Here is a 121279-nt window from a genome sequence, read left to right on the forward strand (position 1 = left end):
GTTTGGTCTCATATAACTCAGGAACCTGTGGACCGATTTTCTTTAAAATGGTAGACAACAGGTTCTACCTTCGAGAAGGGGAATGTGTTAAATGCTTGTAAAAAAACTTGAAAAAATGATCAGAGTGTTTTGGCCAAAATAAAATGTCAAATTTTTACTGAGGCACTTTAACAAAAAATGTTCTTACAAAAGTTGAAACTTTTTTTAATCGATATGAGAAATAACAAAAAATTGTTATTTAATATTCACCCCCCAAAGAATAAATTTATTTTACTTTACTTTACTTAGGGGGTATGACCGTATCCCTTTGCTGGACTAGGAATAAAATTACAACTTATGTAGAGAAATGTTTTTCCCGCTTCATGAATTTTTAGTTATCCGTTTCAGAAATATATTGCAGAAATTCTATAAAAATTAAGCTAAATATTCCCACCACTAAGTATGATCGACTAACAGTGTTGGGTAAAGTTAACAAAAAACACAGCTCGTATTTGCCAAAAGAAATTGGACTTTAATGAGAAAGAAAACAACTGAACTTATGTTAAATCATAACCTTAAAAACTAAAAAGAAATTATGAAATTAACGTAACTTAATGATACATAAGAATATCGACTGAAATCAGCATATCAGTAATAATAATATTAAAATGAGGTTTACAAATATATATCTAGAAAACAAAACATCAATAAACATAGTATGACTGGAAAAATATTACATTACTGACATATGCTATAATACTGAAAAATTAGCAATGAACAGATGTCATTAACTTAGAAAATTAAATTATAGTATATCTTAATTGGCACTGGCCTTTCCTGATTTATGAATAACAAACTTAGCATTAAATAATTTAAACATGTAATTCTAGTTTAATGTAAAAAAAGGCCACAATAAAATTATAGTACAAAAAGAGTTAATTACAACATAATCACATTAAAATAAGTAATAATATATAAATAGAGTTCATTTTGGTAAATAAGCTTTCTTGAAAATATAATATTACCAAGTCCTAGAACATAACTGCAGATCAGGAGTAATATTGTTTAGATTAATTTAAGAGAAGTAATATGAGTTCGGTTCATGAGTAGATTATAATTAATCACTGCGATTAACAAATTACATTAAACTGAATGATAGAGTCAAGTACAATAAAAACAAATTGTAATATGTTATGTTATGTTAATTGTAATAAAAAGTTGCACATGAAATAATAACATAACCTTATCTAAGTCACCTGTCGTGACTGAACTTAAGTGAATAAATGGTTTTTTAAACCAAACTTGAGATTGAAATGCGTAATGTAAGATGAACTGAATGTTCCACAAATATTAATGATAAAATAATTGTTTAACGTAATAAATAATGAAAATTGAACTTGCCTGTAGCACACAAATATTAGTAAGAGACGAACTCGTGAATGAAGGTAAAACGAATAATCCTGGGCGTAGTCCGCAGTAGCGTATCAGGAATACAGGGGTGAGACGTGGTTGAGAGGTAAACTAATACGTAGCATCTCAGATATGTAGCAACGAGTTTGGAGATTCTGCATCGATGAAAATATAATCAGCAGCTCGAGAAGATTCTGCGTCGATAGAAATGGCAGTTTGTAGTAATTGCAGCACTTTCAGCATAGAAGTAATATACAGAATTTGAAGATTAGACTTGACAAAGAAACGAGGCAAAAACAAAACATAGAGATGGGTGAAATAAACGAAGCACTGACGGATAGAACTAGAGAATGTTTTGACAGAGAAATACCGCAACGGGTATGCGAGAATGAATGCGATGAAAATATTAGCACAAAGGTTGAGAGCGAAAGTCATAGGCGTCTTTACATTGTGAAGGTCTGGTCAACTCTAGATGAGAGAGCGAGAGAGAGAGAAAGAACGATCCACAAATGGTGAGAGACAGATTTGAACTGCAGCGGTACGAAGTAAAGAAGTGACTGAGTCCTGGGTCCGCACACTACGAAAGTCTATTCTGGACTGAAGAAATAATGGCGTAATGAGAAGAGGGGGAAAACAAAGAAGGCAATAGACCGAAGAGTGTGTATGTTGACAACAAGAGCTAGTTTGCTGGTATTGGTAAGACAAAGAAATTATCATAGGCGGGAAGTTTGGGTAAGAAAGAACATATCGAAAATTAATATTATAAGCAAACAGACTAGTAAAAGAGTTACGTAAAACTAATAAAAATGCTGAAATACAAACAAGTAGAAGAAATGACGTGGTCGCAGACAAAGAAATGTATATTTCTAAGAACTACAACAATATTAAAAAATAGAGATAACAAAAAAACAGCTAAAGCTAATGTGGTTAAATAGAAATTGCTTTTATGAAACACTGCGACCACAGCAGATAAAAATAATGACAAAAACATTATTGAAAATAAAACAACTTTACGCATTAGCGTAAACAAACAGATTTCAGTATTGTAAACAACTCATATAGCATTTTACCAAATTTGTAGATCCTATGATGTTTCTACAAAAATTAAAAAATTTTCAATGGCTGTTCATACACCACTCCTTTAAATAAGTTTAAAATCTTATGTTATCAATGTCTTATTATTTATATGTAGGCATATCACAGTATTTGAGCTAAATTTCAAGTTTTAACTGGTCATATTAAGTAGGCATTAAGCAGGTAATGAAAAAGATTAGAACAAATAAAATTATAAATAAATAATATTTATTTTTATTATTTTAAATGTAAATAAATATATCATAGATAAAATTCCACGGAAAACTAAATGAACTGTTCCGGCATTTGCCCTATTGTGTCAAGGGAAACCGTGGCAAAACCTTGATAAGAACAGCCTAACAATATTTATGTCTAAGATATATTCTCAGATTACAAGCATATAACACAAATAAAAAAATCTTATACATTTTGATAATATTACAGTTTTAATTATAATAAATCTTTAAGATTTATAAATTTCTTCCACATCTGATATCCTTTTTTCCTGAAAAAAAAAAAAATTAATTATTATTATTAATAATAATAATAATAATGATCTACAATCTTTTATCAATAAAATATATCGAAAGGTTTTCACATGTTACACCCATCTTCAGGAGAATATAGAAAGAATCAAGTGAAAACCACATTATGTGACACGATGATTCATTATAAGTACAAGTATATTACTTCATTTCTAACAATTGATTATGAATATATTTTTGATAAAATATTACATAAGGCCTTTATAATACAAGAAGAAAATTATAATGAATGTAATTAATATATGGATTAACAGAATAAAAGCTCTGAAAGTAGTTAGAGAAATGAATTCAAATATACATATTTATAATTACGAAATCTATTCTGATCGGATCAAGATAAAAATCTAAACAGTATTTTGGTCCTGTGTACTGATATTTGCCATATATATATATATATATATATACATATATTATTTTTATCTTCAGACATTTGACTGGTTTGATGCAGCTCTCCAAGATTCCCTATCTAATACTAGTCGTTTCATTTCAGTATACCCCCTTCATCATACATGCCTAACAATTTGTTTTACATATTCCAAACGTTGCCTGCCTGCACAATTTTTTCCTTCTACCTGTCCCTCCAATATTAATGCAACTATTCCAGGATGCCTTAATATGTAAGCCTATAAGTCTGTCTCTTCTTTTAGCTATATTTTTCCAAATACTTCTTTCTTCATCTATTTGCCGCAACACTTCCTCATTTTCACTTTATCCACCCGTCTGATTTTTAACATTCTCCTATAGCACCACATTTCAAAAGCTTCTAATCTTTATATATATATTTCTGGATTTTGCCACAAAAAAAAAACAGATCTGTTATGTTTCGATTATAAATAAATCAAAAAAATTATTTTGCTTTAATGAGCAACGATCGTTTGCTGTGCTTAATTTCCAAAATGTATCACAGAATTTTGCCTTTCACACGAGTGACGTAAACTAACAAATCGATTTCAACTTTATATGAGGGAGGTAAAATTTTATGAATCTGTTTCCTTTTTTTAACCAAAATTTCTTTTACTACCTGTTTAGACTACCTAATAACATATAGACCGGCAGTCTGGTATTTGGAACTCTTGCTAATTGTAATCTTAGTTAGCAATTGTTTTACTATTAAAGCTAAATATTTAAAACTAATATTCGAGTATAAAATAAATAATACGGTACGTACAACCTATTAGACCCTAGTCAAATATACATCGACTGCTCTCGCATGATTTGTATCGATGATGTATTTTGATTTGTATTTACTGATGCAAATGTCTGCCGAGGCATTTACATCGGTGACATACCATTCGAGGCCTAGCTGATGATTGCAAGATGTAATCGGCTAGAGAACCTAAACACGACCTCCTGTAAAGCGAACGTCACAAGGTGGGTGTCTTCTCCCTACACGGTTGGGATGCTCTCCGATGTATAACAAATTGTTAGGGAAGTAGGATGTAGGGGGTATTTCGAAAGAAATGACTGGCACTAAATAGGAAAACTTGGAGAGTTGCATCAAACCAGTCAAATGACTGAAGATAAAAAAAAATAGAATTGTGTTCAGACTGATGATGGATCCCATGAAATTTGGTATTAGTTTTTTTAGATTTTTCTGTTACTGTGTATTGGTGGTTAAGTTATTATGAATATGTAAATATGTAAATATATATATATATATATATATATATATATATAAAACTTTTTATGACTGCATAAGAACATTTTAGTCAGTCCATTATCCAAGTCGTTTTGATTGACTGTTTGGGCCTTGTGATCCTCCCAGTACTTTTTATTATGTTCCCTTCTTGTGCCCTTTCTAGTGTTAAAAATGTGTGTTTTTCTGAAGCGAGTGTTTTTTTCTTCATTTTCTTATTTAATTTATCTTACCTGTTGTGTCTTCTGGTGCAAGGCCGATTTCCTTCAGATCCTCTCTTATTTCTCTGATCCATTTGCATCCTGTCTTGATGTTTTATAAGTTGAGATTGTACTGTACTAGAACTTTCTTGAAGTCTTACATCTTCTGATTCAAGAAGATTACTGCGTTTAAATTTTGGAGTAATAAATTGTAAATTAATGATCAAAAAATTAGCAAATTTCAAATATTAATTATGATTCTGATCATCTAAAAATATTCTGTTGTTGCCTGCTGTAAGGTATTTCTATGTACCATTATCTACGCTTCCAGCTTGGTAGCAGCCGTGCTGTAATGAACATTTGTCACTGGGTTCTTGGTATTGGTGATAGACATCTAAATAATTCACTTATTCGTACAACTGATGGTCATTTATTTGGTATTGATTTTGGTCATGCGTTTGGTTCTGCTACACAGTACCTTGAAGTATCTGAGTTGATACCATTCAGACTTACACCAAAAATACTTAATCTATTTTCACCATTTAAAGAAACTGGTAAGAAAGTGTATCTTTAATTTCTCATTGAAATTCTTCATTAATCGCCATTTATTACTTAATTTCTACATTAATCAATTACTAAAATTAAAACTATATTTTATTATTAAATTTCATTAGTTTTCATCATGTCATTGGTTTATTTTTATTTTTGTACAATGCTGTGTTAGCTTGTATTTTAAAACTGTTTACAGTTAATGAAATTAATAATGTGATTTATTCACATTATTAATTTATATTGCTTCAAACTGTAACTTTCTTTTACCTGCAATAAAAATATATAAATGACTTGTGTATTTATTCATTTTTTCATAATTAATTTTAGTGTACTGTTGTAATTGCATTTTATAATATTATGCATGTTCAAAAATTTATGTCTACGTCCAGATTTGTTTTCAAATTTTAATGTTTAACTATATATAATTTTTTTTTGTTTTTAATTAAACGTGAATGTCGTTTTTTTCTTTTTCCTATTTTTGAAACCTTTATGTATTATTTTTAAATTTATCTATTAGGTTGAATTGAATACATTTATTACCAAATTACAGTTGAATTTATAACAAAAGGGCTTCTATAAAAATAAAAACTATAATGCTATAATAAAAAATAATAAAATGCTCTATAATGTTAATTTCAGAATTTAAAAATCATAATATTTGTTTACAAACATAAAAAATATGTAATTATTATTCTGAAGTGATCCGCTAGTGAAAAAACAACTGTAGAAATTTTAGGTTTCTTAGTTCTAGTTTATAAAACTGGAAATGAAACTCTAATGTTGCAAAGAAAGAAAATGAGAGGCAATATAAAATCTGGAACAAAAGAACTAAAATTTGAAAAGATTCAGAAAAAATTCTACTTGTTTTTTAAGTGATTATTATGCTGAGCAATTAATATAATAAGCGCAATTCAGTTAACTTGTTTCTTACAACTAATAATGACTTCTAATTAAAAACATAAATACTATATTTCTTTGATTTTTTGTCAGAATTATGAAAAATCATTCTAATATATAGTATTTAATATTAAAGTAGTACTGCAAAAGAAACTTCATTAAGGCTCGCATTACCAAGCAGAGTATTCTGACTACGCCAGGTTGATTTTTTCCCTATAATAATTTTATCTGAAGAGATACATACTTGTGGTTTCACGATTGCCCTAAAATGATTGAAATTGTATTCACACTTGTGACTCACCCATTTTTTTGTTGTTATAGTTATTGATGGGATATATCGGTAGGGTTGTGAGACTACCCCGTTTAATATGAAATGTCTTTTCTTATTTTTCAAAAATGACAACAGATGATTTTTTCACCGGTTTTCCCTTGGCTGCTGAACTAATAAAATGAAACACAACACTGGTTGGTACCCTGGATTCCAATAAGAAAGAGATTCCAAAGGAATTTTTGCCAGACAGAAAGAAAGAAGTTCATTCTTCAATGTTTGATTTCACAAATGACTTGACTGTGGTTTCCTATGTTCCAAAAACGGGCAAGTCTGTAATGTTACTCTTCACTCAGCATAATGAGAGGCAAGTGAGTGGTGAAGAAGGTGAATACAAACCTGAAATAAAACTCCGTTACAACAAAATTAAAGGTGCTGCAGATAATGCAGACAAAATGACAAGAGAATACAATTGTATTAGAGGAACCAAGCTGTGACCGCTAAGAGCTTTCATGGAGATGGTAGATATTACAGCACTGAATGTATATATTCTTTACACACAAAGATTTCCTGAGTGGCCGAAGAATAATCACGGCCCATGGAAACCCTTCATGACTGAGTTGACATTTGGACTCAGCAAAGGCAACATGGAGGAAGTGCTAGAAATATCAACGGTCTTCATAACGATGTACAAGATGAACTGAAAGCATGCAGTATTGAAATTCTGACAGCAATGGTCCATCCACAGAATTCCAGCTTACCAACACCAGAGGAAAGTCAAGATTGCAAGAGAAACGAAGATCATAAAACAAGATTCCGTTGTGTAGCATGCAAGAAACCTGTTTGTATTACACACAGAGAAGAAACTGTTATTGTGAAGCGCATGTTGTGCAAAAATGTACCCGAATGAACAGATCAAAAATGTTATTTGTTATTTTGACGTCAAGTACTAGTTTACTGCAATGACAGCTAAGTGTATACATTTTTAATTTTACAGGTGTCCAATATTAAATTTCTCTTGTGAACTGAAAATCTATGTTCAGTTTAAATAATTTTATTTATTTGAAAAACTGTATTTCAATACTAAATAAAGCTATTCATTAAAAATAACAGTCTTAAAACAAATATTACACTAAATCACAAAATTGTATTGGGGTAATCAAAATACCTTGCTTGGCAAAATAAAGGTGTCGAAAAGCTTGACAACAGGAGGGTTAATCTAGATCGGATCTAAGCCACACCATCAGACAGATGAAAATAAATTATTAATGTCATTACAGCAAAAAATCTTCTATTTGAAAAATTATATTTTACAAACCAGGAATAAATACTAGTTAATTTGTGATATAATACATTATACTTGTTCTTTTGTGCGCATTTATTGTTGAGATTCAATTTCTTTGAAGTTTGAAGAGAATCTTTAAATTTCAGGAATTCTGAAAATTCAAATTCATAATTATTATACAAACATTTAGAGTCATACATAGCTTAGCGATTTGAATTATAATGAAAAAGGACTGTAAGTCTAACAAGTATTTCCACTAAAACTGCTAGCAGTCTTAGTAATCACTTCATAATGCTGGGCAGAAAAAAAGATTTGTACTATTAAGCATTATGTTTCTAGTGTATAACTATTCTACACAAACATGGAGAGACTAATTTTTTTAACCGATGATTAAGATCGAGAAGAGTTTCAAAGAGAAGCTTTCTGTTTTGCAATACTATTTAAAAATTTTACTGAAAAATAAAACATTTTTTCTGGTAAATTTAAGAAATATTACCTGATTGTAGAATGATTCTTACCAGATTGTAGAATCTTACTTATGATTGTAGAATGGTGCACTTGTCTTGTACAAGAAGTCGTACAGTATTAAATAATTTAACTGTAATCTGGTGAAAATTTCTTTCTCATTGTTTCAGATTCCTCTCTCTAAAGTTAATGAATAAGAAAAGCTAAAATCACTGCAAACATGGCTGTAAATAAAAAAAAATATATTAAATCCCTTAGCATAAGGGCAACAAAAGTTAATAATTTTTTATCAGCTATTATAAAATTTAATAATAGATATTAATCACCTTAATTCATTCTTCCTGACAGTCAAATAGTCATTACAAAAAAAAATTGCACATTTGGTTTAAATAAACAGGGAATTATATTTTCCCTTTCTCAAAAAAAAAAAAAACTCAAATTGCTCTCTACAACATTATGTAGTGTTAAAAAATATTACCATGAATTACACTGCAAAAAATGGTTTTAATACTGTGTGTTTTTTTTTTTGCAATTCAAATAATTTCTACCTGGAATTCAATAAAAGTGTTACAGACTTGATTTTACATCAAATTTACTTCTATAAATCATTTAAATACATACACCCCTCTTCTACAAGAAGGGTGTATGTATGTATGTTTTATACAACATCTACATGTTGTATAAAATATACAATCAAAAAATATAAATAAAATGTTTAAAAAACACAATATTGTTCAATTTAAAGAAAAATTTTAACTTTTTGATGTCAGCACAAATTACAACCAAATAACTATCAACAACTAGTTGATTCCCACAGTTCTAAAAAAAATATCATTCCAATTACATACATTTAAAAGGTGAATAGTACTTTTTATGCGATTTCAAATTTGCAAACCAAAACTAAATTAGAGGCAGAGTATTTAGTACCGCAAATTTAAAGAAAACCTGATTAATGAATTATATAGCCTAAAGTATGATATTACATCACCTAATATCTGTTTTCCTTTAGTTTTATTCTGAATCATCCAAAGGGACATTCCTATTCATTCTCCAGCAGTAATCGGCAAGCATCTTTAGGCACTATTTTCCCTGGAAGCATGTTTCCATCTCTAACATATCCCAAGGAAAGTGTTCATCGTGTTTATCAGTTACATTGCTAAAGTTAAGTGGAAAAAATTTCAAACGTGAATGTAAAATATGTAATTCTCTTCAGAAATATTTATTTGAAGTCACTTTCTTGTTTAAAATTAAATCGCTTAAAGTCCTCTGTTAATTTTATCCATACATTTTTTGCAAAATCTTGTTTCTTGTAGTAATTATGATCTTATGTTTGACCCAATTTTTATTTCATGTCAATAATTTTTTTGTCTATATTATCCTATTTTTTCTTTGTTTCCTGTACCCCACCTTAATTTAGACACAAATATATTGTGGTAAGAATAAATGTCTACTCATATAAAACAATAGTCTTGTTTTATATAGATTTCACAAATATATATAAAATTTTTATGAATTTTAAAAAGAAATCCTCTTGATTACCAGTTTATACTTTTTTTCGAAGGAGGAAAAATCTGTGACCATACCTTTGGGAAACTTCACACACCATTGGGTGTGTGAAGTTTCCCATCAGAGATGAGGACTCGTTAAACAACCTCCACCTAGGACAACATGCCCTGATACCTGGCTGTTGGCATTACTCAGGGCATGATGTTTCTCCCGTGACACACATAGGGCGGTGCTGGGAGTCCTACTCGTATCATCAGTGGCAGCACCAAAAGACGCCTACCCACCTCATACACTACCCTATCCCACCGATTCCGCATGCTCCGGCCAAACACATGATCGATGGAGTCTCCATTCACGGTGGAACTTCTTCCTCTTTATGTCTATTCACTCGTAGAGAAACAGGTTCAGTAAGACTTTGAGGTTCAATTTAAAGAACCACAATGACGGGGTGGTCACCATCTACATCTAATGTCAGCGATGCTACAGATCTGCTAGAAACAATCAGAGGTCATCATCGGCCACAAGTCGATGGGTTGGAGAGTCCTGCACACCTTGACAGTAGTGACGACCCCAGGGGGTTGTCACTAACCATACTGGTTATCGCTTAAACCTACCCCAACATCCAACTCAGTTGTCAATCTATCCACGAGAAGGCGCTCAAATAGCTTGTTTAGTGTACACAGTAACCATAAAGGGCGGTAGCCAGTGACATTACCTTCCTGGTCCCTTCCCTTTTCCAACAGAACCAACCGAGCAACCTTCCTAGCATCCTGTACAAATTCATGTCTTAAGCAGTAGTTGACAGCATCTTGTAGCTTCTGCAGGACCATGACGGCCATGACCTGCACTGCATCACCGGTGATGCCATCCAGTACAGGGCTCTTTCTCAGGCTAATGCGTAGCTGCAAGTGTTACTTCATCACGATTAAACAGAGGTACTGTACCTTCCACAGAAATTCCCCCCCCCCCCCAGGCACCCGATCAGACTTTTTAGAATAGTTTAACCAAATAATCCACCAGGCGCTCTCTTGGAAGAACGAGGAGGGATAGGAGCCACAAAATCCTTTCCCAGGTGCTGACTCCCGAATTCAAAGTGACCACTTCCTCAGTGGGTGCCTCTTCAGCCTGCCCACAAACGCAGACAAGACAAGCTCGTACATAGCCCAGAGCCGTCGTTCTGTGACATTTCACTGTGAAATACCCACTGGTCACACGCAAACCGACCACGATCACTATGAGTAACCAGACAATATATCACACCCGACCTCAACTAAGAATCTATTTAGGTCATAGATCTATTTAGACATATTTTTAACTAAAGATGTTTGTCTCTATATACTGGTATTGTACGATTGAACGATTTATAATACACTATATTTCTTACTCTTGAATTATAATATTTATACCAAGTGTGATGTTAACAACAAAAAATATTAGTGTTTGGCTGCTTCTTCCTAAGTTTTGTTTGTTCACACTATTCTTTTTTTTTCTTATTTGATCATTGTTCTTCATTGCATACATTGTATTTTACCATCAGTAGTATATTTTATCAATTTACAAAAGAATTCTTTGATAAGTTTAAGTAAACTTCATACAGAAATACTGAATTGTTTGTTTAAAATATTATAATCCAGTTAACTAAAATCCTGCAAAAAAAAAGAATTTCTTAGTATATTATTAATTTTTAAAAAAATAAATTACAGTAATAAATAATCTATGTAGAATTCAAAGTTTGTTAATTATTATTATTCTGTATCAGAGGATTTGAACTAATTTAGTAAAAAAATTGCTTCATGTATTTTGGGAGAGAGAAAAATACAAAACTAATTTTCGAAGTTGCCAGGGGAATCTAACAACGTGGTAGATTTTCCAAATCAATGTGGGGTAAGAGAGTTAAGGTAAATTTCTTTAATGGATACTGAATGTACAGTTGATACTGAAGTAACTCTATTTTCATCAGGAGAATATCCTTAAGACTATTTTGAGTCAATAAACAAACATAATGTGTTGGTCATACATTATTTCTAGTTGACCAACCGATCAAGACAAGGATCTGCTGAACGATTCAAATTTTTCCTGTTATCTTTGTATCAGTAAAATTTCTCCCAGAAACTAGAATATTTTTTTTTTTAATAATCCTAAAAGTTTATTAATTTATTTAGTAAGACCCAAATTGTGTACAAAATCCTTCATCTTTGGGTGGCTATAGATTCTAATCTTCAAAGGCCGTTGCAGAAATTTTATCAACTATTTCTTTATGCTAGAGGGATGAAATTTTATTGTCTGGTAACACAGATTGAATTCTTAAACACTTGTAACCTGTCCATGAAACAAAGGTCTTAATGTCAATGTCAGATTAATGAACTGAGTAATGTCTTTTTTTTAACTACAGATATTTTTCAAACAAAAAATTGAAATGATTTTGTTTTTTACACTATGCCATTTGAATACCAAACAGCATAGATGAATGAATCCCTTTGTATTAGTGTATTAAATTTTCTGCACAAGATATACAGAAGACACGCAAAGCCAATGATTTTTCTTTAGTTCCTAAGTTCATTTTAAAATATGCCGATCAAAAATGTTTCATCAAAAGAGGGAAAATGTTTTTTTTTCTTTTTGCTTTACCTCGTTAGCAACCACCTATACTGTTTGGTATAAGTTTGTTACAATGTCCAAAATATTTGCTCAGCCTTCTGTTCAGATTAGCGATTTTTAATGTCATACAAACAAAACTCATGTAACAGAATGCAAACCAAAAACGATTACTTATAAGAGGGGGCCCATTGAGTTTGCTAAATAACTGTTAATTTACCAGGTTAGCACTGCTGTTGGAGGAAAACAGCCCACCGAGCTGGTCTAGTGGTTTACTCGTCATCACAAATCAGCTGATTTCAAAGTCAAGAGCTCTAAGGTTCAAAGCCAAGTAAACAAAGTTACTTTTATACGGATTTGAATACTAGATTGTGGATACCGGTTTTCTTTAGCGGTTGAGTCTCAATTAACCGTACATCTCAGAAATGGTCGACCTGAGACTGTACTAGACTACACTTCATTTACATTCATACATATTATCCTCATTCATCCTCTGAAGTAATGCCTTATGGTGGATCTAAAAGCTAAACGGGAAAAGAGAGAGCGCATCTTTAATGTGATATAAAATAAAACTTGTACTAGACTATGGCAAATGCAAATTTAAAATGGTTACGTGATTAATATAACATGTCTTTGGTGAATGCATCGACTCTTTTACTACTAAAATTAGGGATATCAGCAACTGCATCTAAAATATAGTATTGTGCAAAATCTTTACAAATGATTACTGAAAAAATTCAATTCAAAACTAGTACCATTGATTCATCTTCAGACACATAAAATGTTCCATGTAGTAAAAATGTTCACAAATCTGTGTTATTAATAAATAAGGCTAATTAATTATACTTATTTATTTTTACTTAAAACTATTTAAACTCAAATGCAGTGTTCCACGAGGTTATTTATCATTTATGATGTCAAAAATTAAAACGGTCTTACAAAAAAAAAACCCTTTACATATTTTGTGAAAGAAGTCTGATCATGAGGTTTTACATTGTTTTCCTGTAATCTAATTAAATTTAGAATTATACTCACTTATGTCATCTAGATGTTGATTGTGTTAATCTTTATATGATCATCATTTTGACTCTTTTGAAATTAGCCTATTCATCTTATTTTTTGTTAAACATCATGACCACATGTACAATTTTCTAAGCATCACTTTAGCGAGTTGTTCCAGCATTAATTAGTTAAAAAATCCCAATTTTCTGTACCTGAAACAAACTTGAAACACTCTCGAGAAAAATAAATATTAATATAAAATAAATTAATACAAATTAAACTTAAAATACAAATACTTAATACAATACAATACAAATACAATACTTAATACAATACACTACTTAATAGTAACTTAATACTACTTAATACAATATTTAATACAAATTAACTTAAATATTAAGTTATCAATATTTTAATTCTTTTGGAATCTATTTTTCATTTTTTACTCTTCATCACAGATTAGTGTAAATATTACCATCATCTATACCTGAAACATACTTAAATTTCTGAAACAAAATTAGTAATAATATCAAGGCGATTGATAAAAATAGTTTGATGTACTTGAATTATATATATCACACATAATAAATATAACAGTACTTAGCTAATTCCCTTCAGGTTAAATGGCTTAACAGCATGCACTTAATCTAATCTTAAATTAATATAACAAAAAATTATCAACAAAAATATTATCTCACTTCATAATTGGGCCTACTGTGGATGGGGTTATGGATCGCGAACGCAACTTATCATAATTAATTCTACCTTAAAGTACAATGAACCTGTAAAAAACACAACATATATAATATAATTATAAAACAATTACAACCTACTGAGGGGCCTACTGGGGAAACACCATTTTTCCTTAATTCTAACATGCACATGTTTACAAAACAAAACAAGAATATATAATTACCTGAAAAAGAAACTTAATCCTACTGGAAAAGGAGCACCAGTTACAAAGTAAATAGTCCTCCCTTTAATTGTTATCATCCACATGCGATAATATTTTTTGAAGGATATTTTTTATGTATTTCTAAATAATATATTTCTACATATTTTTAAGGAGAATTCTATGTATTTTTTTAGGGATAACTTATGTACATAAAAGAATATTTTAAATGATTTCTAACTGAGGTGGATACAAATATAACATTATGAAAGTAACAGCTGCATTTGCATGATGATTCATGTACAGAAGTTCTAACATGTCAGTACAGAGCAGGCTTCAGAGTGATTCAATTATCATACCAATATTGTTTGAACATTCACTGTGTATGTACATGCAGTGGTTTCATTCTGTTTTGTGATTTACAGTTACTGTGTCAAGTGTGTTGCGTTAACAGAATAAATATTCCAAGAAGGGCGTAAATGACCAAAACTTCTGTTACAAATGTGGGGATTCGATGTTTGAAGAACAACTATTAAGTTTGACTACACTAATTAAAAAATGTTACGAAATAAATTCTGGCGTTAAAGTTTGAGATTTACATCCCATGTAATGGGATGTAAATCCCATTACATCTACTGTTCAACTTATGTGGAACATTTCACAGTCTGTGCTAGGGATAATTGGCACATGAGATTTGCCATATCAATATGTGGCATGAACTAAAAGATCATTGGACTCTTATTATTATTATTACAAAAATAAAAGAACAGCTAGTAAACTCAAACATACAATGTCTGCTATTAGGAGTGCGTCTCATGGTGAGGATATGCCAGTACAGCATCCTCCAACACGTTTAACTTTAGAAGATGAATCGGAATATGAAGTAGCCACTGAAGTCTGACAAGAGGAGCAACAAGATCCTACTTTTGAATCAGAATCTTCTTCCCCTGAATCTCATTAGATAACTCAAAGTGAATTATATGACCTTATACAGGATTTAAATTTGTCAAAGAAATAAGCCAAGTTTTTGGGATCTAGGCTAAAAGACTTGAATCTTCTCCAAACCGACATGAAATGTGTTTCTTTCATTATTGTCAGGAAGAGTTTCAAGACTCACATTCTGAAAAAAATAGTTTAGTGTTCTGTAACAATATTTGTACCACGATAGATGCACTATATAATGAACATAAATTTACAGAAAGAAGATTGTTCATCGATTCATTGAAAATTAATTGAAAATCTGTCCTTTTGCACAACGGCCAAAGGTTTCCTTCTGTGCCTTTAGCAAATGCAACTAACATGAAAGAAATATATGAAAATTCCATTAGAAAAAACTCAGTACAAGTACTAGTGAATTGCCATTTACACAAGAGGTAGCATATTCCAAGTACCGCTGAACTAATGTTGCACTTTAATTTATTGTGTTATTAATGGTTTGCTATTCAGCTACATTAAATTTTGTTGCTTTCTGTTCAAGTGGGGCAGCAGGGACAACACAAATCATTATAAATAAGAAATTAATAACCAAAGCGTGAAGAATTTATGATTCGTAATTTAAACATTTTTTCCCTTTAAAAAAATACTGATGAAGCAATATGTAATGTAGCTGCTTCTTGCTGTAGGTTTTTTAGATTTGCATTAAGTCAATGAGTCTAGAAGATTACCACAATTATTTCTATAGAGTTTAAAATATGTAGTACAGTAACAATGATGTTCATTTTTTATTTAACTGTCAATATTGCATTTTAATTTGAATAATAGCAGTGCGGGTGTAACAGCAATATTTTGCCATTTGGTCTTAAGTTTTGTTTGAGATTATACAAATTTGTTCCAAGTACAAGAAGAGAGATCACACCCAGAAATCAAATTCATCATTTCATGAGGACATTACAGATAGAACAAATTGTAGTTAGGAAACAAGAAAATAATAATCAAGAAGGAATCCGGTTGTATAAAACTTGCTAAATAAAAAGAGTGATTATCTTCAGCAATACATGTACAGAACAGAATAGAAACAAAAAGAAGTTTTGTTGACACAAGTGAAAAGAAGTATGGAAGTGACAACTGGAACTTCAAGTTCACAGTATTTTGTCCTTCACAATATCTTAATGGCTCTAATTTCTGTCATACAGCTGTGAAACAAGACCATCTAAGCTCATTCAGAGTACTGATGATACAAAGTGGTAATAGGTAACAGGTACTAGACAAGATAACAAATTTTTATGAGAACAAAAAACTATGATTTTTTGAAAATGGATGCCAATGAAAATACTATTACAAAACATGAAGGTGGCCAGCATAAAAACTGGTTAAATCGCAACTGTTGAAGACTTTCCATTCACTCAGATTGATATTAAACTAAGAAAGCAAGATTGACTAAAGAAATTTGGAAAAATAATGCATGAATCGAGTGTAATAAACTATTTAAAGAAAGAAATATTTTAGCATAAGTTACTACACATTCAATATTGTCTATACAAAAATCGTTAGAAAATGAAAATAAACTATTTAAATTTACTGTTATTAAGATTGTACAAAATAATATCTACTAATAAAAATAAATTACATTATAGCCTATTTATTATCAGTTTCCATGTTAGACTAACAATAAACTTATAAGCTAGATAAATCATCCATTGTGGTAATCAACTTCTTTCACAGGAGCTGAGGTAAGGTAATTATCACACGCATGTTTAATAAATTATTGTTTGATGGGTTCTTCCCAGTCTGCTGGAAAAAAGGAGTAGTAAAATTATTGTTTAAGGGGGGTGACAAGGCTCCAGCTATTAATAATACTAATGTTAGTAGTTCATTGTATTGATCCCTGACATTGCTACCAATTATTGACAAGGTCTTTGAGATGGTCTTCCTATAAATGAGAGGTTGGCCTCGTGTGGATTGCTGATGAAAAACCAGTATGGGTTTTGCCCCGGAAAAGGCACAGAGAATGCCGTACTTTGTGTGATGAGTGTCGTGTTGGCCAGTGAGGCAGAATAGGTCTTGGGAATCTTCCTGGACATTCCCAGAGCATTTAAAAATCTGTGGTGACCCTCTGCCATTTTCCAGTTAGTAGCAAGGATGTACTGAAAATGGACTGCAGATGTTGAAAACTTATTTCAGTCATTGGGATGTGTTGCTCCGTGAGGGCGCCATGAAGTAGGCAAGATGCTGTGTAAGGGTTGTCCCCAAAGCAGTGTGTTGGGTCCTCTCTTGTGGGTGGTGGAGTTGGATGGATTCTCTTGTGTGGCTGAGGTTGTGCCCATTGGGAGTTTTGTTGTGGCCTATGTGTGTGACGGACTCCTGCTGGTCGAAGGATGCTCACGGTGGGAGGTCAAGCTCAGAGCCACTCGTGCATGTAGGGTTCTTGAGCTTTGGTCTCATCATTGCAAGATGACTCAGCATGGAGAAGACCACGATGATGCTTTTCAAAGGCCATTTGGCAGAAAGTCAGTAAATTTGAGTATCGATGTCAGGCCACCAAATAAAGTACACTCAGGTTCAGAAGTACCTCGGAGTGTATCTTGATGAGAAATTTCAGTTCAAGAGGTATCTTCAATTTGTTGCAGAAAAGGCTTGTAGTGCCTTTTTTGGGATCTGATGTGTGGTCAAAATGGATTGGGGTCTCAAGTTTAGGACCCTAAGCATCCTGTACAGTGGCATGTACGAAGCAATTATGTTGTATGCTGTGCCAGTTTGGAGGGATAGGATGAAATTCCGTAATTATAGAAATATATTATTGAGGGCCCAACGACTATAACTGTTGATGGTAATGGGTAGTTACCAGATGATTTCACAGGGATCTTGGTGATTGCGAGAGTGAAACCGATTGATATTCTAGCTCTTGAGAGACAGGAGTGGTATATTGTTAGGAAGTTGGGTGAGTTGACTTCCGAAAAGATTCGGGAAATCGAGCAACATGGTTGTCATATATGACAGGCTAGATGGGATGAGACTATTGATGAGTGATATATGCACGATCTCTTCCTAGACATTAGAAGCTTGTGAGGCGCCTCCTAGGTTTTCCCTAACAAGAAGGTAACTTAGTTTTTTACCGGTCACGGGGCCTGCAGGGGTAGACTGGCTGGGTTCAGCCTGGTGGATTCAGGTCTGTGCCTGCAGTGTGGGGTGCTGGATGATGACTTCCATGTGTTGTATGAATGCACTAAATACAATCTGTAGCACACCGCTGCTTGGTCTTGTTCCTGTGCTCTTTGTTTTATTACAATTTCTTGTTAGTGTTTTTTTTTGTTTTTTTAGTGTTATATCGGTTTTGGTTGTTTTGTTATTAGTTTTATTTTTGTGTTTTTCCGCGTTTATGTCGCATTTGAACTCACTTTACCTTTCAGGTAAGTAGGTAATTCAGTTCCTTTGACGACTGTAATTTTCAGCCTTACTTGAGAGTATAGATGTGTTCTGTTATTTTTAGTAATTGTTACACTGATGGGAATGTCGCTTGTGGAATTCGCATCGGTGGCATCCTGGGTCAAGGTGACTGAGAGATGTCATATGCCAATGTTTATAAGATGACCTCCAGTAAAGCCCATCAGGGCTAGGTACAGAAGGGATGGTTAGAGGGTTTCTTCCCTTAGGGGATCAGGAGCTGAGGGTACTAGATTGTGGATAACAGTGTTCTTTGGTGGTTGGGTTTCAATTAACCACACATCTCAAAAATGATCGACCTGAGACTGTACAAGACTACACTTCATTTACATTCATACATATCATCCTCTGAAGTAATGCCTTATGATGGTTCCAGAGACTAAACAGAAAAAACAGAGTAGCTGAGGGTTCCTTCTGCATCAGAATTTTTCTGTTTAAAATCTACAAGTAATATATTTCTTCTCAGTCTTAGCCTGCTAAGCCAACATGTACAACCTCCTCCTTCCTGACATAGACTCTCATTTACACAGATTGGAACTGCTGCCTGTATCATCACTATCATTATCATTATTTATGTTAAAGTTATGTTTCTTTTCTCACTTGTACAAAATGCTTTGTTTATCTTTGCATTTCACTAGCTTCACAATGATCCCAGCTGTATAACTGGAACTGAACCTCATTCCCAGTGAGTGACAAACTCTGAATTTCTCATGATTTCCATGCCCAAAGCAGTAGTGACATCTGTTATCACTTTGTACACATTTTCTTTGGCAGCTTCAGTCATCCCATGAACCTCAATGGCGTTGGATCTTGAGTATTGATTATTTTCATTGACTTTAACCTCCAATACTTTGATTTTATTTTTAAGATTGACATTCTCCTGCTTAAGATTTTCAACCAAAGTTGTAAAATATTTTATCTGCTGAGCTTGTTCGTCCAAAAGTTTATTTTGATCATTTGTCACAGTTTGCAAGTATTCAAAGGATGTGATCATTTCTTTCTCCATTCATCATCTGTCTTCTTTAGCTTTTTCCAGCATGAAAACAACCCAAGATAGATTTGCTTTCTCTTCCTCTGCATCACTTGTAGCCAGCATAACACTCTTATAGCCAGCATAATCTTTCATCTCAATGTAGTACAAAGCAGACAGCACCAGATTTAATTTTGAATAGAAATATAATCCATCTCCTCCTTAGTCATGTTGACACAAGTGGGGTGGCAATACTGTTTACAGTCCTGCATGAAACTGTTATGTGTCAGAAGATTTATTACATACTCTGCAATTACTCGACATCTTAGTAAATTGACAGAAACAAATTGCACACAAAACAGTGGCAAATAAACTTGGATTATTAACAAAATGATTCCACAAAAACGTCCCACAAGGTAGCACACTAATATATCATTTATTTTAAAGCACAAGATAAGATTGTTTATGGATATTAGAGCACCAGGCTGCAACCGCAGTGAAACTTCTGTAAAGAATATAAATATATTCAGAGTGGAAGGTAGGCTGGTGTGGCAAGAACCCAGTCATTAGAAAATTCATCGGTTTCCTTGATTCTGGGTCTCTAATCTTCCATCTACATTGCAAGTAATGGTTTAGTTGATTTGGATATGCACTGAATGGGAAGGTGCAAGGACAGCATAATGAGAAATGGGAATTTGCAGAGAGAATCTTAACTACAACTACAACTTTTACCATTTAAAACAATGAAACATCCAAACATGGAACATATGTGTAGGAAAGCTCTATCATAAAGCTTGACAATAGTAGTATCTGTTTTAAATAAAAAGTATTATAACTTATTCGAAACTGATTAATCTTCTAATAACTGGGTCGTTCCATTTCCAAGTATATTTGTATTCTTTACAGATGGTTCAATATGGTTGCAGCAACTGGCTTTCTGGATTATTTACTTCTTGTTGAGATGAATGTCTTCATTTGGAACCTCATGAAAAGAAATTTCTAAAAACCATTTACATGTAGACCATTTAAAATAATGTAATGATTTCCTCTTGCATTAGTAGTTATTTTGTTGTCATTAGATAGCAAGTCTGTAGACATTGGTTTTAGGATACCTGTAATAAGGTGCATTGTGAAGTTGAATTGCATATTCATCTTCAAAGTCTTTGCGATAATCATCCTGTAGCAACAGTATATTCTAATATGGAATGAAAAACTGCTAAATATGTTGTGAGTTTCCATGCTGATGAGTTCCAGTTGTGGGAGACAGCTCTTAATTGATACTCTTCCTTGATTTTACTTTACTTATGGCGTCTTCAAAATGCTTCTTCTAATTTCAGTACAACTTTAAAAAAAATATTGTGCAGATAAGTATTAAATGATGTTAACAACCCATATAAAAAGAAAGTACTTTGAGAGGCTTAATTAAGCATTCAATAATGATTTTTATCCATTCGTTAGTGATGCTAAAATGAAGCCTTTGTGCTGAATATCCTGCAGAGTTAGTAGTGTAGATCTTCAGTGAGAGTTAAAAAATAATAATAGGGAATTAGAGGCCCCCAATCCTAATTAGTTAATTTGGAATTTCTGTAAGTTCTATGAATCGATAGCAAAATTCGTAATTTGCCTCTCTGCCGAAAACATGCAAGTATTTCTTTGGTACCTTCTTATAGCTGTCTTGGGTACAACCAAGTTTAAATATCCTATCGCTTTACTTGAACAGTAGACTAAAGTTTTATACTTTTCTTACCTATTAAAGTTCTGTATTACTTACGCAGTTCAAAATGTACCTGTATTAACGATTCCATTCATGAAAAATATCTTAACATTTAAAATTAATATAAATTTAACCAAATGTGTATAGGTTGAAAAAGTATTTGATTATGCAATTAAATTGATTCTAGTTTAACAGTACAATAATAGCTATGACTCATATTAAATGATCTTAGAAAGGAACTTGATAAGTCCGAATGCTTCCCTTTAGATGAACGTTGGCTTATAATTCAAAATACTCAGCTTATCGCCAGAATGTAATTCCTTTTCACGAGAATCTTTAACACAAGCGTGTTAATTTTAAGTTAATTAAGTTGTGGCCTCCATTACTTTATTTTGCTTAATGGGAAAAGTGTGGTATTAAAATCCAAAATGTTATGTCGCTTTGAGGCACTTGTCAAGCGTACCTAGCTATAAGACCGACTCAATATGGTAAATGAAGAGGCAATGATTGAAGATGCTAGATGATAATTTCAGTTGGTCAATTAGAACGAGTATCTAAGATTTATTTATAAGTAGAGTATAGGAATGTGTTAAGGGTTGAAACGGAAGGTACGTAACAGTTGGACTGTACCGTAGATTTGATTTGTTTGGGGTGGTTAGAAAATAAATGGAAGGTGAGTTCTGTACAAATAACATCATAAAGCATTTATAAATATTCAAATTTTGAGTTGGTTCTTTGCTAAGATGTATTATATTTTAAATGAATGGCTCTGTTACAGTTTGCACACGTACATCATCGTAGTTGGCTGTATTTTAAATGGCATGTTCTTTTTATAGTTATAAGTATTTTTAATTAAACTTAACTATGGTGAATGTTTTACAGCATTAATGAAATTTTAATTACTTGAGGTTGAATGTTTGACGAAAAGTACTTATACAAATTGAGTACGACACAGAGATTACAGTTAAATTCTTATATTCTGTTTAGTGTAGTCGCTTTGGGTAACATTTTAACTAGAGCAATGCCATTTGTTAACATCAATTACTTTCTTTTATTTCTTCTGTAGTTAAATCCTACATATTAGATGTACATAGTTGAAAAATAGTAATCTAGGTTGGCTTGAGAATTACATTTTCTATTTGTGTCATTTCTTGCAGGCATGTAATGTTGACTACAGCAATTAAAAAAAAAAGCTTATGGAGCTGTTTGTGTATGTGCGCGCGTGTTTTATATATATATGTATAAACTTTTTCATGGCATTGGAATCTTCAGTGTTGCTTATCAAGTGATACACACTATATGCATTAATGTATAAATTTATGTATACATGTGAAAATACTATTTTGTTTTGGTTTGGAAATATGTGTAACAATTGCACCAAACCCAGATCTTTTCTTTTATTCAGTTTTGTGAAGAAAAATTTCCAATCTTGAGTTTGGTTTATACATTTCATCAAATGATAATTTTGTCTATTACACTTACAAAATTTTCAGGTTTTTATACAAAATTTGATATTCTTGTATAACATTTATTTCACTTGTTATATATACTTTTTACAAAAAAACAATTCAATAGAGACTTTTTAGATTACAGCTGACAGTGAGATCGATCATATAGCTATCTCTAATTAAGTAGTATTATTTTTATTAAAAATTTCCTGCTTTCTAAGTCTTCCTCTTTTGTGATGTAAGAATTAATAGTTAATCATTATAAGTTAATGATTACTTTACAAGTAATTATTAAAATTATTTTTTTTATTTCTTAAAAAAATTATTTCAACATATGAGCTTTCCTGTTTGTATTGATAAGATGTTTATGGTTTTTTTTAATACACCATTGTAAAATTTTATAAATTAATTCATTAATCAAAACTTAACTACATAAATTTAGAAAAAGTCCTTTAAAACTGAGTTCTAGAGGTTACAAAAAAAAATATAGTGTGTTGATAAAGTAGAAATGATGGGGTTTCAAACAATCATAGTTCTGGAAAACAGCTTGACATGAAGTATATATTACAATGAAAAGAAACTGCCCAAGTTTTTAATTTGTAAAAAAGTTCTATTATCAGCAAATAGCTCGTGAAATAGTATGAAACTCATTGGTCATTATGATTACTGTGCAGAAGGTTCACTATGTTTTGTGGTTGTTAAATTTTAGTCGTTTCTTAGACATGATTATAGTAGTGTATCCATTGAAGATATTAATGTTCATTGGTGGGATAAACAACACAGATAGCCTTTTGTAGCAGTCACATCCAGGGTAATTATCAGTGTCTGATAAGACTTGTAACTGTGTGAACAAGTTATTTGTGTAGCCCACAATTAGTATGGAAATGTTCTGTAGAGTTAGGCATTCCTAAACAACTGTTCACAATGTTTTAAAAAAATCAGCTATGTTTTATTGATTACAAACTTTGATTTTAGATAAAATTTACCGACAAGTCAACATTAAGCAATTTGAATTCACTCTTAACATTCTATGTAGGTTAGATCATGATGAGGAATTTTTTTAATGTGTTTATTGTCAGTAGTGAAGCTACATCTCACAGGTGAATAAATTGCCGGATGAGTAAACTGGAATAATGTTTTAATATGGGGTACTGAACTACCTACATATCACAAATATGTATATCATAAACACTCTACATGTCAGTACAAAACATCACTGTGACGGCATAAAAGTTAATGTGGTGCGTTCGTATGGATGAGCCTTATTGATCCCTTCTTTTTTGCTCTAAAACTGTAATGGTTAAACAACTTTCTGTTATATGCATTGCCCCAAATACATAAGATTCCCATTTTCTAGCTAGAGCTTTCATTTTTTGTTAAATTCGCATGGGATTACCTTCAAGGAGTCCAGATCTTATACGTAGATTTTTTTATTTGTGGTTATGTAGAAAGGCACAAGTGTTCTGTGTTCAAATAAGAACTATGGACCATTTAAAAGAAAAGATCACTGAAGCTGTATTTTGTATGGTTAGAGGTTAGAATTTTATCTTGATGTCTGCAGCATAACTAAAAGAGTAGATATTGAAATCTACTGAGTAGCTAAGGTTATTGGAGAGTCTCTCTTCATTTTGTCGTATAATTCATATAACTTGTGACGTTTTATAACTGTTTTGAAACCTCACCATCATTTTATGGTCATTGTATTTTTTGTAGGGATCTATTTTTATAACAAGATTAGATTCTATTTTGAAATATCTCATAGTGTTACTTTACACTTAACAGGATCCTAAGATGGAAGTATTTAACTTAAAAATAATATACTTAATATGAAAAAAAGATTATAATTAGATAATTACTATGGTACTGTTCTCATTTTAGTTAACCAGCCACTATTAAAAATTGAGGTATTCTCTAGTATTTAAAAAAAAGTCCTTAAATTATTTGTACGTTAACTTCTATATAGAGGAAAAAGTTCTGCGTCCATCAAAAAATAACATTCATATCAAGTTCTTATGTAATGGTGTGCCAGCTAATCATTTTCTTGAAAGAGTTATTTGTCATTCTTGCTGAAAGAAAATATTTTAGCTCATTTTTTGTTTATAAGTATTGGATTAACCATGGTATGATTAGTGCTTTTCATTAATATACACATTTTCTTACCCATTTTACCAAAACACAATCTCTTGCACAATCTCTTTTTAATAATGATTCCTGGCTGAAAACAGCTATTACATTTAAATCAGTTGAAGATTTAAAAACTGTTGATCAAAAATCTGCCAAAAAAAGAGAAGTAGGGTCAATTCATTTGGAGTGTCCCAAAAAAAACATAAGCTGATTGCTTGACTTATTCAGAAAAATTGAAACTTACCGACTTGTTTCCTACATGTGTTTCAGGAGTGTAAAACTATTTTTTTTTAAATTCTTTATTTAAGCAGTTTACCTGTGGTGGCCATTATTGTTACAGTGCACACACCAATTTTTGTGATTGTAAGGATTTACGAAAAAAATCATAACTAAGAAACTATTGGTCCTGAAAGGATGAAACAAAAAGAAATTTATTCATATTTTCTCAAGGTAAAAGATTGGTCTAGTGGTTTATTTACCTATCTCTTATTTCTATGAGAAAATTATCAATAAAGTTGAACATGAAAACATGAAAAACTGTGAAATTTCACTTTTGGTAATTTTTTTCAAGAGGCAGGAATGGCCTACACAGTTTGAATTATTTTTTTATAAGTAGGTGTAAGCAGTTTTATTATAAATAATATTAATGGTGATATACTTCCCCCTAAATTTTTATGAACTTTTGAAAACTAATTTAAAAAAAAAAATCCAAATTTTGGCTTCAAATAACTAATGGGGTTGTTATTTCCACAATGGGCCAAAAATCTCAAATTTGCACACTTGCAGTGTTTTTCTAGATGTTTTATGGAAAAGTTCCTTGTGTATTGTACTAATAAAAAAATCATAACCTCTCAAAAATCATGAAAAACCTGTTACAAGCGATACCATTTTGACTCTAAATAAGTGCTCCAAAGGGGGTTTCTTGTCATTTTTGCACTTTTCATTTTTTATATATTTTTTTATATTTAGTTCCTATGTTGTTGAAGTTGATGTTTTCAATATTTTTAAAATAGTTTTTTTTTAAAATTATTAATTATAACTTAACCAATAACAGTAACCTAATACAATTTGATTCAAAAATGCTTCTAAAACTTACACCCATACTGGGATTTCAATGAGTAGCTTATATATTTTTTCAAGAATTCATTTTTATTTTTATATTGGTTTATTTCAGTAAACATTATTGAAGAAAAAATAAATTGTAGCAAAATTTTAATTATTCTTCAATGAAATAGCCTGTTTTTTTAGAAGTGAAAGTTTATTATTTAGTGTGGCTAACCAACAGCTGTGATATCTCTTCTGATAATTCTCTTGAAATTGTGCGAGAACAAATCGTCACTGTAGTTAGTTCAACTGGTGTCAACTTTTTCAGGACTTTGTAGATTGGTACCTACACTTTGTCTTGCTGAGACTTCTGAAATGATGTACATGGTCCAGCTGAGTGGAAAAGGTGAACTTGCACATCATCATTTTCGAGGATAATATCTACCACTTCTCCTATCCACCACTGATTATTATACAAACAAGAAATAGAGTCTTTTTCCTTAAGTAAAAGTGGTACAATACTTGACAGGATAGTCTTCATAGTCCCCTTGGAGTCTGAATTAAAGTAGCATCTTACAATGCCTCCTGACATAGAAATATACTTGTGGTAGCTTCTAGTACCAACAATTCTTTCACAGCAGTCAAAACAGTTTTTTAGAGTTTCTGAAATCTTAGCTATATCATCTGATTTAATAAAAAAATACTTGATGTTTTTCAGTTTGTGATTGCAAAATGCTACATCTTATCCATGTTTAGTAGTATCTGACTTTTAATGGCCTTTGCAGGCTTACCCTTGCCATTTCTCATTTTGTTGTTCCTCCCACATCATCACAGCTGTTTTCCCATGGGATGATCCGAAGAAGTGTAATTCAACTTCAAGGTCAAAATTTTTTTGCTTTTATACTGACTTGAAGCACCATCAGTAAAATAGATTAGTTTTTAATGTTTTGTTGTACTTCCTTGATATGGTCTGTTAAAAGTTTTTGAAAGCAATAAAATGTTGCTGTATCATGCTTCAAGTAATCACTTAAAATACAGACACATTTTTGTTGTAATACATCATTTTCCTTGAAATAGAACACAAAAGCGTGAACTATGGCTTTGTTGTTGACTCAGTGGAAGCTTTGTATTTCATCTTGAACAAAAAAAAATGTTTTCTGCAAAGTCTGCCAACACCAAACATTCTTCTTCACCCAATTCTGATTTTTTCTTCTTGAAAAACTGAGCTTGAGATTTTGAGACGGAATTATGAGTTTTCAGCTTTTCCAATTTTTCCACTAATGATTCGAAAACTCATCTTTGGTCTGAAGAACAATGATAATGATCCCTGCCCTATAAGCTGTTACCCATTGTTTGTACATTATTGTATCTGGCAACACATCATACTCTTCGGAAAAGTGGAGCATGTCAAACACTGCCTGCCTGTCTGGACATTTGGTGTGCACATTCATCATACAGCAGTAGTTATCCTTGTCACAAACAAAGTAGTCTACTACTAAATTCTTATAATCAACATTAAGTTTGGGACCATTAATCAAGAGTTTGATGTTCTGGTGGTGGGGGTTGACATAAACTGTATAAGTCCCAGTTGCACCAGCCAACCGGGACCATTTTGGATGGAGCTCATAGAACTTTGATCTTCCAAATTTGTCCTCAGGGTTTTCACTTTTAAAGGAGACATACACTTCATTAAAGTTTATCAGAACAATGCACTTTGCTTATGCACTTGACACCATCAACACGCATGCTAACAATCCTTTTTACCAAGACACAGCCTGTTATCATTGTCATCTTCATAAAAAAACACAACTTTTTTAATTGTGTCATTAGTAATTCCTGTTTTATATCTTTTACCTAACTCCTGTAGAATGCCTTACTTATTAACTAATTTTCTAGTAAGTCTAACCAAACGCTCAGACACATTGAACTCATATTATTTTAGATCTGGTCCAAGATTGGGGAAGTAAACGGATCATTTTAACCTTATTTAGAAGTAAGAACACATTTTTCTTTTAGTTTTAAAATAATATTGTCATATTCATATGAAGAAGATTGAACTGGATTTTCATTTTCAGAAATTTTTTTAATTTTTCAGATAACTTAATTATTTTAAATTTTAATGCTGATGGCCTTTGATCCGTGCTTAATTTTTTCAATTTTGATGGAGGATATACACCCTAAATGCTAAAAGCAGCATCCAGTTCAGTATTGTGATGTGGGGTAATGTATTGATCTTGGTCTTCGCATTCATGTAGTTCTTTGTTTTGCTGGGAAAAATATACTTTTGAAACAGCTGGACACAAAGTGACTTTTCAGGAACTAAATTTAAATTTGGAAAAATGTGTTCTTTAAGAGTTTGCTCTAATGTTATTTATCTTAAGTTTTTCTTAACTGTTTTTTATGAGTTCTCAAAGGGTCACAATAGAACTGTCGTCCATACAGGTAACTGAATTTTTTTACTAGATCGTGGATATCGGTGTTCTTTAGTGGTTGGGTTTCAATTAATCACACATCTCAGGAATGGTCAAACTGAGACTGTACAAGACACTACACTTCATTTACACTCATACATATCATCCTCATTCATCCTCTGAAGTAATACCTGAACAGTAATTCCCAGAGGCTAAACAGAGAAAGAAAAAAAGGTGACTGAATTTTGACTTTTTTTTCCATGATATTTACAGATACTAGTTACATCTGAATTAACACATAAAAAAGTGTTTATTTTCATCACTAAATTCATAAATTTTAATGAGTTCTTTTGGCACTGCACATATACTGTTTTATGACACTCTTCATGCACATAAATTCCTATGGAACATTGTTCTTTGATTGTTTTATGTGAAATTACTTGAAAGTAATGTAAAAATTTAACTGATTTTAAAATTTTCAAATATAGTATTACTAGGTAAAACTTATTTATTTAAATAAACACTTCCAAACACAGGATGAAATTCGAGACACTTGGTAAAGATGTGGTAACAGGTCACTTATTAATGTCAGACTGTGACTGTAAAGCTAAATGATGCAACAAGCATCATGAATTTTCATATTGCAACATGAAATTTCCTGACTGGAAATGACTTCAAGTGCCTGTTATAACATGAACACTGTAGTTGAATGGTTCAATCAAGTCTTATTCAACTATAGTCATAAATGTAAAAGTATTAAAGTGCCAAGAAGACAAGAAACCTGCTTGGAGTACTTAATTAGTGAGTCAAAATGGTATCGCTTTTAACAGGTTTTTCATGATTTTTGAGAGGTTATAACTTTTTTATTAGTACAATACACAAGAAACTTTTTTATTTGCCATAAACATTTACAAAACCACCGTGAGTTATGCAAATTTGAATTTTTATCACCAGCCCCATCAGAGTTATTAGAAGCCAAAATTTGAAATTAAAAAAAATTATTTTCAAAAATTCATAAAAATTTAGGGGTAAGTATATCACCATTAATATTATTTATGGTAAAAATACTAACATGTACCTACATATAAAAGAATAATTGAAACTGTGTATACTGTTCTTGCCTCTTTAAAACAATTACCAAAAGTGAAATTTCACTGTTTTTCATGTTCAACTTTATTGATAATTTTCTCATAGAAAGAAGAGAGATAGGTAAACAAACCACTGGACCAATCTTTTATCTTAAGAAAATATGAATAAATTGCTTTGTTTCATCCTTTTGGGACCAATAGTTTTTTGTTATGATTTTTTCCATAAACCTTTACAATCACAAAAATAGGTATACGCTCCATAACAAAACTGGTCACTATAGGTGCTTAAATAAAAAATAAAAATAATTTTAAGGTCTTGAGATATCTAGGAAACAAGTGGGTAAGTTTCAAATTTTTTTGAATTTGTCAAGCAACCACCCATGGGTCACTTCAAATGGATTGATCCAGTATTAGTTATTAGCTGCTCGGCCTTTCACCCAGAGGTCCTGGGTTCAAATCCCGGTCAGGCATGGCATTTTTCACACACGCTACAAAACATTCATCTCATCCTCTGCAGAATGAATTGCTTGACTGGGAACCCGGAGGTAAAAAAAAATAAATAAATAAATAAAGTATTATTAGGGCATATTATTATAAGTATTATACTTATACTTATTATAAGTATTAGGCATATTTTTTATATGATTTTCATTTGACAGTAAAGTTTACTGGTAAAGTTAAAAAGTAAATGAAATGCAGATATTTTTCTTAATTCTTACTTCCGTGTACAAAGTAAAGGAAGTATTCTGATCATGAAAAATTTCAGATTTCAACAGAAATATCCATTTGAATAGTTTCAGCATGACGTCTACACGTATATATGTATCTCGGATAACTCAAAAACGATCAGCCATAGGATGTTTAAATTTTGGATGTAGGACTGTTGTAACATGTAGTTGTGCACCTCCCCTTTTGATTGTAATCGACTGAACCAAATTGTTCAAAAAAGCCCAAAATTCCCAAAAATTTGGATTTTGAATTGCAGTAATAAGCCCTCATTGAGAGCTTTTAAATGACCTATCATAAGTGGTACTTATTCTCATTGGTTCCAGAGTTGTAGCCAAATAAAATTTTAATTAATGAAATATTTGGAAATTACAAGGGAAGGCACATCGGTTCGAATCAGATTTTATTTCCTTTTTTTTATTTATTGTTTTTTATTAGTATTTTTTCATTTAAATCTATTGATTTATTAATAATTACACTGACAGACAAAAAAAAAACGTTTTTAATGTTTCTAAGTGTTGTACCACATCTTGAATTGTTTTTTTGCGTACATTACAGATCTGTAAATATAATTTTTTTGTCACCGTTTGTTTTAAATAAACTATGTGTAAAAAAAAAATTAAGGGAAAATGTAGTTAAAATCTAAAATTTATAATTTTGCATGGCCATACCTGTGTTAGAATGGTTTTGCTGATGCGTTTCTTCTATAAATATCCTCAGGCACATCCCAAATTAATGTCCAACAGTAATTGGCTAACATGTTAGTATTCCATTTCTCCTTTATAGCAGCTTTTCATCACTGAAATGTCTTGGTGGGAATGTTGACCGTGTTCGTCACTTACGTCTCTGAGGTTGTCTGGGAATAATTCCAGATGTGAATGGACAAAATGTATTTTCAAAGACATATTACATTCCATAGCTCTGTATGAAGTAAAAAGTTGATTAACAATATCGTGGTAATTGTCGGATTTTTGTTTGTCGTGAAAATTTTTGCAAACTTCTTTAAATGAAGCCCAAGCTGCACTTGCTACATTATTTATCATTGAGTTAAATAAATCATCTTTGACCAACTCTCTTATTTGAGGACCAACAAGTATTCCTTCTTTAATTTTTCCTTCACTTGCATTTGGAAATTTCTGCTTGATGTACAAAAATCCAGGACTACCCTTATTCATTGCTTTTACAGAATTTTTCACTAGTCCTAACTTGATATGAAGAGAGGGTAAAAATATGTTTTTGGGTTCAACTAAGGGCTCATGAATAATATTTCTCCCAGTTGGAGCTAAGTTGTTTCGTTTCTTCCCTTCTGTGTAACATAATGTTTATCCCTATCTTGGCTGCCCCATTTTCAAAGAAAACACATATACTTAGTACTAACTGAATGCCTAAAAAAAATAGCTATAATTTTCAAGTCACCACATATGTTCCAGCTGTGTTTTTTATAACTTATTTTTTCAAGAACATCTTTCATCACATCGTATGCCTCTTTCAAATTAATACTGTAAGCGATTGGTATCGAAGGATATTTGTTACCGATGTGTTGTAGAACCACTTTTAAATTACATTTGGACAGTCTGTGAAAAGGCATCAGTCAGGTTTATGAACTTGTCCTAAGTACAACGCAAACTCATCAATATTTGTGCAATAAACCAAATTATTTTCATCAATAAAAAGTAATGAGAAAGTTCTTTTTGTCGGCTTCGAAAGCCCGAAATGTTTTTTTAAAAGTAAATTACAACCTTGCAGTCTTGCCTAACAGATCAGCTTGATTTTTTGATAAATTTAAATCCCTAACCAAGTCATTTAATTCATCTTGTGATATAAGATGTAGCTTATTGGAAGATAATTCAAAATCAAAATCACTGTTGTCTTCTTCAGTACTGCCTGATTCTTCATCACTGCTTTTGAAACATTCATTCACGGGTGGCTCAGGAACTGGAATAATTTCTCTGTGAGATACAGGTCTGATTAGGTTTGCAATGATGGATATCATTGCAAACTGGATATCATTTTACAGAATGTTCGATTTTTTAGAAATTCCAGACACATTTGTTAAACAAAAGTAACAATCAGTTACATGATCGTTTGGTTCACGCCAAACCATAGGTACACCAAATGGCAAAGCCTTCCGTGTACCTTTCAGCCATCCTCTTAAATATACAGAGTAATTGGTGCATACTACATGTGGAGCCCACGTCTTATCGGATCACCAATTTTACACTGAAAGTACAAATGATATGCTTTTTTAATTAAAGGTGTAATGTTTTTCATATTTGATTTTATGGTAAACTCACCACATACATAACAAAAGGCATCCACATCATTTACACAATTTCAAGGCATTGTAACACTGCGCTGTTAACAAGACAGTAATAAGACTGAACAAAATTAATTCATTCCTAAATCCAGTGCTTAATACAAACAACACAGCTGATTTTGTACCATTATTATTAAATGAATTATTAATATCAAACTTATCAGAAGAGTTATAGCATGACCACAAGCATAGTGTCACTTTTGATACTGGTTGGCTAGGAATGGTAGAGCAATAGTAGTAGTAGTCATCCTACCAGTAGTTAGTAGCAGTGTCATTGGATGATGGGTTTATGCATGCACACGAACTTAAAAAAATATTTTTTATGTTGAAATGGTAGATTTTTAAGAAATTAATGTTGTGCTTACAGCATGTAATATGCGTTCGCTGTAATACAATTAAGTACTGACATGAGTAAAATTTAAATTACTTTACCTACTATGAATATGGCTCTGATTCTTTCACTTTTAAAGAACATTTAACCACAAAAAAATTATTTTTCCTTATAATTCATTCTGATGATGGAAGAATATTATAGTTGGTACTACCTAAATACATTGTTTTGGGGGGTATTTAACTTACAGTCATGAAAAATTTGAACTGAAAAAAAAAAATTTTAGGAATTATCATAAAAATTGTGTTATGTTTTGATGGAGTTTTACTTATTACTTTACTTGAAAAAATATGCTTTCAGAAAATCTTTTTAGGACTGTAATCCAGCTATTTTTTCAGTGTTGTAAATGATAAACATCATCCCTAGAACCATTGTAAAAACCTAAATTTTATCACTTGCTAGAATTTTAACATCATTTTGTCATGATTCTCAGTTATTTTCTCTATATTAAATATGAAAAGATTATCCAGAAGAGAATTCTATGATTCTAGAAAGTGTCATTTTATAATTTTGTTTCTGAAAAATATTTAAACACATTTCATTGTACTCTCAATGAATCCATCAACTACCATATATAGAATTTACAATATAAAAGTATATTTACTTTATTATATACTTTGTAAAAAGAAATTAGCAGGTTATGTCAATCAAGAGTGACTGATGTTATAGGTATTTTAAAAAATGTGAAGTTACTGTGGAAAATTTTATCATTATTAAAGATATACTCTTGTTTGGACTTTCATCACTAGTTTACATTAATAAACTTATAATTCGTAAAATGTTATTTTCAGCTGAAAAAATACAGGCAAAATTTTACTAAAAAAAAGCATGTTATACTGTTGGTTCTTGCATCAAGCCAAAGAATTGCATGAAAATGTATATATGTAGTTAATTTTTATGCATGTAATTTAATTTTTAATTTGGTTTATAATAATTCCTCTGTGTATTATATTTTTATTATCCAATGTTTTTCGCACAAAGAAGTTTGCAGATGTTTGAATGTTGTATGTTTGATGTTTGAGATCCATTTGAATGTATAATATTTTAATGATAGTGATGATATATAGATTGTTACTTTTTTATAAATAAAATATGACTTTTATAGGATGGTTTTACTTGGTTAATGTTTAAAACATTTATAATTATAAAATTTATTTACTATTCCTTAAATAACTGTGGTGTTACACAATATAGAAGGTAACAAATTATGACTTTTACTGATTACTGCAGAGGGTTAAAGGGATTAGTTTTTAAAATTTATTTTTCAGTATATGTTAATGGCAGTCCAGATTAACAAGGATTGTAAGCCTTTGTAATCTAGATACAATGTTAATTCGTAGAATGGATTCATCAATTTCATTTTCAGTAGAATTCTGATAATAAATTAATTAATATTCTGTAAAGGATATAAATAAAAAAATAGGAAATAGAAATAAACAGTTCGTAATAAGTCATCCAAAGCAAACAAAAAGTAATTATAGATAACTTATCTTAATGAGATATTTATGGCAACGTTTTCATTTCATGTAAAGTTTTAATGTAACGGCTGAAAGTGGAAAAGTCATATAAATGTCATACATTTTAATTTATAAAAATGCAGTGTTTTTTGAATAAAATGATTAGTTGAAAATACTTAAATGTAATAAAAAATAAATTGGTTTCTTAGCTTTGATAATTAGAATACAATAGTTCTTTTAGATTCAAGCAATATGTTTTAGAACAAATATAATTATTATTTTAACTAATAGATATTTGGTACACCACCTTAGGCACATTAATTTTTTTTTAATTTTAATAATTTTTATAAAATTATATTAATATGAAGCTCTTAGATAATATTATGTTTACATTTTTTCTATTCAGTGGTTTTCTTGTAACAGCTGATGTATCACATGGGTGAGTACTTTTATGTTGGATGAATTATTGACAATGAATATCAAAATAATTGTTTATTTTTTTTATTTAAAAATAGTTGTAAATTATGGGTATACACTTATGTATGTGTAAATTATTCTTATCTGTCTCTGTCTTATAATTGTGTAATCTACAATTTATTTATTTAGTTATAATTAAAAATTAGAATTTGTTGTGACATTTCTGTGATAAATTTTATCAGTGTATTCTAAAGTGCTCCAGTTTATAAAATAAACTTCATTTTTTAAACTAATGCAGAGTAAGGTATTGAATAGCAATATATTTGTACAGTATATTAACACCAAACCAACTGTTCATAATGAAAGGTGAATTATGTATTGATATTAATGTTTTATTGTTTTTAATTAATTAGTTAAAAAATGAAATTGTTTAATTTAGTAATTAAATTTGTCTTATAGCATTAAGTTTGTTGATTTCAAATAATTTTTCTAGCTACTGTCTTTATGTAACAGAAATATATGTATATTATTACACACCATTAAATGAAATCATTGTTTGTCTAACATAATCTGAAGTTTTTTACTAAATTTAAATAAAAAACCCCTGCACTGTTTTAAATCTATTTCTTTTCAAGAATCTAGATATTTATCAATTACATATATCAAATAATAATTTGATATATGATTGATAATTAATGATTAATTTGATATGTTTATTGATTATTACATTATCAATAAACTTTTGGATCCTTTCTGGGACTAAAAGCATGACATTTCTAAGGCTGAAAAAGTTTTAGAACATCCATTGACCCCCTATTCTACATCTGTGATATAGTTCCATAAAAATTTCCAAAAGTATTTATTATAAATACTCCAAATATTTAAATATTCCAAAATATTTCTAAAAATATAAAAATATTTCCAAAAACTATGATATTAAAATGTTTATTTTCCAGATATTTTTATGTTAAAAAAAATCACAAATACTAATAGAAGGAGGGATTGAGGCCAATTTACCACATCATGGGTCTCAATCCACCTAAATTATCAGAAATTGAAGTTTGCAGTATTTTAAACTTTTACAAAATATGTTCAATATAAAAAAAATAAAAAATCATCTAAGACATAAAAAGTGTTGTGTACTTTTAATCTTCACAAAGGGTTCAGCACCATAGGCTCTAAAAAAAAAACAAAAAAAACGAAAGATAAAACTAAAAAATAAAGACATTCCAACTATTCCTCAAAAATTGTTATAACATTAAAAAAAAAAAAAAAATAAGACCCGGCAAAGAAAAATAAATTTATATCATCTTGACCCCCAGATTGTTCATGACTCCTTGGGCCACTCTGTTAACAACTTGAGAGATACAAATTGTAGTTTATTTTAAAATGTGTTTCTACCATAAAAATACTGGTGTCCAAGTGTTTCAGACTCATTTGTCCCTCATGATACTATCCTTCTCAATCCTCCAAATTAAAAAAAATAATTAAGATACTCAATCTTTTCTTTCTTAGTGTGCTACAAAAAAAAGTATATAATCATACAGAAGAAGAAGAGTTTTATATCTTCTTAAAAGTGTACTTGATTCTTATCCTTTTTATTAACAAACCTTGAAATAAAATTAAATCTTTCTCTTCTTTTGGAAGATATCTTTTTCAAAATTTGTTCTGCCATAAGAAAATTATTTAAATACATGATGGTGTCCAAGACTTTCTGGGTTATTTGCTCCCCAAGATTCTCTCAGTCTCAGCACTAACAAAAAATGAAATATTGGCGTATTCAAAACTTTTACATTTAAAAAAATTGTCTACATTTAAAATTAAGAATAATAGAGGTAAAGAATTTATGTTATATAAAATATAACAAACATAACATAACATAAATATATTATGTTATCTAATTATATTTTAGACTTTGTTGCTCAAAGTTGTGATGCCCTCTACCACCTCGGTTATCACACATTTAACTATTGCTGTGTTAGAAGTATATTCTTTTTCAAAATTTGTCTTACTTTAAGAAAAAATTAAAAACTAATGGTTGTTAGTTCAAGCAATTCTGACGACACCTTGCATATAAGGGTGTCTAGCCTCATAGCCCCCTTGGATAATAAAAATTGAAATTGTGATATTCAAATTGTTCTTTTTAAAAAAATATAATCTTACTTTAAGAAAGAATTATGAAAAAGAAGTGGAAGAAGTTCTTTCTTCCCCTCCTAAGTGCTTATGGCTTCTTTAACCTCCTCAATAAAAATTAAAATATTACTTTAACAATATTTCAAATTTGTTTTATCTAAAGAAGAAATAAAAGTGGTGTCTTAGGCCTGAATGGTCTTGATTATTGTAGGTCTCTAGGTCCAGCTCCCTCAAATTAAAGAAACAAATGTTACAATATTAAAAATGAAGTCATTTCAGTGTTATCTTTTAAAAATTTTGAAAAATTAAAAACTGTATAGATGTTCAACAGGATCAGGCCTTCTTGCTTCCAATTTACTATGAGCCCCTAGCCCACTTGATGTATCAAAATTTGACCCATTGTGATATTTAAACTTTTTTTTCTTTTTATGTGTTATTAAAACAACAAATTAAAAATAATGTAGCAGAATAAAATTTAAATTTTTGAGAGCTAGGTTAGAGCTTTATAAATAATAGCTTTATTGATTCTGCTCACTACTCTAATTAAATATTGAGATATTTTATATAGAATATATTTGTTTAATATATTTCTTATACCTCCATTTAGCAGTGAAATTGTAACTTTTGATTGCATTAGAGTAATATTTTACTAGCTTTTCATTTCATGCTTTTTATGATGAGTAAATTTAATAATGTTGATGATTGCTAACGCATTTTAGATGGGGAAGTCTGTACTCCCTTGTCATCTTAAGTCTTACTTATCATGACTTGTTGCTTTTTCCGACTTACTTATCTTCTTAAGTTCCAAACAGGATGATAAAATTAGTTCACTTTTTACATCTGCTGGTTGTTTTCTGATGTGTAGGAGGTCTTATAGGTTTTTAATACCTTATAGTTCAGCTGTTGTTTTATTTCATATTGTAAATTTTTCTGGGAAAAAGTTCTAGACAGAGAGGTGCAGCATCAATATATGGTTTCAAAGAAACATGAATGCATGTTTTGTCCTTCAGCTGAAGATATAATTATATGAATTATTTTTCTTTGAGAGTTTCGGTTTTCTGTTATCTTATTGTTAGGTATCATGCTGATCCTTTACCACTATCTGAGTATCATTTTTAGATATGTAAGTATTCCCAGGTGTTTTTATCATTTTAGTATACCAAGTCAGATATTTAGTTCTTTATCATTACATCTGTTCTGAAAACAAAAATTTTAGAATTTTAGACACTACAAAGATTTTGAGCTTCTTTAATTCTCTCCCTTTGTTTACTTAATATTCTGAGTAACAGCCATATGCAGAAGATTACTACATAAAGCTATTTCTAGGTTATGCTAATGAAGTATGAAAGATTTTTATTTTTAAAAATTCTTGCTTGCAATAGTTATTAATTGAGAATTGGTGGAACAATACATGTGGGAGATGGTTCATTGTTTTATTATAAATAGATTAACTTTTTTTAAATTTTTTATTATGTAAAATTCTAGTAGTTTAAGAATGACTGATGCCATGGAACTATCTAATAACACAGTTGAATTAAGAATTTTTATTGTCAAAAAATGAGAAAAGTGTTTAACAAATAATTGATTTCATCTTTGCCGTAAAATAGTAGTCTAATTTTAGCTATGCATCAGTGTTATTTAAAGATAATAGTTTTAATTTATTGTAAGTTTATAGTTATGTATTGATACATTTATTAAATTAATTACACAATTAAAGTTCATTTGACTTTATTTATAAAACATCATTTTTGCATTAGTGCAAAATTAATTGTAGCATAATTTTTTCTAATAATTTTTATTTACTTTCAGTGCAATGACTGTAAAGAAGACTGGTCAATTGTTAAAAAAGTTGAGATGTTTGTTTAAAAATTCAAAATATATTATTGATCCTTTACAGGCTTACATTGTTCCTCATGGAGATGCACATCAGGTATTTATATATTAAATCGTATTGTGAAATAATTTATTTATAAATTTCTGCAATTAATTACTTCTCTAACAACTTCAATGATGAAATTTTTAACTTAAGTTTTCATTCATAGGCAAAATATTTCCAAGCCAAAAAAAATATGAACTACATTTATGTGCACTTTCTTATGTTATATAGTAAAATGTGTAAAAATAATTACAAGTATTTCATCCACTAAAAAATGTTTTGTTGTAATCTGAATCAACTAAATAATTAAAAGATATTTATTTAGTACTTATAAACTTCTTTTACCTTTCTACATTACCATAATTTAAATCTAAACACTTATCTTTTCATACATCTAATATTCTTGCTTAATTATTTTAGAAATTTCTCATTCAGTAACAGCAATTTTGGAATGATTTTTACTTTTGAAAAATTGAAAATGATTTCTACTGTAGATCATAAATAGGTAAGGTAAGTTGTATGGAAGGTTCTTTAATATTCCCATCAAAATACTGGAATAAGTGTCAGAATTGAAGCAGCGAAGTTGGGGAGAGCATTATCTTGAAACAAATCTGTGTTACTTGTCAAGAGGTTGTGTCATTTATTTCGAATTGCACAGTTGAGGTGGCTGAAGTTTTACACAGTAAGCCTGTAAATTTTTTGTTATTCCAGTCAGTATGAAATCAACAAATAAGAGGCTTCTCCAATCCCAGAAAAATACTTGGCATCATTTTCTGTATGCTGCTCTGAATTTTCTTGGTGTTTCTCAGTTTTGAAGAGTTGCTGATTGATACTACGCCATTCATTAGAATTTACTTAGCATAGTTTTATGAATCAGTTTTCATCATTAAGAACAGTATGATTAAGAAATTTATTATCTCATTTATCAGGCCATTTTCCTATTGGGCAGCAGTTAGGAACTCATACGGTGAAGCTTTTTGAATCTAAGTTATTCACTGTCAGTTTCATATGGGAGAGATCTTAAAGATCAACAAAATGAGCTATGCAGTCTTGTTGTTGCAGCGTCTATCTTTAGGAATTTTATTGTTGACTTTTTGCTTTGCTTCTTTACTCACAAGAGAAGCGGATGAGTATTCATCCATCATGAATATTTATTAGACATGATGGACCGTTTTCTCCCACTTGACTATGACTATATATTTGAACACTAAATAGCAGTCAATGTAGGTATGCATTTATATGTGTAATTGCATCACTGCGTGTATTTGTCAGCAAATTTTGACTAGGTGAACAACATATTTTAAAACATCTGCTCACATTTGATGAGATTTTTTCATAGCACAGCTTAAAAACTTAACAGAAATAAATTGTAAGTAGAAATAATATACAGTTCAGAAATTACCTTAAGCAACTAATTCAGAAAAAAATTATATTGGTGGGAAATTATCTGCATACACTTTATAAATAAAAGTTTTTATATTTAGCTCCCAGTGTAGTTTTTTACCATAGTTTTTTTTTAACTAATTCATTTATCATTGTTAAGGTATTTGTTTATGAAGTTATATTTTACAAGATTGTAAGTTGTTAGATTTTCAATGGGTTAATTATTTTATCATATGTCAGAAGTTGATAAATTAAAAAAAATATAAAAAAAACATTAGAAAAACACACACACACATATATATATATATATATAATTAAATATGTATTAATTAATTTTGATCACAGTTTTGAAAGTGATCACAATTTCAAGGTACTGGTTTTTTAATTATTTAATTTCTTAGGTACCTATGATTTTCTTTTTTTATTATGATTACTTATAAAGTAAAATTTTATTTACAGTTAAGAGTTGAACCTTTTGAAATGAATTAAATCTGGTAATAATTTTTTCTGAAACCCTTGTTTTTTGTCTTGTTAGTATTAACTTCCAGAAACCTTTTCTTCCTGTTGGTAAGGGGAGAAGATTTTTAGTAAAGAAGAGAAACGTGATTCAATTTTATTTGATAGTATTTTACTGCAGACAGGTATAATGAGTAAAAATGTCCTTGAGATCATACTTTCAATACATTACAAGCGTTATACGCTTTCTCTTTGATTATATTAATATATTTAAAAAAAAATTGTTTTAAATCTCATCATCAGATTATTTATTTAGTTGTTCATATGCTGGAAAATTATATTTTATTTAAAATAATATTTTTCAAGCCTTGCCTCTTGAAGAATTTGGGAACCATTATAAAATATTAAAAATTTTAATGCGTAAAAATAAAAACAAGGAAGAAAGAAACTTAAAAAGGGCACTAGGAAGATTTTGCAATACAATTATTTTTTAATAATTTTTCAAGATAATTTCCACCACATTTTATACACTTATTTTGTCAGAGATCTGGCACACTTATCGTGCCAACCTCTTAAGAGGTCATCATTACTATAAAATGTCTTCCTTTCAGTCCATGCAAAGTCACATGCAGCAAGGTCATGGCTGTAGGGAGATTGTTCTAACAGTTTTATTTCAGTGCTGGCCAAATACTTGGGGCAAACTTTAGAATGGTTTGCTGGAGCATTCATCCTTGATTTTGGGTACAGCTTCTTGAGAGTTTCAACAGCTTTAGGCAGACATTCCTTGGTATACCACTTCCCTGTAACTGTTTTCTGAGTTTCTAACAACTAACATTAAAACTCCTCTTACACAAAAAAAAAATAGGGCCAGCATTCTCTTCTTCACTGTTCTGGATTTTTGAACAGACAGAGGTGTCCTCACCTTCAAATTATATTACTATTTAATATTATGGTCAGGACATCATAATAATACAACCAAGTTTCATCACCTGTCAATAATGGTTACATAGGGAGGTTTCCCCATTTTTAAACTTTTTCAGTATTCCATGGCACCATAAAACACAACACACCACCTGATAATTGATAAGTTATGCAGCACCCAAAGGGTACAAAGCTTTCTAACTTGAAGGTAATCTTGCAGTATAGCATGAACTGTGGTGTTATTATTGTCCTAGGACACCTCTGTTTGGTGGTAGGTCGCATGCTTGTCTGTCTCAAGCATTTTTCGTATTGTAAGAATGTTTCCTTCAGTCACAGATGAAGGTGGTCAACCTGACCTTGTAGCTTATTAAAGGCCAAAATTTCTTCTTTTAAACCCTTGGTACCACCTAAATATTGGTGTATGATGAGGTTAATCCTCTCTAAGCTCAGGAGTCTTTTTTGTAAACTCTGATCCACACTTAACCCATGTGTAAAATCGCTCTGTATTCAGTTTTTGATCACGACAACATCACTTTCTCTTTTTACTAACACAGCTAAAAAGCAGATGACACTGAAACAGTGACTAGAGCAGTGGCAGTGCAGGTTGGAATCTGTCTAAGCATACAGTAACTTGCAACCACCTGTGATGATCCATTCCGCCATCATCCAAAACTTTCCTAGTGCCCTTTGTATTAAAGATATGAACAAGTTCTGATCAAAAGATTCTGTTCACAATTTTTTTGTGCTTTATTGATTAAATTTCATTTATAAATTGTGAATTTGTATTGTTTATGTGGATTTGTTGTATAGAGTGAGTATACTGCTCCCAGTGATGAAAGGCTTGCATTTATATCAGGATTTACTGGTTCTGCAGGTACAGCTGTCATATCTGAATATGATGCTTTATTATGGACTGATGGTCGTTATTTCTTACAAGCATCCAGTGAAATGGATGAAAATTGGACTTTAATGAAGGAGGGTATGTAAAAATTGAGTTATTATGTGAAGAAAACAGGAGTTCCCAATCAATTTTTATTTTTAAAGATATTAACAGACTATTGCTAAGAAGAGATCTATTGAAGGCTCTACTTATTAATAAATATGAAGTAGTTGTCAATAAAAATATAGATTTAAACAAAACATTAAATAATTTCAGATTTTAAATTAACTTTTTGATCAGAATTTTTTATTGTGTGGTGTGTATATTTTTTGTTTTTTTACTAAAAACATGTAATTTTAATTATCATATAATTTGTCGTAAGACAAATTTGTCTTACGACAAATTTTACTCTTGACACATTTGTATACTTTTCATACTTATGACACATTTGACAAATGTGTGGTAAGACGATAATTAAACTTATATAGGTGTTTTTAGAAAAAAAATAAAAAATTTTAATTAATTACAAAAAGCAGTACAAATTCTAATATTGAAAATAATGTAAGAGACATTATCAAACTGTTAACATGACTAGATAGATATAAATGAAATAACTTTTAAGGTATGGTTGCATAATTATATGAGAAACAAATTTTAAACTTCTAAGCAAACTAAATAAGGTAAAATAAAGTCCCTGTTAAGGTTAAAATACTTAGTCAGTTATGACTATTTAACTATGCTTTACATATTAATAAAAATATATATTTAAGTAATATATTACAGACCATTTTAGATTTTTAATTTATTAAATAAAATATATATATATATGTATGTAAAATTTTTTTGTACATACGAGGGCAGTCCAGAAAGTAACTTAGGTTTGTGCCTAGCATGAAGATGGGTGGGGAGTGAGCTGCCATCTTGGCGTCAAAATGTTTCTACACTCAGTACGCATCAAGCTGTCATAGCATGTGAACTGTGATTTTTCTACTTTGTTCGTTGTGAATTATTGAAATGTGCGCTTCAGTAGAAAATCCTGTAAGTTTTGAGGTGCATTCAGTGATTAGATTTTTACTACTGGCAAAAAACTTCAACCCAATTGAAATTTATCAGCAACTTTGTGAGGTGTATGGAGATGGAATAATGATTGAAGGTGGAATGAGGCAGTGGTGCATTCAGTTTAAAAATGGCTGCACCATTGTTCATGATGAGGACTGCATTGGTTGGCTTAGCCTTGTGACTGATGAACTGCTGATGAAAATCGACTATAACATTTGTGAAAATCGTCGCATTATGATTATAGAACTCTCGCTTCATTTCCCCCAAATTTCACGAATTTTACTGCATGAAACTGTATCAGGAATGCTTGGTTGTCACAAGTTTTGTGCAAGATGGGTACCAAAAATCTAAGGCGGCAGATTTCTACAGAGAAGGAATTGAAAAAATTAAATTAAATTGTTATACAAATAAATTATACATGTTAACATATATTATTTGTGTAATATATAATAAATATATAAAATACAAGGTTGTTTGGAAAGTAATGTCACGAAGTCTGCAAGTATGAAAAAAACCCATTTATTTACATAATAATAATACCTGTACATTAAAATTTTTCGAAATATTGTTTCCTGGATGTCAAAGAACACAATGAGCATGGTCTTGATCTTTGATTTGCTCGTTTGAGCCTTCTTGGGGCAAGGGGATGCCAAGATGTGCCACTCACCATTTTGCCTCTTCGTTTTGGGGTCGTACTGGAATGAATATCCATGTTTCATCACACGTGATAACATTGTCCAACAAGTGAGGATCATTTTCATACATTTCCCAAACGTTGTGACAAATTTCCACTAGGTGAGATTTTTGGTTGTCGGTCAAGAGTCTTGGGATAAGCTTCACGCATACTTTTCTCAAATACTTGGTTACAATCTCGTGGATAGATTTTGGAATATTTAACATGTTGGCCATTAAATAAACACTCATTCGATGATTTGTTTGCAAAAGTTCTTTCACACAGGTCACATTTTCATCGTTTGATGAGGCTGACGGGCGTCCAGCACGGCCTTCATCGTTGACCTCTTCATGGTCTTCCAAAATGCCTTGTGCCATCTGTAAACTTGCCTTTGTGATAAACACTCATCCCTGAAGGCATGTTGAACTAATGGAAAAGTTTCCGCTGCAGACTTGCCGAGTTTCACACAAAACTTGATTGCGTATCTTTGTTCCAGTGAGTGCTGCATCGTGACTTGTACAAGAGATGAAACAAAGGTTTATGAAATTACCTGTCCTTCAACTCCAGGTGCTTGGAAATAACTGAGCAAGCACTCGCTCGGTAGTTGACTTACACTATCAATAATCCTGGCAGTTAATAGAGCGCTGTAACGTACAGTCACTTCACAATAAAATGTATGACATTACTTTCTGGACAGATCTTTTGGTGCGTGCATGTGTGTGTGTGTGTGTGTGTGTGTGTGCATGCACACTCACACATACACACAAGGTTTACATATTTATAAATAAATACAAAAATTATTTTCCTTTTGTTATTAATGACTGTTTGTTAGCCATTCTTTTGTTTTACAAAAGAAAAAAAAATAATAAATATTATAATTTACATGTGTTTAAATTGTAAAATTACTCAAGAAAGATACCTTAGAAAATCTTGTCAGCCGAAAAAACACGATTACTTAAATTTTGTAAAACTTGGAAAAAGAGTATTTCAGTGCAATCAAGGTTTTATAATTGTTAGATCTATACAGGAAGTCGATCTGCCTGACAATAAAATATGTTCGTGGGCTATTATTTAATATAGCTAAGTCAGAATTTAAAAGGAACATTTCCAACTCTTCCCTGGGAATCTATTCAATCTGATTTCCAAATAGGATTGTGCATTACAAAACTCTTATATTTGATCTCTGATAAGTATTGTAGTTTCTTAATTTAAAATCTCCATCTTAGGGAAAATGTATTTCTTGCAGACAAATACAAGTAGGGTCCACATCATGTACCAAATGTTAGAGTTCAAAAGTCTTTGACAAACATCCATTTATATTCCATTGCAGAATCAATTTGTTTTTAATAGACAGTTAGTGTTTGAATTTGCCTTTTGGCGAACCCCTTTTTTTATTTTATTTTCCACTTGGCGTTCTGCCTTACTGTCCATTATAATTTTGTCACCTGTCTAGCTTCCAGCCTCTGAGTTGGATACTATGAAAGTGACGGATATGGATTGATGCTTTGAATAGGCACTCAGAGACAAGAACAGAAGAGATGCCTACGTTACAGGTTGTTCCAACACCTGTCTCATTAAAGGGCGAAACAGTCATCCTTTGTCTTGTTTTGGGAGACTCTGTGGTTTGAGAAGTGTGATCACTGCTCTAAGTCATTCTTTCTCAAAGTGGGTGATAACATGCTCTTGTGGGTGCTGGAGGCCTTCAGGAGGGATGGTAGAAGGACCACAGAAAATTGGGGGCATTCAGGCGGTCTAGGAAGGCAATAGCTGATGAAAAAAAGGTAAAAATTATGTTTTCCTGATATCTCAAACTAAAATTAAATACCTACTACACTAGTACAAAAAAATTAAAGAGACACCTATATTTTATGATAAAAAATGATTGTATTCAAACTACTTTGCATCTATGAGGCTTAGAGAGACAAATAAATAAAAATTAAAGCCTGAATACTCGACTTTTTGATAGTGTACTTCAGATTTCAAAAATCATCAAATTAAAAAAAATAAATTGTTGAAAATAAAGTTTTAAAAATTTGAAAGTGTTTCTTCATGTTTGATCGAATGCATGGGGGAACAAATTTGTTTCAGTAAACTGCATTAAAATCATTTAAAAGCTTAAGACTTTAGCTTTAATTTCTTATATGTCTCTGTGATTTTTCTGAACCTAAATAGTCCACTTTAAAGAGAAAAGGCTACTTTTGTCTTTAATGCTGCATATCTCCCAATCTAAGCAATGTGTTGATACAAATAAATATGGAAATTAAAAGGTTTTGATCTAGATTTAATGATAAATTGTGAGGTCTTTAATGTAGTGTTGCAGTTTTTGGCTTTTATTCATTTTGTGCCATGGTATTGAAATCTTTAAATATTGAGACTGCAACATGTATCACCCGCTCAAACCTTAACCAAAAATCATATTAGTCTCGATCATTAAAGATTTAAATATCTCGGCACAAAATCCAAAAACTGCAACGCTACATTAAAGACCTCACAATTTGTTATTAAAGCTAGATCAAACTCTTTAATTTCCATATTTATTTGTATCAATATGTTGCTTACATCAGCAGATATGCACAAAAGTGGCTTTTTCTCATTAAAGTGGAATATTTTGGTTCAGAAAAATCGTAGAGACATAAAAAAAAAAAAATTAAAGCTAAAGTCTTAAGCTTTCAATGATTTTAATACAGTTTACTGAAAAAAATTGTTTCTCCATCCACTCGATCAAACACAAAGAAAAAATTTAAAATTTTTAAAACTTCTCACCGATTTATTTTTATTAATTTGATGATTTTTGAAATCTATACTGTGAAAAAGTAGAGTATTCAAGTTGTAATTTATTATTTTATTTGTCTCTCTAAGCCTCTTGGTTGCAAAGTTAAAACAGTTTGAATGCAATAATTTTTTATCATATGTTGGTTGGTCTCCCTTTAATCTTTTGTACCAGTTTATAATGTAGCAGTAGAATGAAATAAAAAAATACAACCAATTTATGTTCTTTGTTGTACATCCACCTTTCTAATGCAAGTTTGAAGCTTTCTGGGGTATTCCAATTTAATTCAACAAATTTTCAAAAATTTTATTACATCACTATTTTTGATTTTGATGGTATTTGGTATATGATAACTACCCACCTTTTAGTGGCCAAAAAATATTTTTTTATATTTAAAAAAAAAAGTTTTTCATGAGTAATAGATTATTTTAACTTGCCAACAGGTAAAAACCATTTTCGTCACTTTTTCCATGTGCTGTAGCATTTTTATTTTACATCAACAGAGGGTACAGAAGGTCAAAAAGGGCTTTATTGAAAGAGTAAAGTTGGAAATTCATCTTACTGTACTCAAAATTCATCTTGTAATGTTTACTGAACTTATGTGTAAAAATTATTGTTTTTTCAAATTTTGGGCCCAAAATAAATAATGAAGGACTTAAGGTAACAGGCCTGTATTTTTTTAATCTTTTAACTCGTAGGTACTAGCAGTACTTATAAATAAAAAATTGGATTGTTACCAAGTGTTCTTCATTAAAAAAATGGCCGCCAAATTGTACGATTTTGAAAATGTCTCATTGTTGGGGCCCAAAAACATACTGTTGTTAAGAGCGAATCTTAAAAACAGCATCTTAAACGAATGGTAAGTTTAAAAATTTTTAGGGGCACTAGAAAACTTTTGATTTCAATGTGGGTGGTGGGTGAAAAACTTGAGAATCAATGGTCTAAGGGGTTCTGTATCAGTGACTTTCTTAATTAGGTTGCCTGTACCTTACTTTTATTTACATTATTAGTTATGGAATGATACATTATTATTATTATTTTTAATAAAATATTTTTACTGGTGGCAAAATTTTTATCTTTGCAAAATATTTGCTGGCAGCTGTAACTTGGCAGGTCTTAAAGCTTCTTGTTAAGAGGAGATTTCATTTTGTTTCTATGATTCTCTCAATTATAGCTTATTGAGGTGTATGATTATGTTTTGTAACATCTGTCTTTTTTCTACTTTTAGGGAAAAATTATCATTTGCTGATTACATATAATTTTTTATTAAGATTTATTACAACTTAAAATTATTTATAATAATTACATTTACAATCATTTTTTCTTTCAGGTATTTTAACTACACCTACTCTGAGTGCATGGCTTAGTAAAAATCTACCAAATGGATCTTATGTTGGTGCAGATCCACATTTAGTATCATATTTAACTTGGTCAACATTATCAAATGACTTACAAGCTGCTGGTATTAACCTTGTACCGGTTAATATAAATTTGGTGGATCTAATATGGGATGATCAGCCATCACCTCCCAGTTCAGTTGTGCATCCACTTTCAATGAAATATACAGGTATATAGTTTATTATTAACAAAATTTCTGAATCTGTAAAAAGAAAATTAATATCTATTCCAAATTTTATTGTAAACATAATTAATTATCTTAGTATATTAAATTTATTCTAATTTTTTTGCTGTAATACAGAAGATTAATGATGAAGCAGTGTCTATCATTATGTCTTCAATAAAAAGTCAACAAAAGTTGTATTAAAATTTTTTTTAAATATATTTTTTTCTATGCTAATTAATATGCAATACCATAAAAAAATTGTAGCCCACTGTACAGTTGAAGATAAAGAAGAAAATTACTAAATATAACTTTTTTATAATGAAGAATGTTTTTTTTAATAGATGCATTCATATTTTTTTAAAAATATGTCAGCATCTTCCTCACTTTACACATGGGTTTCAATAATTTAATAAGTCTTAAAAAATTTTGTTATTTCCATTTCTGATGTTTTTAGTAAAATGATTCAACAATCTTATCTTTTTATTTAATCAATAAAGAAGAATGAAATGAAATTTTAGAGCACTTATTTTCAAATGTTTTTCCATAAGTAACTGAAAATAATTGAAGTGTAGAAAACAAGTTTTGTACTATAACATCTGTGATTGACCAGAGTACAACCACATGAGTCCATCCAAAATTCTCACTTTTCTTTAAAAAGATTTTGATTATTTATCATGAAGTCATTCATCCTTCCCTTTTATAAATCTGAATTAATTAGAAACCTTGTAGGCCTAACTATCTCTCTCCATTTACTGCCCTCTCCTAGACAAGAGATTATGTATTCATTAAAATAATCACCCGAATAAAGGAAAGTCTGGATATTCTCAGAGGAAGTGTCAAGTATGCACACACACACACATATATATATATATATATACATACACACACATTATATTAATACAAACCACTTAGTACAGAATATTGAGATAACACATATATTACCTTAATTTTATCATGAAAGTTCTTTCATGCGATCCCGCATCCCTGGTCATGATTGAATTATTATTTAATTAAACTGCATATTAAAAATTAAAAATATTAAAATAAATCATGCGTATGGTATAGTGTTTGTTGCATTACTGTCATTCTTACATTTCTTATCTCAATATTCTGTATTAAGTGGTTTGTATTATAAAATTAAAAATATAATTTAACAGTTCAAAGGAATAATATGAATCTAAAAGATTAATTTAAGTCATTATTTTTAACTATATTTTGTAATTTATCATTATGTGTAATTTATTAAATTTGTCTGACAGAGTTAAAACTCTAAAGGTGCTACAGGTAGGTGAGTGTTTTTACCTTTTATTTGAACTGTATGTGGAGGATTTAAATATTTATTAACATAATTTATTTGATACAGTGTTAATATTTGATAAAGTGATATACATATACTATTTAAAAATATATATTCTTAGGAACACATTTTTTTTTAAGGTAAATCTGGCAAAGATAAAGTTGAAGAAGTTAGAAGTATGATGGCTAAGAAAGGAGCTGAGTTATTTATTGTTTGTGCTTTGGATGAAGTAGCATGTGAGTATTTAGCAATGAAATGTATAAGAACAATTGTAACATGTGTTTGTTTGACTATATTTCTGATTATTCTCTTTTTTCTTTTTTTTTAATATGTAACTGCTATAGTGATGAGCAAGCATACCATGGACAAGCTATGAACATGTTTGATGCCATGAATACCGTGCGTTAATCAGTTACGCACTGTTGGCATGAATATTTATTTTTATTTTTGGAGTGAAGAGGTGTTCATTAAGTCAGAAAAATTTAATAAAATATTTTATTATTTTAAAAAACATTTTCATTTTTGACAGTTACTATCTGGTATGTTAGGTTTTTCTGTTGCCTTCCGTAATTCTAAAATTTGTTTTGTATGAACTAAATTTTTAGAAAATCAGAACTGTGATACTGTGTTAGTGCTTTTGTTAGGTAGGTAGACACAGTTGTAACAGAAGTTCTAGATTACATGTAGCCCTTCACTCTTTTGAGGAGTCCTTTATGTAATCATCTGGTTGGAGTCCTTTCATTTGATTATTGATAAAGTTGCCACCCTCCTTTGTTTCACCAAGCAATTGGCTATTCCGTTACTGCTTTCTTTATGGATGGTCTGGCAGCTGAACCAGTTTCTTTTATTTTTCTCCAACAAGGATGGGGTTATTTTTTTATAAATCTAATATATGTTTTAATATATTAACAGTTTTAATATTATAATATCTGTCTTTAATTCATTAGTGAAAACAAGTGAAGGGAGGAGATTAATTATCATATGAACCCTCTTTAGTTCTGAATACAAAAATTAATTATGTTTATTTTTAAGTGTTGTTTATGTGCCTTTACAATACTGCATTGCATTCGTTTTACACAGTACATTTTGCTTATATTTTAAAATGTTATTTAGTTATGTCTGTTTTCCTTTGCTGAAATTAATTATGTTTTCAGGGTTGTTGAATTTACGAGGTTCTGATATACAGTATAACCCTGTATTTTTTTCATATGTTGCTGTGACACCAAAAAAGTTGCATTTTTTTATTGATGAAAGTAAATTAAGTCCAGCTGTTAGAAATCATTTTAATGAAGAAAATTTAAGCATTACTGTACATCCATATGATAAAATTCAGCCTTTCATTAGTGAACAGGTATGACTAATTGCCACTATATTTCTTGTTTTTAGTTTAGTTTTATTTTGTTGTTTTGTACATAATATAATGTGGAAAAATGGATACATTAAGGAAATTTAGTTAGTAGTTATGTTGAATAATGTCTCTCTGTTTTTTTATCATGCTTTCATGCTTTGACTTATTCTTATATAGTTTGATCTATATTTGCTAAATTACAGTTAGTAATAAAAATCCCAAGATGTGGTACAGTATATTTTAGCATTGTCATTATTCTATTTCATGTTTGTACCTCAATAAATGATTATTACAAAATATTAGAATTATTATGGCATATCAGTATTATATTGACTGCTAAATAACAATACACCATCCTTATGGACTGTATCTGTTATGCGGCATTACATCATAAGTTTAAACTAAGACCTATCGAAATATTCTAGGCAACGGTATATCAATGTTATCTAATATCTTACAATTTCTTAAAGCTATGCATCTGGATTCAAATATTTGAATAAAACTGTAATATGTTTTTGCCTTTTGACATATGGTAATTTTGTTGTTTTATGTTAGATTTTAAATTTTATTTTATTTCACATTGGCGTTTTACATCTGTTTAATTTTTAAGGTAAATTTTTATTTTTTACAATAGTAATTTCATGTCAAGGCACTGATTGACTACAAACCTCGTTAAAAAAAAATCTTAATGCAAATTGATGGTTCTCTGTTAATTGCACGATGGATTATCTTATTATAAGCATGATGGAGGGGTTAAACAAAATCTTAAATAAGGGGTAAGCATCCAAAAACATTCTATGCAAGATTCCTGGTAAAAATTTATATATTTTTTTTGTTGGGGGGTTAAAAAATATCAAACTATTTTAAGATAATAACAAATTTTTAATTTTAAGATAAGATAATGAGTAAAATGCCAAAGTAGTTAGCATTTAATAATGTTTTTCTTTAATTTAATTTTGTATTCTGTGTGTTAGGTGGGTATAATATATTCAGTTTCTACCATTGAAATTTAAACCCTTTTGTATAATGCTGCAAAAAGTAAAACCAAACTTTGTACATTTAAATTTTTATTTTAAACAGTCAAAGAAATAAGCAATTTCAAAGACCAGAATTCCTCATTTTATGGTTTAAAAGTAAGTAATATTTGACCATTGGAATATTGTTTTTTTAATAAGTGTACTTTTTGTAACAAAAAACAAATTGGCAATAGTAGATTCTCACTTCCTTTAATCTTTCTGTTTATTAAACAGGAAAGATAAATAAATAAATAGAAAGTAAACATTTTGTAGTTTATTTACTCTGAGAAATAATAGAAAAAATTGATTATTTTTTTAAATTGGAACATATTCAGGAATGAAAATAACTAATAGCTATAATAAACAATTGATGAAGCCTTTAATTAATTTTATTTTTTAACAAACATTTCTTTATTTAATTCTTAACTAAATGTTGTGTAAAAACTGAGGAAAGGAGTCTCATAAAATGTGATTTATTTACATAAGGGATTTTATTTTCACAAAATTAAATTTAAATGATTTTTGTTTTTTGTGAAAAACATTTCAAAATTTGTGAAAATTTTGATTTGTTTAAAAGTCAAATCAGAATTTCATGAAAAATAAAATTTTTTGTTTATCTATTTTTTATGAAGTTCAGAAAAGTCAGCAGGTAGCCATAGTATTCCAAGTTATATAAAACATTTTAGTACTTGTTATATAAGCTTATTAATTTTCTCATAAATCTTAATTTGTTTTCTGTTTTAATATAACAGTAAGAAGTATTATTACTGTTCAGTAAACAACCTTCCAATTCGTTTATTTCAAAAATGTTTTAAGGTCTTTTGAGTTACAAAATTATGTATGTAATTTAGTTTATCTTTAGCTCTCCTTAGGAACAAGGTAATCTTGAAATTACAATGTAATGCTTTCACTGTAACAATGAAAAGCACTACAATCATACATTTTAGTGATAGCTTTGCATTAGGTGATTGATCACTTTAAATTATTTTTGTAAACTGGGAGGGAAGATTTTGAGAGTTTGTTAAAATTTTCCAAGGGAGGATAACTTTATAAAAATTTTACTTTTTTCATTATAAAGGAAGAAATGTTGCAGTCCTTCAATATTCCACATTTATCTTTGATGTTTCCTTTACTTCTTTAATTTATGAAGTTCTCACTGAAAAATGGGTTTATAAAAAATTCTATGCCTGATGAATGCCGAAAATGTTAACTGACATACACAAGGAAAAAGTCTTGGTGCAGAGCATAAATTTTATGGCTGTTTGAAAATGGACCTTACTTTAGTATGCCTTGTATAATGATTTATTTCTCTGTTTAATTTTTAGTCATGATTATTTTCTTTCTGAATTAGTAAATACTTGATTTATTTATTTATTTAATTTTATGTTGTTTTTTTAATAAGTATATAAAAGTTCATTTTCTTACTATTAGAACTTTTTGTATTATTTTCAACAAATCTTTAATCAGTGTAGTCAAACATCTTGAGTTACTGCTAAAATATAGACAAACATGTTTGACAACAAAAGCATATTGGCAGTGGTAGGAACATGTAAATTTTTAGTTTTTTTTAGTATCAATTTCGTTAGCACCATCATTCTCTTATTTGCATTTTTCTATGAGGGAAAGTCAAAATGTAAAAGGAAATTTTTATTTGCCTCCCAGTCATCTGACTGTTAGGATATAAATCATCATACCCTTATACAGGTGACACAAAAAAATGGGAACTTTTGAACTCCTTCTGTGCGCCTTCCAAATTATCATTGGCTTTGTAAAACATTTTTGTAGTGAAAGCTGTTGGTCGTTCTACTGCTCCATGATGACTAAGTAGCAAGGTTTTCTCTCTGTGATGAACAACTGAAAAATAGTTCAAGGAATAATGACAATATCAAATTGTTTAAACCAATGATTCACAGAAATTGATAAATTAAAATTGATGAAATTGTAAGTGAATTGAATATAAGCTATGGCTTGGCATTTTTAGACATCCTCAATGTTAATTTTCGAAAATTCTCTACTCACTGGTTTCATGTTAACTGACAAGACATCCATCTGGAGAATTATTTGAAAATTTCACAAAATTGCTTTGAAACATTATGAAGATAAAGAAAATTCATTTCTGTGGTGTATAATAATGTATGATGTTGATAGATTCATCACTTTCAACCTGAGAATAAGTGACAGATTATTCGAAAAATCCTTCTATTGTATCAAAAACTGTGAAACCCAATTCTGTAGGAAGTTGATGTTGATAATATTTTGAAATGTAGAACTTCATCCCTAAAGATAAAACAGGGAATAATGAAAACTATTCTGTGAGTCACTGCAATCATTGAAGGCAAAAATCAAACTCAAAAGGCTTAGTAGTAGCTTTTAAAAGATGTGATTTTATTTCTGGATAATGCGCTTGACCTTAAACAGTCAACAAAGCTTTTACTTCAAGATCTTGATTTTGAGCTGCTAGACCATCCATTGTACAGCCCTGACCTGACTCCAAGGAATTTTCTTCTTCTTAGCTTGCTTTAAAGAAGAGCTGCAAGGGAATCATTTTTATTCTGACTAAAAGATAGAATAAGTACTTACAATGGGATTATGCTGAAAAAAAGCATATTTCATTTATATAAGTGTAAATAGAAATAATTTTTCTTAAATTTCACTTTATTTTTTACTTGCCATCGTACAACATCATGATCTGTTTATATTGGAATTGCAGTTTCATTCTTGCTGATAGTCATGCATCATTTAGAGAAGTTGAAAAGTTTATGTAAATGTATATTCAATGAAATATCAGAAAATTTGGTTAATCTAACTCTCTTTAGGGTGTTCAGTTTCTAGACTTGAAGAAAACAAGTGTTAACCTGACAGTTTTAAATATAGATGTCAACAAGGCTCCATGCTGTTCACAAAAAGTTAAAAACATCAGAATATAAACACAGAAATATTTGTTTTTTCTCAGGAGCTAACTTATTGAATATTCTGATGTTTATTAAATTAAGTATTATATTTCAGAGTGAATGAACTGCAAATGTAGTAAGTAATCGGAGAGCAAGTGATTTTTTTTTTTTTTTTTTTTTTTGAGAGGATAGAGAGAAAAGTGTGGGTATACACCCACCATAATATTATCTATATTATAATTTTTTTTCTTGGATTCCTCAAAGTAGGCATATAGATGTGGATTTATTTATACTATAAAAGTTACATTTTATAAAAGTTTTATAATAGCTAACAACAAATGTATTTTGTTTATCAACATTTTTCAGGTAAAATTGCCAAGTTTTCCACATAAGTTATAACTGAAAAATAGCACCACCAGACAGGATGTGAGTAATTTGTCATGTATCAATGTTTCACATCTGTTTTGACATTAAATATCTTCCACTGAAATAATTTTTTATTTAAACACTAAGGAAGGGCTAAACTTTGTTACTTATATAAATTTCAGGATACTTAAGCAACATTATTGCCAACTATTTTAGGTAAAAAAATTAATGCAGTGTTTAAAATATTCCTTAAAATTAATGCATTCTGTGCTGTAATAAGAATGTATTTATAAACTTAATAACATATTTCAGCTTCTTTAATGCTCACACTTAACAGCTGAGAAACCAGTAATAAATGATAACTTGTTTGATAGGTATCAAGAATAGAAGAAAATGATGGTAAAGTTTGGATTAGCCAATCAACAAGTTATGCTCCAATTTCTGTAGTTCCTAAAAAATTAAGACTTCTTGAAGTTTCACCTGTAGCTTTGTTAAAAGCAATAAAAAATGATGTTGAGATTCAGGGTAAGTTAAACATTTTTCTTTAAAGCTTGCTTAAAGAAAAATATATGACTAAAATCTATTATATGTTTACTTATTTTCACATTGTTTAGAAATTAATTAATTTTCACTTATGACAAAACATTTTCAGTTACATGTGGTAGTTGTTCTTGTTCCCAAGTAATGCTTTGTTTGTTGGCTGGCCTCCATGGCGCGGGTGATAGCATCTTGGTCTTTTATCCAGAGGTCCTGGGTTCGAATCCTGGTCAGCATGGCATTTTCACATGCTACAAAAATTTTCATTTATCTCATCTTCTGAAGTGATACCTAATGGTGGTCCTGGAAGTTAAAAAAAACATGCTTAGGTCTTGACCAAAGAGTATATCAAATTGATTCAATTTGTTATTAAAATATTAATTTTGTGACATTGTTATTTCATCAGACTGGTAGATTTTATTCTTGTATCAGAGATTTACTTTGTTATTAAATTAATCTGTTGTTTGTTTGTTCAGTACCACAGTTTAATATTTACTGTTTGCTCCACTTTGTTATTAAAGTTTAGTAAAACAGTTAATTTCATTATCCAATGTATTTGATTATTAATAGCGATAATAATAGTAATAATTAATTTATGAAATACCTAGTTTAAGTGAACAGAACACCAGTTTGGAAAGAAGATATCTTTAAATGATTTTCATACCTCTTATGAATGATGATTCAAGGAGAAAATTGAAGGTTCTGTTTAGGTAATACTGAATTTCAGTTTTTTAAGCAATTATTAAATATAATGTATTTATATGTTTATTTATGATTACAATTAATTCTTTTGAAAGGGATGATTAACGCACATATAAAAGATGCTGCAGCACTATGCTGCTATTTTGCATGGTTGGAGAAAGAAGTTGCAAAAGGTCAATTGGTAACTGAAGTTTCTGGTGCTAAGAAGTTGGACTCATTAAGAAGGTATGAATTTCTTTTTATTATGAAATCTTTAAAGTAATTATTAATAAATAAAGATAATTACAATGATTTACTTGTAATTCACGTAACCTGCATATATCAAGATGCAGTTTCATTAACACAAAGCCTGAACTAGCATATTAATTGTAAATTGGAAAAAAAATGTAGTTTACATGAATAAAATTCTTCGCTAAATAAGTAGATACTGGCAGTTTAGGCTTTAATGTTTAATTGTATTTTATTTTCAATAAATAAAATGCTTTCTTAGCATTCAAAAGAATAAATTTAATGAAACTCTTTACTTATAATCAGAAGAAAATCAAATGGTGCCTTTTTTAATTAATAAGCATTTTATAACTTAACATAATCAATATACCGTTTTTTCTTAATCTAGAACCACTGATAATATTTAAGATATATAAAAATTTATAAATCTAAAAAAATTCATTAATTAAAAACCAACATTTTTCCATTAATATTTATTTCTGTTTGTTCAGATAAAATAAATGTGTTACTCTGCTTACAACCATATAAAAAAAAAATTGGTAAAGTGGCTTCTCAGTGGTATCTAAATCACACAATTTTAATATATAATATTAATAAATTAAATATTTCTAAAATTTTATTTTGTGTGTATAAATTAGACACAAATATATATGTAAATAAATAATAATAGAAATAAATTTAAAATAAATGAATAAAAAATTGATATTAAATAAATTTTTCCTTAAAAGATAAAGTTTTCTTAAGCATAAATAAGTTTAAAAATATATTAAATAGAAAAATTTATATAAATGAAACAAAAATATTTTAATTTCTATGTGTAAATAAAATATAGACATACCTGAGGATAATCCTGATCGTTGTGGCTGCTGCACAGGGTTTGAGTTTTGGTGCATGACTGTAAAATGTGTGTGTAGGGGGGGTTTAGACATATCTGGTCGATCCTGGTCAATGCAGCTGATGCACTGTGTGGGTGGTGCTGAACAAGAGTTGTTCAGCAGGAGTTCCTATGATTAAATTTTTCAAGTATCTCAAAAACATTGTGTCATAGGACATTTTTGACTTAAAAAAAAGTGCAATATACCATTGCACTGCAATGGCATATTGCCCAAATTTTAAAAAGTTATAAAACTACACATGTTTCGCATGGGTTACTTAAATATAATTCTATATTACTTGATAACAGAGTATGTGTTTTAAAAACATCAAACAACATTGTATTGTATGCTAGCTATTTTATAAAATTATATAAATTAAAGCAACAGTAATAATTGAAGAACATAAGAAAGAAGCCGTAATAAGAAAGGGAGTCCGACAAGGATGTTCCCTATCTCCGTTACTTTTTAATCTTTACATGGAACTAGCAGTTAATGATGTTAAAGAACAATTTAGATTCGGAGTAACAGTACAAAGTGAAAAGATAAAGATGCTACGATTTGCTGATGATATAGTAATTCTAGCCGAGAGTAAAAAGGATTTAGAAGAAACAATCAACGGCATAGATGAAGTCCTACGCAAGAACTATCACATGAAAATAAACAAGAACAAAACAAAAGTAATGAAATGTAGTAGAAATAACAAAGATGGACCACTGAATGTGAAAATAGGAGGAGAAAAGATTATGAAGGTAGAAGAATTTTGTTATTTGGGAAGTAGAATTACTAAAGATGTACAAAGCAGGAGCGATATAAAATGCCGAACAGCACAAGCGAAACGAGCCTTCAGTAAGAAATATAATTTGTTTACATCAAAAATTAATTTAAATGTCAGGAAAAGATTTTTGAAAGTATATGTTTGGAGTGTCGCTTTATATGGAAGTGAAACTTGGACAATCGGAGTATCTGAGAAGAAAAGATTAGAAGCTTTTGAAATGTGGTGCTATAGGAGAATGTTAAAAATCAGATGGGTGGATAAAGTGACAAATGAAGAGGTATTGCGGCAAATAGATGAAGAAAGAAGCATTTGGAAAAATATAGTTAAAAGAAGAGACAGACTTATAGGCCACATGCTAAGGCATCCTGGAATTGTCGCTTTAATATTGGAAGGACAGGTAGAAGGAAAAAATTGTGTAGGCAGGCCACGTTTGGAATTTGTAAAACAAATTGTTAGGGATGTAGGATGTAGAGGGTATACTGAAATGAAACGACTAGCACTAGATAGGGAATCTTGGAGAACTGCATCAAACCAGTCAAATGACTGAAGACAAAAAAAAAATATATATTAACCAAGCTTCGCGTGGTTCATATCTTTGTGTTTAAAGAACTACAATAATTAATATATTTAATAAGTTGTTTTGCGTGTGAGGTCGATCCTGATCATTATGGCTGCTGCACCGGGAGGCAGCAATTGACTGACGAGGTGTTAGTCAAGTCCTGTGCTCTGAAAATTCACAAATGTGCAGGACTTGTACTGTTTCTGATAATGTAACTAAGACTAAATTTAGTTGCGATCAACATGTTTTGTGGTGTGTTGTGTTCATTTTTCCATGAATTATGAGACATTCACGAAATTGGCTCATAATAAGTAGGACTATATGCGGGGTTCACGCTTCTGCGAACTTGGTTATCTAGTTCAGAGGGATACAATCTAGGACATTCAAGATGTCCGGATAAGGCCTACAGCGAAGGCAATAAGCTGAATTATTAAATCACCAATGCGAATGTCTACCGAGGCATTTACATCGGTGGCATCCCAACAAGGCCAGGCTTATTACTATGAGATGTAAAAAGTCAGAGGGTGATAGACGACTCCCATTAAAGCTCAACAGGGCAAGAAATGGAGGGGGGGAGCAACCGGAATGACACTAGGCGGGTGTCTTCCTCCATGGGGTTGGGATGTCTCTGTTAATGTACTTTACTTTGGCCCTTTGATGCGGACAAAATTACATTGCATTGAGTCTCTTTTTCCATTTTGTTTTGAGTTGTTCGTCATGTAAGTACCTTTGACAGTTCTCTGCGAATTCGATTTTGAGTGCTTTAGCAATAGCAACATCATTTAATCTTGAGACTTGTGAATCATCACTTGTGCACGTGGTGCAAGGTGAATATTTGTTTGGGCACCCGCCTCTGCATGGCAATAAGATGGCAATGACTTTTGGTCGTAAGTCCCCTTAACGAGTAATGGGTAGTGCCCTTAGTCCTACTTGTGTTCTTTTAAGAACAAGGGCAGTAATCCATGGTTTCTTGCCATACATATTGCACTTAACTGAACCAGTAGCGGCAAAGAGGTGCATAGTGTGACAGGGGAATACAGAACTTCCCCAGCTGCCTGTGCTTGCTGCGGTCAGTCAGCACTTTGTGGCTTGTCCAAAGCTTTTGCTAGGAGGAAGACAGCAAGAATCTTGTTAGTTCTGCAGGTTAGGGAATCTTTGGCTATGTTCGAGTTTCAGGAGGTTCACAAGTCCAGGCAGAAGCAGAAGCAGGAGCCTGTGCCATCGAGCTACTCTGAGGACGAGCTCAGCGCGATGGACACGGGAGCACCCACCCGGGTTAAGGTGACACCACCCGTAGAGGCATTTCGGCATGTGAAGGGCAGACCTGGTATTTCTGCCCCGCTGGCTAAAGTAGCCAGAAGGACCTGGACTACTTGTTAGATTTCTTGGCGCTTCCCGGCAGCGTTAGCATGGTGATGAAGAAGACAACTCTTTCCCGTCTATCAAAGATCAGAGAGGCTGTTATGGCAGGCAGTTTGTGAGGGTTTCAAAGCTTTGGCTTCCAAGCCCAAGGAGGTGAAAATAGTTCTGAAGGTGGTCCAACCTCTAGTGCAGCCCAGGTGCTATGCTGATGTGCTTAAAACCAAGCGCCAGGCCAGCAAGGTGGCTAAGAAGCTGGAGGTCCTGTTCGTCAACAAGGTAGAGGGCTCAAAAGACCATGAGCCAAGAACTGAAGCGTGATTTCTGGACAACTCTTTGTGGTGACCGGAATTGGTTCAAGATCAGGGTCATAAAGGAGACCAGCAAAGGGCTGGTAGTTGTCGCTGAAAACAAGGAGACAGTCCAAATCATCAAGGAGTTTCCGACAGTCCAGAAGCTTGAGGTCAAGGCCCAAGCGGTTAAGAAGGCCCCATGTCATTGTGTATGACATAGAACGGAGCCTCTCCGATGATGAGGTTCTGTCTCATCCGAGAGCAGAACACTGACTTGGACGAGGCTATGTTTAAGGATCAGTGTAGACTCATCTTTAAGACTGGTAAATGTGATGCCCCACGATATCACAGTGTGTTTGAGTTAGGGACTGGTCTCCATCAGAAGTTCGTGTCAGAGGGACGAATCTTCATTGACTTTGCATGTCAAGGTATACCTTGATGTGCAGCGATGCTTTAAGTGTTGTAGGTTTGGCCACGGGGCCAAGTTCTGTAAGTATGCATCGGTCTGTGCACATTGTGGCGAGGAGTGCCAGAAGCATGACGACTCTGCAAAAGAAAGAGGCTCCGACTTGCGTTAACTGTAAAAGGTTGCGCAAAAGTGTCACAGGCACTCAGTCAATAGTAAGGACTGTGGTTGCTACTCGAGAGCAGTTGTGAAGTACTTCAACTCTCTCGATGGTTAGGATCGGTCAACTAAATGCCCAGGGAGCTTATGCAGTCCAAGTTGAGTTAGATGAAGTTGTTGAGAAATGGTGACTTGATGTTCTTCTTCTACAGCACCCATATGTGGTCAAGGGTGATCTGCCAGGGTTTTCAGGCTGAAATAAGTTTTTCATCGGTGATAGTAAATCCGCCATACTGTGCAGGAAGTCGATAAATAGTGTCTTCATATGGCAGGCTTCTGACACGCGTCACGTCGTTAAGCTTGCTGTGAATGGTTTGAACCTGGTTGTTGTTAGATTGTACTTTCAGTACAGGGATCCCACTGACCAGCACTTGGAAAGATGGGATAGAATTGTTAGGTTGGTAGCAGGTTGTCCTATTCTTGTAGTAGTTGATGTGAATGCTAAATCGCTTCTTTGGCACAGTGGGATCACAGACGATGGCGGCGAATTAATCAAAGGTTTCATCATGCAGCATCAGTTTGATGTTTTCAAATTAGCTGGCGAGTTGATTACCTTCGCCGGTGCAGTTGGTTTGCCATTCCAACAGTTAGCCTTCCATGGTACCAACATTGATGTTATCATTCCCTGGTAGGATTCTTAACTAGTCGGTAGTTGATGATTGCGAGAGATCACTGGCTAATAGTTTTTGAATTGGCAGATGATCTGCATGATGTCTTTACGGGGAATGTTCCTGTTCAGCAGGGGCACTTCCTGCACAGGCGTGCGAATTGGTCAAGGTTTTCAAATACTCTTGCGGCCAGGTTTTGAGTTTTTGCTGGAAGTCTTGATGAGGTCCCGTTAGATGACCTGGCAGAGAATTATTTTCTGTGGTAGTTGAAGCCGCTTTACAGTTGATTCTCAGAAGTATGGGTCAAGAGACAGTAGCTGGATGGTGGACTTGGGACTTGACCGCGATGAAGCGGACTATGGGCTGGCTCAGGAGAGCTGCACAGCGTAAGGATGATCGTGATCAGCGTGCAGTTTTGATTGCGGATTATCATCAGAAGAGGACCGAGTATTTTCACAAGGTTAGGTCTTCCAAGCGTGATTCCTGGCGCTCTTTTGTACAAGAGCAGAGAAACAGAGACCCATTAGGTGTTGTTTATAGAGTACTTGGTCATAAGCAGAAAAAATTCTTCTGTGCTCTCTTGAGCCAGGATGGAGTTGTTATAGACAAAGATTGTGTTCTCACTCTTCTGATTAACGATCAACTTCCAGATGATACCGAGGTTGGTGGAACCTCGTATCATTGACGTGTTCACAGAGAAGTTGTAGGTTTTTGCTCTGAGAGTTTGTCTTCTGAAATTACTGAGGCGGAAGTCTACCAAGTAATTTGTAGCTTGTCTAGGAATAAAGCCCCCTGGATGTGATGGTATCACAGTGGAACTTCTTGTTCACAAATTGCCAGTGATTCTTGGTCCTTTGACTATGGTTTTTAATAGGATGTTTTTGATGGGTATTTCCCAGCATGTTAAAAACGTGGTGTGTTGAAATTGCTTTTCAAAGGTGACAACAAGGATCCCACTGTAAGTTCTTCTTAGCGTCCTCTGACACTTGCCTGTAGTAGGTAAGGTTTTCGAGAAGTCTTGTACCTCCGCATTAATTGTAGGTTGACTTCTAACCATATGTTGATGGACGACCAATATGGTTTTTGCCCCGGCAAGGGCACAGAGGACGCAATTCTTAGGGTAATGGATCTGGCTTCATCGAGTGAGTGCAAATAGTAGACAGAGTGCAAATCTGAGTAGGACAGCACCCCAAGTGGCTAGGGACCACCTGGGCAGTTGATTGGACGAAAGTAGGCATACTGGCATCGAACCACAGTTAGGTAGAAATTATGGTGATTATTTTGATTGTGTAGCTGTTTGCAGAATGGCGACTGCACTGCTGAGGGTATGGGTTACCTTGCAGATGTGATATCAATTTGCTGTAGAGGTAATATACCATGTCAAAAACAATCCTTATTATCTTGATATATTTTTATTTAGTAATGAGGCATCCTTTCACATGTGTAGGAATGTTAACAGACACAACTGTCGAATTTGGGGTACCAAAAAGCCCCATACAATAATCGAAGATGAAAGGGTCACACCAAAGTAAATATCTGGTTAGGACTTCACAAAAATGGAGTCGTCAGTCTGTTTTTTTTCTTCATAGAGCCCACTGTGATAGGAAAACTACTTCAACATACTTGAGAACTTTGCTGTTCCTGTGAGCTTTAGTTTCCAATAAGATGATAATCCACCACACTTACATCGACATGTTATCATGTTCATAAATTACCATGTCACACCTTATATCGCCATACAACAAAAGGTGCACTCATTGAACTTGACTAACCTACATTAAAACATGGTGAGTTGTGTTTTATTAAAAAAATATGTTAAACTGTATTAATTGGTTCTCTTAATAAAAGCTGTTACTTTTAGGTACCTTTATCCAAACAATCTGTATTATTTATCATAGCATGCACAAGTGCAAGCATGCAACTTTTATTTAGATTTAGTATTTATCCAATTGCAATTGCCACGTGCTGAACACAAAAGCCAATGATGTAATACAGATAATCATTTACTGAAACAAAGTCGAGTAGCAGAGTCATAGCAGTATCAAATTTGTTAATGTCAACATAAGCATCCCAACCCCTGTAAAGGGAAGATACCCACCTTGTGACGATTCCGGTCGCCACCTCCCCCTTCCTACCCAGGCTTTAACGGAAGTCGCCTTTTGTTTGCCTTCTAACTTTTTACATCTCACAGTAATAAGCCAGACCTCATTGGGATGCCACCATAAAAACATTCACAGGTGGTCCATGTCACATCCATTCATGAAGTCCCGGTGTACAGGACTTGATTAGCACCTCATCTGTCAATCGACGCCTTCTAGTGCAACAGCCATAAACTATCAGGAACAAACACAAGTAAGACTACCTTACATACACACTTATATATAATAAGTTGTTATATATAAACAACTCATTAAATATATTATTTATTGTAGTTGTTCCGTTCCTTGTTTGAGCCAGCTAGTGCTGCGCTTTAGTATCAACTAGCGCTGGCCTGCGAGTCAGTCTCATACTTGCATTCGAGTGAAGAATCCCGTCCGGTGCCGTCATGCATGCTCTTAGTCTAATGTGATTTGTTTTGTATAGTATTTTGTGACAAAATTAAATTCCAATTGTCCTAGAACATCATGGTTTCATCATTTCATCCGAATACCAATACAGTCCATACTAGCTCTAAAGACTTAGTTCTTTAGACATAAAAGATATGAACCATGGTTAATTTACATAGTTTTGTAAAATAGCAAGTACAGAATACATTGTAGTTGGAATTTTTATAAACACACACTCAATTATCAAGATATATAGAATTATATTTTTTGTCTCATGTGAAACGTGGGTAATTTTATAATTTTTTTTAAATTTGGTTCCTTGGAATCTGCGTTGGGGTGCTGTAAAGTGTAGTATTTTTTCAGTCAAAAATGCCCTAGGATGCACTGTTTTCAAGATATTGGCAATTAAAATAAAAATAGAGGGAACTCTCCTGGTGCACAGTCTCGTCGAGCACCTCCCATCACTTCCTGTGCATCGGCTATGACAATCAGGATCATCCTCAGGTATGTCTACCCATACACTGTTCTTCTCCAGTCGCCTGCTAAAACTTGAAGTGTAAACATTGTTGCTGTCGTAAACATTGTTCCCTTTGCAGCAGTCACAATGATCAGGATCGTCCTCAGTTACGTCTATATTTTATTTACACACAAATTAATTCTCTGTTTGAAATATTTGAATAATTTTTTATTTACTATATTTTTTTAATTTATCGGTGTCTTAAGGAAACTTTCTTGTCTTTTAAGGAAACGTTTATTTAATATTAGTTTTTATTTATTTATCTTAAATTTAATTCTGTTATTTTTTTTAACTTATGTATTTGTGTCTATATAATTTGTACATAAAATAAAATTTTAAATATATTTAATTTATATATATTGTTTATTAAAATTTGAGATTTTTTATGACTTACTTTGAACAAAATTCAGATAAACGACCAGGTGACTACGTGTTACTCCATATTTATCAGGCGCATTAGCACTTCAAAATGATACTGAGTGACACATGTTCATAATATTGCATCTTATTGGCTACCATGGAGGGGAGAGGATATCAAAGATTGTGGCACTGTTACACTAGTGGCAAAAGGGGCAACTAGTGATGTAATATCCCCATTTCATCACGATTAGTTAATTTTTTTTAATCAATGCAACAATGTAATTAACATTTACTTTTTGTAAGGTTTTTCCATCCTTTTGTTTCAGTAAACAGGAAGATTTTGTTGGTTTGAGTTTCGAGACTATGTCTTCTGTTGGTCCACATGGTGCCATAATCCATTATCATCCATCTCTTGAAACCGATAGACAGATTACAACAGAAGAACTTTATCTGTGTGACTCTGGTGGGCAATACAAGTTAGTTAGAATTATTTTTATTTATTTACTTTTTTTTATATTTTACCTTTATTATGAATTATTGTTTTGAAGTCTTAAGAACTTCAAATGAATTAAACAAACATTTAGTTTACAGTAAGCATATTTTTACAGGAACCCTTGAAACAATGCCATTAATTAAAACTCCTTCACTAACTTAACCATACTTGGTAATAACACGTGCATTTGATTTCAGTTGATTAATTATACTTTTCTGCGAGATTAATAATCTTAATACATACCTTTTAAAACATTTTATTTTTTATTTTTTTAACCAGTGCCTATCAGTCTTGAAAATAGGAGATAAATATATCAAAGAAATTTACAAGAGATACAACTTATTCTTTCTTTTCACATTTGCAAGTAGGAAGAATGCACTTCTTGTTTTCATCTTCAGTTTCAAATAGTTAAGTATACATCATACATTTGTAAATATATATATGCTTAGATAAACATAAAACTGCCCTAAAAAAAGCTCTTAATGAATTAGAAAAAAGTTTATTCATTTCCTAACTATTCACAATATATAAAGTCCTTAATAGATCTGATGGAAATCCTTCCAATTGGAAGCAGAAAGCCTTTGGTCATTCAAGCCAATAAGATTGCAACATTTTGATGATTTTTGTTAACTGGAAATGAAAATAAAATGTTTTAACATTGAATGAAGAAAATTTATTGATAGGAGATAATTATTTTTCAGCCTTAATGGACAAAATATGACAAGAGTGCCTTATATTTTTTTTCTAATACAATATTCTAAAATAAAACATTTATATAAAATGCAGTTTGATATTTTTTGGCCTGAGAAAGTGAAATGATGACCTTGGAAGGAAATTCTCCCAGGCCATCTAACAAAATTTAAAATTTTGGAAGGAAATCGAAAGCTTGAAGGATTGAAATTTGGAAGGTTTTGGTTGAAGGAAATACTGCAACAGCATTCTTTAGAAACAAGTAAAAGCCATCATAAATTATATATTGCACAATATTCATCTTTAGTCCTGATATAGTATATTACATATTTTAGTGTTAGTTTCTTTTGTATTACTTTGACATATTTAGAATACATAATGCACATACGAGGGTGGTTTGGAAAGTTCACAGCCTGATACAAAGATACCGCTAGTAGGTCCAGATATTGATTTGTAGTTTACAAATATTCATTAGATGGCATACTAAACAGTTTCCAACATGTCTTCTCAGTTATTTAATTGTTGCGGTTAAGAGGTAGTAGATGAGTGTTGTTGTTTTGTGCAAAATGGACAAAATCAAAATTTGAGCGGTAATAAAATATTTCATTGTGAAAGGTTTAAACCTGACAGATGTAAAAAAAGGAGTTAAATTCACATTAAATGAATCATCTCCATAGTTTTCGATGGTAAAAAAATGGGCAGCTGAATTCAAATGCGGTCAAACGTCCATCTTTGATGATGAGCGTTCAGGACACTCTGCAACCGCCATATCAATGAAAACATCACAAAAATCCACAATGCAGTATTAAAAGATCGTTGATTGAAGATACGCGAGAGCTTGCAGAGATTGCAAAAATATCAGACTGTACTCACAACATCGTACATGCATTTGGGTATGAAAAAGCTGTCAGCTCAATGGGTGCCACATTTGTTAACCATTGACCAGAAATGCACTCAAGAACATTTCTCAGCAGTGTTTGGACATGTTCAACTGTAATTCAACTGAATGTTTGCGATGCTTCATTACTACTGATGAAATGTAGATTCATTATTACAGCCATGAGATGAAGCAACAGTCCAAAGAGTTGGTCGAAACTGGTGGAAGTGCTCCAAAGAAGGCAAAAAGTGTTCGATCAGCGGGAAAAGTCATGGCCTCTGTTTTTTGGGATTTTCGTGGTGTGGTGCTCATAGACTATCTGGAAAGAAGGAAAAACAATCACCGGAGAATATTAGGAGTATTGTTGGAGCAATTGAAGAGGCCATTAAGACCAAACATCCACATTTGGGCAAGAAAAAAGTGCTTTTTCACCTGACAATACACTCGCAAACACATGTTCTGTTGTTGCTGCTAAAATTTACGAACTGCGCTTTGAATTACTTCCACATGCACCATATTCACCAGATGTAGCTCAGAGTGATTATTTCCTGTTCTCAAAATTGAAGAAATGGCTTGGTGGGCGAAGATTTGCCTCAAATGATGAAGTCATAGCTGAGACAGAAGCCTATTTTGCAGAGCTTGAGAAATCATATTTTATTGAAGGAATAAATAAGCTGGAAAAGCGATGGATTAAGTGTATTACTTTAAAACATGACTATGTTGAAAAAAAATTGGTAAGAAATTTTGTGTGTTCTTTCTTAGGCCATGAACTTTCTGAACTGCCTTGTTGCGATAGTCCTTACTTTTATTTTTCCTACTTGATAATAATATGAATTTACTGAAAAAAATACATACATAAAAAAAGTAATAAACAAAAGGTTAAAAGTATTTGCAATGAAAAAATCTATATTTCTGTTCATTTGCCCTACCATATTCATCTATTCATTCCTTTGTCTTCATTCTTGCACTTTGCATTTCTAGAAACTTCTCTACTGATCACAACATAATATTAAAAAAAAAAATGTGTATATATATATATATATATATATATATAATTTTTTTTTTTTATATTGTATTTTTATAATCAAAAACCAACTTGAACAACCCAAGTATAGAATTACAAAGTAAATGAAATGATACTTACCTTTTTTATTTATTTTTTTTTTTTTTTGCAGGATCCCACATCATCAGTAGTAATTAAGATATATTTTTATAAAATTGCATATCAAACATTTTTTTTTTTTTTAATTAAAATACTAAAATTACAGTCACATATACAAAAACTGACTTCATATATTTTTGTATATATGATTGTAATTTTAATCTTTTAACTCTTTCTAGCATGTGGTTCAACCATCCTTTTTCAGCAGTAACTTGCATGGTGGTTAAAAATATAGACCACTTTTTTATTCGTAAATACAGTTTCGGCACGTTGATTTAGTTGATGAACCACTTTGCACTGCGCATTGTACAGTATTTTTGAACCAATGTACGTGTCTGGCACCTCTGTTTGCTTTGTATGCTCGATGTAAACAACCTGATAGAATGTGTGTGTACCAGTTATGTTGTCTTACAACAATGTTGCATGTGTTAGTAATATTTACTAAGATTTATTTATTTAGTATATTACAGTTGAAATTATATTAATACTAAAGTTCAGTTTTATCTTTTTACTGGGATACATCAGATACTTCAAAAGTGCTTGCTCTCTTTGTTGTAACAAAGAGAGTCCAAATTTTGGGCCACCATGCTAGTTTGTACGTCTGTAAAAGTTTGGTTAGGCGTGTTGTGATGAGTTACATAACATAGATATGTATAAAAAACTAACTGTAGAACAAATCTATATAGATTTGAACAATGATACACCTTCAGATACAAACTCCATAAGTGACATTGAAGATGATTCTGACTACAAATCAAATTTTGACCCAGAAACATTTGAATTATCGGTGACTTCAGACGGAGACCTGGATCAATTACACAATATTTTACCGATATCTGATCCAAGTGTAAGCTGTGAACAGTCTTTCAAAAATGATCAGCAACACACACTTTCTATTATCGTGACTACATGCATTCTAAATGACTACATTTGGAATTTCATTTATTATGAAATTCCAAATTTTATAATTTTAAAATAATAAATATTCAAGAAAGGGCTTTTCCCTCTTCAAACCCAGAAATAGTAAAAAAGCTACCCCTAACTTTAAATACCATTTCAATGTAAAAAAAAAAGAAGCGATTTAAACTTACAGAATAATTAGCTTGAAAATTGATAAACAACAAGCATCCACAATAGTAAAAAAGCTATCCCTAAATTTAAATACCATTTCAACATTAAAAAAAACTGCTCAAACTTACATAATAATTAGCTTGAAAATTACAATAAGTATAAGAAATATAATAATAAATTTATTCTTAAGAAATAAATAATTAAATAATAGATTACACATATAATAATCTTATTGAACTGAATTTTAAAATAAAAGTTAGACCATGAGTTTTTTTTTTATAATAATAATTATATATTTTTAAATAATCATATATTATATAGTTATTTTTTTTTAAGTTCATTTGATCTTAAAAATTATTTTATTATATAACATTATTTAAAATCAAGGATTATTTAATTTATCTAAATAGGGAATTAAATTATTCCATTATTAAACAATTATCTAATTAAAATTAAACTTAAATTTATTGTAATTATTTTATTGATGCATTTAATTAAATAATTTATTTTATATGATTATCTTTACAAAAACTATTTTACATTAAAGTAAAAACTTAATTTAAATTAATTTGTTCTTTAAAAATAAAGAATAAATAAACTCTATATAATACATTTTTTAATTAATATTGCATCTATAAATTAAAGTTTAACGTTCAATAAAATATTATATTATAGGGGGAAATTGTTATATTTAAATAAATTTATTATTATATATAATATATGTATTATAATATACTTTTTTTTTTTCTTTTTTGTAATATGATAATTAATCAATTCAATGATATAAATATCTTATTATAACAAAAAATTTTTGTTGAAAAATTAAACTTAAAATCAAGAAATTGCAAAAAAATTGAAATCAAACTGATAAAATAAATAAATAAAAATAAAGTACCAAAAATAAAATAATAAAAAAAAAATGGAAAAAATAATGGATTTTGATACTTAAGCAAGATGATGATTAAGGGATTACTTTGATGAAGTAAATTAAATGAAATTTCACTCTTGCTAAAATTGTAAAATCCAGAATTAAATTGAACTAAAGAAATCAAAATTCTTCATGCATCACACATTCTTCTATAAAAAGATAAGCTAATTAAAGTTAATAGGTCCATACCCCATCGATGAATAAATTCTCTTTTTAATTAAAATAAATTTGTCAAAAATAATATTTTTATTAGTAATAGCCACAAGAGTAATTATATCAATTTCATCAAACAGAATAATATTTACATGAATGTCTATAGAAATCAATTTAATTTCCTTTTGACCACTTTTAAAAAAATAAATGAACAATCAATAAAATATGTAATTATTCAAAGAATATCATCCTCAATAATTATTAACATGACCATTAATTGCCCCGTTAATAAAAGAATTTTAATAATAACGAGAATTCTAATAAAACTAGGTATAATCCCCTTTCACCTATGATTACCAAGAATAATGCAAATAATTAGATGAAACATGTGTATAATAATAATAACCTTACAAAAAATTATTCCCACAATCATCACAACTCAGATAACCAGAATAAAATTAATAATAATACAAATAATAATATCAAGGGCCAATTTCAGGAATAAAAAAAACATCCCTAAAAAAATTAATAGCATACTCATCAATTTAATTCACCAATAATAATCTTATCACTAACAATTTCTAAACAACAATTCATTATATTATTTACTATATAATCAACTATTAATATTGCCATAATAACAACCTTAAAGGAAAACAACTAAACACACAAACAAATATAACTAAAACATCATTAATAATTTCATCACTATCAATAAGAGGAATACCCCTGACTATAGGGTTTCTAATAAAATGAATAATTTTAAAATCAACAATATATATAACATTAACTATCCCAATAATTATGTTAACATCATCAATCATAGCCACATATATATATCTAAACATAATAATTCCAACAATAACCAAATCAAGTGAAATAAAAACAAAGAAACTGAAAAAAAGGAATCTATTACACCAATTCTTTTAAACCTAGTAGGAATCCCAATAATAATAATTCTTAAATTAAATTAGAACATAAGAAGGATTTAAGTTAAAAAAACTATTAACCTTCAAAGTTAAAATTATCATTATAAATAAGCCTTAGCAAATTAATGCACCACTATATTTGCAGTATAGAATCATAATTGAATATTTGAATATAAGACAAATAAATATTGAGAGGTTATTAACCTTAAATAAATTTACAATCTATCACCTAAATCAGCCAACCCATTAAATAATGAATAAATGAATATTTTCAACAAACCATAAAGACATTGGAACCCTGTATTTCATCTTTGGACTATGAGCTAGTATATTAGATACAATAAGTAGAATAATCATCCGCATAGAATTAATACAACCTGGATCAATAATTAAAAATGACCAAATCTACAATACCATCATAACATCACATGCATTCATTATAATCTTCTTCATAGTAATACCAATTATAATTGGAGGATTTGGAAACTGATTAGTTCCAATATTAGTTCCTAATAATTAGGGCACCAGATATAGCATTCCCACGAATAAATAACATAAGATTTTGGCTTCTACCTCCATCAGTCACAATACTTATCTCAAGCTCAATAGTGGGATCAGGATCAGGGACAGGATGAACAGTTCATCCCCCCCTTATCGGCCCAAATCACTCACTCAGGTCCATCGGTAGATTTAACTGTCTTTTCACTTACATTGCAGGCCTCAGATCAATTATAGGAGCAATTAACTTTATTTCAACTACAATAAACATACAACCAAAAGGAATAACTTGAAAAAATACCCCTATTCTGTTGATCAGTACTAATTACAGCAGTCTTACTACTAATTTCACTACCTGCCCTAGCAGGAGCTATTACAATACTCTTAACTGATCGAAATTTTAATACATCATTCTTTGATCCAACCGGAGGTGGAGACCCTATTCTATATCAACACTTATTCTGATTCTTTGGATACCCAGAAGTTTATATCTTAATTCTACCAGAATTTGGATTAATTTCTCACATCAACACAAATAAAAGAGGAAAAATAATAACATTTGGACATCTAGGAATAATTTACGCTATACTAGCAATTGGAATTTCGGGATTTATTGTATGAGCTCACCACATATAGGAATAGATATCGACACACGAGCATACTTTACATCAGCAACTATAATTATTGCAGTATCAACAGGAATTAAAATTTTTAGATGTATAGCAACAATACAAGGAATAACAACAAAAAAAAATCACCACAAATAATCTGATCAGTAGGATTTGTATTCTTATTTACAATTGGAGGATTAACAGGAGTCATTTTAATAAACTCCTCAATTGATGTTATTCTACATGACACATACTATGTAGTAGCACACTTCCACTATGTCTTATCAATAGGAGCAGTATTTGCCATCATAGCAAGCATCATTCACTGATTCCCATTAATAACACGTATAAGAATAAACAAAAAAATTATTAAAAATCCAATTCTCCACTATATTTGTAGGAGTAAACTTAACTTTTTTCCACAATACTTCCTAGGACTAGCCGGAATACCACAACGATACTCTACTATCCAGATAATTACATAACATGAAACAAAAAATATAATCAATAGAATATCTTATCCCAATAATCAGAATTATAATATTTATATTTATCATATGAGAATCATTAATATTTAAACGAATCACAATTTTCAAAAAACAATAAATCATCATCAATCGAATGATTATCAATTACATTTCCACCCGAACACTCATTCAATTGTGAGTGTCACACACTAACCATTAGTTTCAAAATAATTCTAAGAGAGGCAGAAAATTGTCATGAACTTAAAATTCATTAATAAATTAGAGAATAATTTCCTTAGAAATAGCATCATGAATAAAATTTAATATAATAAATAGAGCAAGACCAATCATAGAGCAACTAATAATTTTCCATGATCACACAGTAATAATTCTTCTATCCATTACCAAACTTTACAAACAAAATATTTAAACATATTTTACCAAAAGGAACACCATCAGCTATTTCACAAATAATAATCTTAATTGAAACTACAGGAAACATCATTCGACCAATTTCATTATCCGTGCAACTAACAGCAAATATAATTGCAGGACACCTACTAATAACACTAGGAAACACTTTATCAATTAATATTTTAATGATTACACTACCAATTCAGATAATCTTAACAGCATTTGAAATAGCAATTTCAATTATTCAAGCATATGTTTTTACAACACTTGTAACACTATACTCTAGAGAAGTACCTTATGAAAAAAAATCCACCCATTCTATATAGTTTCAAAAAGACCATGACCAATTTTTCTGTCAATTAACGTAATAACAACATTAACAGGTATTGTAAACTGAACTCAAACAAAAGAATACAACTTAATAATAATAATAATAATAATAGGAACCTCAATATCAATATTATCAATAACAATATTATGAGACGTCACCTGAGAATCAACATTTCAAGGAAACCACAAAATTAAAGTAAAATCATTAATAAAAATAGGAATAATTATATTCATTGTCTCAGAAATAATATTTTTCATATCATTTCTCTGAATATTTTTTCATTCAAGACTTGCCCCCTCAGTCGAAATTGGAATAAACTGACCACCAAAATCAATTAAACCATTCAACCCTATAGGAGTACCACTTTTAAACACAATTATCTTAATTTCATCAGGAATCGCAGTGACATGAGCTCATCACAGAGTCCTATCAAATAAATTATCAATATCAAACAAATCACTTATTTCAACAATTATATTAGGATTATACTTCACAATTCTACAAAAATGATAATATCAACAATCAAGTTTTGCAATAGCAGACTCAATCTATGGATCATCTTTCTTCTTGACAACCGGATTTCACGGCATACATGTAATTATTGGAACAATTTTCCTCATAAATTCATCAATATGATGCATAAAAATACATTTTTCCGCAAATCAACACCTTGGACTAGAAGCTGCAATCTGATACTGACACTTTGTAGATGTAATTTGATTATTCCTCTACATTTCAATTTACTGATGAGGAAAATAAAATTTAAATCTTTTTAGTACAAAAAGTATAATTAGCTTCCAACTAATAGATTAACAAAGTTAAAAGGATAATTAAAATCACAATAACAATAATAAAATTAACTTCAATTACAATAATAATAATAATAATCACAATAACAACAAAAAAAAAAATAAGACTAGATAAAAATTCACCATTTGAATGTGGATTTTCCAAAATACACACACATAAAAAAACATTAAAAAAAATAACATAAAATCCCTTGAATTAAAACCAGAAAAAAAGGAAACCCACATAAACAAATCAAAGAAACAAAAAATGCTGTACTTACATAAGGACATTGCTTAGAAATACCCCCCCATAAATCGAATATCCCCTAACTACCTAAAAAAACAATGAATAAAAATACCAGAACACAAAAAGTAAAGATTTAAAAACACCATGAATTAATAAGTGAATAAAACAAAGAGATAAAGATCCAAGAGAAAGGGTAAAAAATATAAATCCTAATTGTCTCAAAAGTAGAAAAGGCAATAATCCTCCTCAAATCATTTTCTAAACAAGCAGCAAGACCAGACAAAACCATATAGTAATTAAAGAAAAAAATCATAAAAAAATAAGTATCACAAAAATAAATAAAATAATTAAATCAATAAGATAAACACCAGAAGTCACTAAAGTTGAAGAATGAACTAAAGAAGAGAAGGAGTAGGAGCAGCTATGGGCAGAAGGTAATCAAACAGAAAAGGGAAGCTGAGCACTTTTAGTAAAAGAAGCAAATAACACCAAATAAACTAAATAAATAAAATCACTATCAAAAAAATAAATATAAAAAACATAATGATATAATATAAAAAACATCTCTTATAATACAAAATAAAAACCAAAAGAAACTAAGTGAAGGTAAATAATTAAGTAACCCCCTCTCAACAAAAAATCTTCAACTTCCCAAATGATAAATAATACCAATTAAATAAAAAAAAAGACCTGAAGAAACAAATCCATGAGCAACCATAAAGGATACCGACCCAATAAACCCCAAACCAGTTATAGTAAACAGACCACAAATAACCAAACTTATGTGACACACAGAAGAATAAGCAACAAGAACCTTTAAATCTCTCTGAATTATACAAAATAATCTAATATAAAACAACCAAATAAACAAATACTAACACAGAAATAACCATAATTAACTAAAAAATAATAGATATAACCTAAACAACGAATAAATCCATAACCTCTTAACTTTAGTATAATACCAGCTAAAAGTATTGAACCTGAAGTAGGAGCCTCTACATGAGCCCTAGGCAACCACAAATGAAACCCAATTAAAGGAAACCTAATTAAAAAATAAAATAAAATAAAATAATAAACATTAAATAATTATTAAAAAGAAAATCAAAAAATAAATAATTAAAATAACCATAAAAATTATTCAAATAAAAAAGGAAATGAACCAAAAAGAGTGTAAAAAATTTAAAACAAACCTGCTCTTAACTGCTCAGGCTGATACCCCCACCCAAAAATTAATATAAATAAAGAAATTAATCTACACTCAAAAAAATCAATAACAATAAAATCTAAAATGAAAAAAACAACAGAAAATATAAATCCTAGACAGAAAATCAAAATAATAATGTAAATAAACAGAATGTAACACAACAATAAAAATTCAGATACTCAAACAACAAAAAATATAAGATACCCTATCAACTATAAAAAAATAAGAAACAAATACAGAAAAAAAAATCAAAAAGAGAAAAAAATAAACCCACCAAATAAATAAATCAATTATTTAAAACGCAAAAAAGGATCAAAGAAAAAAAATAAAAATAAACTTTAACATAAAGACAATCTATCTAAATAATCTCTATTAGAATTATGAATTAAAAAAACAAGCAAAGATAACCCCAAAACACCATCACATACACCAAATAATAGACAACTAAAAAATAATAATCATAAATAAAATAACCTATAAATCTGAAGAAAAAAAGAATAAGTAATAAATACTCAAGCCCCAAAAGACATAAAAAAAATGCTTACGAATAAATAAAAACATAACCAATTTAAAAAATAACCAAAAAAATAAATAATTATCATAAGTAAACATGTTTAAGAGTAAAATAAACAATGATCTTGTAAATCATAATTTTAAAAAATTTATTTAAACAAAATCAGTAAAGAAGCAATCATCTTTAGTATCCAAAACTAATATTTTATATTAAAATACTTACTGAATTTTAACAAAATATATAATTGTATCAAATATAATTTTATCACCCATATTAAGTCACCCCGTATCATTAGGATCCATAATAATTTTCCAAACCGCCCTGATATGTAGAAACCATTCAATACTAATTAAATCTTCATGATACTTATACATTATATTTTTAACAATAGTTGTTATTTTTAACAATATTCATATACATATCAAGAATCAGCTTAAATGAAAAATTTAAACTGAACATAAAATTATTAATTCTATGAATAATCTCAATAATATTACCAATACTAATTAATAAAATAGACCCAACTATAGGAACGGTAATAAAACTAAATGAAATAAAGGAAGTTATAACCGAACTAACTTAAGAAAAATCAACAAGAAAATTCTTTAGAATTTATAAAATAAACTTTACTATCACAATAATGATAATTTTAATCATCACAATAATCTCAGTCACAAATATCGCAAAACATTTGAAGGACCATTAAAAAAAACTTATGTTTAAATCAATTTGAAAATCAAGACCATTTAATTCTATCAAATTTATGGTGAAATAAATATTCTGCGTAGCAAAGTACTTTTGCTAATTCTCAACAAACACTGTGCTGGAAAAAGTTAATTTTAATTTTAAAAAAAAAAGTTATGTATATGAACTGTTATGTATGAAATTTTATATAAATATATCTTATATGCAACTGATGATGCAGGATCCTGCGAAAGAGCTTTTGGAATAAAAAATAAATAAAAAAATAAGGTGTATCATTTCATTTACTAATTTGATTTGTAATTCTGTACTTGGGTTGTTCAAGTTCGTTTTTGATTATAAAAATCAATGAAATAAATTTTGATTATAAAATGTGTGTTTGTGTAGAATATATAGTAGAATGTATATAAAACTGGGTTGTTTTCAGATTACTGCTGTCAAAATCTGGCTAAACATAATGAAAAATTTATGAGATAACTCAGCAATCTATTTAGTATATTTTTTGGGAATTTTATTATTTAAGTTTAATAATGACTTCTACTCATAAGCCAATTCAGCTTTTGTTTTATTTCCATTTTTACTCAATAATCCTTCTTGTAAGTATCAATTTTTTAAGCCCCAGTGATTGTCATTTCGGAAATGACAAAGTCAATGACTGTCATGATATATAATGTAATGTTATACTACCATCCATTGTTATAATATTATGATATAAGCAGTTACTCATACTTGTTGCACCAGATTGAAAATTGACTTGTAGCTCCAAGAATGGATTTTTTTACTTATATAAAATGGAGGTAAATTGCTTGCTTACTGTTGTATTATTCTGATAAATTTATAGTCTGCAGTACTTCAATAGGTAAACGATTTCAACATATATCAAGTTAGTTTGATCAGTTTAAAAATTTGTTAAACTGTTGGCAAATTAGCTGAAAAAGTAAATTCATGAAAAGTAAACTACTTTACTTTAAAAGTAAATACTTTAAAGGTAAAGTAGCTGAAAAGCAAATTACATGCAGTCAAAACTTTTACCTCAGTTCAATTTTTTAATCATTCCAATTGATTTCAATTAAATCTAAATTTAGCTTTTTTTGAGCTAGAATTTAAAACTTTGTAAAAATTAGCTTTTTTTATATTTTGTAATTGGTTAATGAAATTCATTTAATGTATCTAAGTTTTTTTAAACAAATATAGGATCTGGTACATGTTTCAAGAGAGTGAAATCATGTACTTTTACAAATGATAGGAAAAAATGAGGTTTTTTATTGCTTAAAGAGAACATGCTCAGTTTGTTTAAAGAATCAAATGATAAAACAAATTGTATGATTCATTTATAGAGAGCTATTTTTTGTGTTATTGAAAAATAAGTATATTCAAACAGTTTTTTTAAATATCTTACCAAATTTATATCAAGTATTGAGTCTACTTTATAATAATGGGTGAAGTGGACCCATAATTTATTAAACAAAATTCAAATTAAATAAATTTTTGAATGTAGTTTTTTTCATATTTAAAGTTAATCTATTAACAGTTTAATTTATTATTATTTTTCAAAGCTGTCTTGATACTTTAGATTTTATTGGTACTAGAGAAAACATTTTATAACTTTTATGCTATTAACTTTTGTTGCAGGGATGGAACTACCGATGTAACCCGAACTCTTCACTTTGGAACACCATCTGAATTTGAAAAAGAATGTTTTACTAGAGTTTTTAAAGGACAAGTTGCTCTTGGTACCAGCGTGTTTCCTCATAAACTTTTGGTTTGTTTTTTTATTTTGATCTCTGTATTATTTTTATTTACATTTGTTTTTCCATTTAAATATACATCAACTTAAGCTACGATATTGCTTCACCTGAAGCTTTCCTTTATCTTGAAATCTTTCAAACTTCCTTAATTTCCTCCTTCACAAGGTCAACAATTGCTACAGTTTTTCTGATGACTATATCTCATTACCATTATTTGTAGACTACTCCTTCTCCTCATAATATATGTTTTCATATAAGTTTAAGAGAAAGCCAAGATATTTTCTCTTTTAATTATATCAAGCTTTCATTTATCTACAGATTTTTATTCTAAGTTTTAATAGTGTTTAAGATTTTGTTATTCTCTGATACTTTCTAGTTACTGCGTCAGTCCATTTAGTATTTTCTGCTAACTCCTATGTCCTACTTAACAGTAGTAATGTTTCATTTCCCTTAACAGCCTGATTATGTTCACTGTAAGTTATACACTGTGGAGACTAATTCATTTTCTTTTTTTTTGCATATAACTTCTCTTAACTCCTGCTCTTTATAATATATTTTCTTTGTAAAACTGTTTTAAAATCCAGTCTCACCTTGATAATGATCACCTTTATCTTCAGATTACAAGGATGTTACACATTCTTTGTATATTTCTCTATTTTATCGAATCTGAACAAGTTTTCTTGAGTTTTCTCAACATTCTGTTTCATATCTGGAACTAAATGTATCATCTTTCCATTAATTATCTTTAAATTTATGTATTCCAAAGTCAAATAATTGTTTGTTTACATTGAATTCCCATTCTATTTAATTCTGTATTACATTCTTTTAGTTCGAAGATAATTATTTATTTAAAATAAATAAATATTTAGTCTTCTAATGTGGCTGTCTTCTTTTGTATTGGTCTAAGCACATAAATATTAATGAAAAGAAAAACTGATCCTCTTAGTTATTACTGATTATGTTGTTGTACCTTCAACACTAGGTTAATTGTGCTTTCGGTGAAAGTGGGTGACAATATTGAAAGGTAAGGTTGAAATTTATATTGAAGAGACTACATATTACATCTGTTAGACCCCTTACCTGTTAATTAAAAAGAACCAAAATTATGTTTCTCGTTGAAATCAGTTGAGACTGTTTAATGGAACTAATTATTAATCTTATTTGATAATGTAGGGTAATTCATTGGATCCAAGAGCTCGTAAATTCTTATGGGATGTTGGATTGGATTATAGTCATGGTACTGGACATGGTGTTGGAGCTTATTTAAATGTACATGAAGGTCCATTTGGTATATCATGGAGACCTTATGTTGATGATCCTGGCTTACAAGAGGGAATGTTTCTTTCAAATGGTGAGTTGTATACAGTGAGTTTCAAATATTATGATAATTTAATTGTTAAAATACTTAACTTGCAGTATTAATGTATTTTAATTATTACTTTATTATTTTAAATTTAATTATTACTAATAGCTAGTTGATGACTTAATGAAAAACGTATTCAGACTCTTGCAGCGAATCAGATGTGTAATAATTGATTAAAATATACATAACATTAAAATATATATATCAGTAACTATATTAAATGATCTTTCAACTGTTTAAAATTGCTATGTGCATAAACTGCTGTTGTCAGTTTTTTCTCTTAACATGATGGTATTTGCACATTGGTATTAACAGAAGTTTCTGGAATTTCTTCAAACTAGAAGCTTGTGTTAAGAATGTTAGTATAGAGAAATATTTGAATTAATGTATCTTTTTGTGTGAGATATTCTGTGATACATATATTTCTTTTAATTCAGAGTGTCATTAAAGAAGTTCATTTTCTGCCTTTTTTTATGGTTTTTTTTTTATCTTTATTGAAAAAACCTTATATGAACATGTACACTAACTCTGCATAAAAATTTGGTGATAGAATTCATAATTCATGAAATGCATGCACTAATTGATTATTAAGACTGTATGAATTAAGATTAAGATGATGAATTAATTCATCACAGTAGCTTTGAACCTTGTACTTGTATGTGAGAGTATGGAAATTGAATTTTGTAGCGCATGTGGCTGTCTTGGTTGTCCTTTCATTCCCGGATGAAAGCCTAAGATGCTACCACCTCCACAGATTGGTGAAAAACATTTTCTGCTCAACAATTTTTTTTTTAAATTAACAGTACCTTTAGGAATATTCAATAAAAATGTGTATGAAAAAGAGATACATTTATGATCTGTTAATCGTTTTACAATATGTAGAGTTTAAATTACAACTATAACATTTTTTTAAAATAAAAATATAATAAATGTTTGATTAACATACAGAGTAGATTAGTATGAACCAATTAAATGTATGGTTTCATGTAGTGTCTTTGTTTGTTTTTTATTTCTTGTACCTGAAAATTGGTCAAAATTTTGTACATTTTTTTTTTGGGCAGATGAAAATTGGCCAAGGAAACTGTGTTCATAGATTATAATTTATTACATCTAAATATTATTCAAAGAATTTTTGAGAAAAATTCAGTGCATTTAAAAACTATGTAAAGGGAAACAAAAAAAAAAGAAGAATACAAGAATACAGTTGAATAAGAACAGAAACAGTTCCACTCTGCATGAATAATAATGACACATGTGAGATATATATTCCTTCCAAGAGAGGTATACATGCATACACGTGCACAAGTAAACTTTTACAATATATTTAGATTATTGTTTTAGTATTATGAAATAACAATTTTTGTTTTTAAAAAACAAAAATATTCACTTTTGTTATTTTTAGAAATGAAAAGGAAAAGATGTACATTGGAATGTAGACTAATAATTGCTTTTTATTATTTTTAACTGTTTTTTATTGTAATTTTATTTTTAATTATTTCTGCATGTATAGCTATTTTAACAATAAATTATGAAAATAATTCATTTGTAGTTACAGAACTTTCACTGAAAATATAAGGATAAAATATCCCTTCTTTATACAGGCAATAAATAAATAACACATTGTTAATGTTTAAAATAAATTATTGCTTAAGAAAAATTGTGTAAGAAATGTGTCTGTCAAATTAGAGAATACATTTCAGACAATGATTACAGTGCAAAAGCATTTCAGACAATAATTACAGTGGAAAAGTTTTATGAAAATGACTTTTTGCCACTTAACTAGAACATTTGTGTTGGTCAATTTGAGAGGGTTATTTTTTACATATTTACATTTACAGGTTAATGTATTGATAAATTAAGTTTATGTATTGATCTTTTTTTATATAATTGAAAATTATTTATTACAGAACCAGGATACTATGAAGATGGAAAATTTGGTATAAGATTAGAAAATGTAATGCGAATTGTTAAAGCAAAAACGCCTTATAATTTTACAAATAAAACTTTTCTTACATTTGAAACAGTTACCTTTGTACCTATTCAGACAAAAATGTTGTTACCAGATTTACTTACTCAAGAAGAGGTATGTATATTTAGAGCTTAATATAGCTATGTAGGTAAATTTTTTTTAACTGTTTTATTTCATCTCTCTTCTAAATTTCCTTAAATCTTGCTTAATCTCCTTTATCTGTTTACTTCCTTTCTTTTAATATAAACTATTAATTGGGTATATAAACTAATTGGGTATTAGTTTAGTTAAAAACAAATTCATATGTCGCATTCAATTTCCACTGATAAATATTTACAAATAGTCAATTTTTTGCTGCTTTGCTAAGTTTGTTGTAATTTTTTAAACCTCAAACTCACTTTCACATACCTTTTTTCCATTACTGTCAATGTGACTCATTCACAAATAATGACTAAGCTGCTGTAATGGATATCGATCATTCTCTTGAATGACCACGAATATTCAGCATTGTCTCAAAATACTGCCATTCTAAAAATCATTCTTTTTCTTCAATTTTTGTAACTCAATATTTTATTTATTTTAAGTTTATTGTGTTTATTTTTTCGGCTAATCTTTTTTCTTTTGTGAACTCTTGTATAGTGGTCATTTGTACTTCATTTGACAATTTGTAATACGTATTTAGATTATTAAAATAATAAAGAGAAAAAAATTAAGCAAGATTTTTTCTTGATTCTGTCTCTTTTATTCAAACATCTTTCATTTGTATTGAATTCTTGCTTTATATCTCTTATTATTTTTAAAATATTTAATTAAATATATATGTGTTAAAAATTTGCCTGATGAAGTAGAAAAAAAAACAGTTGTGGAAAAGTGAATAAAATCTGTTATTGATAGAACTATTTATGAACTTTATATTCAAATATGGTGCACTTAGGTTCAGTACAGATTAAATCCTTCCAAAATTAGAATTTAATCTTAAGAATTACTCGGTAAATCATAAAAAAATAAATGAGGAAGATAGATGAAAAATACAACTGCTACACAGAAGGGAAACAGGATGCCTCACCATAAATACTGATACAGAATATATGTAACCAATACTGCAGCCAGCGTGTTAAATAATAAAATATTAAGAGCTTGTTACAGCACACTCCTGTTTTATATATAAATTAATAATAGTAATGATGCATACTTTTATTTTCTGAACAAAATTTGCAATATGAAATAAATTATAACTAAGTACATACAATACTGCTACTTAAATAACATTTTCCTTATTTATCTTACATTAAATTATTATATAACCATTTGGTCGCCTGCAGTTGTTGTTTATCTTAACTTGTATGTTATTATATATAACAAGACACATTTTATTTATAAATATTATCTTTATTAATCTCTTGGGTTAGCCAATCAACTATTATACAAACTTATAAATTAAATTCACTATGTTTCTTAAAAATTCTCTAAGCTTCCTTAGGTGACAGACAGTTCACCTACGTACACACATCATACAGAATTCTCTTGCATGCTAATAAATTAACTTATCTGCCCATCCTAGATAACTGTATTTTGTCCCCACCCGTATTGTAATAGATCCCCCTACTCCCACATGACTCATTTTATCTTTAGATAATTATATGTATCCCTTTATATAACCTATTTGCTATTTCCTGTGTATTGAAACCTTTTCAATGCACATATTTTTCTAAAAAATTACTAACATTAAACATTATTTTCCTTAAAATTAAATTTATAATGTAAATATATGATTTTTTTTAAATTATATTAACATATATGTTGCTTAATCTGGTTATGTCCATTCTGTTGTTGAGAGCGTTTGTATTTTTTTCTTGATGTATATATTTCTAGGAGGTCCTTTTATGTGTATTTTGTTCTTTGTCTAATATTTTGGTGCTGTTGAAATCAAACAAGTATTTATGTTCTATTGTATTTTTTTTACCACTGTCACTTCCTTTTTTTTCTATATTTATTGGCTTCTATTCTTTTTTTAAGGTATGAGATGTTTGTCCAGTGTACACACAGCATTTACACGGAATGCTGTATTGTACGTTGGCTTGTTGATATTTTTTCTAATTTAGAAAACATACTATTTAGATTGTTGTAATTTTGATGGGCTATTGCGAAATCCTCTGGTAGCAACCTTTTAATCTTTTCAGACAAATCTGTAACATATGATATTGCAACATAATTCTCACTTTTATTATTTTTATTGTTATGATGGTTGGCTGACATATTGTTATAGTGTTTATGAGTTTTATTTTTAAATATTTTATGATATTTTCCAAATAATTATTATTTCTTCATATATCTTTTGCTTTTTTTATATAGTCTACCTTCGGGGTTTGTAAATTTTATTACTCCGTTTGGAAGATTCTTGACTACTGATTTTTTATGTGCTATTGGTTGTGTTGATAGGAAATTTAGGTTTCTACCTGAAGATGTTGGTTTTATGTACCATTTTGTTGATATTTACTTTTTGAAATTATGGTTAAATCCAGAAAGTTTATACTACTGTTAATCTCAACTTCCTTTGTAAATTGTATATGTTAATTAAATAGGTTAAATTCTTTTAATATTAAATCAATATCTTGTTCATGTGCACATACTAGAATATCATCTTTTGCACCCATATCTTTTATAGAATGAGACTTAGTATTTAATTTTTGTAATACTTTATTTTCTAAATATTTCATAGTTAGATTTGCTAGCAGGCTGAGATTGGTGACCCGATCGCTAAATCATGACAATGTTCATATAATTTATTTTTAAATTTAATATACCTATTATCTTTGCAAGTATTTATACATTCTAAAAATTATGTTTTTTGTAATTTTAGTTATTTTTTCAATTTCACTCTATTTGGTTTCTATTGCTTCAGTCACTAAGTTCTTTGGAAATGCTGGTATATAATGAAATTACATCTGAAGAAATTAATTTGTGTTGTGTGGGTATTACTTGCTTATTAATAATGTGTAGAATTCCCATGATCTTGTGCGAGGGTTGTTTTTTTTTCAAGGTCCGATCGGTCATGAAATTAAAACCACAGTGAAAATAAAAAATTTTTTACTTTTAACAGGTACTTAAATAGTCTATTTCTCTATGTAGTCGCCACTCCTATTTAGACATTTTCCGTAGTGTGGTACCAACTTTCCAATACCCTCGTCATGGCTGAAAACAGAGGCGACTCCGTTTCGGAGCCACCTCCGAGCAAAGAGGTGAAAATGGGATGGAGCCAAGTCCAGGCTCTATGGTGGGTGATCAAACTTCCCAACAAAAACACTGCAGGAGCTTCTTTGTTACAGCTGCAGTGTGCGACCTAGCATTGTCATGGAGAAAGACAATGCCTGATGACAACATTCCTCTCTGCTTATTCTGAATTGCCCTTCGTAGACGTTGAAGAGTCATGTAGTATGCGGCTGCAGTGATGGTCGTGCCACGTTCCATTAATTCCACCAAGAGAGAACTCCATTCCGGTCCCAGAACACAGTAGCCATACACTTTCTGTTGGAGAAGGTTCGCTTGAACTTTGGCTTACTGAGAGAATGAGAATGCATCCACTGTTTGGATTGTTCTTTTGTTTCTTCAGTTTCAAAATGGACCCATATCTCGTCCCCTGTGACAATTTTGTTCAAAAAATCTTCTTCATTGTGGTAGCGCTGGAGAAACGTTAGGGAGGCATCCATTCTCATTGTTTTGTGATGGTCAAACAGCTTGCACACAGTTTGATGGTCATCTTGCACACAGTTTGCGGTACTGAAGTCTCTCACTCACAATGGTGTATCTACACTACATCATGACCTTGAAATTTCAGGAAATGAATCTCTCAATACAGAAACTGTGAACCAACAATTTTCTCAAATGCCTCATCCACTCGCTCAACGAGATCATTGATTGACACTCGCTTCCTTCCCTGACCGCCTGCATCATGAACATCTGTACAGCCTGCTTTAAAGTTCCTGCACCATTGTCACACTTTGCTGTCACTCATTGAAGTTTCACCATACACATTACTTATTTGTCTATGAATTTCAGCTGATTGAAGGCCAGACTAGGGATGCTGCGCAACACATATGCGCAAAGGTTCATCCAATTTTTGCGCGGGTTTTTATTTCGCGCCCAATCAGACCTTGAAAAAAAAATAACCCTCGTATTTATTTTTTCCAATTATTTGTTGTAATATTTTAAATATTTCCAAAATTTCTAAGCTATCCAAAAATTTGGATAGTTTAGAAAATATTGTTATGTAAGATGGGTAGATCAGTTAATTTCTTAGTAAGCAATATAATTTTGTATAATATTTGTATGAATGAGTATTGTTACCTGAGGAAGCTTAGAGAATTTTAAGTGAAACGTAGTGAATTTAATTTTATAAGTTGGTATAGTTGATTGATTGGTTAACCCAGAAGATTAATAAAGATAATATTTTTAAGTAAAGTATGTATTTTTATTATATTTAATTCTATCCAATCAAGAGGAAAATAAACTTAAATAAATTATATTTAAGTTGATATTTATGTATGTATTATATATATTAAATAAAATGTAAACTATCAAAACACAGTAAATAGATAAGTTAAACTTACCATATTAATTCCAAGAATTGATTTTTGTGGGATCCTACATCTTCAGTTTTTATTAAATAATATAATTATCTTAAAACATACTTATTTATGATTTGTTAATTTGTTGAAATTATTTTTGAAAATTTTGAAACCTATTATGAATGAATGCATAAATTCTGCTCTCCAGCTGGACAGGAAATTAGTTTATAATTTCCATACTCATCCATAATAAATATATAATATTTTGACAGATTAATAATCATAAATATGTTTTAATATAATTATAAATTTTAATAACAACTGAAGATGTGGGATCCCATAAAAATTGATTCTCGGAATTAATATGGTAAGTTTAAATTATCTATTTACTGTTTTGGTGGTTTACATTTTATTTAATATTAAATTAAATTAGCACACTGTTCAGTATGTTAATTTACTTCTTGGTGAAACTAAAATTGTCTTTTATTTTTTCATTGTTTTATAAAACAATTTTTTAAGTTCTCAGATATTTTGCAATTTTTTTATATTTAAAAAGAAATTGATTCTTAGTTTTATCCCTCAATTGTTTAACTGGCATATTATGTTTAGCGGTTCTAACTTGTGTAATAACATTTTTATTTTTGTTGAATAAATTCTAATTATTTTTTTACAGATTACTTATCTTAATGATTATCACAATGCTTGTCGAGAAAAAGTTGGTCCATTATTAAAAGAAATGGGTTACCATGAAGCTATAGAGTGGTTATATCGTGAAACAGAGCCCATCGGTTAAATATATTATAGTATTTTATTTTATCTTTTTTTTTAATATAAATGTGTGGTGTGGTAACTATTAAAATACCAATTTTGTGTGCAATAATTAAATTAACGAAACTGCTTATTACATGTATATTCAGTTTATGTAAAAAAAAATATAAAAAAATTGTATTATATTATAAATAAAGCAGCACTGGTGAATTCGGAAAATGATTAAGAAAAGTGAAAGTAAGATTTGTTTCATTTCTTCGATATTGTACAAACAACTTTAAAGATTTCAAAACATTGCAAATATTCATTTTAGTAATTATTGTTATATTTTATTTACAGCTTATGTATTTCTAATTATATTTATAACAAGTTAGATTTAAAAGTAAAGATAGATATAAAATGTAAATAAAATATAATTTTTTAATAAAGAAAATTAAGTTATTTTATTTTTCCTTTTTTTATTATAATAATTTAAATTAACAAATTAACCTCTGTGATGGATTGCTACTGTTTATGATTTTCATCTGGAAGTTTCTGGGTTTAAATCCTAATCATGCTTGCCATTTTTCACACACTGCATGATTAGTTCCCTCCTCCCCCAAAAAAGTAGGATGGCTATAATTGATTGTTTGTGAGTAGTTCTTAATATAAAAAAAGAATTTTTTATAAAATAATTTACTGGTTTTTTGAGCTTGAAGAGAAAGTAAAAGTTTTTCTTCTTTTATATATTTTGTTAGTTAATAAAAAGTTTAATGCGTAGTATTAGTTTTTGTTAAGGTTTTTATATTCTGTTGAATGAAAAGGTTGGTCTATTATTGAAAGAAATGGTTATCATGAAATAAACTCATTTAATTTATCTTTTTTTTTTCAGTATAAATGTATGGTTTAGTAACTATCTAAAATACCAGTTATGTGTTTATTATCAATTAAAAAAAATATTTATGTGTTTAATAACTATTTAGCAGTTTTTTTAAGCCAAACATGTTTTTATATATGTTATTCGGCCATAAGCTTTTGCCTTTATCCCAGATTTTTTGTGAACTACAAAAATAGAATACTGGGACTTATTTCATTTTTTCAAGTCAGATTTTATATAAAGCCACTAAATTTATTCCCTCTGTTTCCAAATTAAATTTTCACATTTGATTGTTAAATATCACTTTTTTAAATTTTAACAAATAGTTATTTATTTTTACCATTAATACTTTTTTATTATTTCATATATCAATTGGAAATAAAAAAAATAATTTTATATATATATATATGTATACATAAAATGATTTTATTTTTTTACTGACAGTCCTAATTTTATGATCCTGCTTCCTCTGAATATTTACGCTAGTATTTTTATACAATATACTTTTATATACATATCTTTTTATTATTATTCCTTTTTTATTATTGTCATTGAAGTAATTGTACTTATTGTAAAATAGGGCTTACATAAGAAATGTAATTAATTGTAGTCAGTGTTAGAAAAGGATATGTGTAGTAGATAATTCATGAAGAATGTAACAAACTTTTAGTACATGTTCTACTGATGAAAATAAAGAGGAATTTGCAACAAAAAAAATGTTTAATTCTTACATTTGCATTTACTTTCTTGAACTTAATTATATAGTTTTACTCGGAATCAAATTCTGTATGAGTTTAAAACTTTTGTATTTATTACTACTCATTAAACAAAGATATTTTACACCAAACTTAAAAAAATTTTGTTTTTATTTTTTTACCACTACCTTCTATCTTTTATCCCAGATTTCTCAGGAACTAAAAAAAAATGCATAATACAGTTGTAGGACATTTTTTCAGGATATATTTTATACAAAGCCACTAAGCCCTTAATTTGGATCTCAAGAATCACAGCCTGGCTTAATTTTACCGAAATCATTCACCAGCCGACACTCGTTAATGAAGTATTTCTGAATCTTATGTTAATATAAACTCTCTTCTTCCAGTAGAATAGGTCCTGAAAGTTTGTTTCACCTTTTGTGAATCACACTCTATCTATCTATCTATATATATATATATATATATATATATATATACAAAGGATATCTCCAAAAACCACTGGAAAATTTCTCTTCTTAAGATTGGTGAATCTGTGTCATTCATGGCCACGCTAGTAATGTACACACTGCATTGTTGTCTGTAAGTTGTCGTGTTGTAGTATCTTTGGTTGCATTTGAGTTATTATGTTATAAAATGAATAGGAAAATCGATGTTGCCACCGACTGTGAAATATGTGAAGTCATACGTTTTTTAAACTATCAAAACGTTAAGCCGGCTGAAATTCATAGACAGTTTGTTGCTGTGTATGGTGATAATGTAATGAATGAAAGGTACATCCAAAAATGTTGTGAAAGGTTTAGAAATAACAGAATTAATGTGCATGATGAAGAACGTTCAGGGAGACTCTCGATAATCACCAAGGACTTGCTGAAATGCGTTGATGGTGAAATCAAAAAAGATCATCAACAATTTCCGACCTGACCTTTTGTTTTCCTGATATTTCAAGAGCTGTTATTGTTCGCATTGTTCATGACCATTTAGGTTTCAGAAAGGTTTGTGCACGTTGGGTACTGCATGTCTTAATGGAATGTCACAAAAAAATCCGAATGGGATCTGCTTTGTAATTTTAGATGCTTTACCCAAAAAAAGGTTATGAATTCCTTAATTCAGTTGTTACCAGCGATGAAACATGGTGGTATTACATGCCAAACAGAAAACGTCAGTCAAGTGAATGAATGGAATCATCCTCAATCACCAACAAGACCAACAAAGGTCAAGCCACAGCCACTTGGACACAAACTGATGGTGACAGTCTTTTGGGATCGTTTGGCAAATTGCTGATTGATTTCATGCGACGTGGAACGAATATAAATGCAGAAGTCTACTGCGAAACTCTACGTAAGTTAAGGTGTGCCATTCAAAATCGGCAATGTGGGTGGCTGACCTACAGCATCGTCCTACTGCACAATAATGCACATAAAACATGTGATTCACTATGAAAATTTGGATGGAAAATTTATGATCACCCACCATATAGTCTGGACTTAGCTCTTGATTACCATTTGTTTGAGAAGTTAAAAGAATTTTTGACCGGTAAGCAATTCGTGGGTGATGATGAACTTAAAAATGCTATTAATCAGTGTCTAAATGGACTGGTTGCAGAAGATAAGATGAGGGTATATTGAAGCTGGTGTATCGCTACGATAATTGTCTTAATTCATGTGGCAATTATATAGAGAAGTAGTATAAGATATGTAGTTTAAGAGAAATAAAAAATATAAGTTATCAGAATAATTTTTTTTATAATGAAATTGTCTTTACTTTAGAGATAACCTCTCTTTATATATATATATAATTTTTTTTTACTCAAAAATAAAGACCCCTTTTTTAATGCAATTATATCCCAAAATTTGAGGGGGTCTTAATATTTGATGCAGGTCTTATTAACATGTATTTCGGAAAATGAAAATAAAAATAACTGTATTACTGAACCATTAATTTAATATGTTTAAACACTAATCATGGTAAGTTATACAGATAAAACAGTCTTGTTATTTGAGGATGCATGCTATTTGGCATCAGGGGTGTGGCTGTGTTCAGGTTCACAGCACTGGTTTGTCTGAAAACAGAGATGGACTTTTTATAGTTTGAACCAGTTGCCATTATTTTAACAACAATGCAAAAAGTGTGGTGTTTTAATTACTCTGAACAACAACTCTGATTCTGTTAAATTTGAGTGAATAACTGATTCTTAAAGTATTTTTCATGCTGATCTTAAATATGAAATCAGAATTCTTCTGTAAGGCTTATTTTTTTTGTAACTATCATTCTTATTTTCAGGTAGAATCGTGCATGAACTCCATAAGCATAGTAGCATTTTGTGAACATACTTTATTATATTAATCAACTTAATAGCTTTTGTTTATTTATTACAATCTCTTAATTGTTGTCACATTGATTTGTTAGACACTAATCCTGTTAATTATTTACACACTAATTAAAATGAGCAAGAATGTGATTCATTCTTCCTATTTTCATCTTACTATAAACAATCATTCTCTCATTAGTTATTTCTGTCATCATTATATGTACTTATAAGCTGTCATGCAGACTAGAGAAATATTTTTAATTCTCATTCAAGTGCGAGTTTTCATGTGTGTAACATTCAATTTTGTAGCTGACTTTCGTATTTGCGGGTATATGTTGTGAGTGCAATTCCAATGGTTTGGAGAGAACCTAAGGATCACACCATACAGTTGTTTTTGTGTAAAAAGGATATCTGGGATAACAGCTAAAACTAGACTTACTGTTAAATACCCTAATATTCCCTCTGCCATGTGGCCAGTGCCACATAGCCAAGAGCTTCCAATTCCAGTGTCACCAGAAACATGGAACTTAACTAAAGATGAAAATGTCAAATCTTGTGCCGACTTATCAGGCAATGAAGAAAGAAAACCAAACTTGTTAGAAAATGTATATACTGAACCCCATTTAATCAGAATTAAATGACCTGGTTTGTGATATAAATTTATCAAAGAATCAAGCAGAAATACTGGCATCAAGTCTGAAAGGAATGGCATCTTTTACGACCAAACACTAAAATAAGTGCTTTCCGTAACAGACAGTCAGAATTTTAACATTTCTTCTGTCAGTACAATAACAGTATACTGTATTGATGTGGACCTTACTGGAAGCTTTGGGACCTGTGCATCATCCTGATGAAAGGCCGTTTTTATTGACGCTTCAAAGCTTAGTTATTTAAACTGGTTTTACTTTACATTGGAAATAAATACCCATCACTATCATTAGTACGCTCTTCACATGAAGAAGTCTTATGAAAATATAAAATTTGTATTGAGCTGGATTCAATATGACAAATACTGAATTATTTATGGCATATTTGTAGATATCTGAACGTAATAGAAGGTACACTAAGTACTTTTGCTTTTTGTGTGAGTGGGGACAGCAGGGATAGGAAAAACCATTACATAAAAGAGCAGTGACTAAAGAGAGACATACTGTTGTAGGAGAAAAGAATGTTTGTTTTACTCAGGCATCGGTAAATCCAGAAAAGTTATATCTTCTGTCGCTACACATTAAGCTAAGTTAATTCAAAAATTTTGTTAAAGCAATGGATCATAATAATGTGCAGGGTTTCAGTTTCTAAAAAAACAAATTCCCTAATATAAGCGATGCTAAAATAAAGGAAGGTATATTAGTTTGACCACAAATAAGAAAAATGAGTGATCCGGCGTTTGAATGACTTGGAGGTTGCTGCATGGAAAACATTTCAAAATATGATAAACAAATTACTTGGAAACTTTAAGTCCAATAACTACAAAGAACTTGTGAGTGAACTCCTTCAAAACTACAAGGGTTATTTTTTTTCAAGGTCCGATCGGTCACGAAATTAAAACCACAGTGAAAATAAATTTTTTTTTATTTGTAACAAGTACTTACTTAGTTACGCTATCTCTCTACATAGTCGCCACTCTGATTTAGATATTTGTCGTAGCGTGGTACGGCTTCCTGCGTTGGGCGAGGAATTTCAGGAAGCCAGCCACGACAGTCCACTCACTGCGAGTCCTCCAGTTGACTCGCAGATCCAAGAAGAAGTTTACTCTCTCAAGTTCCCTACCAACTCTGTTACACTCAGCTTCGTACCGCGGACAGATGTATATAACATGGTCCACCGTGTCATCGACCCTACACTCCGAATACAAGCCGTAATCAACCAACCTAAACCTTGCTAGACTGTCCCGAAAGAAATTGAGTAGTATACCGATTGGGGGAAACCCAACTAATAGCACGCAAGTCCCTAACATTTGGAAAAATACCATGCGTATATCAACCAGTAGAAAATTCATTCCACCTAGCTTGCCAAGAGTCAAAACCTTGGTCTTCAATTTCCCGCATACAGTAAGAAGGCCTCCCTTCTTTGAGATGTACCGCTGGCTACGCTCTAGCCAAAATATCCGAAGGCTTCACGCCGGCAATCACAGTAACTGCCTCTCGCGAAACAGTCCTGTAACCGCCGACAACAGAAGACGCTGGGCTCGTAAAAGAATGTCCCTATAACTCTTAAATTGCAAACGATGAGCCCAGACGGGCGCAGCGTACAACATAATGACCTCACAGATACCTTTGTAGAGAATATGCATGGTACGGTAATTCAACCCCCAATCGGGATGGATAACTTTACGGACGCCGAAGAAAGCATCAATAGCCTTCTTCGCCACAAACTGGAGGTGCTCCTTGAAGAGAAGCCTCCCATCAAGGATAACACCCAGATACTTCTGAACGGTGGCATACCTAATTGGAAGGCCGTCCATCACAACTCGCGGATGGCGGATTGCAGCTAGCCGGCCTTCAAAAACATCATAATGGTTTTCTCCACACTGAAAATCATCTTATGCTGAAGACTCCACATCCTTAGCACCCTTCATGCTTGTGTCGCTCTGAGCTCGATCTCGCGAATTGCCATCGACCAGCAGCAGCCCATCGTCGGCATAAGCCACGATGCGACACCAGGCATCCGCAATCGCATGAGAGAATCGAACTCAACGACCCAAACGAGAGGACCTAGAACACTGCCCTGTGGACAACCTTTAGACAAGGTCTTTCCTACCTCAGAACTGCCGTCACGAAGAACGACAGTTCTATCGCTGAAGTAGCTTGAGAGAGTTCTAATCTCGTCTCGCGTGCAACCACGCTTCTGCAACTGTAACAAGGCTGAGGGCCACCACAAGTTATTGAACGCCCCGGATATGTCCAAGAAGACACCGAGTACATGAGTACATACTTGCACTCGCTGCCTGAAGCCAAATCCATAACCCTAATAATCGCGTCCTCTGTGCACTTACTAGGACGGAACCCATACTGATTGTTCATCAGCATATGGTTAGAAGTTAACCTACTATTGATGCGGAGGTATAGGACCTTCTCGAAAACCTTACCTACTACGGGCAAGAGCGTCAGAGGAACTGACTGGGCTCCTTGTCGCCACCCTTGAAAAGCAGCTTCAAAACACCTCGTTTCCAACATGCTGGGAAGTGCCAAGCAAACAGCAACCTATTGAAAACCCTAGTCAATGCACCAAGAATAACAGGCAGAGTGCGAACAAGGAGTTCCATCGTGATACCATCATATCCGGGGGGGTTTGTTCCTAGCTAGGCTGCAAATTACTTGGCGGACCTCCGCTTCAGTAATTTCAGCAGACACAATGTCAGAACGAAAACCAGCAACTTACTCTCGAACTCGACGATGATACGAGGTCTCACCAACCTCAGTATCATCTGGAAGAAGATCGTCCATTAGATGAGTAAGGACACGATCTTTGTCAACAACATCATCTCGGGTCGAGAGAGCCGACAGAAGAATGTTTTTTTTTCCGCTTATGTCCAACAACTCTGTAAACGACACCCCATGGGTCCTTATTCACCTGCTCTTGAACAAAAGAGCGCCAGGAATCACGCTTCGAAGACCTAATTCTATGAAAATACTCGGTCCTCTTCTGACGATACTCCGCAAACAAGACTGTACGCCGATCAGGATCGTTCGCACGCTGTGCAGCTCTCCTGAGACGGCCCACAGTCTGTTTTATCGCAGTCAATTCCTGAATCCACCATCCACCTATTCTCTCTCGAACCGTACTTCGAGGGATAGAGCGTTCAGCGGCCTCAACCACCGCAGAACAGAAATTCTCTGCCAGATCGTCTAATGGGACTTCGTCCAGGGTGCGGGCAAAAACCCGCAACCTGGCTGAAAGGATGTTAGAAAACTTGGGCCAATCTGCCCGCCTGTGCAGAAAGCGTCCCTGCTGAACAGGAACGTCCGCCCTAAAGACATTACGCAGCCCACCTAGCCAATCAAAAACAATTAGCCGATGAGCGCTTTCTCAGTCATCGACTACTGACCAATTAAGAATCCTACCAGGGATGCCCTTACCCATAGTAACATCAATGTTGGTCCCACCAAAGGCCCCCCGCAAACCAACTGCATCGGCGAAGGTTGGCAACTCGCCTGCTACATTAAAAACATTGAAATGATGCTGCACAATGAAATCTTCTATCAATTCATCGCTATTATACGGGATCCCACTGTGCCAAAGAAGCGATTTGGCATTCGCATCAACTCCTATGAGAATAGGACGACCCACTACCAGCCTAATAATTCTATCCCATCTTTCCAAATGAAGTTCAGTGGGATCCCTGTACTGAAAGTATGAGCTAACAACAAACAGGTCCAGATCATCCACGGCAAGCTTAACAACGACGTGATGCGTGTCAGAGGCCTGCCGTATGAAGACACTTAATTCTGGCCAGTATTCACTGAAGACATCATGACCCCTTAGGGGAAGAAACCCTCCATGTGGTAGTTTGTCACCACACCATCCCCTTTGTACCTAGCCCGTACAGGCTTTACTAGAGGAGGTCGTCTTCAAAACCTTGGCAAAAGGCATCTTTCAGCCTTGTTCTTGCCTCAGTCACCGATACAAATGCCACATGTGACATTCCAATTTGTTGTACTACTACCATTAAGAACTCTCAAGAAAAGAAAAAGCACATCTAAACTAAGTTTCAAACAAGACTGAAAAACAAAAATAAAATATTGAAATCCACTCCTACATGAATGGTAAAGAGTTGAGTTCATCACACAATAACACAGCATATGAGAAAAACAACAAACATAAAAAAAACAATGAATACAAAACAGAAACAGAAAGTGGGAAAACCCAAGCGGCACCCTAGACCCCCTCAGAAATACTTTCTTTTGCCAAATAATTTATGAAGTTATCCACTATGACCCATTCGGCCTGGTTTAACCAATTAACACAGAGATCTAATGCTGAGCTGACAAATAGTCAATATGCGCATCAACTCATACTTGGAGCATTCATACAAAACACGATGAACATCATCCAACTGTCTGCATTGCGGACACATTCCTGAGTCCACCAGGCTGAACTTCTGCAGCCTGTTTCTAATAGCGTTGTGCACAGAAAGATATTGTCACACATACTTGTTTGGGTTTACCCAAGGAGATGCCCAGCAAACTAACATCTGGAAAGAGACCGTGTGTATATCTGCCCACAATGGCCTAAGTTAAATTGCCATCTTGTTCAATTTTCCAAATTTTTTCAGAACTTAACTCACCTAACTTCTTGGCAACATGACAATGTTGTCCTCTGACGCCACCAAATCTATCAGTTTCACACCTGCAATCAAAACCCTGTGAAATTGTGTGGTAGCCAGCAGCTACCATTAACAATATTAAGCATTGAGTCCTAAACTATATATCCCGATAGCTTTTGAATTTTAGCCTATCCACCCAGACTGGCACTGCATATAGCATAATTGTTTCGTGATGCCCTAATACAGGTCTTAAAGTTAAAATCCCAATCAGGGTTGACCACATGTATACCACAGAAGGCACTACAGGCCTTCTTCATATTGAAGGTGCTTCTTAAATTGCATTTTCTTTTATAGAAACATCCCGAGGTACTTTTGAATCTGAACATACTTTGTAAGCTGGCCTGCAATCAAAACACGGACTCGCCAAATCACTGCCAAATGGCCTTTGAGGAATATCATTGTGGTCTTCTCTGGGCTGAATGTCATCTCATGTTGATGACCCCCCATCTCATCTCCCACAAGTATCCTGGAAGCCTGGGTTCCTTGGAGTTCTACCACCCTTCGTGAGCATCCTTCAACCAGCAGGAGCCCATTGTTTAAGCCATGATATTTTATAAATGAGTGATTTTAATCACTCATTTATAGTATCACTCGATAACATAAATAATTATAACTTACTAACATTGATGTACATAAAAAATACATTAATTTATTTACTTATTCATAGACAATACAACTCACTAACCTTCAATTTTTAATCATCAACAATAACTCCACAATTGTTAATTCCCCTCTAAGTGCGCATTGTTCGAGTAACAAGTTGCTGTTAAATATTAAAAACAGAATTGCCAATATATTCAGTTAGGAAGACAAAATAATGTTAGAGAGAAAACTAAAGTGAATTCAAAGGGTAAACATAATTATATAAAAATTTTATATATATATATATATATATATATATATATATATATATATTTACAGCGGTTTTTTATTTAATGATCTAAAAAAAAAGCCATTTCAATGCTCTCATAAAATGGATCTTTTTAGACAAATTTAACTTTCTTTTTCCTGTTTGGGCTCTGGTAACTACCATTTAGATAATTCTCCAGAGGATGAATGAGGATGATATGTATGAGTGTAAATGAAGTGTTAGTCTTGTACATTCTCAGTTCGACCATTCCTGAGATGTGTGGTTAATTGAAACCCAACCACCAAAGAACACCGGTATCCACGATCTAGTATTCAAATCCATGTAAAAATATCTGGCTTTATTAGGACTTGAACGCTGTAACTCTCGACTTCCAAATCAGCTGATTTGGGAGACGCGTTAACCACTAGACCAACTCGGTGGGAGACAAATTTAACTAAAGCAAAGGTTCTTTACTCTAGGGAAGTGATCTTTAAAATAATCAAAATGAAACTGTAAATATTAAACAATTAAAAAATACTACAGATTAAAGCAAAATCAGTTACTGAAAATTTGCAACTGTCAATGAACAATAAAAATAGATTTTTTTTTTAACAACAGGATGAATGAGATTTAGTTAAAAATTAGTTTTCTTATGTTTATATCATAATGCTTTCAGTTGCTTTTTGGTCATCTTCAGAATCAAAGATATTACATTTTTTCGGTTTATTGTCAGCTGAAGTTATTGCTAGCGATTTTTTTAAGTTAGGAAGGAATGTACTAAGATTTGGTTAAAAAGTACAATTTGAAAGCAACAGAATAAATAAACTATTTTTTAAAACATTACAAAGAACAAATCAATTACACCTATTTTCTATAAATAACCAAAACAAAAATAACTGTTAAAAAGTTAATTGTTGATAAACAAAAATGCTTAAACAAATTAAAAATAAAATCTAAATGAAAAATAATAAACACAGTAAATTAAACATCTTGCAATTCTGACTACCATAAATGCATTGTTTAATATTCTCCTTAGATATATGTATGTACCATTTACTTAATTTGGAAATGTGTTACAATACTTAAAAAGGATGTTTTATTTAAATATAAAAGAACATTTTATGGTATACAGAATCAATTATAATTAAATTTAATCATTCATTGTTTAAACATATGAAGGTATACCTTTCATGTGAAAAATAATCAATTATTAAGAATTTAATATCTTTGTTGTTTACATACATGAAAGTTCTTTTTGCACAAAACAACTTTAACATAATTCACTGAATCTAGGTGAGGTTATATGGTATAAATTATAGAACATAAACAAACAGATGCTCACAAACAGCATACCTATCATCATATTCCATACACATCAATCTCCTAACTCTGACACCATGCAATTGTCCGATTAGGATTTGATGTTAGCTGCAAAAAGGTATATTCAGTTTCTCTTGAATACCACTTGTTTGCCTAAGATTCTTTCCTATTTGAATTTATTTTTATTTTCTTATTTTTAAGGTGCAATTTGTTTGATTTCTAATTATAAATTGTATTAATGATATATTTTTTTTTTTTTTGTCTTCAGTCATTTGACTGGTTTGATGTAGCTCTCCAAGATTCCCTATCTAGTGCTAGTCGTTTCATTTCAGTATACCCTCTACATCCTACATCCCCAACAATTTGTTTTACATATTCCAAACGTGGCCTTCCTACACAATTTTTCCCTTCTACCTGTCCTTCCAATATTAAAGCGACTATTCCAGGATGCCTTAGTATGTGGCCTATAAGTCTGTCTCTTCTTTTAACTATATTTTTCCAAATGCTTCTTTCTTCATCTATTTGCCGCAATACCTCTTCATTTGTCACTTTATCCACCCATCTGATTACATAATCTGAGTACATAAATTAAAATCTAATAATGTGTTAAACAAAGATGGTACACCAATATATAATACGAAAGGTAAAGTCGGTAGATGGGTGGAATATATTGAAGAGTTATACGGAGGAAATGAATTAGAAAATGGTGTTATAGAGGAAGAAGAGGAAGTTGAGGAGGATGAAATGGGAGAAACAATACTGAGATCTGAATTTAAGAGAGCATTAAAAGATTTAAATGGCAGAAAGGCTCCTGGAATAGACGGAATACCTGTAGAATTACTGCGCAGTGCAGGTGAGGAAGCGATTGATAGATTATACAAACTGGTGTGTAATATTTATGAAAATGGGGAATTTCCATCAGACTTCAAAAAAAGTGTTATAGTTATGATACCAACGAAAGCAGGGGCAGAAAAATGTGAAGAATACAGAACAATTAGTTTAACTAGTCATGCATCAAAAATCTTAACTAGAATTTTATACAGAAGAATTGAGAGGAGAGTGGAAGAAGTGTTAGGAGAAGACCAATTTGGTTTCAGGAAAAGTATAGGGACAAGGGAAGCAATTTTAGGCCTCAGATTAATAGTAGAAGGAAGATTAAAGAAAAACAAACCAACATACTTGGTGTTTATAGACCTAGAAAAGGCTTTCGATAATGTAGATTGGAATAAAATGTTCAGCATTTTAAAAAAATTAGGGTTCAAATACAGAGATAGAAGAACAATTGCTAACATGTACAGGAACCAAACAGCAACAATAACAATTGAAGAACATAAGAAAGAAGCCCTAATAAGAAAGGGAGTCCGACAAGGATGTTCCCTATCTCTGTTACTTTTTAATCTTTACATGGAACTAGCAGTTAATGATGTTAAAGAACAATTTAGATTCGGAGTAACAGTACAAGGTGAAAAGATAAAGATGCTACGATTTGCTGATGATATAGTAATTCTAGCCGAGAGTAAAAAGGATTTAGAAGAAACAATGAACGGCATAGATGAAGTCCTACGCAAGAACTATCGCATGAAAATAAACAAGAACAAAACAAAAGTAATGAAATGTAGTAGAAATAACAAAGATGGAACGCTGAATGTGAAAATAGGAGGAGTAAAGATTATGGAGGTAGAAGAATTTTGTTATTTGGGAAGTAGAATTACTAAAGATGGACGAAGCAGGAGCGATATAAAATGCCGAATAGCACAAGCTAAACGAGCCTTCAGTAAGAAATATAATTTGTTTACATCAAAAATTAATTTAAATGTCAGGAAAAGTTTTTTGAAAGTGTATGTTTGGAGTGTCGCTTTATATGGAAGTGAAACTTGGACAATCGGAGTATCTGAGAAGAAAAGATTAGAAGCTTTTGAAATGTTGTGCTACAGGAGAATGTTAAAAATCAGATGGGTGGATAAAGTGACAAATGAAGAGGTATTGCAGCAAATAGATGAAGAAAGAAGCATTTGGAAAAATATAGTTAAAAGAAGAGACAGACTTATAGGCCACATACTAAGGCATCCTGGAATAGTCGCTTTAATATTGGAAGGACAGGTAGAAGGGAAAAATTGTGTAGGAAGGCCACGTTTGGAATATGTAAAACAAATTGTTAGGGATGTAGGATGTAGAGGGTATACTGAAATGAAACGACTAGCACTAGATAGGGAATCTTGGAGAGCTGCATCAAACCAGTCAAATGACTGAAGACAAAAAAAAAAAAAAAAAAACCCCAAAATTTTCCTTAACTTTCCTGTATGCTCCGTCTATTTTACCAATGTTCATTTCTCTTTCCACTTCTGAACACTTTGTGTTATATATAATGATATATACCATAAAGATATGATAAGAGAAACAAAAAATTTCATTTCACTTGTAGATATGCATCATAAACTACTATTCCATTTTACCATTTCATTTATCAGTTCATTAATCTACATTTAAAAAGCATAGAATTCAATTTTATATCATTATATTAAATTTTTGTATGAAAGCTGTTTGTACATTTATATAAAACTGTTAAGAGATTTTAGAAAACAGAAAGTTGATTTATATCAGAAGAAGCGTTTATGTCACTGATATCTGATTTTATAATTACTTATTTACAATAATTTAACCGAATTTAAAAAATGAACTGTCCTGTTAAATAATTTATTTTAAAAGTGGGCAGTAAATCAGAAGCGTCCGCAAACAACTAACTTTTTATTTAGCGCTGACCTCAAAATAAAGAAGAAATGAAAGGGCACTTTATCACTATTTAGAACGGTTTAATTTCTTACATCAGTTTATTAAAAAGAAGTTAATTTTCAGAATTCTTCAATCACCTTTTCACGAGCGGGTACTTCAAAGTGACACCGAAGTTTAGATTATGGATGACTGTTATTTCGATATATGTATATATAATACCTGCAAGACATGTCGATAAGTTTCGAAATATCGAACAAGTTAGGAGATTAATTCGATATTTATCGAATAGGTCTCTAGAGGCAGTAGTGTTAGGTTAAAACAAAGATATAGTAGGTAGATTAATTAATATGGAAACTCAAATTTCAAATTCAGTTAATGAGCTGAAAATAGAAAATAATGAAAATGGAGAGGAAGAAGATGATTTCGTTGATCCTTGGAACGTAACTAGCAAGTCGCAAACTGGTGTTGATTACGACAAATTAATAAGTACTTGATCATTTAACATTATAGTAAAATTATACGTGCATATACATTTTTCGATGATAGAAATCTTTAGATGTTGAATATATACTTATATTAGATTATGGGTATGATTGAGGCAGGTTCTTACAAGTATGTGCAATCTCATCTTTCGTTGCGTAACATATAAAGTGACAGTAAAGACATGTGCCGACATTACTTGCTAACGTTCTGTTATTTTCATAATTTTAATTTTACTTTACAGATATCATTTATAAATGAATATATAAATTAATCATGCCCCTTTTTTTAAATACGTAATAACTAGCACTTAGTTTTCAGCGAATATTAAAAATATTAGAAACTTCTTTTTTATTAATAACATAGATTGTGTATCCGTAATGTCATTTGATTCATTATTTGTAACTGACACTTTTTTATTTTAAATTCTGAGAATTTTTTTGGCTAAGTTCCTGTTTTTTATGTGTTATCACTCAGCATCTGAGCTGTCAGATGAGATCTTGGAGAAACTAAAATTTCTTTTAACTGACATAGTTAAGCATTAAATTGTTATTTTCTGTAGAGAAATGTAAGAAAGATGAGTTTTGGATACATAATGTACTTTATGTAGTAGTATGTACACTTGATATAATATTGAATTATTGTATGGATGTGTTTATATTACATTAATTATGACATATTATTAATTTAATCATGAAATAACCGAAGATGTACCACACATGTGGGCATTACATTCTCTGCATCATTAATTAATGTTAAATTAAGCTTATACCAAAAATTTTGCATTATTTTATAGAAAGCATACTATATATATATATATATATATTTTTTTTTTTTTTTAAACTAATTAGGGTTCATTAGAATATGTATCTTTTTCATTTTTTTACTTGTAGATAGGTAGATTCAAATTATATGTTGCAGTTACAAAAGATCTTTAGTTTAATTTTGATTTTGGTTGTCATTTCTATATATGATATAATGATTATTTTCAGAGAGGTTTGGAAGCTCAAAGATAGATGGTGAGTTGTTAACTAAATGGGAAAAAGTTTTAAATCAACCACTACATCACCTTCTGAAGCGGCAGATATTTTTCTCGCATCGTGATATGCATAATATTTTGAAAATGAGAGAAGAAGGCAAGTCATTTTACCTTTATACTGGAAGAGGGCCTTCTTCAGATACAATGCACATAGGCCATTTAATTCCATTCTTATTTACAAAGTAATTATTTATTATACCATAAGTTATAAGAAAATTACATTTAAAAAAATAATTGAATGCATTATAGTCAGCTTATTTTTTCTCATTCATTTGTTAGCACTCTTTTTTGGTTTTAGAACAAAAGCCATTTTAATAAAAATCAGAAACTTCATTCTCGTAATCTATTGATTAAACTTAATTTTTTATTGCTGTTGTTATTGAAATTATTCATTTTTTTAAGTCATAAAGTGAGTAGGCTCATGTTTTACCATCTGTCTGGCCATTTAGTAATCCACCGAAAAATTCCAAAAGGTCCATTTGATGTATGAAATTTTCCATGCAACAATTACAGCATGTATTATGTATTATGGATTATTATTATTTGGATATTATTACAACATTATCAGTTGTCCTTCTATCCAAATAGTGTATTTTGTATGATTTGTATGAAAATGGTTGTAGGGGACACCGGTCAACTTCAAAAGTAGCTTAGGTTCTGTGTTATAACCAATACCTCATGTCAGGCATATTGCAAAAAATGAGGAGCAAAGTGCTGCCACTTTCTGTGAGCCAAATATACTGTTGCAGATCATTAAGCCCATTAAATAGAGATGATATTTTGTCCCACTGGTGACACTTTCGCTCTGGTCACCCCATAAACAGAGAATAGTCTGAACCTTTATTCTGTAATGAACATTGTTACTTTCAGAGAAAGCAATTAAAGCTACTAGAATTCTAGTTGTGTATAAGTATCACAGTCATAAGAAAGATTATGTCAGACTTAATTATGTAAGGCATTGTTTGTAGAATTTCATTTGATTACGTGTTTGTGATAAAATTTTTTGATTTTTATAAGATTTTACTGTAAGTTTCTCTTGGCGTTACACAGAATAAGTTATATAAAATGAATTTTTGTAAAATTTTTTTTTCAAAATGGCTACTGAATGAAAGCTATTGTAGCTTTTTTGGGAGCAGGCCTGATTATTAAATAGTTATGCACAAAATCAACTACATTCAGGTTCTCTTTACTGTGTTAATATTAACTGGTTATAATATATTTATTGTATATTCTGCAGTTTAAAATTCTTGTTGAAAAAACTATGTATTACAGTGGAATTGTGTCCTCCGTTGTCATATCAGTGATGCCTGTTTCTCTAAAAATAGTACTTACAGTATTGCTAATATATTAAGATTATTTTTTGCATACCTTCCAAATTGGATAAAAAACTATTCCGTTTTGTACTTTATATTAATTTCCACTTTTTAGTACAATTTCATTGTAAAACTCAATTTGTTAAATTGTGTAAAAATGAATGAGATATACTGTTCACAGAAGTAAGAATCCAGTTAATATACTGTTTTTTTTTTTTTTTTTTTGAGAATTACATTAATCATTTTTCTCTATTCTGTAGTGAGGTTTTGTTAAATTTATTAATTTTCACTCAATTTTCTACATTTATTTTTAAATTGATAATAATCATTTATGTTTTCATTTTTCTTGTTATAAAAAATTGATGTAAATTTTCATGTATTCAGTTACACATAGCATATAAGTAAGTTTGAGGTTTTTTAATTTTTTTAGTATTAAAAGAACTGCTATCTTATTATTCATACTTTGGATTATATGTACTGTATCCTTATATGTTTGATTATATACATTTATCATTGCTTTTTGGGTAAAGATGTTTCTTATTTCTGATGCTGAAGTTGAACTTAAAGAAAAAACTCCATTGAGTTCTTGCTGATGGTAATTTTAATTTTTAATTATGCTGAATTTGAAAACAAAAATAGCATAATTAGCTTTAATTAATTTTATTATTTAATCAACTTTCAAGTTCGTTTAATTTAAATGCTCTTTAAACATGAAAATAAACTAAACTATTAATTTTTGATGACAGACCAAACCAAATTTATTTTAAACAGATGTTTTTCAACTATGCACCATTATTATAATTCTTATGAAGAGTGACAAGTCAGTCACCTAAGATGACACAAGGGCTACTGAAAGTATTATGTAAGTTTTAAAGTAACTAATTTAAAATGAATTTAATTTGGTTTATCATAAGAAATGGATAGTTTTCAAATAAAATAGTAACTATTTTAGTAATATAATATATTATATTATATTATATTATATTATATTATATGATTAGCTAAAATAATAACTATACATGCTGGCTAATTCATTCTTCTTTTCAGCCCAACTACTCTTGAAAAATGAAGGTCTTAAAACCTTCATATAGATTTTTTTGTAGATTCTAGATAATATCTGGTATATGACAAAATCTGGATCTAGCCTTAGATCCATATTTTCATTATGATTTGTTGATATTTGATTGGGATTAAAAAATATTTTGTATGATTATGTTGATTTTGTTGTTATTATATTCAGTTTATTTTAAAGTAGAGAGTTTTGTTTAATAATATGATAAATATACTGCATTTTATTTATTTACATTTTACAGATGGTTGCAGGAAGTATTCGATGTTCCACTAGTGATACAATTAACGGATGATGAAAAATTTTTGTGGAAAGATTTAAAATTAGAAGAAGCTAAGAAATTAGCATTTGAAAATGCTAAAGATATATTGGCATGTGGTTTTGATGAAAATAAAACTTTTATATTTTCTGATTTAACATTTATGGGGTAAGTTCTCACTAACCTGATCTTTTTGGAATTAATATAATTATGCTGCAGGGCATTAATTTTTATATTATTTTAAATGATTAGGTGAAAATACTTTGCCTTGTCAGTTCATAGTATCATGTTGCATTGTTTAACATTTTATGAGGCAGTGAGACAAGTAATCTGTTGTTAAAAGGTTTTCTGATAGTTTCATTTTAAAAATTTCTTAATGTTAAGTAGAATGGTAACAGTACAGTAGTGGTATTGTTTTGCTAAATAAAACATGTTAACTTACTATCTATAATGATTGTATAAATATAGATAATGGTAATTCTTTTATGTATTAACTAATTTAGTTCGACAGTTGAAGTGTGAGAGTCGATCCATCCCAACACAGGTAGGTTGCATCATGTTAGATTGTGATGGCTTAGAGTCACTCATACTGTTTGTTATTTTCTGCATGTTTCCAGCATTGTGTACAAATAAACTGTTTTAAAATGTTCTGATTATTTCTTTCTCCTATTAATAATGATGATTTTAAGTTACTGTTGCTCTTGCTGAGACTCAATCTGGGTTTTTCTTATAGTAATAAAGTGAATGAAAATCAGTGAATTGTGGTTTTTTCTTTATGTCAATAATATGGACACATGTACAACTTTTATATGTATCCTATTTGCTAAATGTTACACAGTAGTATAATTTTATTTTTAAAAAAATCTGATATGTACACTACATGACTTTCTTGTATGCTTATTTAATTACATATATATATTTTTTGTTACATTTCATTTAAACTTATTTCATTCGAAATTGAGATACGATCCTCTGATTCTTTAATAAAGTGGATAGTTACACAATTGCATTGTGGTGGACAACACATTGCATCATCACATATTTTTGTGGTGTCCATATCAGCATTTTATATGTTAATTTTGTTTCACATCACTCAACTAGTTAAGTGGTGTTAGTGAGAACGTGTTGGATCCGTAACCATGGACACATCGGTTTGAATCTGACTTCATATACTTAAATTTTTAAACTTTTTTTTTTTAATTTAAATATGTTTATAATTATTAACCTCTGCAAAAACTTTTGAATTAAAATGAAAAGAACATAAAATTTTATTTCACCAATAACTTCTGATTTTTTTCATATCTTTTTTGTTTTTTATTGTTATTACTGAATTATTATTTATTGTAAATAAAAATTTACAATCAGAGATTAATAATTATTAATAGGGTCAATTCGTTTGAAGTAACCCAAGGGTGGTTGCTTGACCAATTCAAAAAAAATTGAAACTTACCCACTTGTTTCCTACATGTCTCAGGACCTTAAAACTATTTTTTTCAAATTTTTTATTTAAGCAGTTTACTTGTGGTGGCCATTTTTTGTTACAGTGCGCACACCTATTTTTGTGATTGTAAGTGTTTACGGAAAACTAAAACACTAAAAATGTCCTGGGAGGATGAAACAAAAAGCAATTTATTCATATTTTCTCAATGTAAAAGATTGGTCTAGTGGTTTATTTATCTATCTCATTTCTTTCTATGAGAAAATTACCAATAAAGTTGAAATAAATAACAGTGAAATTTCACTTTGGTAATTTTTTTCAAGAGGCAGAGATGGCATACACAGTCTGAATTATTTTTTTATCTGTAGGTATATGTTAGCAGTTATACAATAAATAATGTTAATGGTAATATACTTACTCCTAAATTTTTATGAATTTTTGAAAACTAATTAACTAATCGTGAAAAATATACTTTGTATATTCTATTATTTGTGTGTGTATATAGAATTTCTGATTTTTACTTCTTCGTACAAGGAAGTAAAAATCAGAAAAATTTTTAAGCTTCTGAATTTCACTTAAGAGTTTATTCTCTAAACTATTTACCTGGGTATAATTATATTTAAAATAAATGAAGATAAGTTAAATAATATTTTTAGACTACACCTTTTTAAACTAAACTTATTTTAAACTATAATTGTTACTTATTGTAATGACCATTATTAAAAAAAAATATGTTACAGCCAGTGTCCAGAGTTTTATCAAAATGTTGTGAGAGTTCAGAAGTGTGTCACATTTAACCAAGTTAAAGGTATATTTGGTTTTGGTGACAGCGATGTTATTGGTAAAATATCATTCCCAGCAATTCAAGCTGCACCTGCATTTTCAACATCATTTCCTTTTATATTTGGCAATGCAAATATTCCTTGTTTGATACCATGTGCTATTGATCAGGTAAGATTGATACAATTCATGTTATTAAATTTAGTAAGTTTTGATTTTTGGTCAAATAAAATATCTTTCTGTGAATTATTATTTGAAGTGTTACTAGCATAATTACAAGTTATTGCCTTTGAGAAGTCTCAGATTTAAATATCTGTGAAGAGTTGTTAAATATTGCTATGAAATGGATCACACTTCATTCTGCCCATCTCTAATGGTGGTTACTTTCTTCTGTTATAGTTGAGTTAATGAACTTTGGAAGTGGTATCAACCATATACCACTTGTGATAGAAGCTTTTGTTTGTTCAAGGTATAACTTTAATTTATTCATTATTATATTTTATTCTCATTATTCACCATCCAACTTTGATATAATTTTGTTTTATTATAAGTTGTAACTTTTAAAATTTCTACTAAACTATTATCTAGACTAACTTAAGTTTCTAAGCGTAAACTTTTATCTAGAGAAGCCTAGTACGGAGAACCCAGCAACATTTATGTCATAAAGTATAAACTCGTGGAATTAAAGTGGAGTTAAATTGTACAGAACTATTACTATTATAAAAACATTAGCTGATTAATATTGACTCATTTTTTATCTATCAATCGTATTTCCTCTTTTTCTTTACCCCTTATTCTATGTTGTCAAATTCTTCTTCCATATGTTCTTTTTCTTTCCATTCTGTAAAAAAAAAAAAAAATTGACAGAAACAAATGTCAGTGAGGCCAAGCCTGAAATAGGTGATTTGCTTTCAGTGAGAAAAAACTGTTTGTACTGGGAACCTAAAGTAAAAGACAATAATAGGACTGTTTAGCTTAGGAAATGTTTTAAACAGATAGATGTAAGTTTTACAGTTAATTAAATTTTGTCATACTTTGCTTTAAAATTTGTAAATTTATTTTTTTTTTGTATTTATTTTCTTAAATTGAATTATAGGACCCGTATTTTCGGATGACAAGAGATGTAGCACCAAGACTTGGTTATCATAAACCAGCATTATTGCATTCTTCATTCATTCCAGCTTTACAAGGAGCGAAAACAAAGATGTCTGCAAGTGATGAAAATACTGCTATTTTCCTTACTGATACTCCAAAGCAAATAAAAAACAAAGTAATAAATTTTTGTTGTATTTTAAGGATAACATTTTTGTGTTTAATTTTAAATCATGCTTTCTGAGATGGTCTATAATGATGTTTTATTTAATTTACATGCTGTCACTGCATGGTACCTTATACCAGATATTTAAGCATAAAGTTTCTTTACATCATACATAATCTACTGATAGGTCATGCCAAGGCTTTATGATTTAATTTAAAATTAATAAATAATGTAAATACAAATTGAATGTATAAAACTTGCAACCTTATTTCTGAAAATATGAATATAAAAACACTGTTGATGAAAATTCCTTATAATACCAACAATATGTATTGTTACATTGCTCAGATAGTGTTAAGAATAGAAAGAACAGCAGTTGGTATTTTTATTCACAATATTATTTTAAAAATACATAAATAAATTTTGTCAACAAGATCTGATAAAAGTTGCCAAATGATAGATTTATAGCAAACATGTATTGTACACTGGACCACACAACTTTAGCTACCTACCATACCTGCTTCCAACTGCAGTTAACTTTCCATAGGTTAAAAGAAGTGGACAAAATTATTTTTTTGTTTATGATTGTCAGCAGTGAAAGTAATTTAAAAACATAAATTTCTATATTGATAAATCAAACCAAATTTTGTAAAATAAAGTCTTTTCAATAATTTACTTCAAAATGCTTTTAGTTGTCTTTGCTCCTGTTTCAACTGGACAGTAAATCTCTAGTTACTGGCGCTGTTGTTCTCACATTGCGTCAACTGATTTTACTTCTGGAAGTTTTTTTTTAATTAAGCAAACAAATATTTAGAACATATTTTAACAGTGTATTAGATTTAAATTGTGTTTGTTATTTAGTATATTGTCATTGTATATTTTTCTGTTGTTAGATATTTCTTTATATACAGTTGTGTTTAGATGTCTTTTTTGTCTCTTTATAGAGTATTATGGTTTTTGTCAATGTAGATATGTGTCTGAGATGGTTGTCGGAGGTTAATTTTTAACTATTCAGTGGTTGAAACTGCATGCTGTTGACTAGGCAAACCAAATCATAACATATTAACCCAATCAAAAAACCTTTATGGAATGTGTAAATTAATTGTTCTGATTGTTAAGCAGGGTATAGTTTCAGACAAAGACACAATGAACACTTAAATGACCTCCCAGCAACTTAGAGTCAACATTGCCTGTATTCTTATAGACACAAATCACAAATTCCACCAACATTGACTAACTTTGATACTCTTCACATACAAATAGGATACCAATCTTAACACCCTTGAACACTATGAAAGATATAAACAGAAAAATACTACAATATGCTAAATGAACAAATGCAATTTACATCCAACACATTTCTTGACTACATTTAAATGCATGTCTACCTAATCTAAAAGAAAATTAACATCAGCTGACCCCCAGTAGGTAAACAGCAGCCTCCATTTACTGTAGCTATTCACAGACGATTAAATATGAAGTAAGTCAATTATAAAATTTTGTTAGATTTGTTATCACAAAAAATTTTATTTTAAAATAAAAAAAATTAAAGCTAACTTAACAATGATGACAATGTAAAGCATTGGACAAGGTGGACTGTGTAGAACTAAGGATATGCTTCCAGCATTTGATCTTCTGTTTATCAAATTCTTATTTTTATTATTATTTTCTACTCATTTTAACATATTAAACTCATTTTATAATATTTAACATATTATTTTTTATTAAAAAAAAATTGTAAATTGGTTTTATTTATTGTAAGTTTGTTTTATTTTTGCAATAAATTAAGTAATATATCATTATGCATTTATTTTCTTTCAGATAAACAAACATGCTTTTTCTGGTGGTAAAGCAACTATTGAAGAACATCGTGAACTAGGTGGTGATTGTTCCGTCGATATTTCATATCAGTATCTTACATTTTTTCTAGAAGATGATGATAAACTTCATAAAATCAAAGAAGTATGTTAATTGTACTAAATGATACATCTTTATTAAAATTGAATTTGTTTGAATTATTCAATGCCATTTAATTTTAAATCAAGTTAAGTTCATGATTTTTTATTCACCACCAATAATGGCTATTTTCACTTTTTGTTTCACTATTTGCTGAAGTTTGTCACTTGTGTTTTAATCTAAATACTATAATATTTTCTTAGTGTTTTTGTTTTGTTTCTGTAATTCTTTTTAGTTAATAGTTTTCTTTGTGTTAAAATGTCCAGACTGTATATTAGTGTAAAATTTATCATTCACAGTTTTATTAAAATTTTTTCCAATTTTTTTCTGATTATGAAGTTTAAATTGATAAAAATCTCATTAGCTTATGAATTACTTGATAGCTTATAAACAGTATAAGCTATCAATAATTACAGCTATCAAGCTATAACTATTATAGTAGGGATTTTTTTTATTTACTGTACCATAATTTAATTGTTGAAAAAAGGTTAAGAAAACCATTTTTTTTATATAAAAATGAGTTATGGAGGAAATGTTCAAAGTAAAAATAGATAAAGAAACTTTATAGGTTCTTTCTTTGTAAAGTGTATTAACTATTTGATGAGCTTGACTATGGAGCTTTTTATTCTTAACTTTGGATTTAAATTCTGCCACTGAAAAAAAAATTCTCTAACAAAAAACATGAATTCATTAATGCACACAACACAGTAACTAACATGCCACACATTATAGAAGTAAACAACTATAAAATTTGCATCAGGTCATGCCAAGAATTGAACTAAATCAATTTATTGAAAATGAAAAGTAAACATTAGTATAGAATATTATCAGCAATGTGAAAAAAATTACGTAGCTATTCTATGAATACGTATTAAACGAATAAGCTGCTAATAGATTATTATAATTTGTAGGGTGTAGGCCCATTATTTAATGATGATGTTTATTATAAATATTATCAACAATAAAAGTAACCATTACATCCAGTGGATATAAATATAACAAAAGAAATATTTTTATAGTATTTATTAGTATAAAGTGTTCATTCATTTTATGACTCACTTGATGGATGGAGTGTAATAATTATTAATTCAATTATAAATTATTTATTTTTGTACTGTGTACAGTAAGAAATATTTATGTGTGCTAAATATTTTTAAAGAAATTATTTTCTGAAATGAAACAAAATGAGAATAAATTTTAATTGTAGAAAGAATTTTTGCTATTTATGAAAATAGTTAAACACACTATATGGCAGAATACTCAGTTTCTAAATGAGCCTAATGTTACGAGAAAGAGTAATATAACATCTTGCACAGCTACTGTCTGCCTTACACAAGCCAGCTTTTTATTTTCATACTCAGTGCATGACTATTACATTTCATATTAGAAGCTAAGTGTATTTCTAAATACTTATTATTTTCAACTCTTTTTATAATTTGGTTTTCAATGAAATTATTATTGTTATCTGGTACCAATTCTTTTTGTATGCTGAATGGTATGAAAACTGTTTTTGTAAGATATCCATTTGTAGACAATATCTAATTTTGTATTCATTTTTTGTCTAGTTTCTTTCCAACTTTTTCCAGAGCTTAAACCAATTTCGTCAACATGCAATACTATTGAATCATTGTCTAATAAATCTATCAGATCGTTAGTTAATGTACAACTCAAACAGAAAGAGCCAATAATTGTCCTCTGAGGTAGATCAGTAGTTGTTAATTTTGAACTTATGTATTTATCATTTTTTGTGTATTGTGATCTTTTCTATAAATAACTTTTCAGTAAATTCAGTGCAATTCCTCTTATACCACAGTCGTACAACTTTTGAAAAAGTAATTTTGTGGTTGACTGTATCGAATGCGGCTAAGTCAAGGAAGATAGCAATTATAGATTCTCCATTGTTCAATTTATAATAATTTTAAATAATAATAAATTTTATAATAATTTTAAATTTGTAATAAATGCCAAGCTATTTTTCATAGATTTTAATAAAACCATTATATTGTATGGTTCTTTTTGCCACATATTATATAAAATTTTATATTTACATGATTTTACTATACTAGGAATAATCCACTTATAGGCTTATCTTGGCTTTATGTTTTTTACCTTTTTTTTGTTGATAATGTAATATAACCTTAACTATCTTTTTAAATTAATTTATTAGTAGCTATCTCTGGAACATTTTTGTTTTGAATATCTAACGATTTTTCACTTTTTGCTTTGTTTTTTAATGTTTTAACATGGATAAATGTGCAACATTCATCAATTTCAGAGTAATATAATGTATTGATATCAATTTTTAAAAAAGTGAATAGTAATAGTTAAAAAAGTGTTTAAAAAAAGTGTTTAAAAAAACTAACGTACGTGTTTATTTTTACAAGTGGATCTTGTATATTGCTTTATACATAAAAATGATCAGTACATGATCCAGTATTAATAATTTCAGTCACGGAACATGGAACATGACCTCAGTTGTGTCATACAATCGACTACAAGGAAAATCAGCTCAAGCCAAATCCTGCCAAAACCCAGACCTGTGTCTTCCAGCTGAAGAACAGACAGGCAGCCAGAAGTTTGAAAATCATATGGGAAGGACCCAGCTGGCACACTATGGAACTCCAAGATATCTCATGGTCACCTTAGATCGCACCCTCACTTACAGGAAACGTAATTTGAACTCCATGAACAAAGTGGCTGCAAGGAACAAATGAGGTGGACTGGAAAACCTGGGGAGCAAAGCCAGACACAGTGAGAACATCAGCCCTCACCTCTTTGTTGCTTAGCAGCAGAGTATGTCTGGCCAGTATGGTACATACTGGCCTGCCATACCAAGGAAATAGATGTGGCATTGAACAAAACATGCGCATCATCACAGACTGTTTATGACCCTCATCTTTGTAGAAGGTGTATTGTTTGTCTGGCATTGCTTTACCTGATATCCGATGCAAAGTAGCAGCTTATACGGAGATGTTCAAGGCTTTAGCATCCCAAGCTGATTCTTTGTACGGTTATGAACCAGCACAGCCATGGCTTGAAGAAAGAGTTTCCTGACGACCACTGAGGAACTTGCAGGAAAACCGAAGCAAGTGTGACTTACTTTGTGGCTTGCAAGGGGTGCACATCTCATGGATGGAAAACACCCAGTGAAGAACTACCCCTGGAGGCAAAGAGAATTGGGCAACTTGGAGATCTCTGAATAAGCTGCACTCAGGTGTCTAGATGCAGCACGAAGTTACAAAGGTGGGGTTTCACCATGGACTCTGTTGCATGCAACTATGGCAACACACAGACTACAACCCATTTACTTCGGTATCTCTGTGCCCAGCCAAATGCATACAGAAGGAACTGCTTGGAAGCAACAAAAGGATGCACCTGAAATTGCCAATTTTTGGCCCACTACTGTTTAAGTGGCCTGTGAACTGTGATGTGTATATATCTTATACTTGTTTTCATGTTATTCTTACAGTTTTAATCCTTATCCTCTGTACTCAACAGGCCACTGTCAGTGGCCACTCACCATTCCTGAACCACTAGTAATAAGTTCCACATTCACAGTTCTCTCAAGTCATATGGCCATTGTGAGTGGCTGCTCACTTGTTTGCCACTGCATGGCTGCCATATTGACCACCAGCTGTCAATAGCTCAGAATTATTTTCTCAACTGTTACCTGAAATGAAGATATTGAAAGAGCATTTACAGAAAAAGAAATGCAATGATTTTTGTAAACAAGTTCTTTTTTATTTACAATCTTAAAATACAGTACAATACAATAAAATAAAATACGAATATAAATAAGAAACATAGTATTGTGTAATTTTTTAGGCCCCACAAAAACATTATGCATCATATTATATGAATAAAGATAAATAGAAAAACAAAGCTGGAATAATAACAATAGTTTTGGTTTATTGACAGAGTAAAATACAGATAATGAGTTTAGAATTGCATGAGGCCGATGAAAAAAAATTATATTACATGAATAACAATTGAATAAAAAACAAAAAATTTATAAAACAGCTGTTGTTTAGTGTTTTATTCAATGAGTCTTTTGGCTGTGTGGTACTGTTTGAAGCATTGTCCATTGCACAATCCAGGTTGTGCAGTGTACATTTTACACATATATTTGGTACATTTCCCTGACCTACTAGCACTTCTGTCACTGCATACAAAACAATCCTTTGTTTTACCAGGACCTAGCGACCAATGTAAAACAATATTTACATTGAAATAATTTACAAATGCCATGGCCACTTACAGTGGCTGTGCAAGTGTTCACAGGATTTTGTTCGGGCCACTCCCAGTGGCCATACGATGTGGGAGGTATGCGACTGTGAAAAAAATCCAAGGCGGTAGAGAAAATGCCAGATCTGTTCACAGTGGCCATATGACTTCTGAGACACTTTCTTAAAGGGACTAAATGAGCGCAAAGGGTTAATGTATTTTTTCAACTTAATTTTGTTTGATTGGAACCTTCCAATGAAGTTTTTTAATTTAATTCAGATTTAGTTTAAAATAACTTCTGATACAGTAATAATAATAAAAAGCTATAAATTGTAATTTTAAATCTGATGTTATATATTATCTAACATCCTATTAAAAAATATAAATTCTTTACAGGATTATGAAAGTGGTGCTTTGTTAACTGGAGAGCTTAAGAAGATGCTCATTGAAAGAGTACAACCAATAATTGCCGAACATCAGAAGCGAAGAGCAACTATAACTGATGAAGTAGTTAAAAGAGTTATGACACCTAGGAAACTTAATTTCAATTTTACAGATAAAACAAATAAATGATTTACATTAAATATAAAATGTTATATTTATTTTAAATAAAATGATGTGTATTATTTTTTTATTTTCCTTTTCACAATTCTTTTTTGTAATTTATTTTTTTATTAATTACATAAAATCTGAAGTTAATACATGATAAATTAAATACTTAAATACGCTTTATAGTGTGCATAATGTAAACTTTATTATATATATATGTGTGTGTGTGTGTGTGTATGTGTGTGTTTTGTGAATTTTCATATGTGTGAATTTCCTAAACACATTTTTGTATAGTTCTACTTCTACCTCAAAATTTGCCGTAAAGTCTTTTTTTTTTAACTTTAACTGTTGTTGTTTTTAATAGCTTCATTACTGTTTAATTTGAAGTAAATAACTTTGTGAATTATAATAAAAGTGTTTTCTGCTATCTTCTTGAAAGACAGTATACAATCAAATACAACTGCTTAACCTTTTCCTTTTGATTCATGTAACTTTTGTAGTCTTAGGACATAATTTAATTGATAGATTAATAAATTAGTAGTTGTAATCTTTCTGTTGGCATTATTCTTTGCTTTTTTTTATAATTGGAATTAACTGACCTACCTTTTGTGTTGTGTTACTTATATAGTACACTATATTTATATTAAAAAGATTATTATTTGGCGAGCTATTCCAATTGATCTTTGCGATATGAAAAATAGATTTTATGGTAATTACATTATGAATTTTACTTGATTAAAAATGTAAATTACTATATTACTTATGTATATGGGTTTTGTGCTTTCAAAGAATTGTAGAAAAATTAAACTACCTCTTTTCATGTCAACTAATTATTGTAAACACAAGTAAAGAGCTATATACTTGTGTTACTAAAATAAATTGGAAAAAAGCAATCACAGTTGTAATATGAATTCTAATATATGACTGTAATTTTGTTTTCCTATTTATTTCATTGTACTTGAACATCAAAAGAAATGGTTTGTCTTCAAGTAAAAATAAGATAAAATTTCTGTCTGAAAAAAAGATTTTGTAAACTATTTTTATATATATCTTTGAAATTAAACAATACTTCGTTTTATTTAAGAATGGGTAGCATGCCTAGGGATTTAATGATTAATAAATTGGTAAACAGTGTGATTTAAAAAAAATTATTGAGTAAAAAATAATTAAAACATACTTGAAAATAATAAAGAATAGAAAAAGTAGCTTAAACATTATAATGTAAAAGAAGATTTGAAGATTAAAGAAACTGGGTTAAAGTTATGCTGTTCCAGTACAGTAAAGGTCTAACTATTGGCTAAAAATTTTGACAGCAGCACACGACTTATGAGATGATTTGTAAAGAAAGAACAATAAATAAATAAAGAATTAAACTAATTCCTCAACACAGGCTGCAGCATACTTTTGCTTACAGCATTATAAATATAGTTTTCATTCTTAGTAATTCTCTTTGTTGAACAGTATGCCAAAGTATGATAACACTTGAAAAATTCTTAAATGACTTGTTTTCAGTGTACTTTTTCTTCCAATGGATCTTTAAGCACCCTCCCAGTGGAGTTACTGATAGCATCTTTGTTAATAGAATCCATCTTCAAAAGGTTAGGACCCTGTAAGTGAACTATATTTTTAATTTTTGTTGTGTTTGTTCGTTTAATTGTAGTTTTGGCAAATTTGTATGTTGATAATTTTAATAATAAGTGTTGATAACAGTAGTACTACTTCAGTTGGTACTATTGCTAGCAACGTGCATTTATCCATCCAAGGAACATTGCATTGTTTGATTGAATTATCCAAAATATTCATCATGAAATGTTCAGCTGTGGGAAAACAATCAGGGTATAAGAATATTATACAGATTTATTTCTTTTCTAAGTTTTATGAAATTAAAATATGAATAATCAAGGACTGTGTTGAAGTTTGACTTAGTATTTAGTGTATGTTTGTGTGTAGAAGTAAAAGTTTTCTTATTTTTTTATGGTGCTTAATGTTAAGTTATTAGGGATATTTATTAATATCATAATACTTAAAGATAAGAATTAAGATTGCACATGTTAATTACATTTGAACAGTAATTTTATTTTAAATATGTTAGAAGGCTACTTTTGAACAAATTTTCACTTAGGATTGCTTTATTCTGTACATAAAATATAAAATTAATTTTATTAGGATACAAGTTAACTGCTAAAACAATGGTGACTTTAATTATAACATCACCATTGTGCTCTAGTGTAGAAAGGATACTATCCTTCTGTACCTACAGCTACATCTACATTAAGGTATTTAATCCCTTTCTAGCTATACTGTTCCTTAATATAATGGTAAGACTGCTCTGCTTAAATCCGTTACCAATAAAATGGTTGCATTTCCATTATGCTAATTTTTTACTTTAAATCAATTGTTATTGAATGACCATTATAAATTATAATTATTTTCATTCTTTATTAAGTATTATCAAAAGTTATAGTAAGAGTTAATATTTTCTTCTACTTCGCATTGTCAGATATTTTTTCTCCAAGTCTACAAATGCAATATATATGTAACTTTTTCCTTCTCTAACCTCTTTCCACTATTGTTCGAAATCCAAGAATTGCTTCTTGGGTTCCCCAAATTGGTCTTCTGTTAAGAAATTATCAGTTTTTTGTTTTATTCTATTTTTAATTGTTAAGGTCAGTATTATACTCGCATACTGTTAGAGTTCAGGTGCGATACTGTTCACATTTATTGCCTGTTTTTTCATTGGTATAATGAATTTCTCAAAATCTTAAGGAATTTGTCATACTTGGTACATTGTATTAACTAGCTTATATAATGTTTAATCTTTCCTGCAGCTTCTCCCCTCCATATTTTATTAGTACAACTTGCTCTTCAGTTTCATTTCTCCCAAATCATCCTTGGAATCTCTGATTCCAGCTCTTATGTCTACTTATTGCTCTCATCTGCTTACAGCGAGTCTTCATAACATTTCCATCTTTTGACAATAAGTTCATTATCTTTTAAAATTCTTCCTTCTTCATCCATAATCTCACTTCCAGATTTCCCACTACTACCAAGGAATGCTTCAATTAATTTAATCCTTATTAAATATTTTTTTTGTCATACAATCTTCTACCTCCTCACATTTTTCTCTTAGGTATTTTGCTTTCACTTTTTAATGAAATATATAATTAATTACCCTTTCTTATTACTTTGTGTCTTCTCTGGAATTTCTTAGCTTTCTTCTTCCATCATTGTTAAGATGTTTTCCATGTTCCAAGGTTTTCTATTCTTTTGTTTCTTGTACCAATTGTCTCCTGGCAACATTTATTATATTGCTCTATTTTATAATTGCTCATTTTCCATTCATTTATGTTTCTTGTGGTGAATTTACATTTTTCATTATGTTACCTATTTCTTCTTGATATGCCTTCAAGGTTCTGTCATCCTTTAATTTCTGAATGTGCCATTTTTGTTTTCTTATTTTGTAGCTTCGTAGTTTTATATTTATGTTTCAGTTTGCTAACACTAAGCTATCTGTACACATTTGCTCCAGGATAGCTGTGGTTGTCTTTTACCTGGTTTCTAAGTCTTTTCTTGACTAGAATATAATCAAGCTTGATTATATTCAAGCTTGATAATATTAAGAAACATCAGCTGATGTTTCTTAATATTCCCTGGCATTTTCCATATATATCATTTTCTGGGTGGTGTTCAAACTATGTGTAAGAAATACATAGCATATTTCATGCAGAAAACTGTACTGAAAGTTCTCACTTATTCCTTTTTCTCAGTCCTTACTTTCTTATAATATCTCCCTCAGCTCCCTCTCTACCAGTGCATTAAAATCAAAAAGTTTAATTTGATTTTCATCATTTTTTATATCTTTGATTAATTCTTCAACTTCTTTATACATTTTTTTCTACTTCACCTTCTACATACTTATAATTGCACTATAAGAGTATCCTTTGGTTTTGTATCCAGTCGTACAAGTACAATTCGTTCATTATATTGAACTTATCCTTTGACTCTTTCCCAGATTTTGGTTATGAACTATTGCCACACTTAATATGCCTAGTTGTTTTGTGCAGTTTCTGTATATGTAATTCTAAATTCATCGTTCCAGAAATCTCCTGCTTGATGCCATATAACTTCTAAAATATTAATAACTTATAAAATTTTTTAAAAAAGATAAATTTCAGTAAAATATATATAACCTTTTTTTAATTTGATATTTTTATAAAAGTGAAGTGAAACAAGTGTGCAAACACATTACCATTTTAAAGTACATGTTTCACATGGTCCCAAACAAAATTTAGTAAGTAAAGTTAAAATAAGGAAGCGTTAAAAATGTAATTATCCTTTGTACTTTTTTACTATTCAACATTCTACCGAACCATAATTAATTCTAATTTATTAACAAAAAAAAAAAAATCTGTAAAGTACAGTAATGTTCATAGCTAACACAATTGTATCTCATTTAATGTAACCTACAGGTTTTTTTAACGTAACGTAACTGATTTTTATTTTTTTTTTACTATATTGTCTGACTGTTTTTGCTCAAATTATCACTAAAAATGATATTATATATATGATATCTTTATATATTCATAATATTACACATTACATGTTTATTAGTATTTATATCAGATTTTTCATATTAAAAAAAATTTAACATTTAAATTTTGTAAATATTAATTATCCCATAACTTTTAACACTGAAGTACAGTTTGATACTAGTATGGCTTTCATGATAATTATTATATTATGAACATTAAAGTGATAAAAATGGTTAGCATGAGATGTTATGAGAATATATGTAATTAATATGAAGTATGTGTTTTTCCCATTAAACAAAATTGTTACTTTTATATTGAAATTATGAAGGTAAAATTATCAATTTATTAAATGTTATATTTTAGTTTTATAT

At 30.4% G+C, this 121279-nt stretch overlaps 2 protein-coding genes across 5 annotated transcripts; both read left to right on the forward strand.

Annotated features, from left to right (window-relative positions):
* The first annotated feature begins 21895 nt into the window (after positions 1 to 21895).
* On the forward strand, positions 21896 to 88351 carry ApepP (Aminopeptidase P). Of its 4 annotated transcripts, none has more exons than XM_075366659.1 (13): positions 21896 to 22043; positions 38736 to 38856; positions 42373 to 42541; positions 48275 to 48511; positions 49946 to 50041; positions 50960 to 51156; positions 55801 to 55951; positions 56761 to 56890; positions 65737 to 65886; positions 79125 to 79254; positions 80414 to 80591; positions 82511 to 82686; positions 87811 to 88351. In XM_075366659.1, the coding sequence occupies exons 2-13, from the start codon at positions 38740 to 38742 to the stop codon at positions 87928 to 87930; spliced, it is 1851 nt and encodes a 616-aa protein (XP_075222774.1). In that variant the 5' UTR covers positions 21896 to 22043; positions 38736 to 38739; the 3' UTR covers positions 87931 to 88351. The 4 variants fall into 4 exon arrangements, with proteins under 4 accessions (XP_075222774.1, XP_075222771.1, XP_075222775.1 ...); XM_075366656.1 differs by lacking the exon at positions 21896 to 22043 and adding an exon at positions 34724 to 34815; XM_075366658.1 differs by lacking the exon at positions 21896 to 22043 and adding an exon at positions 35038 to 35159.
* Positions 88352 to 102297: 13946 nt separating this feature from the next.
* TrpRS (Tryptophanyl-tRNA synthetase) lies at positions 102298 to 116453 on the forward strand. The gene is made up of 7 exons (XM_075366661.1): positions 102298 to 102497; positions 103484 to 103712; positions 106157 to 106339; positions 108350 to 108560; positions 109486 to 109659; positions 111469 to 111609; positions 116224 to 116453. The coding sequence occupies exons 1-7, from the start codon at positions 102359 to 102361 to the stop codon at positions 116398 to 116400; spliced, it is 1254 nt and encodes a 417-aa protein (XP_075222776.1). The 5' UTR covers positions 102298 to 102358; the 3' UTR covers positions 116401 to 116453.
* The last annotated feature ends 4826 nt before the right edge of the window (positions 116454 to 121279 follow it).

The sequence above is a fragment of the Lycorma delicatula genome, chromosome 5, assembly GCF_047948215.1.
Source record: "Lycorma delicatula isolate Av1 chromosome 5, ASM4794821v1, whole genome shotgun sequence".
Classification (NCBI taxonomy): Eukaryota; Metazoa; Arthropoda; class Insecta; order Hemiptera; family Fulgoridae; genus Lycorma; species Lycorma delicatula.

What these genes read in the sequence shown, in the direction of transcription:
- TrpRS (XM_075366661.1), top strand. Translation starts at nt 102,359, where the DNA reads ATGGAAACTCAAATTTCAAATTCAGTTAATGAGCTGAAAATAGAAAAT. An exon ending in TGATTACGACAAATTAATAA is followed by an intron (nt 102,498 to 103,483) that starts GTACTTGATCAT and finishes GATTATTTTCAG; the next exon opens with AGAGGTTTGGAAGCTCAAAG. An exon ending in TCTGATTTAACATTTATGGG is followed by an intron (nt 106,340 to 108,349) that starts GTAAGTTCTCAC and finishes AATATGTTACAG; the next exon opens with CCAGTGTCCAGAGTTTTATC.
- ApepP (XM_075366656.1), top strand. Translation starts at nt 34,739, where the DNA reads ATGAAGCTCTTAGATAATATTATGTTTACATTTTTTCTATTCAGTGGT. An exon ending in GACTCTGGTGGGCAATACAA is followed by an intron (nt 65,887 to 79,124) that starts GTTAGTTAGAAT and finishes CTTTTGTTGCAG; the next exon opens with GGATGGAACTACCGATGTAA. An exon ending in ATTTACTTACTCAAGAAGAG is followed by an intron (nt 82,687 to 87,810) that starts GTATGTATATTT and finishes ATTTTTTTACAG; the next exon opens with ATTACTTATCTTAATGATTA.